Raw genomic sequence first — 144,179 nt, forward strand, 5'->3', positions numbered from 1 at the left:
AAAAGCCTGTAGGCCATAGTCTACAGTTGTCACGCAGGTAAATGCTTTTTGTAAAATTATAACAAAAACAGTTAATTTAAGTAAACAGTTAATCGTAGCTGCCATTAAAACAGATGAACGCATTTCTCATGATATATTTAATAATAGCCTACACGTTGCTTTGTTTATGGTGTTTAAATATACTCTCTTAATCACAAGTTGTTTGAGATGTCTTTCTATTATACTGTAGAAATATAGCTATTTTTAAAATACTTGTATAATACCCTACTGTGATCATAAACTAAAGATTGCATGGAAACGTCGACACTTTTTCCAGTACGTGAATGCAGCATCACCGCCTCGGCTGGGAGGAAACAACGAGTTCGATCAGAGCGCCGCTGCCAGCGATGCAATGCCTCGTTTCACGGATGAACCCTGGGCATAGGCACCTCCTGAGTGCCGCTGTCACCTCGAAGAAGCTGCACCACCCTCGTTTACTCTGATAATTTGCGACAAGGCTCAGCGGACAGCGCCCCAAGGACCCAAAAGTACCCCGGCGAGGACCTGACTCGAGGCTTTATGTTTACCGAAAAAGCCGCTGGAGAGGTGAGCTGAGCGAGCCGTAGTAACTTTAGCTTGCTAACATGCTACGTGCTAACTAAGGCTAGCCGTGTGGTGTGTAAAGCGGCACCTGTGTGTACCTGTAGGCCAGTAACCAGCGCTCTGTTGTGAGGGTTAGAAATATGTTTTGGGGTTGAGATAATTGTCGGCTGGGTTTGCGAATGGGCGGGTGACGTTCTAACGTTAAATAACGAAACCAGTTAACGTCAGTCAGCCAAGTAAGCTAGCGTCGATCAATCAATGAACAACGAGAACTAGCCCCCCTGGTAACGTTAGGCTAACCGGGGCCCGTCAAGAATCTCACTTATGGATAAGTGTGTCAAACTCAAACACTTACTATAAACATGACACTGTTGGAAGCCTTTCGTGGTAGTTTAAGGAAACTTTTACTGGGTTAATTGTAGCAGCGCATCATGGTAAATGAGCTAGTGCAGCACATCCTGTCAAAACAAGCCCAACGCCTGTTTTCTCTCAGCCTGCTGGGGATTTAAGTGCGCCGTTTTATATATCAGCGTGAGCATCATTTTGCTCTTAAAATCTTTGTTCGATATTCCTAATGCAGCCCTTTCATTCTGCAATTTATCCCAACGTTATTCTGCTCAATGCTTCTCTCTGAGTAAGGGAGGAGGCAGGTACATTACTACTGTCTGCCAAATGTTGGGTCATATTTTACATTTTATTTGAACTCATTAACACCCTGTTCAGTTTTATGGTCAACTTTGCTTATGTGATGTAATCAGCTTTTATTGAAACTGCAGTAATTTAATGTTGTCTCATATCTTTTAGGAAGCAGGAGCCATGGGTTTCTCCTTCAGCCTCGGATGAACTAAACTAAGCTGGACCTACGCAACACAGCTAACCCGCCCCTGCCTACAGTGGGGGCTCCCCTGTCCCCATCGCCCTCTCCAGCTAATATGGCGGGCTTCAAACGGGGGTACGATGGCAAGATCGCCGGCCTGTACGACCTGGATAAGACGCTGGGCCGCGGCCACTTCGCCGTGGTCAAGCTGGCGCGTCACGTCTTCACGGGGGAGAAAGTGGCGGTCAAGGTGATCGACAAGACTAAGCTGGACACGGTGGCCACGGGTCACCTTTTCCAGGAAGTCCGCTGCATGAAGCTGGTCCAACACCCAAACATTGTGCGCCTGTACGAAGTGATAGACACTCAGACCAAGCTGTACCTCATCCTGGAGCTAGGCGACGGAGGGGATATGTTTGACTACATCATGAAACACGAGGAGGGGCTGAATGAAGAGCTGGCTAAGAAATACTTTGCCCAGATCGTCCACGCCATCTCCTACTGTCACCGGCTGCACGTGGTGCACAGGGACCTCAAGCCGGAGAACGTGGTGTTCTTTGAGAAACAAGGCCTGGTCAAGCTCACAGACTTTGGATTCAGTAACAAGTTCCAACCGGGGAAAAAGCTGACGACCAGTTGTGGATCTCTGGCGTACTCGGCACCGGAAATACTACTGGGTGATGAGTATGATGCTCCAGCTGTAGGTATGCAAAAACACATGCTAAAGTAATGAATTGAGTCACACTGTTAATTAGAACAGTGCAGAGAGTTACATTGTTCAGCTTTGATTCAGTGCATTGCTTTCACACCGGCAAGTGAGGTTGAATAACCGCGTATGATCCATTGATTGTTTTAAGTTAGATGGACCAGGCTTGTTTGTTGCCCGTGGCGACAGCTCAGCTTCCAGTCCAATTATTAGCCTCTCCCCGCCTCCCCGAAACAGCTTGTCTCTGATTCAAAAAACAAGCTTTCTACATCAAACCACACAGGATATCTTTATCAAAGTCACATTAAAAAGCTGCGTCTGCACAGCGGTGTATGAGGTTGGCAATGTGGCTCGCACCTGTTTCACACTTCTTTTTTCTTTCTTGTCACACCTTGGTTTAACACCTTGGCTGCTATTTTGCTTCCAGAGCCTGAACACATGTTCACCACGGCCTTTTTTGTGTTTAGAAGGTCTCACTCCTGAATCCTGCGACCCGTCATCAATCGCGGGCCCGGCGGCCTTTGCAACTCTATACAGACAGTTGGATTTGTTTTAAGTATCAAGCTGTGTGTCCAGTAGTATGCCTCTAACAGTACTTGACACTGATCAGGCTGCCATAGGGCCATGTGCGACAAGGTCAGCTCTACTAGATACCGATGCCCCCCCCCCCCCCTCCGGGTGTCCCATTGCACTAAATTAACTGGCTCATTGATTTTCTATGAGGGCTCACAGAGTGCAGACAGACAGACAGATTGCGTGTCCTTCTCACGCCTGATATGATATCCCCTCTCATCAAATAGCTTTCCAACGTAGGGACCGAGTCCAGCTTTCGGAAAACGGGCAATGAGATGAGGCCAGTTAAGCTAGTTTTTTTTCACCAGGTCTGGTTTGTTCATGTGGCGGATAATCCTAAAAGGAGTCTGCAATTTGGTCTCATGATTGTTTATGCGTGGAGAGGCATGCTTTCAGAGGCAGTCAACTAGGTATTATTTGCTTCTCCTTTTTTTTTTTTTTGTGGTCATGGTTCTCACAAAACTGAAAAGGTGCGGCTGAAGCGAGAGACAATGAGGAAGCTGTGGTTACTTTCTCACTGAAGTGAACATACTGTAAATCTCATGTTTATTGTAAGAACTCAGATAGAGAGTATTTGATCTTGGACTGTGTAGAAAATGCTATATTGCTCTGTAGTGTTGACATGTATTTTTGAGCAGTTGTCCATATATGGAAGGAAGGAAGTCTATTACAGGAAGCTGGTGGAGCACCTAGAAGACATCATAGAAATCTGTATCTCATCTTTATCTCATCTTTACACCAAATTGTCCATGTTAGTGCTTGTTCTCTGCATGTTCTGCGTTCCGTTTAACTGGGAAGGTGGAAGTCGGATCTGGGAATGACGTCACGCTTAAGTTTGAAATGCTATCTTGGATTTTTGAAGTCGGGGTTGGTGAGGCTCACCCGACCTTCTTATGGCTATGGTCCCTATAGTCGGAAATCCCACTTCAGGGAGCCTACCAGTTGAAATTTCCAAATGAATTCCAACTTCCGAGTAGAAATGGAACCCACCAATAAATCCTGCATGCTGTAGTAGAAGGTATCAAACCACTAAAGTCTCAAGTTTGGTCAGATTTGATAGTTAACCTGCTTTGATCATACATACATAAGATTTTGACCCCTAATTTTAGACATTTTCTATTTGGCTGCTTGTGTTTAAGATGTTTCGCCTCTTTTAAATAGAAAAGTTATGTACGTAAACATGTTCATATTTGTCACAGTAAGGTATAGTTTTGATATTCGTACAGAAGCTCTTGTATTAGCACTAGAATTGATGTCAAACAGCACCAGTCTTAGTGTTGGAGGTACGGAGAGTATTCATACCTCGGAGAATACAGCAGTGTACATTCATTCCACATTCAGCACGGCTGCTTTCATACTGAGTGACTTTTTAACCCTGGTTGCTTTTATAGGTCAGTGCGTCCACACCTGAAGGCATGTACACATCAGCTGTTTTTCAAGCGTGCTCCAGACTGTTCCAGCTTTCTGTTTCTGTTCCCGCTGTGCTTCCTGTCATCTGTAAACACAGCCCAAATAACTGTCAAAACACGCTTTAAAACCACACCAATCACAATGACAGGAATATTCATTTGCTTGTGCTTTATGGAAATATTATGAACAATAGCCAGCATACCATACACAGTGTGTGGTGTCACGTAGTCATACTGAAAATGAGAGTCCAGAGTACACTCAGCAGGGAGTCTTTATGTAGCTCTGTGATATACTGTCTCTTTTCCATTGATTTTAAAGTGTACCACCATCTGCACTGGTTTACCACTCAGTCACTATCCACATGCAGCTCTCTGTACTTTATTGTGCTGAGCAGTGTTGTTTAGTGGGCCTGACATTCTGCACCGTCTACCAGGTGGCTGTTGTGTGTGTGATGTACTTTGAGGCACTAATAGTAATTGCTTATGTTCTACTTTTGGTTGTGTCATACAGGCTTTTCAGCCCTCTTCACTTGTTGTGTAGAGAGCTCTTGCCATTGATGGCCATTCTCTGGCTGCTCCTCTGTGCACCACAGTGCAGTTCAACCCAGCGCTGCTGTGGTCAGAGCTATTAGCCTGGTGTGTTTGTTGCACAGAAAATGAATGTAATGAGGTGAAAGTACTTCTTTTTCTGCACATGTTGCAACTCAGGCCACACGTAGGTTTATGTTTGGTTTTCTCCCTGGGGAGCGAGGGTCTTTTTATCTGCTTACACTTTCCTTGAAGGCAACACTGGGCTGTGATTTTAGACACTTTTAGGGATATCAAAATAAGAGCCTGACAGATATATATATCTATATTGGATAGCCAATATTATCAGCTGGTATTTGCCTATCACAGACGTATCGGTATTTTTATTGTCATTCTCACCATTTCCCTACATGAAGAAAAGATTATAATATATAATAAATAAGGAACACCTAAAATTAATAAAGTGAGCAATGCAGTGTACTATTATAAAAAAGTATATTTTGTACTTTTTTTTCTTAATTCATGTTTAATATATTTTCAGTGCACTGATGTTTTTCTTCAGCCAGTGCATAAAGCCTTCCTGTACCAGAGCCATCAATGACCCACATCAACCTGTTCAGCAAGAATCTGCATCCGCACTGAAAGGGCATCAGAAGTGTGTCTCCAGAGAGCAGCCAGAGGGACTCTCTTAATTGCAGTCCCTGGTTACTGTAGCCTGCTGCTGGCAGTAGGATGGGGAAGGGTGGGGGGGGGGGGGGGTAGAACAGTTAATCCATGCCATTGTTTGGACTGGGCCAGGAGAGGATGAGAGGGAGGCAGGATGCAGTGATTAAACAGTCCTGTGTTGACACAGACTTGCTGGCTGTGATTGGAACTCGTTCCTTGGCTCCCTACCACCGGGCCAAAGACCAGCTTTTCCTCATTATCTATACCATTCTCCATCCTAAACAAACACACACACACACACACACACACACACAGAGTTTGTAAAGCTCTCTAAGAGGGATGCGTACTTGCTTACTCCTCAGGAACAGCCATTCATTCAATAAGCTGTGTATTGAGACTGAATCACTATGCTATCAATGTGCTTTCACTGCTTTACGTGGCGCTACCATGGCAGGCTCTAAAAATAACTTTCTTCCCCATGAGAGCAATTTATTTAGTCTGAAGTACACGATGTTGTTCCATGAAGTGTGAAAAATGTAAATGACAGCCCCCTCTCTATCTCTGTTCTTTGTGACTTTGATATTACATAACACACTAGTCCTTTTGACTCAGTGTTACAGATGTGTTCGTTTAGCCCGGGTCACACAAAGCCTCCAACAGGCCTGCTGGCTTTTGTCTGGATACCATCAGATTAGACTCAGTGGAAACAAGAGGTGGAGGATCCAAACATAAACATATTTAAGTCATCTTTGCTTTAGAAGCTGTGTTTACTTTATATTTAGGGGTGTAACCATTCACCTTGATTAGTTTATTTATTTACTTTTTATGTGAGAAGAAATGGTGATAAAAAGCTTTTATTAAATGAACTTCAGTTTGGTATAGAGCCCAACCGATATTGGATTTGGATTTAATCATTACAAAAAAATAAATAATAATAGATATTAAAAAATAAATAATAAATAGATATTATATTACTAATAAAAGAACCAAAAATGTATTTATTGACTAAAAAGTATCCAATGTACATAAAATGCTGCCTTTACAACTTTTTAAAAAACATTTTAAAAAAGTTTATAATTGCACAACATATACAATGATACTTATATCTGTGAAAGGCCAATACCAGCCAGTAATATTGATTAACTCATATATCGGTCAGGCTCTAGTTTGGAAAATCAAAAAACAGTAAAAAACAAACCTTAGTTGAAGCACACTTAGATTAAAGAGAGAGGCATTTATTTCTGACTCCCTCTGCTCATATTTTTAGCCTCCTTGTTTTCTCATCTACTTCCATTTGCTGTGCTAATATGTTACTGCATTACTGGTAATTACGGTAATCCTCACCAGAGGCTTCCAGCAGCATGGATGGCTAACTTCTGGTTACCTCTCCACTAAGTTGAATAGGTACTGAATAATGTATCCCAGCTGTTCCTTTAGATCAAGGATGTCCAAACTGTTCCATAAAGGATCATGTGTCTGCAGGTTTTCATTCCAACCAAGCAGACTCGACTCATTTAATCAACTGATCTCAGTCTCCAGACAGCTGATTGGTCAAATTGTGTGTGCTCTTGATTGGTTGGAACAAAAACCTGCAGACACACGGCTCTTTATGGAATAGATTGCCTGTTCTGGACTTTCCAATTTCTGTCAGAGCGAGCGGATCAAATTCTGAAACAAGATTTGAAACGAGTCATTTTGCTGGGGGGTTGTGTGTGGATTTTGTTAGATTAGTAATGTAATGAGAGCTGGACAGGTTGCACCTGCGACAGTGGCAGTGAGGATGTGATACGGGAGATGGAACCACGTCTCGAGACCGTAACGTGGTCTTGATTTCAGAAGCGTAACACCTGTAATATTGACACTATTTCTGTATGTGGTGCTTTTTGTTCCAGTGAATCTGTCTTATCTCCACTCTGGATAGCTTTCTTTTGTCTTTTTGTGGATTTAAACTGTGTGGAACAGTTTATTAATACAACCACTGCGTGAATAGACTACATGATGCTAAATGAAGCCTTGTGAATGATAGGTGGTGCTGATCAATCTGCCGGCAAAACATATTATTCAAATTGCCATTCACACTCTACACCTCTGACCTCTTTATTTCCCTCTGACCTGCTGTTGCTCTGCGCCTCAGGCTCTTTGTAACAGCAGGTTAGGATGGACAGATGTACATGGACACACACACACACAGACACACACACACACACACACAGACAGATGCACACACTGTAGTACAGCAGTCCTGCAGTCACTTGGAGGTGTTAAAGAAGCGTGTGCAAACAGAGTGGTTGTTGTGTAAGGCAGCAGCTCACACTGACAGAGTGAAGGTTAGTAGGAATAGTTAGTGGACAAACAGGTTGATCAGGGAGGCTGACATATGACAGCTGGATGAAACTACAATGTGTGCTGGCTTCTCTGAAAGTCACACTCAGCTGGTAATTATAGTATCAAGTATGAATTGATAATGGTTATTGATATTGATTTGCTTTTTGCTTTTTTTAAATAGATAATTAGCCAGTTTTTTGATCCATTATTTGTGAATTAGTGCTAGTGCTTTTAAAGTTTTATGTTCACTCTCTTGCATACGGTTCAGGTCAAATTTTACAGCTGTAAAAAAAAAAAACCCCAAGTGTTTATCTTTTACCCTGAAATTTGATGCCTTTTCCTTAAGTTTAAGCTAGGTTTAACAAGGTTTAATCACCTAGTTATTGATCAGTCAGATTGGCTATTGATGCTTTCTAAATAGATCTGTGGTTCAAAATTTGGTATGCACACATTTTGTGCAATTCTCAATTATAACTGTCTTCCCATGTCGTAACTCATGGAAGTTCAAGTGAAGTTTATGAAGCTGCAGTTCATTAACATGAATTCTGCAAGTGGGCCAAACATCAATATGCAGTTAATGTTTACTGTGTGCTGATGGTTTTACAATTATACTACCACATCATCATTTAACAATCAAACACTACATTAACAGTCTGGGTTATCACCTAACATCAGATCAGTATTAGTTACATGTAAATGACAGAAAGCCAAGATGTCTTAATCTCCCTGCTAAATGTTAAACTGTTAAACACATTGCATCTTTTTTTTAAGCTCATCACCTTTAAAACTATTTAACTGAAGCACTTAATTGTATTCAGGCTGTTCAAGCAGCTTAAGTACAAAGCTGTCCACAATATCATTAACATACTTGCAAGGTTAACTCATCATTTACATGTCAAAACATTGTCAGGTGTGTCTTCCCAAACAGTTACAGCTGCTGTCAATCAATATCAATTGAGTTTCATGATTTTTTTTTTTAATGTAAGTATTATGTCAAGTATATTAATAGTAATACCACTGTTAATGAAATAAAGTTTACCCAAAAGGTGAGTAAGCACTCTTTTTATATACCACAAAATGATGCTATATTTTTTCACTTTTCACTCTCATAATAATCATAACCAGACCTTAATCAGTGCTGAATACTTGTAAGTAAATAGACAGTGTTTAGTATTATTGGCTACTGCTCTCTGTAGCTAATAGATTAGATAACTAGCTGTTGACACAATGCAGAATGAACTACTGTGTGTTAATGTCAATAAAGTTTCATGTAGTCAGCAGATTAATTAAAGGAGCATGACGTCTTTTTGCCATGAGGTTAGGTAGTGGACACGGCCACTTTCTTGCTGTATTCCTCATCCAGATGTTAACTGTCTGAAAAACTGTCACAGACCAGCTGATCTTCATTGTTGACTCTGCTTTACGAGTATACTTCTCACTTACTAATTACATAACCTGAAGCCAGGTTATATAATTATTGCGCAAGGCGCCGGTGTGCTGAAGCTGCCTAACACCTGTCATACCTAAACTATGTACAAGAATCCAGAGATTGAGGAATGTAGCTGATAAGTTGTTTGTGGTGGTTAACCCTTTAATCTAAGTGTTGTAGGGACATGTATACATGTAGAATGACTGGTTTGGAGGCTACAGGTCAAGGGAAATGTACTGTAAGTGTGTATCAGGGTGTGTGTGCTGTGCCCGAGCAAGGGAATGTTGAGGAGCGCGCTAAACATGCACTCTGCTTTCTATTAATGCCACCGTCACTAATGGCTCCAGGAGCCGGCAGGTCAGGTCGAGTCCTCCGTATCAGCTACAGCTGCCGCAGGGTTGAGTGGAGGTTTGTGGGCGTGTTTGTTCTTTAAAGCAAAACCACTGTGGAATAATCAGAAAATCAAGTTTTATTGATCTCTTTCTCTCCCTCTCTTCATTCACTCTCTACCTTGCTCAACCACAGCTGCTCTCTCTCTCTCAAGACTTCATACTATACTAGTTCCAAATGTTTGTACTTTTCCTTTAAAGTGCATCTGTAGTGACTTTATGTCCATACCTTGCAGCTCTCAGTCTTTCACCTCTATTTCTTTAATGTGTTTGAAAGCATACATACTCTATAAAAGACAGTTTGTAACCTGATATGTGTCAGTATGTGCGTGTGTGTGTGTGTGCGCGCGTGTGTGTGTGAAAGAGTGGTTTGGAAAGCCGAGGAGGGAACCGAGGCCTACTTAGGCACGGTGGCTGAGAGAGCAAATGGTCAGCTGTCTGTCAGTCACAGCAGGGATTAGTCAGAGCTAGCTGGGCACCAGAGACAGAGAGACAGACAGACAGAGAGAGAGAGAGAGAGAGAGAGGGATGAATGGGTGAGGCGACAGGTGGTAAGACACACTCTGAGCCAAGTCTTGATTTGAGGCCAGGTGAATCAGTCCTAACATTTTATTACTGGAAGATGGGAAAAAAAGCACTTTCTTTAATGCTGTGTGAGCAACTGTTGGATTTGTCTTGTCATTTTTAAAGTGAGGTAAGTTTTATACTGACACACTGTATCTGTGCTGGATTACTTCTACAGCCAGGATTTAAATGTCAGGTTGAATAAAAATAACAAAACCTGGACCTAAGTATAATAAAAAGTCACTTTTTCTACTCAGAAAAATCACAATGTATGATAGTCATCCTTAAAAAACAGCTCAGCCTGAACCAACCCAAAATAAGCTTGTTGTGATTTAATTGTACTAAACGAATCAACGGGAGCCGAAATAACTCTCCAACACGATGCCCATTGGTTAAAAGTCTGAATTGAGAGTCGAGGTGGAACATTGTAGCTGCACACTCAAAATAACTTCATCCAGAGGCATAAATGCAGCAGCAGTGTTATTATTTCTGCACATAGGAAAACACAAGGCCTTCCTTAAAGGTGTGGACAGAAAAAATAGGAAAAAGGAGAGAGGTGAGAGTGGAAATGAACAGGGCCAAGTTACAATATAAAAATAAATGGAGGAACATTTAAGCAGCAGGAATTTGAAGGCAGCGTTGGACAGAAAAAAATAAAAAAATAAAACCTAAACTGTAAGCAGGTTATGATACCAACACAGACCTAACTCCAGCACTCAGTACTTTTTATTTAACATTTGATACCCAACGCTATGCAGATGATGACTGCTTGGCTGTTGTTCAGAACAGCTGTGTGAGGTGTGTTATATATTTAGGATGTCTCTTTATGTCCCTGGAGCAGTGAAGGCTTCCAGTGTTGTGGAAATAGTCCATTGTTGTCCCAGTGGCTAAAACTAGAACCCTTAAGGAGCTACATGACTTCAGACTAGCGGCATTAACATCACTGGTCATGAAGGCATTTGAATGGTTGGTCAAAGTGTTGAATATGGTGGGTGAGTCTGTGGACACCATGTAGTTTGCATATGGCTGGGATTCCTCAATCAGCTTACTATATAAATAACTAGAAGATCCAGGCACCCATGGCACACTTTTATTTTTGGATTTCCTATTTAGTTTAATACTACCCAGCCACATGTTTTAGCTCAGGAGTAACGTGTGGGCTGGATTGCAGGTCTCAGGGGGGATTGACTTTGTGTCAGAGTGGAGTGTCTGATGATACAGTACAGTTATCAGGCTGCTCCATTAAGCTGAATCTGAGCCCGGCCCGATGGTAGAGGAGTTTGTCAAATGGTGTGATGAGGACTCTCTCCAATTAATTGTTGTAAAGGTCTATCATTTGGTCATTGATCTTTAGGAGGAAATCATCCCACCTAGCATCTCAGACTTTCATCAAAGGAGTTGAGTTTGTAGACTATTATAAATATTGTGGAAGTCATTCATGAGTCATTGATAAAGACCTTAAAGTTTGAAGCAACCTTTGTACTTCCTCAGGAAGTTGTATGATGATAATGTAGATAAGAGAATGAGATGTTTTACAACTCATTTATTGGATGATCTTTGTTTTTCTGTGATTGCTTGGTATAGTAACCTGAACACCAGGGAAAATAAGCACCTGAGCTTTATTGTGAAGGTGTCTGGTGAGGTCACAGTTGTCCCACAGACTCCATTGACACCTGTGTTTGTCCAGCAGGTTCTCTGCAAAATCCAAACCCTCCCCTTCACTTGGAGTTTGGAACTCTTCACTGAGGCTATAGATTCAGAGCACTCCTATTACACACTTAAAGTGTAATAGGAGTACAAACTATTGTAGCATTATGTTTAGTATATAGTACAGGACATGACACAGAGAGCAGAGGAGAGGACACAGAGAGCAGAGGAGAGGACACAGAGAGCAGAGGAGAGGACACAGAGAGCAGAGGAGATGACACAGAGCGCAGAGGAGAGGACACAGAGCGCAGAGGAGAGGACACAGAGAGCAGAGGAGATGACACAGAGAGCAGAGGAGAGGACACAGAGAGCAGAGGAGATGACACAGAGAGAAAGTACATTTTTGTACTTGTATGAAGTGGGATAATATAGTGACTGAACTGAACTGAAGTGACTCTGGCGTTAACTTAGCTCCGACTCGGTCGAGGAGCCAGTTTGAAGATAAATCCACTTAATCCCAGAAGTTAAAAAAAAAACCCTCCTCCGTGCTGTAAAATGCTCCGTGTCTGCGGGTGTTTATTCCTCCAGAAGATGAGACAGCGGCAGCTGCAGCAAAGCTCTCTCTCTCCTTCCTCCAGAGTTGGCTGGCGCTCAGCAGGCGTCTGTTGGCAAGCAGCGGCCCTGTCCCCTAGTCCGGTCCTGAGCTTAGCTTAGGTAGGTCCCAGTCAGGCTTGGGAGAGAAACATGGTGGAGACAATTCAATGAAGCCTCCAAGTGATGTAAGAAGGGGCATCAAAGCTAAATGGCTTGTTAAATCATAAGAGCCTACACCATACTGACTTATTTTACAGGTTTTTTTAGCGGGCACATCAGTGACCCAAATATATACACACAAGCACTGAAAAAGTGAGTTTTTTTCATCATACGGCCCCTTTAACTCTTACCACAGTGTGTTTCCTGTGTGCAGAACAGGAGTGTGTACAGCAGACACACACACACACACACACACACACACACACACACACTGCTAAACAGAGGTGATTAAGTGCAATTATCCATTTCAGTGATCCATGACGAATTAAAGCTACTTCAACAAAAGAAGCACGACGAGACGAGTCGAAACTTGCTGGTCTTCCACTGACATCATGAACCAACCTCCACCGACCTTCCTTTCATTCCCACATTCCGCCCGCGCAGGGTGTGCTCCTACTCAGGCATATTTTTGTAAGGAGAAAAAAAAAAAAAGCAGGATTTGATTGGCTGAAGACTTTTGCTCTTGTCCCGTATGAAACTTGATTTAAATCTTTCAGCTTTATTGCCCATCCCTTACTTTTTGAATATGATATGCACACTGTATTCCCACTGTAATACTGCTGAGATGTCCCAGAGGTGATTTGAAATATGTCACTTTTTTTGTGAACACTATAACACCATTATAAATACAGCAGCCTTGATTATTATTCTAAGAAAAACTACTATTTTACCATCCTCAAAGCTTTTATAATTACACAGTATTAATTGATCTCTTAACTGACTGTAAAAGCGGACCGAACTCTTTCCTCTTTCTTGGCGCATATCGGGCCTGGCCCTCTTTGAACGCGCTCCCCCTGTCATCGACGCTGTCATTTTCAAGCCGCTCGGCAGTTTTATCGGCGGCGAAACGGCTGAATGCAGAGCAGGAGAAGGGGAAAAAAGACGCCAAGAGACAAATCCCACAGTCGCTAATTAAAGCATTGTGGTGCCACTGTAATACAAAGAGGAGGAGGAAGAGGATGCTGAGGAGATTGCAGATGGATGTGTGCGTGCGTGTGTGTGTGTGTGTATGTGTGTGTGTGATCCAATGGTGGTTGATGGTCAAGTTGCACAACCTTAACACTGAAGCAATATTAACTTTACGTAATCAGGAGCATATTTTAAACCACAAGTGTAGTAAAATTTGAGTGTGGGTAGGGTGAGAAGAGAAGAAAAGGAATAAGGGTGGGGGGGTAAGAGGGGGCTGAGTTTGCCCCTTCCTGTTTCCTCTATGGGCATTGTTTGTTTTCTGTTTAAGGGTAGCTGGAGTGCAGAAAGCTCCCTACATATGCATTCAAGCTTCTCCTGCTTGCACTTGGGGGGGAAATGCCACTTAAAATGTAATTGTGAAATATAATCATAAGCTGTGTGTGTGTGTGTGTGTGTGTGTGTGTGTGTGTGTGTGTGTGTGTGTGAGAAGAGATACTGCAGACAAATATTGACGTGTAGCGCCTCTCCGATGTGTTGTTGAGCGCGCGCGTACGTGCAGATAGATTCGCCAGAGGGCCTGACAGAGGAAGGTTTCATTCTCTAATTTGAGATGAAGGGGGGCGGGGGGGGGGGGAGCAAGTGTCGCCATGGTAACGGATGCTGCTAATGTGAATGTGCGAACCAGGTGTGAGGTAGTACACATGTGGTCTCTCGGGGGTCTCTGTTTAGTCTTGTGCGCATGTCTGCAAATGGCTCATATACAGATGAATAAACAACACAAACAGCACCTGTGTAGCGGTAACTGTAGCGATAGGTAGAAGAGAGGTTTTGTGTGGTTGTGTGTGCGTAAAGGAATGTGTGTCACTGGTCTTTGACATGACTGTAACAGCAGTAGAGTGTATTTAACACAGTGCAGCAGGTCACAGAAGAGCCTGAGGTTGGTTAGACTTATATAATCCACTTTTCACTGCTGAACCATGACTGAAGGAAACATGTTTATTCCATTCAGAATCCAGATGACAGTTTTCTCTCCAAGGGTTTTTTTTAAAAAGCCGTGTGCGCTCTAAAAGATGACTACCACCACTGAAGTTTCAAATTGTACATAATAATCACGACAAACCCAAACCACACGCACTCTCTCTCCACTTCAAGCAGCTGACTGGAGCTCGTGGTGAGCAGTCTGCAGCCTCTCCTCTGCTCTCTGTGTCATCTCCTCTGCTCTCTGTGTCCTCTCCTCTGCTCTCTGTGTCCTCTCCTCTGCTCTCTGTGTCCTCTCCTCTGCTCTCTGTGTCCTCTCCTCTGCTCTCTGTGTCCTCTCCTCTGCTCTCTGTGTCCTCTCCTCTGCTCTCTGTGTCATCTCCTCTGTCATCTCCTCTGCTCTCTGTGTCCTCTCCTCTGCTCTCTGTGTCATCTCCTCTGTCATCTCCTCTGCTCTCTGTGTCCTCTCCTCTGCTCTCTGTCCTCTCCTCTGCTCTCTGTGTCATCTCCTCTGTTCTCTGTCCTCTCCTCTGCTCTCTGTCCTATCCTCTGCTCTCTGTGTCCTCTCCTCTGCTCTCTGTCCTCTCCTCTGCTCTCTGTCCTCTCCTCTGCTCTCTGTCCTCTCCTCTGCTCTCTGTCCTCTCCTCTGTGTCCTCTCCCCTGCTCTCTGTGTCCTCTCCTCTGCTCTCTGTCCTCTCCTCTGCTCTCTGTGTCCTCTCCTCTGCTCTCTGTGTCCTCTCCTCTGCTCTCTGTGTCCTCTCCTCTGCTCTCTGTGTCCTCTCCTCTGCTCTCTGTGTCCTCTCCTCTGCTCTCTGTGTCCTCTCCTCTGCTCTCTGTCCTCTCCCCTGCTCTCTGTGTCCTCTCCTCTGCTCTCTGCGTCTGTGTTTAACCGACACAGAGAGCAGACAGCAGAGCAGAAGGGGTTAACACAGTGAAACAGGTGAAGTGAAAGATAACAAATTTGACTTGAGGTGACGACAACTCAAAGCTTGCAACTGTAAATGCTGTAAAGTCCAATGTGGACTTTATCCAACCACCTGCTCAACAAGCATAAACATGTAGAAAAGTGATATTTTTAACTGCTCTGCCTGCAGTTTCCATCCACAGTATGACTAATACTGACACACTAAACTTGACTCACTATTTTATTGATTGGCGTGTTATTTTTGTTTCCAGTGAGATATTATTGTTATTATTATTATTATTTATTTAGTGAATTTGCTGTGTTAAACATTACTGTTGCTGCTCTAGAAACAACATTTAATTCTATTTAAAATATAAATCAGTTGTAATCCTCTTCTGAATTAGGATAACTTCAGGATATAATGCTGCTTTCTTCATCAGTGAGCGTATATGTTTCACTTTTCTTCTTGCCTACGTCTGAGTGTAAAAAAACTTACTTTGATTTATGAATATTCTGAGCTCCAAAATGATGTGAAAAGGCATTTTTTAGTCAAATAACATCACATTTTCTTTAGGGAGAACCTCCAAACCCTCCAGCTGCGTTGTTGTATTTCACTTTGGACATTTATTACAACTACAGCTATCTGAGCCTCCTGAGTCCTTCTGGTGATAAAACCTGCTGTAAATGATCTCACACACACACGACTCAAACTTTATCTGGAACAATTCGAACACACTGTTAAGATATGTCAGCGTCAACGTGGATGCTGCACGCACACAGCAGCAAACAATATGAGCTACTGGTAGAAGCTCCTTTTAGGAAAATGTCCAATTATGTGTTAAATGCTGATAATTGTAAGCTCAGGGCAGGAAGCATCACATCAACAGTTGTGATAAAGCCACTGAGTGGAACCTGTAGAGTGAGCATCAGTACTTGACTCTCTTAGCTAATACATTCTAACCTCTGTAGTCTTTTTAATGCTCCGTTGGACCTTTTTAGGTGTTTTTTCTGATGTTCCAAGTGGCTGTACACATTTGTGCTCTTACTGTTTTTCTAACACCAGACTGTACAACCTCTTTATTGTACAAGAGCATTGTTTTTTTGCCAAAGCTGGGGGTGGATAAATATATTTGTTCCTCCTCAGTATTTGCAACTATGACACATATTTTGTTATTCCTAAAAAATCTGTTTGTTTCTCACATATTCAGAACCAATCAGAGTCTAACTTCTCTTAAATGAGAAATGTTGTCCAAACTTTGACTGTTGCTGTATATTTAGATTTCATTTCCCCCATCTTCATGTGCAATTTCTCACATGAACAAAACCAGAATGGGTCTCTCTACCAAGCCAAATAATGCACAATCATTGCCTCCATAAAAAAAATGAGCAAAAGCAGAGCTTATGTTCTGTAATAGTTGAATCAAGTCCTGCTCAAACATGTCTGTAATGTGGAACACTCTGACCAAATGAGTCTGGATCAGATTTAGTGTGGGTTTCCTGTTCTTACCCAGACCAGGACCCAAGGATAACCCCAGGAGTAATTATATGCTGTTGTGTTAATTAGATGCACAGAGGAAGAAAAAAAAAAAAGATGGATGATCTCTACTCTGCTTGGATTTATTCTCACGTCTGCCCTCTTTTTTTTATCAGAAGTAGGTTAACAAAAGCATACTCTTTTTTAATTTTTGAGACCCATATTGTCTTTTTGCGTGTGTGTTTTTTTAGTTAGTGGCACAGGGTCATCCATCTTCTCCACCTAAAATTCAGAAGGAGTAGCAGGTCAAATGGTAGAATCCTGAAGCAGAAAATCATTGTCTATGTCGCATACTTATGTCATTCATGCGGACTGAACTTGGACTTATAGACTTTTTATAGCATTTCTTCTTTGTATATTTTATTCTTGTTTATATACTTTGTGTGTGTCTGTTCGTATATGTTCGTGTTGATTTGAGTCATGTATGACCTCACCTTACCCTACCTTGATTGCTCTGAACTTTGGCCCCTTGACTTTCCTCTGAGTGTGCATGTATGTTGTGTATACTGTATACAGAATTATCAATGAGTATGCTGCTCAGCACTTGTGTTCTCAGATAGCAGTGGTCCATACTCAGCATAACTATAACACCAGGGCCTGTGTGCATTCAAGTAAAGATCCTCAAGTGAATAATGCAGCCACAAGTTCCTTTTTCTTTGTGTGTGTGTTTAAATATGAGAGAGGCTTATTTTATACAAGAGGGTAACACATTTATAATGCAATCCACATTGACACAGTTACTTTAGCTGTTCTTATGCTCCTATGTTATTTTTTATTTCTTAAATTTGGATTTCAGGATTGTTTGGTTTGATATATTTTTAGTCTTTAGTCTAAATGTTCATACTTTAACACGTGTCTCTGTGTAATCCATAAAATCAATCAGTCAATCAATATGTGATTCAGAGTGATTGAAATACCTCCACTACTCCACATATGGTCAGTCGCGTTCCCCTTACAGTACATTGTAATAACCCTGGTGATCATCTGACTTCTCATTTGGTGACATCATCAAGGCAACATTTCAATTGTCCAATACTTTAGATTATGCCTAAATACCTGCAAAACAGCCTCAGCTGTATCTTTGGGTTTTACACTAATAAGCTAATTATAGCATGCTAACAAACTAAACTAGTGTGTTGAACACAGGTTTTTATTATTATATGATGTTAGCATTTGGCTCAAAGCACCACAGTGTGTAGCTGTGGACTCTGTCTTGTTTCTCATATGATAATAAAGTGAGTATTGCAGGGTTTTGTGCCGCTGCTCAGACAGAACAAACACTTTGAATATGTCACCTTGAGCTCGGGGGAATTGTTACATCTGCCAGACCAGACAATTAATCAAGAAAATAATTGCATATTTAATCACACACACGGCAACAGTCAGCTGTAGCTCCATAATTCTAAATAAAGGTCATAGACAGCGAAGAACATGTTAGTAGTTTTAAGAATTGTATTATTTTGTTTTAAGTCTCTTTCATATTCAGAGTAGCGGAGAAGCCCCCAGCCATCATGCTAATATGAGACAACACCAGGCAGGAGACACACTTTATTCTGGAGCTCTGGATCTCATCCATATTCAGCAACAGAGAGAAGAGTGCCAGCACATTTCTCTTCCATCTCTTCCATCTCTTCCTCAGTCATCTTCTCAGCCACTGGAACACACCAAATCCCACATGCATGCTATCATTTTATATTCTTTTACACTCAAAAACCCCAAGCGCTCACCCTACTTCCTCCTCCAATCAGTGTTGTCCCACACTCACAGACAGGAGGAAGAGGAGAAGTATATGCCCTCGTGATACAATTAACATTTTGGAACCGTGCAGACACTGTAACTTTCACCCACTTTGAGCCTTTCTGAGCCTCAGTCAGTCACTTCCTCCAGGCGGGTGCTTATTAACAGAGTAGAACAGGAGAGGTGCAGCAGGGGTCAGGTCTGGTTGGCCTTTTTATACCTGCATTCTCTCTTAGACGTCACTCCTTTTTAACCGCCTCGCAGCTCCTAAAACATTCTTTAGATGTCAAAAAGATTACTCGGTCTATTTAACATCAATGCTTTAGACGCTTCGGTTTTCTAACGGCGTGACGAGCAGCAGCAGCACCTGAGAAATTTGGATTGAAAACTGAATGAACTGGATGTAAAGAATTTGCATGCTTTCGTGCAGGATTCAGGTGTGAAGCCAGTCTGCTGTATCACCCCCTCCCCCCTTCCTCCCTCCCCTCCCCTCAGGTTTCAAGGCTACTGTCACACACTGACATTCCCAGCTGATTGTTTTAAGCTGTAATTGCCTGTCTGCATGATTTTTAACTTTCTGCAGGTTATATAGAGGAGTCATTAGTACATTGAGACATGCTGGGAGTGTGTGTGTGTGTGTGTGTGTGTGTGTGTGTGTGTGTGTGTGTGTGTGTGTGTGTGTGTGTGTGTGTGTGTGTGTGTGTGTTGGCACAGTGTGTCATGAAACTAGCATCATGACAGCATCTTATCTTGTTATCTTCTCCAAGAACTCTAGTGCTGTTGCCTCAATTTATCCATTTTTTTAGCTGAAAACATACTTAATATATAACTACAGGTTATTGTAGGTTACTGGTGTTACTATCAGGTGCTGGACACACAAAGCGTGTAAAATGTTCATTTCAAAACACATACTTTGGGATGTTTTTTATGGTATGTCCCCCCGGTGGACAATAAAGTCGACTCTCCTCTACCTTCAAGCTGTTAAAGCCCCTCCACTACTTTTTAATGGCCTCAAGTCTGATAAAACACCGGACTATAAAGGCTCAAAAAAGCATCTCAAAACATGCTCGATGAAGCTTCAGACAAGCCCAGCAGAGGGGAAAAAGCAAAGTGCGGTAATGGCTCTCCAGACAGAGCACAGTCACTAACAAAAGCTTTACAACCGCAGACCTTCTATCAATCAAAAAAAAAAGAAACATGTCACTTTTACACAGAAAATGAACATTTATTCCAGCAGCGTTTGACCCGGTTCACACCACACTGCTGCAAACAAACCCTTTCATCAAATAGAGGATCAGCCTGCACCACCTGAAGTCACTGCAGTCACATGGCTACTTCCATGCCTGTTGATACGTCACATTAGCAGCTACGAGGCAACACCAATAATCTACTATACAAAACACACTCCTCAAAAAAACAGAAGGTCAAAGGTCGATGCTACACAGATCCAGATCTACTCCAAAAATGACATTATTCTACATGATATCAATATTGTTCATTCTCTGCTTTTTGAAGTAAGCAGATGAAATTGGTCCAAAAATAAAAGAAGTTATAACTCTAGCTATAACTTTATATTCTCACGTTCACCCACTCATGTTCTCTCTATCTCAGTCTCCTCCCCTTTTAAAAAAACAAAAAAACTTGTTATGCAGTACGTTGCACGAACTTTACGGTTCGATCATAAATAAATAAAAATGAAACCATATTTTCTGTGACCTCAATGAGCTCAGTTGCTTGTAAAAATAAAATAAAACACTCGGGTCAACAGTTTCCCACACGCAGAGTTGAGGTGAAGCTGCAGCAGGTCTGCGTGTGACACACAGACATCTCAAGCACATCTACAGCTGCTCCCTGTCTGCCAATGACAGTGTGTGTGTGTGTGTGTTTGTGTGTGTGTGTCATATGTAGGTGACAGCCTCTTGCTAAAAGTTAGTATTTAGTTGTGTGTTAGTTTGAGTCTAACACACAGCATTGTTATGTATTCCTGTGAGGTATTCTCTTCTTCTTCCTGTTTACACTTGTTTTCTATTTTTGCCACCTCCGCTTATGTCCGCGTGGGAATACACAGTTTGAACATTAGGTCTGTCTGTATATAATAAAACAATAAAAAAAGGTAGAAAATAAATAGTTTACATCACTTTATTTATTGCACCCATCTGCTTCCAAGTTTAAACAGTGAATTCATTAAAGGGACACTTCACAATTTTTCAACCTGGACCTTATTTTCCTGTGTTTTTGTGTGTAAGAGACGAATGGGGGTGACAAATTTTAAAATGAGTCCAGTATTCAATCAATCAAACTTAAAGAGAATAAGAGAAACGTTTATTAAAAGTTAAGAAACTTTAATGTAAAAACTGAGCATAGATTAAAAAGACAAAAAAGAGATAAAGTTTAATAACAGCTAGACTAAAAATTAGGTTAAAGAGAAGAGAAAAGGCAAAACAGATGAATAAATTGATAAGTGTGAAGAAAGAAATGTGAAGAAAAAAAAGAGTAAAAAGTTAAAACATCATAACAAATGAAATAGAAATACAATAAAAAGACTTCTCTCAAGAAGAAGTCTTATTCTGAAATCTGAATCTTTCAGGAGATCAGTGGTGGAAACCTGATCTAAGCTGATTCCAAAGACCAACATTAGATTTCTGTGTATGGTTCCTTACATAATGCTGCCAGACTCTTATATTAACAACGTGAGTCCGTCAGTGGCAAAAACAAACACTTTTATTGCCCCAAATGATTACATTACAGCCTGGTTCACAGCTGCTGGCTCAAGTGTTCTTGCTCAATACTGGACCACTTTCAAATATTGTCACCCCCCATTAGTCACTTCATGGGAAACTAGGGTCCAGGTTGAAAAGTCCTGACATTTCTCTTTAAAACCAATTGACTCTAAACTCACTGTAGAGCTTTTGTATTTTAGTCTTAAACTGTTGATTAGCTTCTTAAATATGAATATCAGCTGCTATTCTTTGACTTAGCCTTAAATACCACAGCTACTAATTCCATCTATGTAAACAAGCAACACATGATCAGTACAGTTCATGCTCCAGGTTGTTCTCTGTATAATATTGAGTCACCTTGCTCTATCTGTAGAGCAAAGGCACAGCCAGAACTAACTTTTTGTGAAGCACTACCCTACACTTTCCCACTGACACGACCCCCCGCTGCTCCATTACCACAATCCCATTCAAATGAATGTAGCCGACATTTATTCACGGGTTTTAGTGCTTATCAGCCATTCTGACAGTCGGAGGCCTGAATGGTGCGAGGAGACAGCGAGCCCACCCACAGAGCAGGACTGTAATAAAAGTCCAGAAGCATACGGGAGCACATTACATGTTTGGTTTGTTTTTTTTGTTTTGTTCCTGCTATGACTTACATCCTTTTTAGGTAATGATTTCTTTTTTTGTTGTTGGTCTTGCTGGAGACTGCCAGGCTTGTGTGTGTGTGTGTGTGTGTGTGTGTGTGTGTGTGTGTGTGTGTGTGTGTGTGTGTGTGTGTGTGTGTGTGTGTGTGTGTGTGTGTGTGTGTGTGTGTGTGTGTGTGTGTGTGTGTGTGTGTGTGTGAGAAGATATTAAGTAGGCAGCTGAGAGTGGGAGAAATGTGCTATTTTGCCTTTTTAAAAAGTCAATTCAGTTTATCACAATATTTTACATCTTTTATAAAATATACAGGTCGAGTAGCAGAAATGTGGTGAGGTAGTGAAGATATGTTGCCTAGAAACAACAAATAACACAAGCACAGATTTTTATTGGTAAAAAGAAAATCAACCTGCTCCTTTAGATTAGCTTCACTTTGGCTCAAATTTACTATTACATGTGTGCTGTACTACAGTAGCTATAAGGCTGTTTGGACAGGAAGTCCCAGTCTGGCAAATGAACCTTCAGTTTGATAAAGTGATTGTATTTGAACACTGGCAGCTCTGAACGTCCACACAGTGCATGTACACAGTTAGTCTGAAATACACAAGATAGATTTGTTTTGCCATGTTGTGCCAGCTGTACTTTCACATGCTGGCAGAATTAAGCATTACATCTACAAGACAGATGAGATCTGGGCGTGTCAGACCTTAGCTTGATTAACTACTCTGGAAAACCATTTAAAACAAATCTGGACATATTTGTTTTTTTGTTCCTGTGGCTGCTGACTACATTTGTTTCAGTTGTTGCTTTTCTCTCAGCTGCTTTGTAGTTAGAGTAGAAGAGAGAGAGTAAGTGTTCTTTACTTTAAACATCAAAGTGTTCCCAGCTGTTGGAGAGGAGTAATATGCAGGTGGAAGGAAGCAGGATGTAGTTTTGTGTAAAATTTTGATGACTTTGAATGTGGGAAAATGTGGGAAAAGTGGAGGTTAGGCTCGCTGCAACAGTGGATTCATGGCTAAAATATTAGGACTGGAAACGTTCAATATCAGTAGAGATATCGTGACATTCATACTAATTCCTGAACAATACTTTTTTCACTCCCAATTTAATGAAATCCATTTTAACAAAATGGAAATGACATTATACATTATGGTGCAATTCTTTCTCTTATTTGTTTTATTTTCCAGCTCCTTGGCATTTTTATACACTCAAAGCAGCTACATAGCACAAGTACGTTTTGTTTCAGTATATTGACATTTTTCCTCTCACAGCAGTTTTACAACATAAAAAAATAAACATAAAAATAAATATAAAAAACTAAAATACATTAAATAAATAAATACACCTAAGAATACATTTAAAAAATAAACAAAAAACCTAATAATATATTAATATAAAATATACTTTAGAATAAATTAAAATAAAAAAAACTTAAAATAAATTAAAATACAAAAATACTTCAGAATAAACTAAAATAAAAAACACTTAAAAATAAATAAAATAAAAATAAATAAACCCAAAAATTAAAACAAAGTAAAAAATACATCTACCAACAGACTGAAAAACATAATGATGTGTAAAACATACAATGAATCAGCACAAATAGCTTTCAGTACAAAACAGAAAGTTGCAAGTCACGGTCTAAAGCTCCCTGCAGCACATTTAAGACCTGTACATCTTACAGAAGCTTCACTCAGCACTTTTTCTCCATAGCTGCTTTACACTGTATGAAAATCTGCTCCTTCACTTCATTAAATCCCTGCAGCATCTGAAGGCAGCGAGACTGATATATGTTGATAAAGCTGCAGCCTCTGAGAAGTGCTGTGCCAGAAGGAGACGCTGATTTAGCAGGGCTCACCATCAGCCTCTTTTCTAACTTTCTTTATAGCATCTTTTATCTTTGAGTCACACTGCGGTTTAAACACTGTTGTGTAACATTAACTATGAACATTATGTAACCATATTCTATAGTAACTAACTGATGGGAAAAAATACTCTGAGCTATGAGAGCAGTGATCTGATAGGCTGACAAGAGTATTTAATATAATCACACCTGCTGATCTGTATTCACCTGCACTCAGCCCTTTAGCACATTGCTCCAGTACTGAGATCAACTTTAGGCCCAATCACAGCATCCCACAAACCCCAAAAAAGAACCAACCAAAGCAGACTCATGAGCAGTCACTGCCTCACATACAGGGAATAATATATCCACGGACACACAGTAATTCACTTGTCATTTATTACAGAAGTAGGCGCCAACCCTCGGGAGGTAGCACAACATGCAGAGCCAAGCAAAGCTCCCTCTGTGTGACCCCATTCAAAAGATAGAGACTACATTCAAACTGGAAGGAGAAGAAGAAGTTTACACAGAGCACATCAAGTCCATGATTTATGAGATTTCCAGTGAAGCTGTAATGTGCCCTAGTAGAAATACACACACACACACACACACACACACACACTTACTTACACACTCAGCCGCAGCCTCGCTGAGTGTGAGAGCCTGATCCTGATCCTACTATGCAGGTCTAATTGATACACTGAGCAGTTAGTAGGTAAACTGATGTCACACTGAGCTCACCTTTCTCTACAGTGATTGACAGGTGCTTCATCCAATCACCTGCCAGGTTTCCTAGGATGAGTTCTAACAAATCTTTGGCCACGTGATGTTACTATGTTAGGACAGGAGGTTTTTTAGTCCAGAGTGCAGCATCATCATCTTCTACTCCTCTGAGGCAGCTTTTCAGTCCATTAACATATCCCTAAAATGAAAAGGCTTTGTCTCTTCACTGAGAGCCATTACACACACTTGGGGCCAAATGAGAACATGAGCAGGTGACACGTTAAAACGGGGGTTAGGAACAAAATGAGCATTTTTCAGATATAATCATGAAGCGTTTCTGTTGTTGTCCTTGTGACAGTCCATCCATTTGTTAAGCTTTAGTAGTGGCTCAGTGTTACTAATGCCTTTTCACTCCTGCCTTGCTCTTACCCCTCACTCTCAGAACAAATGCCATCTGGATGTCAGACAGAAAACAGGGATTATCCTGTGATGCTACAGAGTGTGTGTTTTTGCTTTCATATGTGCCCTGTGTCCACTGTTTATATTGTCTTTTTATTTCACCACTGCTGAGCTGACTGAACATGAAATGGAACCGGTAGAAAGTGTGCCTCAGGGACTCCTCTCCTCTCTTCTCTTCTCTTCTCTTCTCTCCTCTCCTCTCCTCTCCTCTCCTCTCCTCTCCTGTACCATGCTTGATGTAGCAGTGACAGACAGTATGAGAGAGTCAGGCTCTGTAGACATGAGCGGATGCAGCCATGCTGCTGGAGCACAGCTGTGTCTTCACATTGGATCTGATGAAAGCTATTCAGGCTACAACTAACCATTATTCTTATGAACAATTAATTTCATCTCTAATTTTACTCTTAAATCGTTTTTGTCTGATTTTTTATTTGTTTTATTTGAATGTATTGTACATAAAAGGGAAAAAAAGAACATAAGACAAGAAATATACATAATACATGCAGAACAGTGAGGTTAGGAATAGAGAACACAATGAAACGTATAAGAGCTCATCAGGTGGTCCTCCTATGGTGAGGTACAATTAAAGTAAATATAAGTATTAAAAAGCATTTAAAGCATTGTAAATTAATTATAATTAATATAATACAAACATACATATTATAAATGAATTGCATTTATTTATTTTTTAGCATTTAAAGCAATTTAAATTAACTATTATAAATTAAACAATTATTATAAATTAATTAAATTAATTAAAATCTTTTAGCATTTAAAGCATTATACATTAAATACAAGTTATTTAAACAATTAAGTGTTATCATTTAAAGCAATGTAAAGTATTTACTAGTATTTACTGTACTTTAAAGAAATACAGACAAATGCAGACTAAGGCTAAACAAAACCATAAACTGAGGTGTTACAAGTGTAATAAGAAAGATGATCATTTACAGATGTATGATATATGATAGTGAGAGCAGTTATGTTGTGATGAAGTGTGGTTCATTTCTAGAATGATTTTAGATTGGTCGTTATTAAATGTTATAAAAGTGAAAGATATCTTCCCAGAATCAAAGGTGATATCTTTGAATGTCACCATTTGTCTAACCAACAATCCAAATCTCAGAGATATGAAGTTAATGATCATATTTGACAAAGAAAATAATGAAATGATCACATTTAAGAAACTGAAACTAGCATTGTTTTTGGCACATTTTCTAAAGAAAGTGATTAAAACTATTATCCGATTATCAAAACAGTTACAGAAACCATTCAAACAGGAGTTAATTACACCAATTGGCTCCAATTAATTGAGCTTCTACTTCAAATGGTGTAAAAGCACTATGACCTCAACTCCAGCTCATTATTGTTCCCTTTCATTATGACCACTCACTTACTTTAATTATACACAGCATTGGCTTTAGCCCAGGGCCAAGTCCTACAACGCTCATACTAACCCTGCAAAGTCAAGTCTGAAGACTATTTACAATGCATCACTGTTAACAGAGAACTAACTCAAAGATCAGCTGGGAGCTAAAAAGTCTTCATCAGGCTTTTCTGCAAAAAAAAAAAAAGAAAAAGCAGGAATTTTGAATATCTGGCATTTTCTCTGCTCCATTCTGCCAACCCATTAAGTATTGAGGGCATCAGAGCATTTGAGCTTAATTAGAAAGTTACTTAAAAATCCTCATCATGGTAATTACTTGAGAGCTGCCAATACTGGATGAGAGCCGCTGTGATGTCTTTTTTTTCTTTTCTCTTCTTCCTCCAGCCTGAGTGAGCTGGCTCCACTGTCTCTGCCGAGCATGCAAATGTTGTTCAGACCAAGCGACACAATGTTTGTTTGTGGTTATACAAGTATGTCAGGATGTACACTATTTGTTTAGGAGAAGTACTTCAATATTTGTTTCATTAACTTGTTCAAATATCGGCCCCGTGTGTGTGTCTGTGTGTCTGTGTCTGATGTCACGTTCAGACTAGAATCTGGCAATGTTTGGAAAACAGCAGCAGCCCTACAGTTCATTTGAATGGTGAACTGAAACCATAAACTACACTGGGAATTTATCAATTATAAATAACTATAAGAAACTAAAGAACAAAAAATACATGTACATATGAGTCAATGGCAGTTTATGTGGTTTAGTACCATATCAACTAGTTATCATTAGTTCTTACATTATAACTTTTTATATTAAATAAAGCTAATGGAATACAATTGTTCTAAATATTACATTTAATCTGGGGGGGGGGGGGGGGTGGTACATTTTGGACAACATTTATGTCGATACCAATAAATCTGTCATAAGCCATATCTAATAGCAAGATGCATTGAATCCAGCGTGGATGTCAGCAATGATGCCCACATGCTCTAAAAGTCATGGTTTTTGATAGATTTAGTACAAGTGATCTCATTAAGCTATATCGGATCGGCCGATATTTTGCATTTTATGCAATTAGTGAGTCTTGCATAAAATCTTAATTCACTGATCCGATCAATGTCGTCATGTTGAAACATTTTGCAGATGGCTTGTGTTTTATTTGTCTCATTTACTCTGAACAAGTTCCACACCACCGACATGTTTGTTTGAATCTGACAGTTAGATTTGAGCCCTGTCACGATGTGACGGACAATAAAGTTTTTTGAATCTTGAATCATGAGCTGTCGGATTCAAACAAACATGTGGGTGTTGTGGGCAGACAGATAAAACACAAGCTATTTAACAATCTGTGCAACACTAAAGAACCTCGTGAGGAAGCATCTGCAAAATGTTTCAACAGCACAAATGTACCTGGATAGAGAACACGAGGAGGAGCATGCCCAGTTTAAGAAACGGAGCGTCGACAAAGAAGACGTGATCGGATCGGTGATTGGTTTATTTAAACTTACTGATCGGTGATCGGTTTATTTAAACTCACTGATCGGTGATCGCTTTATTTAAACTCACTGATCGGTGATCGCTTTATTTAAACTCACTGATCGGTGATCGGTTTATTTAAACTCACTGATCGGTGATCGGTTTATTTAAACTCACTGATCGGTGATCGGTTTATTTAAACTCACTGATCGGTGATCGGTTTATTTAAACTCACTGATCGGTGATCAGTTTATTTAAACTCACTGATCGGTGATTGGCCCCAAAACTCCTGATCGTGTAAAGCCTACATTGTCATCATGACTAGACAACATAACTATACAGCGCAACACTTGACTTCCAGACAAATCAGTACAGAACACACAACGTTGGTGGATGTGCAAAGTGTCAGACAAACAGATTAAAATACTAAGAACAAGAACAAGTTCCCAAAGAAGCTCTCTCTAATGTCTGGAAAAGAAGTTAGCTCCAGTTCCTGTTGTAGCAGGGTCCAGGTTGAGAGGGCAGAGTTTGATCATAATGGACACACTCTGCTGTGGCCATGCTGCCTGGTGTATTTCAGCTGTAAGGCAGAGAGAGAGAGATTTAAGGGCTCTACATACTAAACTTAGTGACAGGATGTTTACTTTCCTAGCAAAATGCCAGAAGCTGGTTCTCCTGCTATTAACTCTGTTACCACGGTTCAAACTGCTGGAGCAAGGTGTGTGCGTGCGCTCATGTGTTTTTTTGGTCACATAAAATATGATTGGCTGCTTCTACATGCTGACAGTTTGTCTTTTCAGGCAAGTTGCACACATACACACTCCAATAAGCACACACAAACACAGATGAATTGAGTTGACATTCATTATAGCGTCGTCACACACACCCTTTTTCCGTGATAACAAGGAGTTTGTTTTTCAATGAAACACATAAACCATCAGCCGCTTCTTTGCTCACACTATTAGCGTGTGTGTATCGCACCTGTGAACAAATAGAATTAGCTTAAAATGCCACAGGAGCATGAAAGAAGACAGGACAGCAGTGACATTTACCGGAGGACATTCCTCTCACGCTTCTCTCTCAGGACAGCATCCGTCCTATAACTGTCTCCTGGTTTCCATCCAATACCCATTTTTTATTATTTCCATTATAGTCAGTATTTATTAAGACGTACGGAAAACATTAGATGAAAGCACAGGAGGAAAAAGATACACCATGTCTTTCCCGCTCCAGCATCATCTGAAACAAAGTCAATACAGCTGAATCAGCAAGATTTAACTTCTCTGTGACGTCTGTCACTGCCATTCAGATTTCCATATGCACAGATAATGTGATTAAAGAAAAGGGGAGCGCAGTCTCGGATATATTTTTTATTGATAAAATCCTGTATGATAAAACAGACTGTAAAAATGTACCAGTTGAAGCACACTCACACACAATAAACCATATTTAGACTTGGACCAAATCAGGTGCTAAACATTCATCACTTAACTTTTTGAGCAAATTTATAAGTCAGTAGCTTGATTGTAGATGCTGCTGGGTGTTATAAAAATATGTGAAAGTGTTACATAAGCCATTTCTATCAGCAGCGGTTACATCAACATTTATAGATTTTGAATATAAATGAATATATTACTAATTCCTTGTTGCATACAAATGATTCAGTCTAGCCAATAGAGAAAAAAAATGGAAAAAATGTATTAGACCAGATATTTACTTACCTAACATGATGACGTCGTAGGTTGAACTGATGGGTTAGCTATCTAAGGAGCTCTTTTTAACTGTAAATCATGCCAGCATCAGATTATAAATATAGACTGCAGAATATGTCCTCTATAATCAAAACTTCAATCAGAAAATCCCACATCAGAAATAGTTTGTAATATTTGCACGTGGTTTAATCATATATGCCTTAAATGTGTATGTATATATGTATGTATGTATGCCTTATGTAATTGATGTATGTTTTATTACACTTTATCTGCACTTCATATGTTGTGATACTTAATATTGTGTACTCTTTTAATACTGCATGCTCGATCTCAATGGGCTAAATATCTATTTGACACTTCACATGGATTTACACTGTCTCCCTCTCTCTGTTTCTAGATATCTGGAGTCTAGGTGTGATCCTGTTCATGCTAGTATGCGGCCAGCCCCCCTTCCAGGAGGCCAACGACAGCGAGACCCTCACCATGATCATGGATTGTAAATACACTGTACCGGCCCACGTCTCCAGCGCCTGCAAAGAGTGAGTGACATATACACACATTCACTAGGGGACCCGTTTTTAATGGATGCTATTGGAAAGAAATGGCACCTTTATAACCAGACATAGGCCAATACAGAGCCTGGTGTGTTGTATGTTCATTCCCAATTGCCCCACTTAACACTACATCCCTCTACGTGTTACTGTGTCTATCCCAGTTTTCACTCACTGTCTGAGTCCAGCTACCAGTCCTCATACTGTATATGTGTGTTTGGAGAACAGCCAATTCCATTAAGCTGACACGGCCTGTAGTCTGCAATCGGGGGCGCTGACCTGTAACCGTACTGCAATGACTTCACACCAGAATCCTGCACACAGTATGGATGGGCCCCACTGTCTATAAACCATGTGTCATATACCAAGTTCTTTCTAGCTAATTGTTTTGTTCAGTTTTATGCCATGACTCATAATTCTTCAGTCACACAGCCTTCATGCAGCAACAGGAATGTCTAATATTAGCTCTTAGCACTAATTATGTTACCATCGCTAACTCTCTTCTGTGGTCATTGTTAAACCACACCTCTTCCTGTCTCAACAAGTATTAACTAGTATCACAATATGACATGACTGAGTTCAACTGCACAGTTCAGTTCAGCAAAAACCACAGTGGAACATCTCGCACTCATATCTGTGAAGACGCTGCGATACATCAACCACAAAAGCAAAATGTGTGCACGAGCTCTGCATTGTTGCAGTCTTACTGAATGTCTAATCCCACATATGTTCTATTTGTTAGCTTTATTATGAGAACAACTCAATACTACCAATGCTACCACAAGTACAGCACAATTGAAGAATACAGTTGGGTTATTAACCTTTTTTTATATTCAAGAGATCATTGAAGGTAACCCACAGTTACAGTGACATTGAGTCAATTACATAGACAGATAAGGAAAGCAACAGCAAGAACGAGAAATAATTGCAATTATACAAAGCAATTATGAGTAAATGTTGGGATGTTTAAGATTAATTTTCTAAAAAAAAAAAAAAAAAAAGTCAAAGCTTCAGCAACACTTGTAGTATAAACCAACTTTATTGTTAGACCAATGAGTTTTGGCTTGTGGCCTAAATCAGGGTCATCATAAAACACATTACAAACAGCATTTAAACAGGGTCATTAAAAAGCAGGAAAAAACTGCACCTTGGAAGTATGTAAAGTTATGCCAGAAACCTCTACTCTGCTTCTAAGATCACATTTCTAAAATGTCCAAAAGGTATAAATGTATTTATTTAAGTGGGGCTCCATGAGTTCAGGTGCGGTAAAGCTAAAAGCAGTTTTTCCAAGTTCAGACTGAACTTGTGGAACATGAAGTGAAAGCCAGTCTGAAGAGCAGGTTTGGTAAAGTGACAGAGCAGTAACAGCAGAAAGGTGAGGGGGTTATTTTCCTATAAGGGCTTTATAGATGAAAAGATACCAGTGACTATCACCTCTCTATTGGAGATACATCCAACATCATTGTACGAAATATAGCTAGAGATTCACACATTTTATGAGAAGTCATGTACAGCAACAAGACATCAGATCCTCAGAGTTTTATTAATGATGTGTTTGTATCAGAGAATAAACTGTGATCATGCAGTATAATACCAGAAGATGACTTCATGTAACATCATACTGCCGCGTCATACTGAGTCACAAATACTGTATGTGGCCATGTTAAAAGTACTATAGAAGAAGAAGCTCTACCAAAAATGTATAGTCTCTGTAGTCAGCTATAGCTAAACTGGTTCCCTCAGTATGTGCATTGTGGAATAAAGCAGTAGCCACGCTGATTTATTCCAGGCCCTGCAGACCAATTTGCTCCAGAATGTGGCAGATGCTGAACCCCTTCAAGCAGTCGAAGCAGCCCAGCTGCAGAGCAGCCGAGTCCAACCGCAGATAACAACACATGTTCCACACTCAAAATAAGTTGGGCAGTTAGTCAAATATATTAACAACTGCATAATTAACCATGTGTTAGTAAATCACACTCTTAATTTTCTACTAATTAATTCTCTCCAGCTTGGGAGAGGAGGGGGTTGTTTTCAACGACTCTGGCCAAGATTAATCAAGAAGATATTCATGAAGCAGTTTTTTTTTCTCTTCCTGAGCCAGTTTGTTGTTCCAGGTTAATGAGAGTTCAGTCATTATTGTATCTACTGACTGCAGAGAAATCATCTTCTTGTTTTGTTCGTTGCAGCGTTTAATTTGTGCTTCTGACAACGCCCATTGCGCTGAATACCTTCTGCAGGATCGTCAAACACAGTCGCTCATACTCTGCTGGATCAGATTGGACTTGCAGAAACAGGAAGAGGACAAACTTCAGCTTTATCAAAAAATAGAAGCCACTCTAATTTCACTTTGACAGCAATAGATTCTCTTTTTTTTTGAATTGACGCAACGGGTAACGAGTGGGTTTCACTGGCACAAGCGTAGCGGCATCATCGCTGTACGATGGCCAATTCTTTATTTCCACACTCGCTGCACATCACAGTATTTTTAGACACAGGAAATAAACGCTTATCTCCTCCGAGTGGAAGGAGAGATCTGACTAGATTGAAGTGCTAAGCTGAGGCAGCTGTGAGCAATCTGATGGGCTCTGAGACTGGTTTTATATGGCTGCATGACAATATCTGAATAGTTTTGCATTCAGAAAAATTTCCAGCGTCTTTTTTTCCACCTTTTGTTGACGACAGAAACAAAAGAGGCAGATGTTGATAAAAACCATCATAATATAACCTGATGTTATGTCTTTACACTCAAACATCAGTGCTATCACATAGCTCAGGCATTAGTGGCGCACATTGACACACCATTTCACTTTGGGAGAAGACCAGTAAAAGTGCAAAGAACTCTCAAAGAGCTTCAGTATACAGTGAAGAGGCTGTGATTTGCAGCACAACAAGCTCCTGAAGCTGTAAACACAACCACATTCTCATAAAGGCTAAGTAGCTTCTGTCTTACACTGAACTACTCTCTAGAGACAGAAAACATGATTGCTGTTATAACTCTTTGGAGCCGTTTCAAAACAAACTAACATGACCAGACTCTTCCTGATGAAGGAAACATCAGTTTGGCTTAGTAATGTGTTTTTAATAGTCTAAGGTCTACCACACAGAGGAATACCGCAGAGAAGAGTACCAATCCACTCCTGCACTGCCCATCAGCCCATTCTGACAACAGAAGAGCAAACTATGAATGCTCATCACAGGAAGTGACACCATCTCAATATGGTTTAGCAAGAAAGGCATATAAGTACATGTGATTGTGTCATGGTGGGGTTAGATTGTGTCGACCTTTGGTGATCCGTGTGGTAATTCCACTATAAAATGTATATTTCTATACACAGCTGCTGACACTAGTGAAAAGATGCCGCATTGTTTGAAGGCTAATATCACGTTTCTGCAGTGTCGACTCTGACTCGTAACTGAATAGGAGCGGAGTTCGTCTGCTGCTGTAAGTGTGAGGACGGTGAAATGTGGAAGAAGGTAAACTTACTTGCGTTATTTTCATCTTACTCAATTTTACTGCAAGACACAGTATGGGGTAAACATGAGTTCTCTTCAACTGTTTTGTACAAGTCATGAATACACTGCAGTGTTAATAAATCAGTCTCAAAATCAAACAACAGTATAAAATAGGAAAACTAATTCAACCTGCACACCTTAACTGCTGTGCCATTATACACTAGCTCTGCTGAAAGAACAAAACATCTGACAAGAAACAATATGAAACCATTTTGACATTTCACACTTTCTAAGAGTGCTAATTGATTTAGAGCAGTGTGGACTGCTGTTTTATAGGCAGCTTAACTGGCCTGCATTTTACCATTGCTTATATTAGGACCTGAATGATACTGAATTTTTGGGGGCGATACTGATTATTAGGGAATAAAAAAATTCCGGCATCGATATACTGGCTGATAATCTTATGTATACAGAACATTTACATAAACATACTTTTTTTTTTGCAGTCATCCCTCAAATGTAGTTATCAAAAACTTTTGCCAAAAATATGTAACATTTTATAGTTTAACAATAAAATGATATTTTAAAAAAATTAAATAAAAAAAAACATGTATGTATTAAAGTTGAATTAAGAAAAAGGATTAAATACACGTAAAGTTCTGCCTATATAACTTTTTAAAAAAAACTCATAGTGATGGATCTGTGATAGGCCAATATCGTTCAATATCAGCTGACCGATATATCGGTCAGGGTTGATGAGTGGAGGGGTACAGGAGTGTAGTTTGCCTTTGTCAGTCTGTTAGTGATCATGATCTGATTCTCTGGTTCAGTTTTCAACATATACTTCAGGTCAAGTATCCTCTCCGTACAAAATTCCCACATAGTCCACTCTCCTGTTCTCCAATTGCTCTGTGTTCCAAGTGACTGGATGAACACAGTCTTCCTCATTTCTCTCTCCAATACGTGTGTTTGTTTCTCGTCTCCGCGCGAGAGTGCTTCTGTCTTTTCTGCTTTCTCTATTCCCCCGTCGATTCACGAAAAAGCATTTACACGCCTCAATTAATTAATTATTCGCCGGCTCTGCTTTTTCCGATTCCCACACAACCTCCTCCTCCTGTTTGTTTTTACTATCCATGATTTAGATTTGCTAGGGATTAGACCGGAAATAAAATGTTTGTTTTTACACCCACCCACTTCTCCGTGTCATGACCAGTGTCACCCTCGCCACCGTCACCACCAATCAATAGCAGACAGATGCACCTTAGCTCATGTCTCGATGTCTTTCTCACAGTGTGACTTCGTGGACGGCGTTTTTGAGCCAGTCGCAATAATAGAACACTGTGTTCCTTCATTTCCTGTCCTTACCGTACCAACCACACACACACACACACAGACACTGAATACCCTCTTTTATATTCCATTACATATTCTGGGATGCGTTAGAAGAATGGGGATTTAGTGAGTCAGGTTGTTTATTTGATCCAAATTGAAAGGAGGTCTGATTTTTCTCTCATGGTCCCTACATCGTAGGTGAGTGGGATCTCTCACTAACTTTAGAAACACACCTTCCTCTGAGAAAGTGTAAACTAGCTATTATAAAACAGCGTGGGTGTGTGAAAGCCGTAGTTGGAGGGAATGTTAGAGCGGGGAGGGTGCTCGTGTGACGGCAACTACTTTACAGCCTCTCTCTCTCTCTCTCTCTCTCTCTCTCTCTCTGTCAGTACAGCACCCAAGGGACAGACAAACAGAGGGATGAGACGAGACACAGAGTCCCTCATGTACTGTAAGAGTTCAAGAGGACATCCTTCTCTTGCTTGTGTTATAACACCAGCCAGTCATCTGTGGCTTGTAAGATGTGGTGTGCCAGTTAGTGTTAGCAGGAACAATCTTCAAGTATACACACGCTTTGATTTGTGGACTGTCAGTCATGCATGAAACTTGTTGTATTAAAGCAGCAAGGCCTTTTGTTTTCTGTGTAAGCCCACACACGGGCGTTGTTTGTACAGCACCACTTTAAGTGCTGAGGTGGGTGTGTTTGCACTTTACTGAGGGATTAATGATGTGCGATGTCCTTAAAGAAGTTGTGAAGTGGGAGGAGTTATTTCAGGCGATCCTGGTTTGTGACGTAAATCATTTTTCCAATAGACAATCTAATATGAATCACAGTTGGAGTGTTTCTATAGCTTGGATTTACTGTGTACATAAAGATTTACTTCTCTAAGTGCGTTTTGGCCAGAAAGAGCCAATCAGCAAGCTTATGAATTCAATCATGTGTATAATGAAAGGTTACATTATTGAGAAATGCTTCACTTTGGAGTGACTTCAGAGACTATGGTGCTGTTTGTAACTTCAACAACAAAGCATTTTGAATTGATTACTGCTCTGATTTGTGACTGTAGACCTGTCACAATAATTACATTATCAACTTATCATACAATAACATCATTATCAACATCAGTATGTCTATATATGGACTTATGGTATGATACATGGTCATGACCTTGATCCTTTTTTGACTTCAATATTGCCACACTTCACATTAGCAGCTAATGGGGCATTTCCACTATACAGTTCTAGCACTATCTTGACTCAACTCGACTCGGTTTGGTTCCAGGAACGACCTTTTCCATCACGCTGTTGCCGATATTTAAAAATGCCGGCTTTGATTCTTGTGTCAGACGGCTCATGACTCTTCCAGTGACGACACTCTGACCAATCAGCGGCCAGTCTGTTGACGTCACATTTAGTATCAGCTCAGCTCTCTTGGAATCTTGCCAGAGCAGGTGCTAAAAAAGAACCAGGTACCAGGTACTATCCCTAGTGGACATGCAAAAAACAAGTCGAGCCGAGTAGTGCTAGAACTGTATAGTGGAAAAGCTCCATAAGAGGCTTTTCATGTAGTGTCCTCCATTCCTCACTCAATTAAAGGTAAATAACTCTCTCCTGGGCCGTAATGGCAGTTAAGTGTAGCCCCCACTCTCCAATCCCACCCCCAACCCCTTTGTATTATTATACTATTATATAATCATTATATCAGTGGTATAAAATGATCTTTAAATGACAATAATATCGTTTATCGTGATTATTTCTGAGACAATATATCATCCAACAAAAGTAATCATCATGACAGGTCTATAACATAGCAACAGCACCTGAGGCTCATGGATATTGTAGTATTCTTAATAAGTGAAGTGGATTTATATAGCCCATTTCACAGACAACAGTCACAAAGTGCTTCACATTCACAATGTATAAAATCAACTACCTAAATGCCTGTCTTAACAGCTGGATTTGTAGGTGCTTTTTAAATGAGTCCACATTATCCAAGAACTTTAAGGTTATTGAGAGACTTTTCCAAAGCTTTGGTGCTGCTGACTAGAAGGTGCGGTCTCCCAGAGTCTTCAAATGTGTCCAAAGTCAGCTGTCCGCTAAAGTCCTTTTATAAAGTAAATGAAACTGGTGTGGTCATAATGTAAGCTTATAGAATCGTTAAACTATTTAGGAGACTCCTGAGACACATCTGAAATACAGGGGAAACTCTTCAACCCCTCTTATTCCATAACTATAAAGCAAAATATTTAACATCAAACACAAGACAGTACAATAGAGGCAAGTAAGACACAAGCAAGTAAGAAATGACACAAATTGAGCTCTATAGGAGAGCAAGTGATGAAGAAAAAATAACAAATATGGACATGTGGAGGAGTTGCTGTTAAACACATTTTACCATCACAAAATATAAAGCTACAAATATTCACATTGAGGTTTTCCTTAAAAAATTGTTTTAAGAAGAATCTGATAGTGTGTGTGTGTGTGCGCGCTTAGTGCATGTTTGCTATCAGTGCAGCAGCAGAGCAGAGATAGACGAGCCCTTCCTGCTGCCTCTATCTCCTCTCTACTGCCTCTGCTGCTGCTGCTGCTGCTGGTCGTGGTCCTCAGGGAGTCTCGCTTGCTCTGACTAATCCCCAGCATGACTGACAGACAGCAGTGCACTGCTCTGCCCAGCCTGTTAGCCTGTAGCTTCCATCCCATGCTCCACTTCTACTTTAGCGCCAACACACTCGGGGGGGATTGGATAGAGTTGGGGGGGATAAAAAAAATAAATAATAAATTCAGCTGTGCCAAAATGAGCTGAAATGCACTGGGCTTGGCTACACAGGTTTATCAGCTTTAGTCTAGTGTGTGTGTGTGTGTGTGTGTGTGTGTATGTGTATGTGTATGTGTATGTGTGTGTGTGTGTGTGTGTGTGTGTGTGTGTGTGTGTGTGTGTGTGTGTGTGTGTGTGTGTGAATATGCTGATGGATGGCTGTCCTCATTCTCTCTAAAAACACTCAAAGAAAGAATCATATTACATAGGGAGCAAAGCAAACAAAATATTCTGGGACACTACTTACAATGACAGTATTTACTAAGGCTGGTTAAAACAATTATTTTCTCCTTGTTTATGTATTTGTGTATTTTTATTTTCCAGCTTTGTCATCTGTAAAATGTACAACCTAGTATCTATGCTTTAGTTGTCTGTGTTATTATACAGATGACAACGATGGCTTACTTCTGAGCGCATGATGCTTTTTTTTTTTCTCCTCCTGTATTAATTTTAGTCATCTCACTAGATCCCATATCCCACCCAATCCTATTAAAGCCCAATCTCTTTGCTTTCAACAGTGTCATTTGCATGGAATTTAATCTGCCGGCCCAGCAGCTGTATAGACGAACATGCTCGGCTTTGTCAAAGCGGATGTCTCACACGGTCTGTCACAGTATATAGCACAGCGTATATTCAATGACTTGGCGTAGCGTGTGTCATGGCAACAAAACAAGTTAGACTATTCAAATAAAAGACAGCTGGAATATTGGCTAAAACACAAAAATGGAAGTGTCCACCCATAGCGGCTGCTGGCACATTCACTAAGCTTCTTTCAAACGACTGTCAGAGCCTTTAGATTTTGCGTCGCTCTCTATCTTGACAATCCAAGACAGATTATGTGAACGGACACAGCTGCAGAGGAGCCCATTTAAAAACAGTCACTAATTAGGACCTGATTTGAGGCTGGTTAAGGCTCCTCTTAATGGCGTCTGTTAAAGTCGTGTTAGAGTGTAAATTGTGTAGCATCTAAACTGAAGTAACCAGAGTAGATATAGATGAATGAAGGGCCTATCCTTACACTAAATACACTATAGAGGTTTCAAGCAACAGCAGCTTGAGACCTGAGGCTATTATGTGTCAATTGTGCAGTGTCAAAAGACCAATACGCAACTTTTCCGCAGTTTCCTTTGGTCTCCTGTCAATGGTGTCGTACCCCCTTTAGGCATGTGTCAGTGTTGTGGTTAGGCCTGTCACAATAATTACATTATCGACTTAACGTACAATAACCTATTTCAACATCATCATGTCTATATATGGACTTATCATATGACACATGGACATGACCTTGATCATATTTTTACCTCAGTATTGCCACACTTCACATTAGCAGCTAAGAGGCTATTCATGTCACATTGTCTAAACAAGTAGTGTCCTCCATTCCTCACTGTGTACGTCCTGAGTGGAGACTGTAGAACAATTAAAGGTAAATAACTCTGTCCCCAACCATAATGACAGTCTGTGTTTTTACACAAGTGTAGCCCCCACTCACAAATCCCACCCCCTCTTACATTATTATACTATTATATTATCATCATATCAGTGGTATAAAATGATCTTTAAATGATAATAATATCGTTTATCGTGATTATTTCTGAGACAATATATCGTCCAATAAAAGTAGTTATCATGACAGGTCTACTCTGTCCACCAAACAGCATGGGTGAAACACTTTTTCTTTTTTCGTGAAACTACTTTTATTTAGTGTTTTATCTGTAAGGACCTGTGCAGATAATTCAGCTCCCAGTAAAAACCTTCTGAACAAAGAACCCTGATGTAAACCTATCCGGAAGAAGCTGACTTCAATGATGTAAATGATGGCAGTTTAACAATTACAGAACAACTCCCATGATCCCACACTTTTTCACAACGTCATCAAACATTTTGTTATTGTTTTGATTGAGAGACCCACAGTAGTAGAAATGACATATTGTGGCTTTAAGGAGTTTTGAAAGTTCCAACTTGTATATTAAGATCAGGTTAAGAGGGGTGTTATCACCAGTGTAATAGGAACACCCTAAAATACATATTGGAGTCGCCCAAAGGCGTCATTTTCAGCAGTGCCTGTTTCTTTTGTGAGAATTCATGCAGCTCCATTTGTAAATCGAATCAAAAACTAACAAGTTTATCTACTAAAAAGTCTTCTGAGGTCATCAGGCACCAAAATAAAAACAAACAAGTCAACACGAGTCAGGCGAGACTGCTGTGACAGACTAAACATTGTATTGACCCAGGTCATTCATCAATTACAATGACAACATGGCTGTGACAGGTCCTTTCCCTCCGGCTGAAGGGGGGGGGGGTGCAGGTGGTGGAGCAGGTGGAAACCTTCCAGCACCTGGGAAGCAGTCAGCCAGCACAAGTACTTCCACAAGTATGCAGATGGGGTCTCTTCAGGACCCAGCAGCACCTCATGTTTAATACAACTAAAATAACCGGTGCCACACACAAGCGTTTATAGGATCGCTGCGATTTTGAAATTAAAGTCTGTGCTATCTCTTCCCCCCATCCCCCTCACCCTTTCTTCACGACTCCAGTCTGATAGATCGTATGCTTCAGAGGGACCCCAAGCGCCGAGCATCCCTAGAGGAGATCGAGAGCCACGCCTGGCTGCAGGGCGTGGACCCGTCCCCCGCCACCAAGTACAACACTCCCCTGGTCTCCCACAAAAACCTGTCAGAGGAGGAACACAACAGCATCATCCAGCGCATGGTGCTGGGAGACATCGCAGACCGAGAGGCCATCGTAGAGTGAGTAGCTGATCTATATCCTTAATCAAAGAAAGATGAGTGAGTGCTTCATGTATCAGTAGTGTATGATATGACTAAACTCATTCAAGTGACCAATTTCATCTTCATTTGTCTACAATTGTATTTTTCAACTTTTTTTATTTAAAGTGTGTCTCATAAATGCAAAAAGTGCTAGGTTTTTTCTTGACTTTTTCCACTGTCCGTTGGGCCATTAAAGGACAGAGCTGACATCAGGGCTGCAGCTAGTAGTTGTTTAAAATAGTGAAACATGTTGATCTGTGAGCCCAAGATGGCATCCTCAAATGTCTTGTTTTGTCCACAACCCAAAGAGTTTCAGTTTATTAAGGTACAACACTAACAAAACCACAATATGTCCATATATGGAAAGCTGAGTTCTTGTATTTGGGCTTTTTGTCTTAAAAAAATTATTCAAATTCTTTTTTAAAAAGCTCTTTCACACTGTCTCACTCACTGCTGTTTTATTGAGTCACCATGTTTCAGTCGATCCAACCTTCATCAAGGAAAAATGATTCAAAATAATGAATTATAAAAATACTTGGCGATTAATGAATCATTATTGTGAAGGCTCATTCATTTCCTAAAACTTCTGCATTTGTTGGGCACTGTTTTCAGCAGAGGATTGCTACACATTTGCAATCAAGCAAGCAGATTTTGTTTGTATTGCACTTTTTATACATAGTAATGTAACACACAGTGCTTTACTATCATTATGCTATCATAATCTGCAATGAGGAAACACCAAAAGTCAGCTAAAAATGTTCACATTCAGAATAGCCAAACAAAATAAATAATACAAGATAATAAAAGATTAGTCAAATATAATGAATAAATAAAAAATAGTCACTATAAAAATGGATAAAATAGAATTGTGAGGAAGGAAAACAAAGATAAGAAGAAAATGAAATAATAAAACAACAAAAAAAAAAACAACAGGAAATGTAATGAAGTAAAAGCAGCCAATGAAAAAAGCTCTAACCACAGCCTGCATACATCCACACACAACTGCACTGATAACAGTAAACTGTTGCACTTAATCACCCATGAGAGAAGCCAAATAACACAGAGCACTTGAAGCCAACAGTACGCCTGAAGCATGCCGACAGGTTTAACGTAAAGAAAGCCCCCCCCCCCCTCCTCTCTCTAGCCCTGCAGCTAGAAGAGAAACAAGGCGAGCTGCATGAGGAAACATTTACAGGCATCAGAAAGAGCGGCTGTTGATTTCAGAGGCACGATTGCAAGTTCGCACTTGTTCCTGTCAGCCCCGTTTCACTGCTCACCTTCATCTTCCTCTACAGAGCTAGCTGTGGTGTGAGAGAAAACCTACAGTGTGTTCTCTTTCTTTTTCCTTTCATTCAAGCGTGTGTGTGGCTGCATATACGCTGTGATCCAGTGTGTGTATGACTTTATGAGATAATAGGAGAGAGAGAGAGAATACTGTACATCTGTAGCACGCAGTTTTTACGAGGCAGGCTTCCCCACTGAGCATCAATCTTTGATGTGTCTGTGTGACGTCGTGTTACTACAGTTGTGCTACTACAGCCGTGCTTCACCCTCCACCCCTCCACCCTTATACAGCAGCTCTCTCAGAAGCTTGGAGTGTCACACAGCAGAGACCTTGCCTCAGCATCACAGACAGCACGCTACAAAGAGGCCACGTCTCCCAAGTCTGCCAGCTTTTTCATTCACTACACGGCTCGCTCGGGTTACTAGCACACAGTTCTGATTGGCTCTCACACTTCAGCGCACAATTCCTCCGCCTGCCAGTCAATTAGCCGTGCCCTCACTTGATTAAACAGGGCGTCGGCAACAGATTTATTAATAGAAGTTTGTGATGAAGGGTTTTTCAGCAGAGTTCACCCTTTGTTATGTTCTGCTGCAACCAGAGCTGACAGGAGACACCTAACATATGCTGAGGGTTTTTAAGTGTACTCGATTGATGTATTGATTGATTGATTGATTGATTTTATTCATGGATTATCAGACACAGATTTCTAACATGGTCCTGAGATAATGGAAGATAAAGCAAAACACAAAGAAGCACAAAAAGCATAAAAAACTAAAGACACCAACAAAGATTATTAAAAAAAAAGAAAAATCAGAAACAGTGAAAACCAAAGCAAACAATTTATTTTACTCTGTCCCATAAAAAAGTCCTAACCTGACTTCTTATAAGCCCCTTTCATATTAAAATACCTTGATGTGTATTCTGTAGATGCTACACAAAAAAGACCGCACACAAACATTTGGATATTTTTAACTTTAAAACAAAAAAGTAGGTCCTAAACAGTGTTAAATAGGATGTTTTGAATTTCATATGTAATGGAAACAGATGGTGTTAGTTGATAAGCTAAGTCAGGCGGGTCTAACAGCTCAGTACTATATGTATTGTATTGTATTGTATTTTGGCATTTTTTTATGTAACAGTAGAAATGACAGGAAGTGAAGGGACAGTTATGGAATGACATGCAACAACACTTCCTGGACAGAGTCAAGGAAATGACAGTGCATATTCTAGAAATATAAGCATTATTCAACTATTTGTATAATGGTTATGAAGCAAATGGCTAAAAAGTGTTCTCAAATGTGATGATTTAAAACTAGTCTTTATCATACATGATGGTAACTAAATATCTTTGGTTGCTGGACAAGACATTTAAAGATGTCATCTTCAAGTTCAGGAAATTCAAACTGAATTTTCATTACTTTCTGACGCTTTATTGACCAACTGATTAATCGATAATGCAATCAATTAGTCTGTTCACAGTTGGCCTTCAGAACGTCCCAGCTCAACACTTCTATTAAAATAAATATACAAATACAGTATTAAGAAAATCTGCTCCAAACAAATCAAGGCTGCATGAGAACAGATTGACAGAAGGTCAAATACCTGTACTGTAATGACTCACACATGGAATCCCACACCACTAATTTCGTGAGCAACAACAGTGAATTCCTGTCATACTCACCAGTTTCTCTTTCAACAGAAATGTTGTTTCCATTCACTAATTACGACCTTATTTCCTTTGTACTTGACTATTTTTTCTGTCAGTGGAATGCAACGCTTCATATAGATGTTTCACATTAAAAGCATACCAGTAAATGACTCAAATCCCTTTGCGCTGCTGGAAAGGTTTTATTAAGACGACAGATCAACATGAAAACTCAAACTAAACACAGAGGTTTATTAGAAAAAGATGATTTCTTTCAACTTTAAAAAGAGGACAAATTAGGCAGCTTATTTCAAGTAAGGACTGCTTCACTCCATCTGGTTAAATGCCTGCCTTTATACCTTTTATTATTAGTCTATGTTTTTCTAACTTCAACTTTACAGGGGTGTAATATTTGAAATAAATATAAAAATATAATTCTAACCCCACTTACCCTTTTATGTATGAATTATTCTCTCAACAAACACAAACACAGGACACATACACACAGACACATGGAAGCTCACTGTACTCGCATACACAGTCCAGAAATGCTCTCCCTCCTCCTGTGTATATCCAGCTGTTTTGATTAGTTTCATTAATATGCAGAACTTAAGCTGTAATCCTACTGGCTGCACAGGGAGGTAGAAAGATGTGCTTCTCTCTATACGGATTTTACCAGGGTCAGAAGGTCAGGCTATAGCATCATACACACAGCGGCATCATGAGGTACACCTGTGCAATCTGATGCAATCCAATACAACAGCTCTGCTATAAACTCTACTTTTATGAAGCTGATACATATAAGGCGGCACAATATTAGGAACACCATTCAATATAATACACCCAAGTATACCACCACCCACTATGACCTCAGTAATAAACATAAAATAGAAATATCACCTTTCTGACAATGTCATCACAAACTGAAAATGTATAAGCCTTATAAAAGTAGAGTTTATTTTGGTGTGTTTATAATTTGATGGTTTGGATAGCACAGGTTACACAATATAGTTTCACAATTCAACCTCTAGAGTCTTCTATTGTTGGTTTTTCCAAGGAGAAACACATTGCGCTTCATGCAAGACGCACCTGTATAAACAGATTCATTGTTAGTGGTTAGAATATTCTCTTAGGTATAAGCGCGTTTTACAAGACATCTGCGATTGGTCCAGACCTGTCTAACAAGTCATAACTAGTCAGACTCTCTATGAGGGGAAAGACACTTGAATGTTAATGTAGTATAACATCCCTCCACTGCCTCTTAATCATGGAGCTCTCTACTTAGTTTTTCTAGCCTCTAACTTTCTGTCACAGTACAGTGCTGCTCTGATGGCGAGTCTTATACTCTATTAATATTGTCTAATTGTTTCTGGTCCACTAATACCACTACACACTGTTTAATTTGTTGTGAGACAGTTTTAACACTCCCATGAGCAAACCTGACAGGAAAAATGAGAAAGATTTAAGATAATATAATGAAAATGTTTTGAATGAGGCAAAATAAGGGTACTACATTATGTGCAATATAATGTTAACATTATTTTTAAGGTATTAGAAAAAAGAAGCTATATAGGTGGGAAAAAATAGTTATTCCCTCAAAAACACTTCCTTTATGACCGCCTATAAAACACCTCATATACACGGTAAGTATAGAAGTAAATGTAATATCTGCAATACCATATATTGTACTTGAATTAAACTTTGTTTAAATGCAAATGCAAATCAATATTATGCTCTAGTATTCTTCTATTTTAGTGTTGGGGAACCATAATAATAATGACAGTGCTTAAAAACATCTTTTAATTAGATGTGTATATTTGAATATGTGCAACATTCCTTCAGACGAGTCCCGGCAGGTTTGAGTACAGTCATGTTGCACTTCCAAATTGTGTCCAGTTGAATTGTCTCTGCTCTGTCTCTGTGGAATGCAGACTCGGAGCTCTGCCGATACAAATACTGCGGTTAGATAATTGGGAATCTAAAACTTGACAACCACGTCTCGCCTGGCAACATGACCTGCTCCAGTCCTGATTTTTGACTGGATGGAAAAACAGTGCTGTGTTGTTGTGCCTCCTCTAGGGAGGCAGCTAATGGTTATTTTCATTATCAATCAATCTGCCAGCTATTTTTTCAATTTAATCGAATTATTGTTTGATCTTTAAAACAGGGCCTGAGACTGAGTTTTGGGGCCAATACCGATATTAGGGAGTAAAAAAGTTATGAAACCCTGATAATCTTATATGATCTTATATCTTATATGTTTATAACTTGAAGTAAGTCAAATATGCATATATGCAGCCTATATCTTCACAAAAATATCAGTACCGGACAACATAAACACAGATACCGATATATCTGTGAGAGGCAAATATCGGACGTTAATATTAATACATTTGGTCTTTAAAATGTCCAAAACTGGTAAAAAGATGTCAATCACTTTTTCCCAAAGCCCAGTGTGATGTCTTCAAATGTCTTGTTTTGCTTTGTCCACTATTCCACAACCCAAATATGTACCCAGAAAATGTTCACATTTAAGAAGCTGGAATCAGATAATTTGGACATTTTTGTCTTAAAACCATTCCAAATGATTCATCAATTATCAAAATAGTTGCAATCAGTGGCGACTAATCATTGTATGCTGACGATGCAAATGTGTGTATTTCAGAGCCCTGGAGACCAACAAATACAACCACATCACAGCCACGTACTACCTGCTAGCAGAGAGGATCCTGAGGGAGAAGCAGGAGAAGGAGGTCCAGACTCGCTCCTCCAGCCCCAGCAACATCAAGGCACAATTCAGGTAAACTTACACCCGTACATTATGATCGTGCACAGATGCAAGGAGGCAAAGTCTGAAAAATCTACCTTCCCCAAGCTGTAGCCAGTGGAGAAATCCTGATTTTTAGACTAGAGGACGAGTACGACGTATCACAGTTCCTCATCATAATGACTATCTGAGTCACAGTATGAGCTGAGAGGAGGATAATTGACCTATCTCGCTCCACCGCCTCACACCGCAGCCTGCTTGGCTCCACTTTTGCAGAGCCGAGCCACAGTTACTTAAGGCTGTGTGACATCTGCAAAGGTTTCATTTCCATTTCTGGGTTCACTGGATCTCCACCTGCATTACTGGGATGTTGCTGCTGGGCTCAGAGGAGACACACAGAGGAAATAAGTTGAGCTATTAACATACTTTCCATAATGTTTTAATTCTACATCTCAGACTCTTAGATTTTCCGTCGTTCATCACTGTTGATCAAAGTTTGGCCGCAGTCGCTCATCTTAATGGTGACAACTATAAAACAAATACAACCCAGTTGATCCCTTTAACAGTCTAGATCTTTCCTCTTTGTTTGCTTGCCAACATTGTTCCTCTTAAAAGGAAGACCAGAGCAGCAATGTTCAGTTATAAAAGGAAGGAGGACAGAGGAGAGGAACAAATAAGGAAAGGAGCAGCGAGAGCGGACGTCAGCAGGACAGCTGTGGCTGTGAAACACTGGCAGGACTCCCGCCACATTCCTTCTTTCTGATCCACAGAGGCTCCTTTACATCTAAACAATGCTCTAATGCATCGATTTAAAGCAAAAAGGCAACTGTTGTTTCTTTTTACTTTAAGTCTTCTCTTAACTCAATGCTAGTTAAGGTTGAAGTTGAGTGATGCTGAATAGGTTTGGGTAAAAGAACAGATGGAGACAGAGGAGAACAGGTGGAAAGGCCATCTCAGATACAAGACACAACACAAGAGGAAACTTGACTCATCATATTTTTCAGCACTACAGACAGACAGACAATGTCCACATCAACAGCGACCTGCACAAACACTGTAAGTACAGTGGAGCTGCTGTCTGTAGGTCAGTATGGTGGCTACCTGCATCATATTGTATAATCAGAATATCTTTGTGATGTCTAAACAAAACTTTAAAGTCTACAGAGATGGTAGGAGCGCTGTGAGGTTGTACGTAAGCACAGCAGCACTTTGAGATAAATGCTCATGTCAGCATCATGGATGGATAAAGAGCTGATACAGCACCGGCGCTCCACCTTACTGCCTATTTGTCCCAGTGTCAACAACCCAAAAAGCATTTTCTCATGAAACCACTATATAAAAGAGACCACTATAACACTGTTGACAGGCACCTCCAACTGCAAACAATGATTACACTTTGATTTATTTTCATCCATGAAGGTTATGTATGTATAAAACATTCCTAAAGCCTAGAAACGCTGTTTTTAAGTGTGTGATGTCACCAGTGTAAAGTCTATGGGCCAGCAGGACAAACCCTACTGAGCATGTGCAGTGCAACACATAAAAAGGAGAGCCATGGTGAGCCATTTTCATTCAGGTGAATACATCATAATAAATCCATGGTCGTCATGTTAATAAGCCTTACACATGGATGTATTATGAGAGCTCTTTGATGCTGGCCAAAAATGTTATCCATTCAGTCCTATGAGAATTGCTCAACTGGTGCAGTAGTGTTTCTTCCGCTGGCGCCACCGTTGAATTCCCACTCAGCCCACAGACTTTACATTGTGGTGACGTCACTGATTTCTAAATAGCTTTTCTCAGCTCGAGGAAAGTTTTACAAATATAAAATCTCCATGGATCAAAAAGTCATAACATAAAGAGTCATAATTGAGCTTGTCTGCTGTTTGAGGTGTCCTGACAGTTTTACAGACATCTCTTTTACAATGGTGGTCTATGGGGAAATGCTTTTTGGGCCGCAGGGAGATTTTTAAGCTGCAATACCACAAGTGACCACTGGGAAAATTTGGTGGCTGCGCTCTATCAGCTCTTATAATACATCCATGAGCAAACCAGTAATAGTGCTAGCATGTTGATGTTTAGTTGGTATCAAATTTACCATCTTAGTTTAGTACATTATGCTAGTGTTTGTTTATTAGCACAATTAAAACAAAGTACAGCGGTTATTTCAGCCTGGATTAAACACTAGAGCCATGCTGCTAGCACGACTAATTTAGAGTTATGGTCGCCACCTTTATCTTCATGCTTTATTAAGTACTTGATATGACGGCGGTGCCTTTAACGCCTCCGCTCTGTTGTCTCAGTAGTAGGGGATCAGAGAGGTGTAGCGCAGCAGCAGCAGCCTGGTGAAATGAATCTTTAGCCTCCTGCGCTGTGATCCCCGCGCACAAGATAGTGACTAATGTGTTTAAAGGAGACCTCGGCTAATTGGCTCAGACTGACCCACATACCAGGAGCCGCTTCACACACACACACGCACACACACACATCAAACGGGACTGTCAGACTTGTGGAAGTGACCTGAAAAAACCCAAGTAGTTTTGTATGAGTGTTCTCAGATTCCTCCTCCTCAGTGTGGATGTAGTCTCAGATGTTTGCCAGTGTTTGTATGCAAATGCCAGCTCCAGTCAGTGAGAGTGCATTCATGTGTGTGTCAAGCTAACAGACGTCCTTGTGGGATTAATTGTTTTCTGACTCTTCAACGAGCTGTCGAGGGAATCGCTCAGTCTCACTGTTTCTTCACACACACACACACACACACACACACCCCCCCCCCCCAACTTCCTCAATCAAGTTCAGACATTCACTAACCATCATAAACAACAGAGGCCAGCATCTTTATCATTAGGCAATGTAGTTTGTTCAAATGATGCTCTGCTTTTTTTATTTGAATATCAAATTAGCATCAATAGAAGGTGTTTAATGATCCGCTGACACTGAATACTTGAGCTGTGGTCCTGCTAATTAACTCCAATGCCTCAGTGCTGCATTTAGTCTTAATACAGAACCAAGGTTTTAAAAAGATGACTTCACCTTAAAGTCCATTTAGTAGCTGTCCTGGTGCTTTTGATCATGTCAATCGAGCTTCTACAGCAGGTGGTGTTTATGTTTCAATCTCAACTTTTGAAATAGAAGTTGAAAAGAAAAGACAATCCTAAACCAGAGTCTGTTGAGTTCTGGATCGTTTGATTAAGTCTGCTGCTTTTTTCAAAGCCAAGAAACAACTTTGAAGCTCAGTATCAAGGGTTTGAATCAGATAATAACTCAACAAAGAATACATCATTAAAGCTGAGAATATGGCATAACATATAGCACCTACGTATGTTTAGTCTATCCAGAAAAGACACACACACACACATACACACACACATAAGGACTAACACATCCCAGCACTGACCCTCCTCTCCCTGTATTAAAAAGCCTAAACAAGACAGCAGTTTTGTCCATTTTAAATTAGAATGTCGGCACAAATGGCCTGGTAACCATGGTAACGGTTTGCACTACAGAAAGTGCCCCATCACCCGTGTGAAAGGTGGAAGAGAAGAGGCCTGCTGCAGGTTTCAGTTCACACACTCAACGTGGATGCTTTTAAGGGTCACACATCGAGTTCAGCTTCCATGTCACTGGGAGTACAACACAGCCTGATGAACAGCTGTTTAATGTCCCTCATGTCATAGTGATGTCAGCTGTGTTGGATGACTTCAATTTATACCAGAAAGCCTTTTAAAAAGTTGAGCCGTGGAGTTCAGCAGGCCTGGAGGATCTAATGAAAGACATTAGTCAATTGCAGTATGGGAAGTGTAGGAGGTTGACCCATGTTAAAGACTTAGCTAAAAGTTCCATCTCTACTCAAAAAAGTGTCTTACTACATGTATATTCAATAAGAAAAAGTAAGATTTGTTTACCAGGAAATTGGAATTTATGAGAATATTTCAACAAGAAGCAAGTTTAACCCTACATGTAAATTATGTATGAGGTCATGTGGTTCTTAAGGGGCTCCTGATATGCCTGGGTTGATCTCATTCTCTGACATGAAGTGCGTGCATGTGGTGACAACTAATGTTATAAATTACAGTGAAGCAAGCGAGGTCTGACCTACAGAGGCAACCCAAGAGCTTTTGTTGTTGTTGCTTGTTCCAAAGCGGATTCTAAGCTGGAGGTAGTCAGCTTTCAGTTGTCAAGGCAACACATTACTTAAGTGTCAAGGTCTCTCCCTCTCAATCTATACTACTACTACTACTACTACTACTATCACTACTACTACTACTACTACTACTATTACTGTAACTCAGCACCCAGACGCTGCTACCTTGAAGCCTTTTCACACCTGCACCACTGAGTTAACTGATAAGCTACTACCAGTCAGCCAAACAGAAGAAGGAACTGATGATGTGACAAAAAAAAAACAACCAGTATAAAGTATCGATTCAAACATTGTCTGAACATGCAGCTGTTTGGACAACTCAAACATCTGGGTTCAGAATACAGTCTTTCTTATTTGGATAAAGAGCTGAAGCTGGTTACCTGTAACACAGATCATACAAGGCTTTAACTGTCTTATGAGGAAAAACAGTGGTGACGATTGTTTCATGAGCTGACACACTTTGTGAAATATTGTGTCAGTGTTGCTGAGCTTCTATCAGGCAGCTGTGAGCTTCAGTTATGGTTCACACACACACACTGGATGACAGTATTTACAGCATGAGCTCAGGCTGACTCTCACTGCTCTCTCTCTCTCCTCTGTGCTGCTGACTAATCAGCTACACAAACTTCCTCCAGGTCTACTCACACTCTATTTAATTATTGGTGCATTATTCAGTGCTGTGGTTGAATACAGAAACATCACCATCACCTAACATCATCTGTTGACTAGATGAGATAAGAGAAGTCCTGATTTCTATTCCACATATAGCAGTGTAGTAAATATAGTGTGATGTATTCTTCTCCTCTGGGTCAGAACAACAATATGTTTCTATATTTCAGTGCTGAACAGCTTCTTCACAGCATCTTTGAAGTAGTCCCTGCTCTTTGTTCTCAGCTCACTCACACTGTTGTCTGTATTAGTCTGTAAATAATCTATATTTAACTCTGAGAAGAGCGAAGCCTCCTGCCAGAAGCCAGTAAAAGCCTTTTTAATGATTTAAAAAAAGAAGAAGATAATTCAACTCCAAGCTGATTCCCTCCCTGTGTCTTCTTCTTCTCCTTCTTTTCTGCAGGCAGTCCTGGCCCACCAGAGTGGACATGCACCAGGATATAGAGGACAGCTTGGCGGCGTCCTCCATCTCCCACGCCGGAGGTCCTCAGTCTCCAGCCCGCAGCGCCGAGAACCTGCTCAACGGACACCGCTCCAAAGGCCTGCTGGAGCTGAGCCGACGAGAGGAAACCACAGTGACGGACTCGGCAGGTCCAACACAGGTAATACAGGTCTATACACACAGTCAGATGCTGGGTTAGTGTGTCTGGAACGTTACATCAGTGCTTCACACATTCATATTTAAATGTTTATCCACTGGGGCTAAAAAATCAGCAGCTTCATACACGATTCAAGCTGTCCACACTGTTCTAATTTATTATAATTCATCATCTGGTTCCAGGAAGCCGGTGCTGCCGCCGCCTCAGGCTCTGCTCCCGGGTCTGGCTCCGGGCCCCACAGGACCCCCGCTCCTTCCACCTCAGCTGGAGCCAAGCAGAGAACGTGCTTATTCAGGTCTGAAGCATTTCACATCATTTTAACACAGGTCTGGGATTCAGATAGCTTTACGGTTTTATTGAGGAGTTTATGATGCAAGGTTTGAATCTACAGCAGGGATTACAGAATATTAAAAACCACAGCTTTAGTTTATTTAGCAGAAACAGTGCTCATTAATCAACAGAAGAAGAATGTAAATGAAACTGAGTTTCTCTGTCAGAGGTTAACAACACTGAGAGGATAAAATATCTGATCAGATCTATGTAAACAGCTTTTAAAATGAGAACAGTACAGCACTCATCCATCTGTAAATAATTCCACTCTATAACTAATCATCACTGAAAATCTGTTTTTCCAGGGGCATTGAAAAACTCATCCTTAGAAACTAACTTACAAAATAAAACTAAAACACTGACATTAGACACATACAGCATCACAAATGAAAATCTATCTAAACACATTGATCAGTGAACTGTTGAACATTTTAAATAGACTAACATGGATTGTTTTTACTGCCAGGTGACATAGGCAAGCCTCAAGTCTCCTGGATGTCCAACTCCAGTAGTAACTTATAGATAGCTACCTTACATGTTCCAACACTTTTGTTTTAATATTTAACATTGAAATTAATATAATGAATAATTTAATAATGTATAGTGTAACGGTCAATATAGTCTAGTATAGTGTTTAAACCATGTTCAACATTCATCAGTGTGACTGAATCAGACTAAGTGCAGGTGTTTGAACTTCAGATCTTTAATAGTGTGAGTAGATGTGGACAGCAGGGACACTGTGCTGACTCTGCTCTTGTTCATGAGAGATAAGTGTCCAGAGTACATACTCATACTGCCATCCGTGTTGAGTAGGGCTGGATATCGGTACTCAATACCTTTTGAGGTATTGACCGAAATAAATCAATACCAAGTAATATGGAAACGTCTCCCATCAAACCACATGAACTTGCTCACAGAAACGCAAGTGTTCTTGGATTTAATGCGTCATGTGATTGGTCCACTGCCACAGCAGCTACAACCCATCTGTGGGGGTGAAGTCACAGTGAATTTGAATTAGCACGCTTAGCAGTTCAGCAGTCAAGATGCCACCTAAACGCTCTAAAGTGTGTCTACACTTCACACCTGTTACATCAGATAAAAGCAAGTGTGCTAAATGTGGAATGAATATCAAATGAAGTACTCACTTGGTATCGGTAACTCTTTAAGGGTACTTGGATTGGTACTGGTATCTTGATTTTTTTAAACAATACCCAGGCCTACTGTTGTACCTCGTGGATCCATGGATGGATAGAATAAAGTGGAAGGAAAAAGGAGGACAGTGATAGAGGAGAACAAGAGTTATAGCTTGGAGGTCATGCACTGTTGGATCTCCAGCGGTTCCTCCTGGTCTGATGGACTTGCAGATGTTCTCTTGGCTGAAGTTCTTGAACAAACTGTGATCCACGTAGCTCACATGACACGGCGTGGGATTGGAGAGAACACCTCAGATCACTGCAGCACGCTCAGCTGGAACACAGATGTCTAGATCTGTCAATCTTCTCTCCATCAAACTATTCACACAGTCACTCCATTTATGTGTGACCTCGTTCAAGAGACTTCTATTTCCTGGCTTCTGTTCTTCAGTAGCAGGAAACTCTTCATATGACCACTTTGCTTGAAGAAAGCGCTCAATGTATGAAGCAAACTCATTGGCAGAGAGCAGCTTCAACCTCATGCTACAAGTAATCTGATGCAGCATGTGATGAAATGTCAGAGATGGTGATGTTATGGACACTGAGCTGGTCTTATAATAGAGAGCAGAGGCTTGCAGCTTGGTAGATCCATACATGCCAACAAGATCTTCTTACCTGCTGCTTCTTTGTCCTTCTGCTTCATGTTCTAACTGTATTTGTAATGCACTGCTGTTTCTCTGGAAAACACAACAGATTGAAGTCTTTGAAAATGTTGGCAACATTTGGCCTTGACAGGGGCTGTGTAGAAGTGACTGGTGGACTTAAATACAGACTCCAGGTACATCTTCAACCAAGAGGACCTAGAGTAGTGAGATGGAACTTTAGGAAGGTCTTCAGGTCTGCTCTGCCGTCCTCACCCTCACTCTCTGTTCTGAGGACTTCCCCCTCTTCTTCCTAGCAATGCCAAAAAAAGACCACTGCTTTATGTGTAGGGTTGACAGTGAGTTGGCACACTCAGAGTCTTCTATCATCTACAACAAGGTGACAAAAAATGGATGCAGACCTGGAATCATCAGCTCACCTCCACCAAAGACTTAAAGCTGTTCCTGTGTTTTCAGTCTTATTTCACCCAGAAGTACTTCAGATCTCTCTCTTCACAATGATGTTTACATTCTACAACTAACTATAAATGATGTGTGCTGTTAAATAATAAATGCCATCATCATGTCAGCATACAGATAATCAATCATGTCTCCTTCTGTTTCAGGGTGGAGGAGGATGAGGAGGAGGAAGAAGAGCATGACCAGGCCCCCCTCCCGACCCAGGTGATCCTGCGGCGTAAGCCCCCCTCCATCACCAACCGACTGACCTCCAGGAAGAGCGCCCCGGTGCTGAACCAGATCTTTGAGGAGGAGGGCGAGTCGGACGACGACTTCGACATGGACGAGGGTCTGCCGCCCAAACTCAGCCGCCTCAAGATGAACATGGCGGGAAATGCGGCCAGCCTGAGCTCCGGGGCCTCGTCGTCCCCGGGGTCCTCGCAGAAGCGCTACCACCGGCGCAAGAGCCAGGGCCGAGGCTCGTCCTGCTCCAGCTCGGAGACCAGCGACGACGACTCAGAGAGCCACCGCAGACGCCTGGACAAAGACTCGGGATTCAACTACGGCTGGAACAGAAGGGACAGCAGCGAGGGGCCGCCCGGGAGCTCGGGGGGCAATGGGGGAGGCAGCAGCTCAGGGCAGGGGAAACCTCCCGGAGAGGGAGGGGGCACCTCTGGTCCTGACAGGGGGAGTCCTCCTGGAGGGGGTGGGAATGGAGGAGGAGGGGGAGGCGGAGGGGGAGGTGGAGGAGGAGGGGGTAACAAAGGACAGGACAGCCCCTCCAGTTGTTGTAACAACAGCAGCACCACCGCCCCCTCCCTCACCGCTCTGTCCCGCTCCTCCCGCACCGCCAGCCGCAGCACGGAGCTGGTGGAGAGCCTGAAGCTGATGAGCCTGTGCCTCAGCTCCCAGCTGCAGCACCACCGCGGTGGGCGGGCGGGTCGAGGAGGGGGCGGAGGCGGGGGCGGAGGGAAGTTCATCATAGACCCTCGCAGCCTCTCGGGGGGGAGCGTGAAAATCCAGGAGAAATCCACCTGGAGGATGTGCATCGGCTCCACCGGGAGCCTGGACACCATCACCCTCCCCACCACCAACACCTCCTCCTCCAACACCGCCCTGCCTCGCTCGCACGTCGCCCAGCACCACCGCAAGGGGGCGCTGCACGGCTCCCCCGGCCTGCAGGCGGCTCCGGGCAGCAGGGACGCACACAGCAACCTGAGCGCTCTGAAAAACGGCGTGCTACAACTACCTCTGTGTGAGAAGACCATCTCTGTTAACATCCAGCGGGGCGGGGGCTCCAGAGATGGTCTGCTCTGTACCTCAGCTCCAGCCAGCTGCTGCCAGGTCATCTGAGGCTCCCACCCTCTGTCGGACCATCACCCCAACACCACCACACACAGCCGGACCCGCCCCACCCACCCACTCCTCCATCTGTCCCCCGTCATGAGAACACACTACTGGTCCTCCGGTCCTGGTTGGTGCAGCAGACCTCATCAACACAGCTGCCTCCTGCTGCTCCTCACTGTGTCTGTGTGTGTTCATGTCTGAGCTGCACTGCTCCCTTTTGCTTTTAACATGAGTCATAATGTGTTTTCAGTTTTTAATCCTCTCCTTCATTTATTTTGTCCCCTAACCTGCCCTTCAAAATAAAATGTGGCCGTCCACATTTAAATAGGATTTGATGGAAACTGGATCGAGGATGGAGAACAGGTAGAAGTGCACTATTCTTCGCTGTCACAGAGTATTAAAAAAACAGTAAAGTAGAAATATTTTGAGACAAATGTATATGAGAATAAAGAGGACAAAGTGAATATTATGAGAATAAAACTGTAATTTTTATGAGAACATTTTTTATTTTACAAATAATGTGTCATATTTCAAAATAAAGTTGTAGTTTTAAAAGCCAGTGTAATGATTGGAAAAGAAATGAATTAATGAGAAAAGGATCATAATTTTACTAAACTGTTGTAATATTTTAAGAATAAAGTAATCATACGGGAAAATCGTAATATTTTGAGAAGTTATAATTTTATAAGATGAAACTATTTTCTGTAAAAGTGCAACTTATTTTCACACTTCTCATTAAATTAACTTGTAATATTCGATCATGTAAAATTATGACTCTTTTGTTTTAGTTTCTTTCAATTTTAACTTATTCTTAAAATATTTACACTTTTTTTTTTCACCTAAAATGAATTTATTCTTCTGATGTGAGTTTTCTCAAGTTAACTCTTGATTGAAAACTTTCTACATCACTTTATTCTCATAATATTACAACTTTTTCCTCAGCGCTCAGCAGCTGGAAGAGAAGGACTGCTGTAGTTTGAGTGCTGGTGGGCAGCAGGCAGCTGAGAGGAGGAGAGGGAAGTGTGTGGAGCTAGCAGACCTCCACCTTAACACACACACACTCCAGTTAAACAGCATCCTTCCCTTCTTCCTTCTCCTCTCACCTTCACTCCCCTCTCTCTAGCAGCTTCACTCTCTTTGACCACTTCAGTGGAGGAAGGGAAGAAGAAAGGTTTCTCTGACCCTCATATTGCACTCAGACAATCTGTTTTCTGTTGTTTTTAAGTCTTTTTTAATAACTAATGTTTACCAGGATGAATTCAGCTCCACACATTCATATTATCTGTAACAAGCCGTTCGGTCACGACCCCTTTAAATTTGGACGAGCGTCTCCTCACAGAGAAGCGACGCACTTTTTAGCTTTTTAAAAAACGGAACAGCAGAACGACCTGTTGGCACTCCTCCACGCTGAGAATACTGATACTGTAGCAAGTTTGGAAATGTTACTGCTGATCATATATTTAAACAAAACTAAAAAACTAAAAAAGAAAAGAGGTATTCTTCTTATTTTTTTATTCACATGATGTTGTGTTGCTGTTTGCAGACAAAGATCCAACACAGTTTGTTCTGATTTGACCTCTGCTGGCTTCTTTTAAGTCCCACCTGCACCTCCATGCAGGCGCAGTGTGTGTCCACGTGTGTGTGTGTCCACGTGTGTGTGTGTGTCCAGTATGTATATACAGTATGTTGACAAAGTAAAGTTTATTTTTAAAAAAGAACTTGTACATTTTTTTTGTTCTTTTTGTTTTTTGAGCAAATCTGCTGTTTTTTTTTTTTTGTTGTTTTTTTTTTAAATGCTGATGGACGCTGGTGTAAAGTCTCGTTGGTTTAGAATAAATCAGGAGAAAAGAAAAAAAAAGCCTCCGACTCACAGCTTGAAAGAGAAAGCTAGCCAAGAGATGAACAAATGAAAGAGGAAAAAGGAGTAGGGGGGGGGGGTACTTTTAAAGGGCATTGGCAATAAGCTATACCGTGTGTTGCAGCTATCTGTACAGAAACATTTGTTCATTTTATTTTTAAAAAATTCCACATGTTGGACTGAAAATTTAAAAAAGGAAAGCTATCTTTTAATTTGTTTTCTTTCTCTTTTTGGTTGTTGTCTGGGTTTTCTTTTTAAACAAACCTGTAAATAGAGATGTAAATATGGTGCTCTTTCTCTTCATCTAGAACAGCAGAGTGAACCTCTTGGTGCATAGCTGTACAGTAATCTAGCCTTATGATAATTAGTAATACTGTATGGGTGTCTCAGATATAAAAATAAAGCCGTGTGAGGAAAAAAACGACACGATTCTATTCATACTGTCAGGTCTCTTGACTGTTGTCTTACTCAGCTGTATCCAGGTGAATGACGTGCATGTGTTTCAATGTTTTGACATTCGGCAACACTGAGATGGAGCGAGAAGAAATGTTACTGGACCAAAAAGCGACAGAAGAAGAAGATGGGAGGGGGAGGGCAAAGTTGGAACTGACAGAAATCTTCAGTGTATTATTCTGTAGTTGATACCTGTTGTCAGATGTTACATATAGCTATGGTAATATCCAAAAATAAAATGTGGAATACTGTCTCATCTGTGTGGTCATCTGGGTCTTTATTCTTACATTTAATTTAAATAATTCTTTATTCAAGATTTCAATAAATGTTCAAATTATCCAATATTTCAGAAAAAGTCCAAAAAGTGAAAACACATTATAACTGTGTTTTTTCTTCATTCCTCTCCCATTAATCATCTCACCAGCCCTCACATTTATCTGCTGACCCTTTGGAGGGACCCCACCCCTAGGTTGGGAACCACTGGATTAAACTAGCTAACTGTATATAAAGTAGTATAAACTAGCTAACTGTATATAAAGTAGTGTAAACTAGCTAACTGTATATAAAGTAGTATAAACTAGCTAACTGTATATAAAGTAGTGTAAACTAGCTAATTGTATATAAAGTAGTATAAACTAGCTAACTGTATATAAAGTAGTGTAAACTAGCTAACTGTATATAAAGTAGTGTAAACTAGCTAACTGTATATAAAGTAGTGTAAACTAGCTAACTGTATATAAAGTAGTATAAACTAGCTAACTGTATATAAAGTAGTGTAAACTAGCTAATTGTATATAAAGTAGTATAAACTAGCTAACTGTATATAAAGTAGTATAAACTAGCTAACTGTATATAAAGTAGTGTAAACTAGCTAACTGTTTAAAAGTAGTGTAAACTAGCTAACTGTATATAAAGTAGTGTAAACTAGCTAACTGTTTAAAAGTAGTGTAAACTAGCTAACTGTTTAAAAGTAGTGTAAACTAGCTAACTGTATATAAAGTAGTATAAACTAGCTAACTGTATATAAAGTAGTGTAAACTAGCTAACTGTTTAAAAGTAGTGTAAACTAGCTAACTGTTTAAAAGTAGTGTAAACTAGCTAACTGTTTAAAAGTAGTGTAAACTAGCTAACTGTATATAAAGTAGTGTAAACTAGCTAACTGTTTAAAAGTAGTGTAAACTAGCTAACTGTATATAAAGTAGTTTAAACTAGCTAACTGTATATAAAGTAGTGTAAACTAGCTAACTGTATATAAAGTAGTGTAAACTAGCTAACTGTATATAAAGTAGTATAAACTAGCTAACTGTATATAAAGTAGTGTAAACTAGCTAACTGTATATAAAGTAGTGTAAACTTGCTAACTGTATATAAAGTAATGTAAACTAGCTCCACCTCCAGCAGCTACAACAGTAACATGCTGCTCTAACACTGATGCTTCACTATTAATAATCTAATGATGTCATATATAATAATATATCACTACTTTTACTGTAATACTGCATACTACATCACTCATAATACTGCAGCACTTTTACTGTAATACTGCATACTACATCTCTCATAATACTGCAGTACTTTTACTGTAATACTGCATACTACATCACTCATAATACTGCAGTACTTTTACTGTAATACTGCATACTACATCACTCATAATACTGCAGTACTTTTACTGTAATACTGCATACTACATCACTCATAATACTGCAGTACTTTTACTGTAATTCTGCATACTACATCACTCATAGTACTGCAGTACTTTTATTGTAATATTGCATACTACATCACTCATAGTACTGCAGTACTTTTACTGTAATACTGCATACTACATCACTCATAATACTTATGTATTTTAACTGGAGTACAGATTTTTCATGCAAGGCTTTTACTTCTAATCTAGTATTTTACATTGCTGTATTGGTACTTATATTTAAGTAAAGGGTCTGAATACTTCCATCACTGTAACTGGTTTCCATTTTACCATTGTTGTTGTGCCTTGTTCAGAGTCTGCTACTTACCCTCGTTCACATCCTGATATACTGCCTCCTCTGTTCACGTGGTTGATTGATCTTGTGGATAAATGGTGCTAATTGCTCAGAAGGAAGACAGTACTTTTACTGTAATAGCGATTTTCCACTGTACAGTTCTAGCACTACTCGGCTCGACTCGGTACGGTTCCAGTATCAGCCTTTTCCATTACAAAAAAGTACCTACTCAACGTGGGCAGGGTCATGACATTGCTGTAACGCTGTTGCCGGTATTGAAAAAAATAAAAATGACTTACTTAGATGTAGACTAATCAGTTGTTGTGATTTTATGAGTCAGCCACACATTGATCTCATCAAGTTAAGGCTATAGACTTACTTAGATGTAGGGGCTGTAGTCAGGGGTGCATTAAAGTAGTACTTTTACTGTAATACTGCATACTACATCACTCATAGTACTGCAGTACTTTTACTGTAATCCTTTGACTTTAACTACATCAAGCTCATAATACTTACTTATAATGATGATAATATGTACTTTTTGTTAAGTAGGAGGATGCATGCAGTTGTGGGTCTGTCCACCTGATGGACGTTCTGTATTCACTCTCCTAAAAGATGCTGAACTTCTCCTCAGAGCTGCTAACTTAAACTCAGTGTGAGTAAGATAGGATCAGTTCAGCCGGCTTGAGGCTGTGATCCAGGTCATTAAGGGTGTTGAAATGCAGTCAGTGGTGATTAACATGCTATATGACACTGAGGAGGTTTACTGTCTAAGCTTGGCACATTCAACTCTCAGCCTTGACACTCAAGTAAACCCCCCTCAAGCTTCCAAACCAGATGGCACGCACCGAGTCTCAATCTTTCTATGAACTCGCTCTTAATTTCCTCACAAAAACACTGAGCAGCTTCAACCAGTGGACAGACTCAGATAGGAAGTGAAGAGTGGAGCATGTTTTAGCCTCCGGCAGTAAAATCCAATAACAGTTCAAACATCCATCAGGTAACAACTAGACACACATTTAATTTCCTTGTTTATAGTTTTATTGAGTCTCAGAGACCTTCTTAAGTTTCAATTGACTTTATTCTTCACGTCAGTTTCAATACATGGTAAATACCACAGGAGTGTGTGTGTGTGTGTGTGTGTGTGTGTGTGTGTGTGTGAAGCGTATAAAAACAAATACTTCAGATAGGCATTACATTTCAAGGCACCATGGGTGTTAACAGAGTGCACTGTTTAAAACTTCCAAGTTACTATTCTGATAAATAGATCCTAGTTATCATTTCTGATAATACCCTGGTCACGCTACATGCTACGACAAGACTTACATTTATCATTTGTCTCTGGGATATGGAAGCAAAGACATGCCATTATTTTAATCTTAACTTAATTGTGAAATGTAATGATTATCGAATAGTGTTGACATTGAAGAGCCACTAAATTTATTGTAGTGAAATATTTGACCATCATTTGGATTTCTTTTCTTTGGTATCCTTAGTCAATGCAACTTAAAATTATCCACTGAAGCTGTCAAAAATTGGAATTCAAACCACATAAAATTTAAACAACCACAAAATTTTAAAAAAACTTTAAAAAAAAAACTTTTCGTCTTGAATTTTAGGGAATATCTGACTATCACCATGTTGAGCAATTTTGACTTGACTTGAATATTTTAAACATGGAAATGACCAACTGAACTTGAGAATCATGAAACATGAACTTCCTATCTCAAATTATCAACCCTAAAAAAAGAATAATAATAACTTAAAAAAAGAATAACACAAGTCATGCAAATTGAAAACATACACTGAATTAAAAGGAAGTGAATTCAAACCACATAAATTTATACAGAGGATACTTCAGTGATGTACACTCAGTGGTATTTCTGTAGAGATTATAAAACCTGGTATTAGATTAAAATCTTTAGGGCCTTTCTTTACTTCCATACCTGGATTATAAAATGACAAAACAATCAGTAGTGAGATAGAAGCAGTGAGTTGTTATTCTGTCAGTTAAGCCAGCAGGTTATTAGATGAAGGCTTTGGTTAAGTGTTTTTACTGAAGGTTTTAACCCTCTATTAATTACAATTGTAGGTGGACAAAGTTAAACATTTTGCATAATTTCAAACCCAAAGTGACTTCAGTGGCTGAAGAATAAAAACACATATATAACAGAAAACTACTTTTATAAATGAAATCAATATTTGTTACAGTATAACATGTACAGCATTCCCCTGTGATTTGAACACCTGGCTTTGACCAAATTTCCCACCTATATACCTTCCTGTGTACATAAACCCTCAATACAGTACATTTCATTAAAGAATACCCATAATACATTTGGTAAACAGTCAGCTGATGTTCCCAGACTGGAACTACAAACAGTTTTACCCCGTTTTTACCGTAAACTCGGCCACTTAATGCAGAAGATATTGCAAATATAAACATGAACTAAAATATCAGCGATGCACACATAAGAAAAGTAACGTGATGGTCATCGGCTGCTTGAAGCGTCTGCTGGGGTCAGTACCTGTACCCTCTCCTCTCGTCCTCATTGGACGCTCTTACTGAACTCCGAGGCTTCAAGCATTTTCTGAAACACACAAGACACATTCATGTTGGTTTTATTCACCACTCAATCATACAGTGTGTGTGTAATTTAAATGGGGAGGTGTTCCTATCTTTCCTGCTTTGTTACTTTTGCATTTTATTGGAATAAGAAGCAGAAACCCACCTTCCCATCAACCTTCTGACTGCATGACAACAGTTTTTTTTGGTCATTTATTTGACCTTAATAATGCCACACTTGCTATGCTATTATATAATCATTATATCAGTGGTATAAAATTATCTTCAAATGACAATACTATTGTTTATCGAGATTATTTCTGTGACAATATATCGTCCAACAAAAAGTAGCTATCATGACAGGTCTTGCTGTACTTGTGTTTTAATAATCTGGTTGAACTGTTGCCTTCCATCAATTTGTGTGTGTACCACAGAGTACAACACCAAGAACATTTTAAGAAGACTGTCTGCAAAGTGTGCGTCATCATTCCCATTTACATGACTCACTGCGTCAAGAGCTTTTTACAGAGAGTGATTTGTGTGGAAGGCAGTGAGACGCAGACAGGAGGTGTTCTACAAGTTTCTTTATCATTCGGTATGAATGACATTTACAAGACGTCTGGAGCTGTTGTACGAGCCTGAAACAGATGTTTTTCTTTCTTGTTTGACCTCAGAATTATAAAGTCGATTTTGGAGTCTAAATATGATGCTGAGATGAGATAAAAACATAAAACACTATTGTACTGCAGGCTGTAACATTCTGTCGTCACACATCTCCATGACTCACCTCCCTCCTTTCGTCAACTGCTTTGCTTAAGAAACATGTTTTTTTTTTAGCTCTTTGGGAACATTTTTTGTGAATGCAACTCGCCCACAAACACAGCGGGACACGTAGCCTTATATGGACATTGATTTATGTTAATGATGATCACATCCGACAGATGCATGAACAGCTGACGTTCATCAGACTGAAACAAGCAATTTATACGTGTGTGCAGTTAAGAGACTCTGTTGAATCTGACTTGGGAGTATGAAGATTCTTGCATGAGATACATCCAGAAACATACAATCTAAATATTGAGTTGGCCTGTGCAGAAATTCAGAGGCTATGTAAACTCCAAAGACCAGAGCAGAGTTCTTCTTTCTCATCTCCAAAAATGACATTAAGCCTTGAGCGGTGAGGGGAGCAGAGCTTTTAAAATAGCATTACATGTGAGCAGGCTGCAGAGGTCTGGACAGTGTCCGTCAGAGACTGTGGACGGCTCTCTGGATCACACAGAGACGTGCAGGTATTGTTTGTGGTGCTCTGCTGACAGTACATATCTCAGCCAGAGATCACAGGTCTACGGAGCTAAGGGACGCACGGAGCTCGTCACCGTCAATGCGGGCTGAAGTTACACTGTAAGCAAAAACCTGATGCCTGATACACAGATATGATCTATCCACAGCTGTCCAAACACAAGACATGTGTGCGTCCGCTGGGATTTTCCCTCACAAGGTTAAACAGGAGAGGACGGAGCAGGTCTGTGTTGAGAACTAAAAGATGTTAAAAAAAGGCGATGTGCTGCACAGTTAGTTAACGATGCCTCTACAACGGTTCCTGCTTGCTCTTTAATAAATTACAGTCCGCGACTTTGAAGACGCCCCTCTTCCCTCGATGCTTATCTTGGCAGAGTCGCTTTTTATTCAATTAATTCCTCCTCCCTGCTTCTGGCAAGAGGCAAAGCAAGCAAATTACATCTTCAGTTCAGAAGTGTTGGATGTTATTAAAGTTTCTGTCCCGCAGACGGAGCCACCGGGGGTTTGTGCTGAGGCAGCCGTTTAGCTGGAGGGGTTAAAACACTGCTCAGTCCCTCAGGAACATAAAGAAGCTTTTCTATCCTTTCAATAACCAACAGCCTGGATTGACTTTGTTTTTTCGTTTTTTGGCAGGATAGTTTGTAAAAATAAAAGAAGTCTATAACATAAAGGATACAAGATGTGACTTTATGTGTGACAATGAACACATGGGGCCACATACAGGAATCAAGCTGCTTATTTCAGTTTAAGATGCACAGTTATTGTTCTGAGAGTAGTTTAATACCTTCATGTTGTCAGTTTTTTATTGAGATAATATATACGACCATTTTCATTAGGTTGATTCTACGATGTGCAGGCAAAGAAGAAATAGATTAAGACAAATGTGTCAAGAGCGCCACCTACAGAAATAAGAGTCCAGGTAGAAGAAAATATCACTTCATCATATCATTTCCTCTTAGTTGTTTTAGTATTTTATTTTCGTCTTATCATTGTTTTCCTTTTAATAACCATACTCACATTATATTTTATAGTGACATTCTTTTATTACTTATTTTATTATATTTTTATTCATCTTTATTTATCTTTTATTTTATTTGTGTATTCTGAAATGTTATCCTACCGTGCAGATGATGGTATTTCCTCACTTCCTGTTTATACTGAGTCGTTTATTCTTTTTTGTTTTTTAAAAAGGAGTAAGACTAGAAAAAATACTTTATCTTACACCCTTTTCAAACATAAAACGGTTATTATATTGGTGTTTTTCTAAAATTTTGCCCTCATTTGTATTTTGTTATAGTTCGCTGCCTACAAGTTTTATTCTGTTATTGTAAGTTGTTCATTGTATTGTTCAAAATAAATAAAAAAATGTCGTACAATACTATGAATGTTAAGTGCAATACAAATAAAGTCTGATTGATTGATTGAGGTCTTGAATACAGTGTGTATCAAGTGATTTCTGTCCTGAGTGTGAAGGTGGACGGTCTGAAAATATGACAACATATTACTGTTTTATCTGCTAGCGAGGGTCGGTGCTACACAGGCAGGATAATCCACTCAAGAAGAAGAGAAACACACTCCTGCATCTTTCACTAAGTGCGATATTTTGCTATAACCGCACAGCTCAGTGTGGATGATGCCTTACATAACACTGGGATGTCCTCAGAGCCAGAGCCACTCCCTGCTCAACATGTTCTACTAATTGTCCTGATATGTCAGTATTGATCAGAGAGGAGAGGAAGCAGGGCTTTACACAACCTTATTTGATCCATCTCTCTCTCTCTCTCTCTCTCTCACACACACACACACACACACACACACACACACACACACACACACACACACAAACAAGGGGATTTAAAATGAGCTCCTACACATCAGGGTACACACAAATACACACGCCCACGAAGCATGCATACACTCAAACATGCACATATGCACTTGTTCACACACATAGAAACACAGAACACTACAGTGGCTCTGGCCTTATTTAACCCTCTGGGGTGTGTGGGAGCTGCTCGCTGTGATTACAGTGCTGTGTATCAGGATTATTAAGGCTACAGGCTACACAATTAAAGCCATTCTCTGCAAGGCCTGTGTGTGTGTGTGTGTGTGCGTGTGTGTGTGCGTGTGTGTATGCGTGTGTACTCCTCACAGTCTGTAGCTGTGCATGGATCTGTGTGCACACGTGTCATATTTAAGTGTAATTACTTGTCACAATCTGTACTGTAGTCATGAAGTTGAGTGAGGGACACTGTGTTCTTTTCTGTGAAGCTGTGTGTGCATGTGTGCATGTGTGTGTGTGTGTGTGTGTGTGTGTGTGAGATGCAGACTGCTGACTCTGCGTGAGTCTAACAGAGCTTACTGGACTCAGGTTTATCTATCAAAATGGTGCATTGGTCCTTTAACACCACTTCGCCACACCTGGCTTTCACTCTGGGTTCAAACGATGGCAGAGGACTCTGACCTGTAACACACTTGGACTCCTCAGGCATAGCCACCTCACAACAATCCACACCCAAGTCTATTTAAGTTAAATTGTCCAGAACCTGCAACCTAGACCACATGTTAAGAAGAAGAATCCCTAAAGCCTTACAAAGAAACTGTCTGGGTGTTTTCAGTATGTCCTCTATGTGAGCAGTGATATAAGCTACTGATATCTGATAAACACCATGTGACTATACAAGCATCTTGTATTCCGTGCATGTACATTTTCTGTATGTAATCATATGTTTATGTATCTGATTTCTCCAAGATTTAGGTGTTGCTTTTTTTCTTTTTGTTCATCACAGAGAGAGCGAATTGAGATGGATGGAAGACTGGAAGTGAATTTAAAGAGAGAACCTTCATTCTCATGGTTCATGTTGCAATAATTTCCTCCTGAAACCCAAGATGTTTTCATAAGCTGTCGCATCACCAGACCACAAAGCCAGTGCCATCACCATCATAGAGAGTGTATAGGTCTGACTGAGGCTATTAAAGGATCAATGTGTAGGATTCAGTGGCATCTAGTGGTGAGTTTGCAGATTGCAGTTGTTTCAGACTGCTCCGCTTGACATCCATGACTCCAGTTAAGTTTGCACGCTGTGAGTGTTTTTCCATTACACAGCATGGTAAAGTAAAATAAGTTAACCTGTTGGAGGTGTGCCGGTTGTCTGCAGCTCTTCATCAAACATCATCATCACTGTGGCTGTTTCTGCCTGTAATATTCCTCCCTGTGTTAGAAACTGATCCACTGAACAAAGAGCTACAAATATCTCCATATGTTGTTGTGTTGCCTGGTTTTAGGCACTGCTAAGCAAGCTCTGCTCATTCAATAATGATAATGATCATTCTTCACAATAAAACTTAAACTTAAACTTTAAATGTATTAATATAGCACAAGAAAAAATCTTCTAATATTAAGTCATTTAAAAGCTTTTAAAATGAAATGGTAAAGCCGCAGGAATTTTTGGGTTTGCATCAGAAGTAACTTAACAGGACTCTCACATGGCAGACTGTCAAAAAGCTGGCCAATCACAACAGTGTGGGCTCATTGGGAGGCGGACTTTAAAGAGGCAGGAACTAAAACTCACCGTTAGAGACAGAGACTGAACTGAGGTGCTGCACAAAAGACCAATATAAGATGAATAAGCAGATTTTTAACTATAATTCAGTGCAGACCTACTCCAGTGGAGTCTAAAATTAATATATAAAGCCACAAATGAGCACAATAACTCCACTTTAATTATTTAGGAAGTGCCTTGAATAAAAGCCCTTGCTTCACCTGACACTGGAAAATGCAAAATAAAACAAGTCTCTGCATCTTTGAAGTAACATAGCCTGCAGCCACAACTGAATCAATTATTTTAAGAACAAAAATCTGAATACATTTTATCAAATCCTCCAATGCCCAGTTTATGCAACCTTAGATCCTTGGCCATGAGACACTCACACCACACAGCTCTCCAAAATTCACACCGACGTCACTGTGACTACCTGGTGGCTGAGAACACCAAGTATTAGATAGAGGTCTAATGTGTTTTTCTGTACTCTTTATGTTGGAATTCTGTTATGGACTTTTATTTTTACATGTATAATGTGTACAGTGTGTTATGTTTTCAGAAAGCACCATGGGCAACTTTCCAAGTGTATACCCAGGGATGACGTCTAATGGAAAGTTCTCAGCTGCATCCACAGTTTCTGAAGTCAGGGGTTAGGTATGAAAAAATCTTGTGCTGTGTCTGTTAATTCTGCTGTGATTGATCTGCTCAGATGGCGGTGCAGCAGAGCAAGGTGACTTCTTGCTGGAGAAGTGCAGCCAAGAAAGTCACTTGTCCGTCTGATCAAGTATCTCCTGTGGGAATGTGAGATCTCGTCACAAGTTCCTCTCACCACTTTATCCTACACTTTACCCTACAGTAACCCTCCTGTGTCTGCATGTTAAGAGCTTGATGCAGGGAGCCAATGAACACATTTTATCTGTCGGCATTATTATTCTACAGAAACAACATGGAGGCAAAGGGCACACTCTTCCATTTTCAACAAATCCAACACTCTGGTGTAATTAAGAGATAATCATAACTCACAGCATCATTACATTTTGACACACACTTGTAGTTTCAGGTTAATCTGCACCTCATGCATGTTAAACAGCTCTCCTGACTAAAGCCATGAAGAGTCTTTCACCCCACTGCACTTCACTCATTGTATTTCTGATAAACTGTTGCATATACCTGCTTCTATTTCCATTTGTGTTCACATGAGTCCCAATCTGTAGTGCGTTCTTGCTTTAGTTTCTGTCTGTGCTTATTTAGAGGTCACAGTTATACCTAAGCAACATCCAAACTGTATCTCCATAGCTTTGGATGTTGTAGTACACTATTTAGCTCAGCTGCTAACTGAGATGTCAACCATCTCAAGTTGAAAACTACAGGTCAGGCTCATCTCACTATACGACCTTTCTTATCCAAAGTTAGAGTTAGAGTGTGCCGCTTTCAAATATATATTACTTTCCTCTCTGAAAATAATCTACTTGGTCAACCCAGTCTGATTACAATAAGGCTTCAAGAGTGATTTCAATGATTTTGTACCCTTGTAGAACTGGGCCTGGCCACTGGGGAGGAAAATATATGGACATTTACTATAAAATAAAGCAAAATGTCATTGCTTAGCATTAGGGGTGGGCATATGACAGAAATATCATATCATGATTTTTTTCAGGCATTATCACGATCCACGATCTTATCACAATTCTTTTTCATGTCGGTTTTTGAGACTGTTTTGCAAGTTACTGAACGGTGCTAAAGAATCAGGATTCAAAAAACTGAAAGAAATTTGTCTAAGGTAAAAACACACACCCATAAAAGAAACATAAAATTACATTAAAACACCAATAATTCCATAAATAAATAAGAGCAGGACTTTAAAATGGTTATTGCAGTGTGAAGCCAAACTAACAGTACAACCAATCTAATTTCACAACTAAAAAGCAAACAGTTGATGCTGAGTAGAAGTATTAGTGTATCGTTTCAGATAACTAGCAGGATGTTAAAAAAAAGGCACCACCACAGTACACCAGAGATGACTTTGAGCTAGATTTGTGCTATGACAAAAGTTAGTGCTACCAGTTAGCAGGCAAGCTAACTGCCAAACAGCATTTACCTGCAGCCCAGCTGTCAGTTTAACATTATGTGCAGCAGGTGAGCTTCCTTGGACATTAAAGCTGATGTGGATTTCACCAGCAGTTTGGAGATGTGGTACGAAGCTGCCTGCCACGTCGGTTACCCGTTAGCCTCCTGTTAGCAGACTGGACTCTGTCACGGAGCTGATAAACTGATACAATGTGCACTGCAGCACAATACTAATGATCTCTCTGAAAAGGCAGATCATGGACACATTTTAATCAGTCACAATCTAATATTGTCATATTACACACTCCTACTTATTATAGATGATCCATCAATAAAGAAGTCATCGTCTGATTTCACCTATTGCTTTCACAGATCTCTATTACTATCATGTAAGCTAGTCCATATAGCTAATGCTGTAGTATATGGACAAGTTGGGCTATAACATCACTATCACTGGAACACTACCACGACAACCAACAATCTGGTTGCCATAGTAATGGATTACAGCTGACCATTAACCACACCCCATTCTCTGTTTGAGAAAGAATGTTAACTGTTAAATAGGAAGTAACACTTGCTGGAGTGGGGCTAAAGCCTAAGTTCATCGGGGTACCACAAGGATCTGTGTTAGGTCCTGTTTTCTTCTCAAATAACATCTTGATCTGATTATCTGCTCACATGGCCTTTCTTACCACTGCTATGCTGATGATATCCAGATCTATCTGTCCTTCCCACCAGGAATGTCACCTGTCCCTTGCATGGATCTCACTGTGCGTCAATGATATCTCCAAATAGATAATGGAACACCACCTTCATTTCAGTCTTATTTCTGTCCGGCACAATATTAGTATCCAGCTTAGATCCACCTTGATCTCTCTGACAAAGTTTGCTAGAATATCGTGACTGATAACCAACTGATCATGCTGCATCTTGGTCATGTTGCTCCACACTACGTGACATCAGAAAGATCAAGTCTTATCTGACCTAATATACTGCTCAAGTCCTTGTACTGGGAGTAGTCATCTCTTGCCTTGACTGTTGTAACTCCCTTCTGGCATGGTTGCCAGCATGCAGTAAAACTACTGCAAATGGTCCAAATGGTCTTCAATTGCCCAAAAACAGCTCATGTCACTTTTCATCACGGTCCACTGGCTCCCTGTTAATGCTTGCCTTAAGAGTGGCCACTAGCAGGGACGCTACCTACTTTAACTCTTACATCTTCTTTGAGTTCTTACTCAACTAATACATTCTTTCTCTACATCTCCCAGTCCTTCTGTTTCAATCTATCCCATCTCTTCTAACCAAGCAGTTTGTACCAAATGACTGTCGACTTCAGTCAGTGTATGGTGATTGCTGGCTGAAGTAGCAGTCTAACAACTTTAATTTAGCTCTAACTCTGTCTGAATTCTTCTCTGTCTGTCTGCTTGTGTTTCTGAAGCTAAGGTCAAACAGACTGCCATCCACTGAAAAACTGAAAATTGACATGGTAGAAATAAGAAGCAAGTTTTTACGCATCAGGAGATGTGCGTAATCATGAGTAAGACCTAAAACATACAGTGATGAGATGTGATGAGGTTAGGTATTACATGATGATGACATTCAGACACTGGTTTAATCTTAGTTTTCACAGCAGAAAATGAAAATCTCCAGTGATCTTGGTGCTAAATCTCAAAACTTTAAAACAGAGCACAGCATGTTAGATTAAAGATACACAACAAAACCATCCGAGTTAGAACATCAAATGAGTAGTCCTCATAAATTATTGATATCATCCAATTACTCGACGGTGAAAACACAAAACCATTTAGTAATGTCACTCCAGTCTACAAATCAGTGCCATCCAAACTCACACACACAGCTACTCACCCTCCATGGAGCTGTCTCTGCAGAACCAAGAGACCACAAAACAACACTGATCAAACCAAACCAAGTATTTCATTGCAACTGCAGCCCACGCAGGACTGGAAATAGACATCAACAGGTTATTGTATGCAAGCTACACTTTTATTCTGGCAAAGGACATGTTTCCTACTACCAAATCATTTCCTTCACAGGATAAGATTGTAGAAGTCCTCTGTTCTGCTTTAGAAAGACCACATTTTGGAGACAGTTGTCCTTGTGGATGAAGAAACTATAGCAGCAAAGCAGAGAAACCTTTAAAACGGTGACATATCGAGCTGCACGAGAAGTCTGACAGAAACCACGTGGGAGAAATCATGAACTGAAAGCCAAACACCTCATCACAGAAGCACTCAGCCCCGTCAGTCCTCATCAAACAAATGGCTGCGGGGCCTAGCAAGCTAATGCTTTACTGTGGAGCCATATCAATACTATTACATAGGGCGCACCATTTGTCTTCAGCAAAGTGGTCTGGGACAGACATCAAGAGCTCATTCTTAATGCAAAATGGGAAGCTATAGACCAGCGTGTTGTAATGGACATATGCATGTGATCTCCAGTCAGAGCACAGAGTTGTCTTATAGTTATATACCGTCACTACAGCCAGGAGATATATGTTTATGTCATCTGAACAAATAGAGCATCAGACCAGATTAAAAGAATGATTAACACACCTGCATATGGATTGACAAGCTTATGCAAACAGCTAGTGTCAACAACACAGTGTACATAATCACTGTAACTGTATTAACAGTGGGTTTTAAATCTGACGGTCATACTGTTGCTCTGTTCCTGTGTACATGTGCTGAAGTGGTCCCATAATGGCATAGGATCAGCAGCAAAGGTTTTGGAGAATTCTGATCCACATCTCCTGGAAATTCATGCTGTGTTGAAGAGCAGCCTGCAGCATTATGGAATCAGCTGGACGGGTCTATAAAAGGAACAGACTAGTCTACACGATTTCAAAGGCAAACTGAAATCTGGACACCAAAGACTTCTTACTATGAGGTGTAAAGTTTGAACAGTTTGATATTTCATGAGAGATTTTGTCTGAGTTCTTCTTGGCGGTTTTCAGCAAGTGGAAAAAGGGGATTTCACATATTTCTATGCACCAATCAGGATAGATCCATATTTCTACGCACCAATCAGGATTGATCCATATTTTAATCACAGTGTGATGACAGTTGTCCGGTTATGTGCTTGCATTGTCAGGTCACTGTCAGTCAAATGTGATCACACCACATCAACACAATTGCACTGAAGCAATTGAAGAAGACTAGCTGAGCTGTTTTTCAAACCTTTGTTGCATATTCAGTAATGAATGTTTAATGCAGCATTAAAAAAACACATGTACAGGACACTCTGGAAAGCAGTGTTGGTACTGAGTGATTATAGGGGTGAAATAGAGCAAATCCAAATCAACACACACACTAAGGCTGATTTATTGTATAAGCATCAACATGATCTATGTAATGTGATTTCTTTATCGCAAGAGACGCAATGCAATAATAAGGAAAATTAATCAAGTTATGTTAACTACAAAAACAAATTTTCTCCTTAATGATTTCTTAATAAAATGGTTGAGTAAGAAAGAAATAGTTTGATTTTTTTTAATTGCACAGCACCAAAGGGTGTTTACTTGAAAATGGAACTCATTCATGTCACTTATTTTATTTACACCTACGAGTACCAAGCCAGAGAAAATGCTGTGTTTTGGATGCTAGGATAATTATATGATTTCCTGCAGTGTTTTGTAGCCAAGGTGGGCCAATTTACCTCAAATAAAGACCACACTAAAACACTTTAACGTAATAAAACCTCAACCTTCAGGGAAAAAAACAACAGAGGCACAATTTCCTACAGCAAATGCCAGATATTCAACTAGTGTGTCTGTGGTTTAGGCTGGAATGATCATGATCAGTGTGGCCTTTGACCTCTGCAACACAATCTGCTGGAGGAAACCCTGAATTAGAATAATATTTCAAACGTTGCAACATGAATTTGAAGCTTCTCAGAGGAGGTTCCTTCTTTTAGAATAAGCTACTGTCTTAACTAATATGTTGATAAAGGACTTCATCCAGGATTTACACACACATACAAACACACACACGCGCGCACACACACACACACACACGCATGCGCGCGCGCACTCACGCACACACACACACACACACACATACACTGTTTATCTGTTAAGCTGTGAAATAAGCAGAGCTGCAAAAGATGGTGGTGGTGTAGAGTAGCTTGACTTTGGGGTCATTACTAGTTCAGGACTGGATAACAATGCTGATGAGGCAGGCGAGTATGCACACACATACACACACACACACACATAAGACACAAACTGCGACACACACATATACTGATGAGCTTTCTGAGGTCTGCATTAACACGATCAGCAGTGCAGCTCACGCCCATTCCAGCAGAGTCACTGAGCCGTGACGCTGCTCGCTGCCTTGCTTAATGGCGTTAGGCATGTCCTACTGCTGTCCATCAGAGTTTAACGCTGTCACATCACACTGACATGAATACATTCAAATGCTGCGTCATTGGCTCTATGTGTCCTTTCTGTGGCTGTCTAGTGGTGGGAAACATTTCCATTTCAGTTCAATGCATTCATTCAATTATTCATAAACATATTCAGTTTTCTTTTGACTAATACATTCCAGTGTAGTGTGTTTATCTGTGTGTGTTGGTGGAGAACTCATTTCATTACATTTATATAATACATTTATATGATATATTTTCAGTGAAAAATCTCCATCCATCTTTAAAAGGATTAAATCAGTATGGATTCATTTCTAAAAGACTTTTTGTCCCTAGGCATCAAAAAGTTGTTGTGTTTTCTGCTAACACTGTTGTCTGGTGGGAAAAGCTCCTTCTATTAGAAAGCTGCTCATTAGGCCAATTTAAAACATAAAAGCAAACACAATAGTAACTGACTGCTTGCATTTGATATGAGTATCTTCTACGAATACTTTAAAAATGACTTTTTCTAGAATATTGATGGATAGCTTGGTGCAGGTAACAGTACAAAATGATCAAGAAGTATATGTCAGAGAATACATAATACACAACTTTAACTTGCTAAGGCTTATCTAAGGAGGACAGCATCTTTGTTTAGATTTTAAACTTACAGCTAGTTTGCTAAGATCTGAATCTGTTGTGATGTGAAGTTGTTGTGTTTTGTATTAAAGCAAACATGAATGCATATCACTAAAAGTCACATGGTCAGATGTGGACAGGACCCAGAATTTGAATGCAGGGTGGAGAAGGTCCTGCCTGCCTAAATTTCAGGAAGGCAACGGTACTTTGTTGCCAATTCAGGTTCATCATAGACCATTGATTTCTCTTATCTGCATCCCAGCTTGTAAAGCACACCTGACTATTGGAGCCATTTAGCTCAAACTTGCAGATTACGTCTTGTGGTTGAGTCAGAGCAAACTGCTTTAGAATTTGTGACTGCAGACAAACTACTTCCTCTAAAGAGTCTCTGCGTGGTTGTTTGGTTTCAGATCTGCCCAAACTAATCGTGCCAAGTTCAATTCAACTTGACTAAACAACACAGGAGTGATACCACCCAAAGTTGAAGCTTTCCTCCATCCATACACAGAACATGAAGCGTACCTTTTTCTTGAGTGCCTCCAATGATTCAAACTCCAGACGGGACAGTTTGATCTGGATGTGTTTGGGAACATCTGGGATGAGGAAGGTCAGGATGAACTTGAAGGCCAGTAGCCCGTGCTGAAATCATAGACAGACAAATGCATCACAGGGATTAATACACTTATGGGTCAACTTCAGCTTTCATTTGCCTCCTTTTCATAAAACACATGGGGAGGAAAACAGGCTTTGACAGAGAGATCACCATATCATGATTATGTTTTTATGGGACTGTGTCCTTCATGAGACACTGAGGAAGAGACGAGGAGGGACTCTCATCACTGTGAGCCTGACAGCCTTTTTCTTGAGTGCAGATGTCCTTGAAGCTCAATGAAGACAAATAATACAGCAGTTTGTTTAAACAGGATAGTCAGTGTTGGCTCTGAATGCAAACACATTGACTTTGAAATGGAACAATGACAATGAGGTAAAAATATGGACACCCTTAAAACTCATGTTCATGCATTTCACAGTATCCCCTCATATCATTTCAGAACCACAAATCAATCATGAATATCAGTCATTAATAAATTGGTAATTAATCGTTAATGAAGCTTTCAGAGAGCAGAGAGTTTATTCTTTAGTTTTACGCTTTTTCTTGATGGAGAAAAAAATGTACAGTCATGCTATATAATGGTCTAACATTACATAACAAAGGAGAATATAATGGTTTTTAATAAATGATGATGATGAATGGTGAATAAACAGCATTTTTGGAATGGTAGTTATTGAATTTTTTGAATAAATTACATTGACAAAAACATTTTGAAACAAATTTAAAATATTTCATTTTTTGTATATTATGGGTCACATTAGGATAAATCATCACATTTCTGTTTTTTTCCTTCTCTCAAATGTGAAAATGGGTCAAATTAGACCATGAAAGTATGTAAAGGGTTACAAATTCATTGTCTCATTTCACATTAAAAGTCCTAGAATAAACAACCAACAAAATTAAAAACATAACTATAGTTTACTCATACATTTAAAAAATAATGTGTACATATGCTAAGTTAACCCATAGGAGTGCTTAACATATGATCTTGCACCCGTATGACTGTGTGTTATTAGATGTCTTCACTCAGCATACTTGTTCTCTGATCTCAGCTTCTCACCTCTCTCAGAGCTCCGGTTATCACAAACAGCTGACCAGCCCATCACTGAATCAGCAGGGTGCGTATTTTCCCACGAAGATGACAGTACACATGCTGAGCAAACACGCTTCCCAACTGAGCCACCATATACAAGCATTTACCCACACACACACACACATACACACACACACACACACACACACACCTGCGCCAGTCAATCTGGAGGACTGCCAACCACCATCAGCGCCTTTGATTCAGTACCCCCTTTTTCCTCATCACAGTAATGGACTCATATATGCTACAGCAGATGTAACAAATGGCTGGACAGAGAGCAGTTGAGAGGGCACACTGTTCCATAGAAACTGGTTTCAGGCTTATCAGACTAAGTGATCTGGGAAAGATGAATCATTATAAGCTTTTCTAGTAATATTTTATAGTTTCAATTCTAATATTTTCTTTTTCAAGATATGTTCACTGTACAATGCTCACACCTACTCATGTTAATACTACATTATAAAAGCAATCTGTCCACTAAGACATTAATTACACTTTGAGTTTTACAAAGAACCTCAATATTTTTATCATCACAGCACACATAGATGATGATATCTCCAGGAAGTGTAAGTCACACTGAATCTATTCAGACATTCTAATATTATCCATGCACAGGTCACACTAGATGAGGTTTCTGGGAAATTTCAGGAAAGAATTTGGTGCCTTAATTTGCAGGAATGTTGAGCAATTATAATGAAGTTGTGTGTTCTCCTTTCCTTTGCAGTTTAGAGTACAGAGCACACAGAAGTTTTGTCATTCCAGTCAGCACGGCAGTTCCTCTAATTAACAAGGAGTACAAGCTAAGAAATCCCTGATCTTAGTGACTTGTCATGTTGATTGAAAGTGCACCATAAACATTGCGGCTCTTAGTTGATTGCTAATGCTATTCAGACCTAATTTATATTTCTGTGTGTTCAGCAGCACAAGGTTGGACGCCCGGTGAAGACTGGAAGGGAGAGCGAGGCTTGTAAAATTCTGTTGTTCTTTTTTAAAAGGTCCGACGATAAATTCTGTTTTATTGGACATAACGGATGAGATCAAACTTAGGATGCTCGGTTTGAGAGGTATTTTCATTGCCAGTGCTAGACTGAGTACATTAAGCAGGAAAAAGTTCACCCTTCACCCATACTCTCCAAATCTCCTCCTGCACATTCACAGTGGCTGAGTCTTCCTCCAGACACTGAGCTAGTGAAAAGACAAAACTTCCTGGAGTCAAAGTGAGTGTCTAGACACATCTAATGTTATCTTTGCCATTGCCTATCAATGGTTCCAGATTAACCTATCTGATAGACAACAGTGTGTGAAAGCAGCGAATGACCAATTAGCTATTTTACCAATATGAAAGGTGTCCCTCAGGGTTCTGTTGTAGGACCAGTCCTTTTCACAATTTATATCAATGATATTGTCCAGTCATTACAATCATTTTATATTCTTTTGTATTTTACTGTGATATGGACCCCTATGAGCTGTGTCCTCATCAAAGTTTTGAATTGAATTTCAATTAAATAACTATAATGTTCATTTTTATGCAGATGACACATTTTTATATTGCTGGGTAGACTCTATACAATTAGGTGTTGACAAGTTACAACTTGCTTTTAATTATTTTCAAGAGGCATCTAAAACTTGTATTAAATCCTGATAAAACTAAATATTGTTATTTTGAAAAGCAAAGAAAATTGATTATAGCAAAATTCAGATTAGCACCTTACCCTGTACAGCAATTAAAAGAGTCCAGTATTACAAATCTGTAAGGCATCTGGATTGATGAAAAGCTTAAAAAGGTTCAAGTTTATGTCAACAATCTGGTAAAATAAAAAAGCTGGAGTTTATTGAATTATTGGAGATACCTGTAATACTCATCACTGCTCTCTGGATGTAAAGATAGGCTGGTCCTAGATCAACTCTGGTACACATTCATTTACAAAGCACTCTTAAATAAACTGCCAAATTATCTCACGTCACTAATAAACATCATGAAAGCACTTATCAAACCCGCTCACAGGACTAGCTCTGCTTTTAGATTTTATGCTCCAGCCTCATGGAACAACTTCCAACACACTTTATATATTGATTCCTCGATAACAATAGGACACTTTAGAAATATAATCTTGAAACTGAAATGTTTTGGAATTGAATTGTTTTAATTAGAAATTGATCTTTGTATTTCTCTAGTTGATTCGTTTTATGCTTTTACACCTTTAAATCAGTTTTTTAATATAACTGTTTTAATTAGGAATTGATTTCTGCTGTTTACTTTGTTTTTATGTAATCTCGGCCACCTCTGAATGTATTCCCAATACACTGATGATTTCTGTAATGACAATAATCATCCTCTGTCCCAGTCGGTGTCCTAACCTGAACAATAAAATCTTGGGACACGAGAGCAGACAGGTCTGAGAGACTGGCACAAATCAAGAGGACCACAGTGCGACTGCTATTTCCACTACTCAGTATTCAGCGCTGTATTCTGTAACCATGGCACCCCCTTCACTGTTAATTGGAAAATTAGCATTTCAATCCACCATCAATTCCACTGATGAGGAACTACTAATTCTGCCATTTCATGTGTGATCCCACATGAGCGGAATATGTCATTCAAACCCACACCCTTTAGCACACGCTAATCTGTGGAGTCATCACTTCTCTTCACTTCATTTCCTTTTTTCTCACCCGCTGTTGCTTATATGGAGCTGATCTGATGAGCACCTATACCTACGAATTCTGGATAAAATACAAACACTTCTGACCACAGCGGGGTTTTAATGATAGCTTTGTGCCTCCAAAACAACAACTGAGATAAATAAAAGACTCCACTGTGATATCCTAAATGAATGCAATAGATGTGTCAAGCTACTTGCTGCAACGCTGAGAACATTGGACATTTTTCTCTCATAGTTAATCAAAAAAATTACTATTCCTCTCCAACAGGCATGTCCAAACTTCCATAAAGGGTCATATGCCTGCAGGTTTTTGTTCCAACCAATCAAGAGCACACGATTTAACCAATCATCTGTCTGAAGACTGAGATCAGTTGATTAAATGAGTCAAGCCTGGTGTGTTCCTGCTTGGTTGGAATGAAAACATGCAGCTACATGGACCCTTTATGGAATAGTTTGGACATTCCTGCTCTACAATGATCGCATACAGGCTAAAGGGAGATGTCACTCAAAACATTAAGTTCCATTGGGTGCCACTGACTTAACTGATAAAGCTAAAAACCCTGGCTAAACTGGCTAGAATTCATCCATATTAGAGCTACCAGTCCACATGCATGGTCTCTCAACAGACTAATACGTGTATACTGAGACCATCTTATTATAGAAGGTAAGGTTGAAAGATTAAGCCGCCCGGGACACTGAGTCCCAAGTCCCTGTCAGTCAGGTTAGGCCGCACACACACTACAGTATTACGCCAGACTAAGGCTGAGTCCTTTCAGAGTCCACATCTGATGCTACTGCAGTTGCCAGTGGGCGGAGGCTAATGTGATTATCTAAAAAACAGTGTAATGGGATTACTGTGTGGTGGGCTGCTGAAAATAACCTTGGAGAAATGGACAAATTGGAAAAAACACATCCAGTATGAAAAGGTGACACACATGGGAGCCTCTATTAGCATGTTGGGAAGCTGTTTGTCTTTGTTAAAATGATATTTGAAGACATTAGTCTAGACCTGTAGTTAAAACTTGCCTATTGAAAATGTAATGAGTAAAGCCTGACTGGATGTTTATTATAGTAGAATAATGATGTTTACTTGAAACTGGGACATGATTAACTCACTTAGATAATGGAACAAATGACTGTGTGATGTGAAAAGGCCACATAGAGACTTTTAACCCAGCTCTGCACTTCCCCATGAACTGAAGATGAGTTTAGAGTCGATCTGGTGTTACTGGCGCTGTTCTTTCAAGTCAACAAACCATTGCTCTAACATGCAATTACATCACATCGGCTGCTTTTTTGCGCACCTCTATCATTGATAAAATGACAAATCCTTCTATCTGTTATGTCATTAGGTTGTCATGATGCCCCTCTCCCTCCCCTTCATTTTTCCATGCTGCTTTGTGAAGGAGACGCAGTTCAGAGTCCATGTTTGGTTGGCTCTCTTGCACTGAAATGAGTAGATTATAACAGACAGACCCGTGACTCTGAGAGAAAGTGTCTGTTTCTGTACCAGGCTGGCCGGTTGCCTGGTTACTGCTCACTGATGTGTGTAAGCCCTATACAGTAATTACCCAGGTATCATAGCACCGCTGCTGAAAAGCGACGAGGCGCTTCCCTCCTGCTCGCCCTCCCCTTCACCCCCCCCACCCCAACTCCATAACCAAGATAAGAGGGGCTGAGTGATTTTTATTTTAACCCTCTGCTATTTGAATCTTCATCCTCTCTTTTAAAGCGAGATGATTCTAACTATTGTAAAGATGATGACTGACCTATGAAGAGACATCTGGACACATCTGTGGTTCTCTGTCTGCCTGAAACCCAGTGCTAATAAGAGTTAGGGGTTAGAGGTTCTATTCCCACTGGATCTAGACGTACTGAAAAATGCATGCACTCCCAAACCTGTTAACGGCTTTAGATAAAAAGTGCTTCCCTAATGGCAATATATTGGATGTTGTGTCAATAAGCGATATCTGTGTGCGGCTCTCTCCTTAACATTATACAACCTGCTTCTCATTATTCTTGTTGTCCCATCTCTTTAATAGCCTGCTTGCTCTCGCTCTATTCTGGGAAATGTGCTGGATGGTAGCAGGGAGGAACGTGCTCAGATGTACAATCAGCTAGTGACTCAGGTTCATCGTACAAACACAAGCGCTGCTTCTCCCTTTCTCCTTCTCCCTCTCTCTCTCTTAGTCCATCTTCCCCTCATTCTCTCTCTCTCTCTCTCTCTCTCCTTAGAGCTATCCGTTCTTTCCCTTAAACCCTGTTTCTCCATCTCCTCCCTTTCTGTCTGTTTCTGCCTTCCTTTCATTTCTTCGACTCTTTTTTTTTGCCACTCTTATCTCCGCTTTGATCCGAGCCTTCTGTCACAGGCCTGTGGTATACGCACAAACACATATGCACAGACAGGTCTAACTGATCTGGTGCGCCTTCATGTGCAGGATGCCATGGCAGGATGGATCGCTGACACACAACCACATAGGTAGAAAGACTAATAGCCTAACCCCTTACTGTGAGCTGCCCTCCTTTTCTCTTTCTTTTTTTTCCTTTCCTGTGTGCACCAGAGCAGCACTTCACCTCCTCTCCTTATTCAGGTGAGGGGGCAGAGTATAAGTCAAACAGAGAACATCCTCCCTGCGGCCGGCGTACTGTCTGTTGCTATAAAAAGTCATCTTCTCTTCCATTCGCTCAGGAGACAGCCTGAAAGAGGCTCGGATGGATGAGAGGTGGCGTGCTCCCTGTTAGAACAAGAGCGTGAGACTTTCCCACCACTCCTGGCCTGAGTTTTTTTAATCAACAAGAATAAAAGCCCAAAGCTCTTCTAGCAGCCCAGAGAGGCCGTGGACTGAAAATAAACAAACTTGTCTGTCCAGAAATGTTGTTAAAATGATAGTTTGTCCTGAGGATGGCACTAAAGGAGAGGTCATGAGGTCATTAAAATAATAAAAACAAACACAGTCCCAATGGGAGCTTAAAAGGGCTCAGTAAATCTCTAGCAAAGGCCCTGTTAAAGTCGACTTTATGTCCTGAAGGTGGAGCTGGAGGAAAAGCTCAGGCAGAATGGAAATAGTTGATCCTCTGAGGAGCATTGGTGCACTCAATTAATTACATGGCAATTTGCCTTTTAAATGTCCATCTCTTGTGTACAGGTGGATGTTTTGGCTCGACAGCACCCTCAGGGTAAAGGTTAAGGTGTCAATTCATCCTCTAAGAACAATAAATATCCACAGCAAATTTACTGGAAAGCTCTGAAACGTGATGGACGATATGACAGACCATCTTCACCAATCTGCTGCTAGTTGGGCAAGAATACAGTAAGGGAAAAAGGTTTCAAAACCCTCTACCTCACCTGGATTATTTAGCCAAGATCGTACAAGATTTTCTTGGTCTATTTTATCTGTATTCTTTGGCTTTGTCTTATTGTACATTAATCATTTTTGACACTTGTGTCAATTCAAATAAAGGAAAACCTAAAATCAAATGTCTTATGCCACCAAAAGCCTCTAGAACAAATTCAGTACTCCTTGTCATAGTGTTTTTACTTTCACTCGACTATCTTAGAATTATCAGAAACCTGGATCAGATGTTTACATGCCACAAGATCCTGGTTTCCAATAGAGTCGTCCAGCCAACAAGGTTTCTCCTAACCTGAATCAAGTCTTATCCAGGTTTCTGAAATCAGGGTCAATAAACCTGTAAGACATTCCATAAACGAGGATACTAATGTACATGTAACCACACTCCTAGATTCTCCAAGTGTGTGGAGCTCTATGGGGAGGGTTTGAACACCATTCTTCCAAAAGATATGACCTCATTTGGTGTTTTGATGATGGTGGTGTAGAGTGCTGTCGAATAATTTTACAGCCATAACAAATGAGTCACATCATTTTAGTTGTGAATAAACCATTCAGTGATTCCTTCATGACCTGTATGGAAGCATCTATGTTTTCTGACTAATTTATGTGTGGTTTTCCTATCATTTCTCACCCTTTTTTTATCTTCACCCTTCATTTTCTTTGTCCCAGCACTTGGAACGTATTGTGTTCACACATTTTAATCAACTGAGTACTGACTGTAGATGTTTGACATGTGTAAAAATGGAAAAATCTTTAAAACAGTCTGCCTAACTGAGGATAAAAAATAGCCTCTAATGAATTAAAAAGCTGTGGGTTGCTGGCCAATCAGTAGAGAATAAGCCTATTGTCACTATACCTGTGGCTCTCACAGCAGAGTCTGTGAACCATCAAGGCCTCTTTATAAAGCCTCAAAGGAGTCTACAGCAAAAAGACAATCTTAATTCAGTCTGTAATTCCTAATTAAATAAGATAAGAAGAAGTGTGTGTCTCTCGCATTCATCTCTCTGACTTCTAGTGTCAGCAGTCAATTCTACCAGAGCAGGGACAAAAGTCTTTCCATCTCAATAGGACAAATACACATTTGGTAGTCAGATGCCTGTGAAGAGCAAACCTCAACTAACTCGATCTCTCACCAAAGGAACGTTTAATTACACTCAAGGTTATCCTGACAGCCGCCGGGAAAAAAAGAAAAATCGGAGGCGGTGAACAACTTTTATCATTCAGCTCTGAGCGTGTAGACCACACATTCAATCAAACGCGCTGGCGATCAATATGACCCAGTTTCTGCCTCAGTATCAGTATCAGCATCAGCAGCGACCCTCCATACAGTGAGGTACAGTATACTGTGCAGTGCCTTTTACAGTCTGAGACGTAAACTAGATGGTTAGAACTCTCTCCCCTGAGCTTGTTAAAGCAGCACAAACATACAAATGTTTTCTCTATGATGTGTCCTAATGAAACCTCTCCACACTGCATCATCCCTCTCTCTCTCTATTCACTACAGCCTCGCTATTTCTCTGTTTGTGCTGTTATTTTCACCATTTTACTCTGGGGGCATGTGCTGTGTGTGTGTTTTTGTGCTGTCTGAGTAGAACACGGAGGAAAGGGGAGTGGGCCGATGCTAACGTTAATAGAGGCGGACTCAGCAGAGGAAGAATCTGGAGTGGGAAATTTGGATTGAACACACACACACACACACACACACACACACACACAAAAAAAGGGCCAAACAATGATAGGCTGGCAGGAATACACACAGAAAAATCTCTCGCTCCCCTCTGACTCCCTCTATCACTCACACTGTGTAGCGCTTGTTTGGACTCTGGCTCCATCTAGTGGCCAAACACCTTCAACAGTCCCTCAGTTTCAGTAGAGTGGTGGAGGAACATGGGGATAAGTTGTACCCTTAAACACTCACTGTCTACCTGTCCTCAGTATGTCACCTTCCGTGCATAAAAAAACAAAACCATTGAATTATATTATGGCTCCATCTATATAAGGCATATTTATCCACTGCCAATGCCCCATTGGTTAGCTCAGACCCCAATGCTGTCCTTCTTAGACCCACCTATAGACAGGTTCTGAAGAGGCTGTGGAAAAGCAGATCCAGGTGTGAGATGAGGACAACTTAGAGACTCTCAAAGGGTTTTTTGGGTGTTTTTGAGGATTCTTCTGACAATTTAGATGACAGAAGTATTTTGGGCTATATGTATTCCTGTGTGGGTGCAGTCCTTCTAGAAAAAAGACCAGCAGAGTGTACCTGAACAACAAACTGTGAGTGACTGAGGGGTTAAAGGAGGTACTGAATGAGACAAAAAGAGGATTTTGCCTCCATGAGCCTGCAGGACAGGAAGGATCTACATGACTAGATGCCAGTATAAGGACAAGGTACCGTGGACCCTGGCTGAGGGAAGACAATGCCCCTTAAAGGAGGGAAAAAATTTGACACCTATCGAGTTGAGAGGTGTGGTTCTCCTCAGTCAACACATTTTTCACCCACTTCAAGTCAACATTCCTGCTTGCCAAGAGACGGACGATGCCGGGATGGAGAACACACTCATCATTGAGGAGTGTGTGGAGCAGCAAGTGTTTGAGAGTGCTAACAAAATCAAGAGCCAAGGGCCTGATAACATCGGTGTCAGGGTGTTGAAACGCTACTCGGTCCAATTGAGTGGGATTTTCTACTCCCTCTTTCGAGGCTCACTGAATATCCAGGTGGTCCCTTCATTGTGGAAATCATCAATGCCGTTCCCACTTCCAAAAGTCACTCATCCACCCTCTTCTAATGACTATAAGCCCAGTTCCCTCACCTCACTCATAGTTAAATCACCTGAGAGGTTTATTAAAACCCACATCATCAACTAAGCAGGTCCTGAATCCACTACAATTTTCTTATTGCTCTGTAAGACGATAGACGCCGCTACTGTAATGCTTTTAAACTTTCTGTATATGCACCTGGAGGGTTGTAAAACATATGCATGAGATTTATCTTCTGCATTTAATACAATCCACCCATTTATCCTGGCTGACAGATTGAAGGAGCGGTTTGGACTGGATTCAAAACTAATAACATGGATTCTGGATTTCATTATGGGCAGATCTCAAAGGGTAAGGGTTGGCAACACCATGTCAGAGGTACATTTAACTCTATCGGCACATCACAGGGCAGTGTGCTGTCACCTTTGCTATATGTTTTACACATGGACTGTTGTCACATTAGATACACAGGACACCATGTAGTTAAATTAGTGGTCAACCTATTGGAGGGTTAGGGTTAGGGTTGAACGCAGTCCAGTTCTAAATGACTTTGTTGACTGATGTGAGGCCTCACATTTTAATCTGAACATATCTAAGACCAAACAATTGACTTGAGATTTTAGACATGATGTTCCAGCACCCACTCTATTTAGGATCAGAGGAGAGAAGATTGAGGTGGTAATAGAGTGTAAGTATCTTGATCTTATTATAGATCACAAACTCTCCTGGCACCAGTGTGCTAATGCTATTTTTAAGAACGGCCAACCACACATTTTTACTTTCTTAGAAATCTTATTTTTAACACTGACAACAAAATGGTCACTCTATTTTACAAATCTCATACTGAGAGTATGCTTTGTTATTGTATTGTATGCTGATATGGACATTCCAAAAATCATTCAAAAGAACAAATTAGGAGAAATTGTGAAGACCTGTGTGAAAATCATGAAGGAGCAGAAGGCTGACCTGTACCACCTGTACCTGACCAAGCTGACTGAGAGGCAGAGAAGGTCTCTTTTAGTGAAGTTCCAGCCATTTCTTTCTGGTCAGAGGTATAGGTCACTAACCAAGCAAAAAACGAGGGAAACACGTAGACTAGAAACTGAAATGCATGGATACATAAGGGATGTGTAGTATACTTGCTATTTATTTTTATTACAGTTGACATGCCTGGACTGGACTGTGATTATATTTATGATGGCTGCTATAGATGATCTTAGACTATTGTTGTTTTTGTTGATCTGGCATGCTTTCAATGTGTCTATATGTTCTGTGCTGTGCCACAAATAATCTCTCAGAGGACATTTCTAAGTCTAAGTCTTCCTTAAGTTGTTTTGTTTTGTTTCCAACAGCATTTTAGATAGTGTCCTATAACCTTGTGTATAATATCTGTAGAGAGAATGTCAGTTTGGACAGGATTTGAACATTTTATTTTTGACTAGGTGCAAACTTGTTCACCAATATGTCTGAAGTGCAATGAAGAACAGTGTTGGGTTTGGCAGCTATTGTATCCAGAGAATGATGGGTTACAACAACAAAAAATCTAAAGTACATAGCCAGTACTGACTGATTAAAAGTAGCCTTGATCTCGGGTTGCCATTCCACAGACTGCTCTGGACATCACCATTTTGAACACAAACTGACTTAAAGCTGACTTTTCCTTAGAGGCTGACAGTGCTTAGCCATTTTAGTATGAAACAAACCATGCCTTGTTTTATGATAAGTCATACCAAAACAATTAGAAAGCCACTGACGCACTGCAAAATATAGCACAGATGTTGTGTGTTGCCACTACACAAAAGCCTACTGTACAGTGCAGCTAGATAGACAACGTCTCTCTCTATACATGAACATATTCATTACCTCAATAGCCACCGTCCACAGTATGAGCTGCATCTCTGACTCTGGGAAATAAGCTTTGACTTGTGGAGACATGCCGATGAGCGCACAGTTGGTCACAACGGCTATCACACTCATGGCCTCAAAGGCGAGCTGGAAACAGAGAGAGAGAAACAATAAATGACTTGCTTCCGAAAATGGAAACCATTTTTTACTGGCTGGGCACAGTGGAGAGTAATGATACCTTGTCCTTTATCTATCTGTCCTGTAGATGTTAAAAATATAATTTTGACCCTAGGGAGTTATACTATTCCTAGGAACAGTGTACTCTGATAACATTTCATATGGAAGTTAACTATGGCAACAAGAGAAGATATATGTGTCATTTACTGGCTTTACATTGTTCAATAATACTTGAGCTTTTACTTTTGTGTGTTCTTTAAAAGGACAGGTTCAAGCATTTCAAAGTTAACATGTTTTTCTTTCTGTAATCATTCCTCCTGTTCATACTGACCATTAAGAGATCCCATCATAACGCATTTTCAGTTTAAGTAATGGGGGGATAAAATCAACAGTCCTGCTACTGTGCAAAAAAGTATTTAATAGATTACTTTAAGCTCAAATGAGGCCTCATTCACACAAATTAATCAAAATAGTTACTGCATTTAGTGCCAAATTCTCTTTTTTGTTAATTTGAACAGGAAAAAAACTGTGTGTCGAGACACAAAGAGAGAATCTTTTACTAAAAAGACCATAAATGTGAAAGACGTCTACTTTACCAGATGGCTGAAGCCTCATATTAGCTTCAGATTACATTTTAATTGATTACAGCAAGCAACATTCAACACCTGACTGTTGTAACTTATCTTTCAAATCAAAGGTCAACTACGTCTATTGTGTCGAGTAAAATCAGACTAATCAATGAATAGTTGCTGGAGCAAACAATCAGTCATTCACACACAGGCTACCTGTGTTTTCATGGCTCACCTGCCAGACTCCTATGTTTGCTGCCGGGTCAGAGAAGGGTCGTTTGAACACACGGCACATCTTGAAGGCATCTGAGTAAATCTCAGTGATGTTGTTCAGCACCACCAAGACAGCAGACAGAGGGTAGACGCATGAGAACAGACTGACATAACCAAAGAGCAGGAATTGCTCCAAGTAGTCGTCAAATGTACCCTGAGAGAAAGAGAGCAAAGTACAAACAGAAGTATTGATATACTCTCACACCCACAGAATAAAGAAATCATGGAAATCTGAATAGAAACAGACTGTGTACCTACCAAATACGTGCTCATGTCGGCCTCCAGTCGGACCTGCTCGGCCAGAGGAAGCTCCTTGTCCTCCAGGGTCCTTCTCTTCCGGATTTTGCGGATCAACTTCTTGTTGCGTCTCCTCTGGAGCCAGTAAGGCAGGAAGGCCTCCATGAACTGATTCAAGATCTGACTGGTGATCAACAAGGTGGCCAGACTCTGAGAGCAGACAAGGATCAGATATATATATGACAACATATGTTGTCTGTTGTCATATACATATGTCATATACATATGTCATATACATATGACAACAGAGATCAGGTGAAACAATGGAAAGGAGGAAAGGGAAGAAGAAAAAAAAGAAGGGGAAGAAAGGGGGAAAAAAGCTAGACAAAGAGGGAAGACAGAAAGTAGCATAGGGGTATAAATGGAAGGTAACCTGTATTAAAGGAAATAATTAAGTAATCGAGAAAGGAAGGAATAAGAGAATTAAGCTGAGAAGAACAGAAATAGAGAAATAAGAAAGGAGGGAAACCAGGGTGGAGGTGAAAAGGAAAGGGAGGACATAACACCTACCTGTCTGAGCAGCACCATGTCTTGCATTATGAAGGCGATGTAAAACAGCGAGGCAAAGCAGTTGAAGAAGTTGAACTAAGGAGAAAGGACGATAAGTTGAGCGTCGACAAGAAAAGTGGCGCTCTGATCACTGAAGGATGAAATTGGCAACGTTTCAGAAAACGTGAATAAGTCATTTATACTCACTATTAACACTTTGAGGACCAAGTGGTTCTGATATGACGACTCTAACCTGTGATTTTCTGAATACACAGAGAGGAAAAAAACATTTGGGGCATGTTAGTACCACAACTGCTAAGATCCTTCCTCAACCTACAGACATATCATCAAAGTTTATGATTGTGTTACAATAGTGTTTTTTTTTTTTTGTTTTTTACAAGGTTCCGTCCAAATCAAAAATAATTTGGTTAGTTGGGTTAGTATTGAACTTCCATAAAGTTGGGGAACTTGTGAGACAGGAAGACTAGCTGTTGCCTGGGTAACAGCTAATGGGGATCCAAATAAACTAAACATATTAGAATCGTCAAAATGAATGCAGCAGACCTTTAGTGTAGGTCAAGATTAAAAAACACTGGATCCTGCACTTCCCATAACAATATAGTCTTTCATTAAATCTTAAGAGGATGGATGGTTTCTCTTTAAAAAGCTCTGCACACCCACACAGGTGTTCAAGTTTCTGAAAGATCAGAACACTAAAAACAAACTAGGAGCTTGAAGAGTCATCCAACAGGTACTCAAATGTATCCGTGAATGAGTCCATTGTCCTGCCCTGACAGGTTCAACAAAGCTGACAACTAACAGCACAGTCAAGGATATATCAGTCTGTACCACATGTTAGAAATAGTCTACTCAGCAAAATAAACTCCTACATGGGATCAGTCTCTAAAGACTTTAACAGACCCTAAATCTCACTTAAGTGTAGCTGTATGTAGATGTCTTCAAAACAAGGTCACCACATGGGTCAAACTCTAGAAAAATGATCTCTGAAGTCATTTCAAATTAGACTAAGTATCATTGAGGACCAGAAAAAAAAGGTTATTGCAAACTGTTGTGATACTAGCTGAATCTGTCAATTGTAGTTGAAATTTACTGCTTCATTATTTGGTCCATTAAATGCAGAAAACTATAAAATCCCAAGTTCCCAGGGCCCATATGGTTTGTTTTGTCCACCAGCGGTCAAAAACCCAACGATAACGACTTTTCAGTGATAAATAAAGTAGCTAATCATTTTTTTGGAGAGATTTTTCAGTTAATCCGTTATAAAAAACTGTCTGTCAATCAAGCAAGCAATTTAAGGATTATTAGTTTCAGCACTATTTGATCTACTTGAACATATTTGGTGCATGAATGAATACACTGTAAAAAAATAAATAAAAAGGTACTACCAACTCACCCCACTCAGTGAGGAACTCAGCAGCACATCTATAGATGATGTTCATAATCTCTATAACTATAGCATAGATAATACTGGGGATGAACAACAGTATTCCTGTCCAGAATGTAGGGTCTTCATCGTGGAGCGTCAACACCCATCCCTCCATCTGAAAGTAGATCATCATGACGTAGAGGGACAGGTAGAGGCAGAGCAGGACGAAGGGCAGGGACACAAGGTAGATTCGGAGCTGCCTCTTGGCGTTGGGGTAGAGGGGCTCCTGACGTCCAGTCACAGGGTTGAAACCGAGGACGCCGTGGAAACCGGGCCGAGGTTCTTCAAACGCCTTCTTCCTGCTCAGTGTGCCCCAGTTGTAGGCGAGTGAGGCGCTGAAACGCTTCCATAACTGTTGGAGGAAAGGTTAGACGGATCAGTAACTCAACATTCAACCACTTCATTCTTCTTCTGAAACCTTTAAGCTTGTAATTACACTTCCAAGTGAGTCTGGTTAAGTAAGTAAGAATCAGCTGCGTACCTCCAAGATAAGAGTGCACCAGATGACGTTGAACATAGCAAAGACGACATATTTATCGTAATCCTCCCAATCGAACAGATAATAAAGCAACCCGATGAGAGCCATAGGTACCAGGGCAAAGGTAAAGTACTCCAGGAAGCCAAAATAGAGAGCTTGACCCTCTCCATAGTAGTGTCTGATGTCATCTGGAGAAAGAGAACAGATAAGAAAGAAGTGGATAAGAGCATTTAGAGGTAAAGTGATAGGAATAAAACATCCACTGGAGGTAAGAGTAGCTGAGCTCTAAGGAAAATGGTATGTCAATAGTCCATTTCAGGTTTTACACAACTCAATTTTGGAGAAAAAACGTCCTATTTTACCTAAGACATGAATATATAACATAGCAATAATGATTGAAATGTATTTTATTGAAAGTGAAAATGACAAGGAAGTGTGGGGTTTATTGTATAACCATTAGAGCCATCAGTCTTCACTGCTACATTCTAAAAACTACTATCTTATTAAAACTATTCATTTAATAAAAAGACATGTTGATAGATAAGGCTCAAATTTGACCCAGAACAGACTCAATGGACAAAAATGTGTAGCTTCTATACAAAATAACATTTTGAAACATTTACATTTCTGTGCATTTTGGGCCACTTTAAGAAAAGTCATCACATTTCAGAATAAAAGTCATTTGGGGTGTTTTTACAAGCTGTCAAATGTCAAAACGGGTCAAATATATGATTCATAATGATTGCTCGTACTGTACTATGTGGATTATGAGCACAATCCCTCAAGGTTTTCACTAAAATGACATAAAGTGAAATAACTGGTACATTTTTACCACTTACCGAGAGGCTGAAGAGACAGCTTGACCTTTTTGTACCAGGTAAAACAAAGTCTCTTCAGTTCTTCCTTCTCATGCAGAGGAAATATTTGGATGAGGATTCCTTTGGACAGCAGTCTGCGAACTCAAATACCAACAAGACATCATCACGTTATTTCCACTGTTGACGTTTTTCCATTATATTTCTGCCACCAGCTGACCAACTTTGGTTCCATCCTCACACCATATTTACCTTCTCAAATACTGGAAATCATTCTGAACTTAAATGTTATGTTTAGGTAGTTGCATTAACTTGTATTTGCTAAAGGTTGTGATTCTTTTAGAGGATATTTCAAGATGTTTCTTCCTCCTACTTTTGTTTGTCTGAGTTGACTTTCCCAACTAAACAAACACGCAGCTTAATTTTCTGAAACAAGGACACAGAAACAATAGCTGGGTGCCGGCCCATTGTACACAATGTACATTACTGTCTATAGCAATAATTCCTATAGTCTAATACAAAACCACTAAATACAAGTACATGAAAGCGCTATCATTTCATCTGCCGTTTCTTGAGTGTGTCATTTGTCGGGAATGATTACATTCGGCTTTAATGCGATTTGTTGAACACGGGTGCTGAATGGAGGCGCCCTATCTCCACGGCGACTTCATTGCTTCCTTATCTCGTTTTGGGAATATTTCACTGCATTTGCATATTTATTGTTTCCATACTGGGGGCGATGGAGAGAGCAAGAGAGACAGAAAAAGAGAGAGAGAGAGAGGTGGGCACAGAGGAAGCAGAGAAGGAGGAAAAAGTCTGATCCCAAGGTGGACGCAAAGTTGTGCTGCCTTCTTTTCTTGCAACTTTAAAGCTTCACTGCTACGAATAAGAAACTCTGATAGGCTGCAGGAAAAATGTAAATTCACCAACATAGATGATGAAATAGGAAAATCACACTAAACACACTAAAACTGAATACTGAAAGATGGAGAAACGCATTGATTATATTGATTCCGTGTCTTCCAAGTAAGTAAGTCACTATAGTTCATTATTTATTTTCTATTTGCATTTACACATTAATAATCACTGCTATTATTATGATGACAAACATAATCATTCAGCTTGCTTTGCTCTCAGATACTTCAGTAACAATTATTCTTCTTAATTAATCTGTGAATTATTTTCTCCCATTAACAAATTCATTGTTCAGTCTATAGAATGTCCTCTGCAATGTTTCCAGAGTCCTGAGTGACATCTAGAAATGACTCGTTTTGTCTGACTAACAGACTTAAACCCAAGAGAGAAAATAAAATTCCCACATATACTAAGCTGTAACAAACAAATTGATAAATAACTTAAATGACTAATCAGTTTGCAAAATTCGACTAACTGACGATACAGACTCTCATGGTACAGTATGTGTAATTTTATATCAGGATATCTATTTATATTGTGATGTCTTACATGTTCAGGAATATTATGGATAACATAACACATCTAATCCAATTAATTAAATTAAAGCAAAAATGACACTAAAATCTAATATTCCCACAATGAGCCAGATAGTTAAAAAAACAACTTCTAGAGCGTTACTGTTGTGAAATTTTCATGTTCAGAGACTCTTATTTTGAAGGTACCATTTTTGTTGCTATTTCTTGTTCTCTGCTGTCTTTCCCGGTGCAGGAGTCACTGGTGATGAACTGTAGAGATATGCACCACTAAACTGTACCATTGTACTACATGTACTGCTATTATTCTTCAAGTTAAGGAGTTGAATTGAACAGATGTGCTTTGTGTTATCTGACCAGAGCCCTGTAGTGGTCACATTTATAGTATACAGTATAGTCTCATGGTGTATAATGCCATATTGTCAATGCCTTCACTGCAGCAGAGCAGCTCTAAACGTGACCGTGACAGTGACAGAGTGGGAGGTGAATAAACACTCACTGATGGATTTCCCAGGGTAGAGCTTGGCCTGAGTGTATCCTGGCACGTGAGTCTCATCTTTGGCTCGTAACGTGTCCAGCTCATGTTTAATGATGTATTGACACTCGGCCATACTGAGGAAGTTGTCCCCGTCCCCTGGAGAGAGACAAGAGAGGATCAGAGAGAGATAGAGAGACCGACAGTCACTGTGACATTCACAACAAAGGCATGTTAAACAGCTGATAGTGAGGCCGGTGGTTTCAGACAGTGACCAATACTGCATCTGGTGCCTCACATCAGTTTTCCTCTGGCTCTTTTGATTGAGGAGCACAAAGCTGCTGTTAGAGCTGTAATACTGTGGTAATGATCAGGTCAGCTAGCATCAAACTGTATTATTTCTATTATTGTTTCATGTGTTAATCCGATAAAATTAAATTAACTTGTGAAATGTGTCACTGATCATTCATAAAGATGAGAAAATCAGCTGATTCTCACACTGGATGAGAATACTTTTTGTTTGAAAAATACCTGAATTATTCAACAATAGTAGCTGACTAGTTTCTTGTTTCAACTAATTGATTGATGAACTAATAGTTTCAGCTCTACTGGATTTCTCTCTACATTTCACCATTGCTTTTTTATTGGTCTGTCGTTTTGACCTCAGTATTGTCACACTTCACATTAGCAGCTAAGAGGCTATTCATGTCACATTGTCTAAACAAGTAGTGTCCTTCATTCCTCACTGTGTACGTTTTAATACAAGTGTAGTAGTATACAACTACCTGGAGCCTTCAATATGCCTATATGCCCTTTATAACACACAGTATACACAGTGGTAATGTATCCTGTAACTGACATGGACATGCATATTCCAAGTCATTCATCCAATTAATGCCTATTAGAGTAGAGGTTAGATTACATTTAATCAACTCTGAACTCATACTGATTCTAATTATTACATCTGAATCTCTTATACAAATCTATTAAAAAGGTCAGATGTCAACTATTTTAATTTAAAAAGTAATACATAAATCAATATCTAAGTAATAAAGATTGGTCTAATAGATGTAATATTTGATACACTATCTAGTTAAATGATTGACCAACTGCTTTGAACTTTGGTCTTTGCTATATTAAAGGAGAAAGAAGATTTAAGGATAAAATAGGAAATTAATTCTATTCTTGATTCTTAGAATCAGATCCAAAATGGAAATGGTTACCATGATGTAACTCTACTGATTATCAGAGTCATTTATGCCTTATATTCTTTAATAACAGCAGAAATTTAACTTGGAATTGATAACATTACTGATGGTTCAGTGGCAAAGAAGATATACTGATGAATTATTATGCACTATAACAGGGACATGAATGAAGAAAAACTCAATGGGATTCAGCCATAAACCTGTAAGATATATCTATATATTTCTTTATATACAGTCTATGTATTCAGCCATCATTAATGTTATGTACTGCACCTCAGTCACAGTAAGTCAAGACTTTATTTATTCAGCAGAAATACTCATAAACCACATAGCCTTCATGCAGGCCTCCTCCTGGACTTTACCTTGAAAGTCTTTGAAGTTGTGTTTGTTGGAGCAGGTGAAGCCCCTCATAGATCCATCGTTGAACTCCTTGAAGAGACCCACATCCTCAGCACCAGAGAGTAGCCTCTGCCTGGAGGCCCCGACCAGGAACATGTTGGGGTTTTCCTTCTCCTGAACCCCAACTCCAGGACCCAGCTGCTCCACAAGCAGCTCAGCACCTGGGAGAGAACGTATAACATGTTAACACAAGACATATATTTAAAGATAGTGGGAAAAAAGTATGAGTGGACAGTATATGACTTCCATACCTCCATTTTGCTGTGGGTCTCTTATTCTGCTCAGCAGCCATGCAACAGCTTCCTCCTTGCTGTCTACGGCCAGCTCCAACACCACCAGAGGAGTGAAGGTGGAGCCACTGCTCTCCACTGACGGCTCCTGCAGCACCATCGCCTCTCCCAGGACGCCTGCACCAGAGAGGAACACCAGACGAAATTAGGGAACAAAAAGGTAAAATTGTATGTATAAATGATGATACATATACTAGAATTAGGCCTGAACAATTCATTGAAATTTTAGTAAAATCGCAATATGACCTACTGCAATTTTCAAATCACAGGAGACACAACATTTGTTACAGGTGAAATGTGTAACTTTCAAATATGAAATAAAATCAAAGTTGAAATATGTATTTTTTTTCTTTCTATGAATTTAAAATGACAATATACTGTAACAATTGATATCTGTACTATAAATATTGTTATTGATTTAAATAAAAGTGTTGCCATCACTGTGTAGCTTATGTTATATGTGGAAGATGCATAAAATGAAATGATCTAATATTACAATTAGATCTATTTTCTAAATAATTAAGCCCTAATAAGAATATCTATATTTTAAGCTTCTTTTACTTGTTTTTAAAGCTCTAAATGGTTTTGGGGACTGGCCTACATCACAGACTCTTGTTTTATAGTCCTTCATGAGCTCTCAGATCATCTACTGCTGAGGTTATTAAATACACATAATTATGCGCACAAGAAAATAAGATGTGCAATTATGTCATAAATGTAATTATGCTTCAAAATGATGGAATACTCTACCTAAAGCTATGTATGAACACTTGAAAATGACAGTTGAAAACATATTTATTTAATCTGTCTTTTAATGAGTGTCATTTTAAAGTCTTTTTTTAAAACAAATTGTCTAACTGTATTATTTAATTTTTATTTGTTTCGTTTGTTTATTGTATTTTTATTTTTCTCTGTAAAGCACTTTCAGATACATCACTTATATGAAAGGTGCTACACATGTACAGTATAGTATTGTTGTAATTATTATTGTGTTGTTATTATCATCATCATCATCATTATTATTATGTCATAATTATACACATATTCTAATGTATAATATTAAATTATTAGAACAGTTGCTAAAGATTATATAAGTATCCTCCCAGATTTCCCAGTTTAGATATTTTGTCTCTTGGGGGCGCTGTTGCGCACTATGACAAAAAGTAAAAAGTCCACAAAATAAAAATCTATATTTGCCAGAAACAGGATATGATTACATATTCTGTACAATCTACTGACAAGCTCACTATGAGGCCTGTCAAGATCTGCTGTGTGTAGTGAACTTATAAACACACACACACACACACACACACACACACACAGTCATGAGGTGATCTTCAATCACAAGTCACTAACTATGATTCATTGTAATGGGACTGAATTTGTTTCACATCCATAAATTTATGAGGGCAGTGGCTGGATAACAGATGACAGATATAGCCTACTGACAGAGACAGCTGACCAGCTCTCTCTGCTGCTCAAGAATTCTCTCTCTCTCTCTCTCTCTCTCTCTCTCTCTCTCTCTCTCTCTCTCTCTCTCTCTCTCTCTCTCTCTCTCTCTCTCACACACACACACACACACACACACACACACACACACACACACACAAATGGGGTGGAGTTAATCTAGGAGCGATGCATGTTAGATTTAGTCAAGACATTGGTGTAAAAGCAGCATGGAGTGAGACTAAAGCGTGCTAGTATTGACTGTACAGTGAACAGACTAGCATGTATGTTAAATGTACTTCAGTGAGGTTTGTTCTCGGTACTCACCCAGATCTGTGTCAGTCTGCCTCTCTGTCTGTACTGCAGGGAAAGCTGTGATCCAGCCTCGGGGCGGGAGCTGGCCCTGCTGATCTATTACAGACAATATTAGATTAGCAACAACATGTCTTTCATTTCAAGTCTCAATGCTCCTGCACTCCTGGACTTCAGTAAGGTTCCACGTCACGAAGCTGCGCAGCTAACTTCAGCTGTCACACCCACCGACGTTCCAAACGACGTGAAACTACAAACCAACCAAACGTGTCGGGCTCGCTCGCAGTGATTTTAAAACTAACTGGGTCATAGGTCACTTCAACTTTACCTCCAGTGTCTGTGTTTAAGTTAATCGTCAGGCTGTCGTTTTAACTTACTGATACGACTGATACGATTATTTGATTGGTAGAATACACCAGAGGAGCGGGATCTATGGTAGCCTACTGATGCAAAAATTAAAATGAGTCACACTAAAAAAAAAACAGCAACCACAGTTTAGATGTGTTGTTCTATTTGTATATTTGTGTGATACAGGATTTGTGTAATTTACTTTTATTTCTGTGTTTTATATTAACAACATGTCATAATTCATGATTATTTGATTCTTTATTTTATTTATGGGTCAATGACTTTTTGGGGGGGGTCAATGTGGTTTAGTTTAATTTAAAGGGGTTAAAATTTGAAAATAAATATATGAATAACTTGCACACATTCCTTTTTGTGGATCCAGCATCACATTTCTGCTTGTAACCATAAAAACTTTGTACCAAACACCATATCAACTAGTTTGGCATGATCTTACATTATAACTTTTATATTAAATACAGGTAATGGAATACAATTGTTCTAAATATTACATTTCATCTGGAGAATCGTGTCAATCAGGAAGCATTTGTTATTTTTTATGAAGTACTTTGTGGTATTGAGGATTGTTATGATTATGTATTATTTTGGTATTTATGATTGTAATTTATATATTTATATGGTCACTGGTCACTTTATTAGGAAGACCTGTACAATCTAATTCTAATTCAATCCAATACAACAGCTCTACTATAAATTCTACATGTATAAAGATTATACATGTGAAGTTTTTGTTGACATCATTAGAAAGGGGTTAGTTGTATGTCATGTTTCTTATTAAGGTTGTAGTGGGTGGAGCTGCTGTACTGCTCCCTTATGTACTACATTGCACCTAATACACCACCATCACCCAGTACCAGTATGACCTCAATAATAAACACTGAGGTGAATTATCACCTTTCTGATCATGTCAGCAACAACTTAGCATGTATAAGCTTATTTTAGGTAGGATGTACACACTAGAACTACCACTGCTTTGAATCATATTCATCATATATGTTTTGAGCTGTAATATGAGGAAAAGCTCAGGTGTTATAAATAACCTTAATGACAGTATTCTTAATGATAATGATTCATTGTGAGTAGTATGAATTGCACTGCTTGCTTTTTTCCTGCTGTGACTGTCATAGAATGACATGATTTAATTCAATTACAATAGTAGCTTTAAGGTGTTAAATGTTTAGTTTTCTATGACTTTATATATGAGTACTTACACGTTGAATAAAGACGTGAAAGTCGTTTATCAAAGAAGACATGTCAAAGTTCAAAGCAGCACTTTTAACAGTTTTGCTAACATTTGAATGAGTCATACTGCGGTTTGATACAAAACATTACATTTTAAGTTGCACAAAAAGCTGTCGGAATAAACGGTATAATATATAGTTATGTTTGATATGCGCAAAATACTTTGGCAAACAGATATAAGTTGAATTTTCTTACCAAAACTGTCTCCTGTGCTGAACTGTGTTTAGATATGTGACAGGAAAACCACTTCCGCTTTGCCTCACGCATTGTGCCAAGGTGCGCTTGTTTTGTGTTACAGAGGAGAAAATGAACCTCGGCGGTGGGCGGGGACATGAAGTGGCATTAGGTGCCCTCGTGGTAAAACCATAGACTGTATATAAAGGCACCGCTCGGTGAACGATAAATCAAGTGTCTCCAACTGTATTGACCTCACGTCAGAGTCTCCCGGACCACGTGACTGCGTGAAACATCAAAAAGTGTTTGTTACAGTATGGCCGAGCAGCCGGTGACAGAGAGCGAAGGGTGAGTATTTCCTCGAATGCACCTCAGCCTCTATTTGTGGCAGTACGCGCTGTACTATAAGCGATACTCGATTATTACATCCCAATCTTATTATTAAATCCCAACATGTCTGTTGTCACCCACTGCTGTCAAGAGTCAGGATTATTTAAACACACACATGAACATGGACGGTCAGTTTAGGGGTTACCGTGAAATACATACCACTGTTATTACAGTTCATGTTAATACTGTTGACAACATTCCACTTCATACAGAGACTATGTAAACATGCAGGAAACATTAACAGACAGAAACAATTCAAATAGTTTATATATCACTCATGAAACAACAACAACAAAACTCCACACAGAGACCAATAGTTTGAGCTTGTAAACAGACCAAGTGTTTTATTTTGAAGAAATGTTTCCAGTAGCCCCTGAGTAAGGTATAGTTATTAATGTTATTTATTATATTTATTATGTTTAGATATTTTATAATATTTTTTTCATTTAATATCTTTACATTTTTTATTTTTTTTTATTGATATCTACTTTTTCACTCATATTGGAACATCCATACAAGAATGTCCATTTCATGTACTCAAGCTAAATATCTGTTTATTGTGTTCAATTAAAACAACAAAATATGACTTAAATGTTCAGTTCACTAAATATTAGCTTTTAATTCGTTTTTCTGTCAGTCACTACTGCACTTCTTTTAAAAGTTGTATTTTTACTTGATTTTATATATTTTTATTCTGTTTTTAGCTAGTGTTCCTATGTACTGTTTATTGTAATTTTTATTCTTATATTCCATCTTTTATTACATGTATTACATTATATTACTTATATTATTACATTCATTTATTGTATGAAAGGTGCTATACAAATTAAATTAACCTATTATTATTATTAGTAGTAGTAGTAGTATTTTTCAGTGTGTGGGAATAGACACTGCATTATGTTTATTATAGTGGAGACTAATGTTCCCATATTGGAATGTAACAAGCAAATAAACACAATATCGACATATTTTTACTATTATTATTTATTTCACGAACCATAACTTACTGAAAAACAAAATCTATAATCTATAGTGTAATATATAGTATAAAAAAAGTATAATTACCACATTAAAATCCTTGCTTTTCTTTGGCATCTATAAACTGGACAGTGTCTTAGAGCTCCTCCTGAATTTCCTCAAACTAAGCTTTTAGAGGAGCTCGTGTCTTTTTCAGCTCCCACGTATGTTAAACTCTGTTAAACACACATGAACATGAAGTCCTGAAGTGTTTACCTGCCCCTGAAGGACAAACATGTTGTCAGGTAGAACAGGTTTGTTGCCCTTTACATTTTTACCTGCATTCAATTGTAAATTCAATTGTCTGAATACTCTTTACTCAAAGAACTGATATAGCAAGGTGTTCCTCCTGTTAAATACATCTGTTTTCAGCAGACAGTTATAATTTACTATAGTAGAAAACTGAATGTATTCTCCTAGAACAGACTGTGAGTGATCTTTGCCCTCATCCACTTATTTTTCCATTCTCTTTTGGCTCCAGGGTTGTTCAGAGAATGTTGACTTCTGTTGGTGCTCACAGTCTGGTCAGCAGTATGTGGGGCTACGTGGACACCACAATGAGGTAAGCCTGATCTCTCACCCTCCACATACTGAAAACGAGCCCTCAGGCAGGTGTAATCTCTTAAATCATGACAGTTTTCGATGCTGCATTGTTTCCCTTCTGTACTCAAAAGTATATTTTGCTTGTTGTTCCTTCACTTGGATGTTTGAGCTTCTCTTTTCAGATTGAGTTTGTCTTCACATTCATTTTCTGAATGTGGAAAGCTTGTCTGTGCTCACAGTAAGTCTCAGATTAAGACGTGTACCTGCCTGCAGGACTGTTTCACAACCAGTTTGGAAGCCAGCTGTGGTCCTGTATGCAATTTGCACAGGTTTTGTGAAATACATCATCAGCAACAAATGATCATCCCACATAGAATATTTTTATATGTCCTATGTCAGGAAAGGATCTTTAACAATACATTTCATACAGTTAAAATAGTCTATGACTCACCTTTGCTTGATAGAGCTTCCTCTGTTGGTAGAGAACAGGAACCTGCAACATATAGAGTAACTGCTGTTCATACACTTCCAGCTATTTGTAACCTGAACTTCTCTCTGTCTCCACACCCCCTAAATGTTATGCTTTTTCAAAAACTTGTAGTCTTGTGACTCCAGTGACCCTACCTGAGGCGGTTTATCAGATTTCAAAGAACTTCTTCTGGAGATACAAAATACTAGTACTCCTATACACCTGAAAACACTTAAATCCATACATTTCATTTCACATTTGATACTGAATAATGGTGCAGTGTAGTTAATGTAGGTCAGATGTAAACTGTGATCTGTGCTGCAGATCCAGTCATGCATCTGAATGTTTGTGGTTGTGTTATTAAAAAACATTGACATGATTAAGATTTTTGCAATGTTTACTTCAGGATTTGGTAGTCAGAGACAAGTATGCATAGTCTAGATATGCAGTGTATGTGTAGTTGAAGGACCTGGTGCTTTAAACTCTGCGTCATTCTGACACCTCTACAGGAGTTTTACGTAAGTAACTAATACAACTAAAGCAAATAATTGCTGTATTAAGTAAGAGAGATTACACTGCAATACAGACGAGGTTTGGTCATCAGCTCTGTCCTGTAAACCACATCGTGTCAACAGTGTTTGTTGATGAAATAAGAGTTAGCTCAGGAGGGAAGTATCCTCTCTCTATGCTTTTTACAGACTAACCCACTCTAGGCAAGGCAAGGCAAATATATATACATTTCAACAGCAAAACAATTCAAAGTGCTTTACATAAAACATAAAATGCATCATGACAGAATATAAACCTGGCAAATTAAAAAAAACTGCCCTAAACCCAAACCCTTACCCCAACTTTTAACTATAATTAAAGTGTTAAATTAGAAATAAAATCAAGCTAGCTAATAGAGTAAGACAGATGAAAACAGGAGAATAAAAAGTGCAGTGTGAGATATTAAACCTAAAATTTGGATTTAATAAAATGTAGTCACAAACAGAAAAGTCTTCAGCCGTGATTTAAAAGAAGGGAGAGTTGGAGCAGACCTGCTGTTTTCTGGAAGTTTTTTCCCTATATGTGATGAGAAAAACAGCTTCTCCAGTAATCAAGTCTACTGAAAATACATTCATGCATGCACGTTTTTCCAAATCCTGCTGAGACCTTTAAATTCCAGATATATTCTTCATGATAGGCTGATTTTGTAGAAATTCAGGTCTGGGTTCATGACTACACCAAGATTTTGGTTTGTGGGTTTTATAACATTATGTGCTGAAGCTGAGTGCTGACTTTTATTTGTTCTTCCTTGGCTCCAAAAGCAAATGACTTCAGTTTTATCTTTGTTTAATTGAATAAAATGCTGGCATGTTTAATCATTGATTCTTGCTGCCTGTATTGGACCATAGTTCCCTGGTGATATGATAATATAAACATGTGAGTCATCTACATATTATTAGAATTTTGGTAATGTATTTTGTTGTTTTCTATAATCGGAGCCAATGGGAGCATGTAGGGGAACAGATGAGGCCCCAGAATGGAGCCTTGGGGAACTCCACACATCATTTTTGTCTTCTAAGATATGTAATTACCTATTACTCTAAAGAACTGTTGCAGAGGACAGTCACAAACACTTTTTAAACTACGCTCTCTCCAATTTGATTTCTTTTTTCCTGTCAAAATGCATTATTTCCGAATAATCCCACATTACATTAACACCATGTTCCTTCTGAAGTTTATGAGGATGAAGCTCATGAACCTGATGACTGAAGTAGAGTTTTCCCTCCTTGTGCAGGTGGTGCTGGCTTCCTGGCTGGCTGCCTTCATGGTGTCCCACCTCTGAGAGCAAGCTGAAGACAGCAGAGGACAGGATGCTGCAATGTAAGGATCAGACATTTAGTCCTCTACCTCATATGAGTTTTGGACCGCAAGAGTGTTATTTTTAATGACATATAAAACTAAATATAAAGGTGTTGTTGTAAACCCTTGTAAACCCAGGAGTCGGTTGCATCACCAGCTGTTCAGTTTAAATTTAGCCTAACATTAGTGTTTACTAGGTGGATGTTAATGCATCACGACACAAACACATAAAAAGTTACAATATAGAGATTAGGGGTTCAGATGGAGTAAAATAAGTAATAATGAATATGGTTAACATATCTGACCTGATACATTGCCATCATTTGCAGAATAAGGTCAAGTTTGGTTAGCATCATCAGATTTTTCCTTCTCACTACAACAACTGCATGAGTACTGCTAATTCTAAAACACACACATTCCTCCAGCTATGCAGATAACAAAGTAAAATAATGGAGTAAAAAAAAACACATCTATATTCACAAAGTATTGGCAGTAAAAATGATTTTATCTTTTGACACTTAAAACTGTTATTTTTGGAAGTTGTGTCACATTAAAATCCTTAAAATAACTTCTACTCGACATCACAAAATATCTGTTACATTTCTTTTTTCTAGTCTACTCTCTAATTTCTCTGTCTTCTATCTTCACAGGTGTAAATAGCACCTTTACCAAACAGTACATCTCCATCTCCGAAGACAACGTGCTGTGGACTCTGAGCTTTTGCAATGACAGTGTGAAAGACAAAACCCCCATAGTTCTCCTCCATGGTTTCGGAAGTGGCGTGGGCCTCTGGGCTCAGAACCTGGACGCTCTGTCCCAGCGTCGGCCCGTCTTCGCTTTCGACCTGCTGGGCTTCGGCCAGAGCAGCCGGCCCGTGTTCTCCACAGACGCAGAGAAGGCCGAGGACCAGTTTATGGAGTCCATAGAGCAGTGGAGGGATAAAATGGGTCTGGATTCTATGATACTGATGGGACACAACCTGGGAGGATACCTGGCTGTGTCGTACTCTATTAAATATCCCAACAGGTGAGTGCAGATGATGGGGTTTTTCTTATCTCACTGTAGGCTTGTGTTGTTTTTAATTTAAGAGAGATCTTTATTGCCTTGGTGCTGATCTTGTTGATATGAGCTGCTTTGGGTGTGGTAAATGTTTAACCAGGAGCAAAGCAACAGTCAGGAAATGTGTCTGAAACATCCAGCTGTTCATCTGTGTTTGATATTTTAAGAATCTCAACTTGAGTGTTTACTTCATTAGAATGATCGGCTAGTGAAATATAAAGCATTGTATTTATTTATTTATAGCTCTCATTTTAATACATTTCCTTCTTTGTCCCTTAAATTTAAATAATATGTTCTTTTTTTAGTATATATATATAATCTTCTAGAAGTTTCAAAAGCAAAAAAAGCAACTTTTGGTCTTCTCTGTTAAATTATTGAGTCATTTTACATTATTATTATCTAGATATGTATTTCACATTGTAGAATTCAATGTAAATATAAATCATAATACACATTTTACACACTAAATCAGAAACAAGTAGTCAAATAGTAATAATAATAGTGTTTATAGTGTAATAATAGTTAGTCAAAAGACTAGAAAAGCGCTTTTTGAGTCCATTCACTATTTTAATAATAATAGTGATTGATTAGTTGACAGAATTAATCAAATAATCTGATTAATCAACAACTATTTTTATAGTTGAAAAGTCATTTTAGAGCAAAACTGACAAAAATGTCCTAGTTCAAACCTCTCAGCTGTGAGGATTTTCTGCAGTTCTGTGTTTTTGAAGGTAAATTGATTATCTTTTAGTTTTGGAGAAAGTGCTTAATGAGAGTATAATGCTCATTATTCACTATTTGTGGATCTTATACTGACAGATTCAATAATGAAAATAATTAGTTGTTCACACAATAAAAGCAGATACAGATCTCAGAAGTTCATTCCAGCAGCAGTTGTCACCTCTTATTAAATCAAAGGGCATAAACCTCCTAAATGACTGGCAGGAAGTTAGGGTTAAGTGTTCTACTGTAAATAAGAACTTCTACTGTAGATTATTGCCCAGCCGGAAACAATCCTGTACACATTTAAAGTATTATTCAGATGTATTTCAAATTCAATATTTTCATAGTTTTTTCATCCCTATTAGTACTGTAAACATTGTCTAAACTGCTGATCAGGACCATGTGATACTGTCAGAGAGTAAGTCAACCTTGAGTAGGTATTGTTTCGGCTGTGTCCATGGTCAACGTCGAATTGTCAAGATCAATTTTTAAGTAAACATAGATGAGAAGTCCTCAAAATAAGGTTATAATAAAGTTTGATCATATCTATCTATCTCCATGACAACTGAGCAAATTTAATGTACTGATGAAACCAGTGTGATAGACCTGTCATGATAACTACTTTTATTGGACGATATATTGTCTCAGAAATAATTGCGATAAACGATATTATTATCATTTGAAGATCATTTTATACCACTGATATGATGATAATATAATAGTATAATAATGCAAGGGGGGGTGGGGGTGGGATTGGAGTTATTTACCTTTAATTGTTCTACAGTCTCCACTCAGGACGTACACAGTGAGGAATGGAGGACACTACTTGTTTAGACAATGTAACATGAATAGTCTCTTAGCTGCTAATGTGAAGTGTGCCAATATTGAGGTCAAATAAATGATCCCTGTCTCATATGATAAGTCCATATATAGACATGATGATGTTGATAATAGGTCATTGTATGATAAGTCGATAATGTAATTATTGTGACAGGCCTATGGTGTAATCCAGTCAAAAGCTCTAGAACAAGCAAATAAATAGACTTAAAGTGGAGATAGTTGTTCCACTCTTTTCTCTATCAACACTGCAGGGGTTGAAATGAATCCAAAGAAAGCTGCCCAGAAGGAGAAAAATGACTTTGCATGGTGAACAGTGTTTGAATAATGATGCTGCCCTTTTATTTAGTGTTAACTTGACTGTAGCCAAACACGCCGGCATCTTTTACAGGATAGAGTTGTAGCCGTGTGCCTGCAGGTGCTGGCAGCTCATGATAACAGCGGCGTCCTCCGAGCCCACTCTCCTCCCACTACACTGTATCTCACTGAATCTCCAACTCCCAGCATCCAGCAGGCACCCTGCTCACCCCTGAGGGACGTCTGATAAAAATGTCCTCAATCCTTTATCGTCCTCCTTCATCAGTAACACTTAAAAAAAACTCTACTCGTCCTCTTATTGTTATCTCATTGTTCCAAATGGCCTTTAAGTTATAACAGGATCGGGAGTGTACAATGTGTCCTTATTTAAGCTGAACTGTGATCATTGTTCATGCTGTTGCCAAAAGAGAAAAAGTCTTCTATTTACAGAAAGAAATGTGTACAGTGTGTAAATGTTGGACCATGTGGTGCAGTTGGCTTGGATTTTGGATGGTTTCTGGTGCACTGGCTGCATGTCTATAGTGTTCACTTTCTATGGATACAGGCTAAGTTCCCATTCTGTTGTAACCATGATGAACTGACCAACTATTCATTCAGTGAATTAGGATGTGCTATATTGGGATAGGTGTCATTATCAGGATTTAGGATTTAGGTCATATAGCCCAGTCCTAGTGTAGATAGAGAAGATCTATGTAGCTTTCAATGATTCTGAAAGGACACATTTTAGTTTATTACAACTTTGGTCTTACTTTTGTAATTATTTCCTTTACTTTGTTCACTACGACTGCTGAAGTGACATCACTTCAATGTGGAAAGACGAGTCAGGTGATCAGACAGGTCGTAAACAAGATTATCTAAACACACAGAACTAAAGATAATATGATAAGGACGAAGCTGAACCAGTGAGCCAGTCTATAAACTGTGATGATGTTTACAACAGTTAGGTAATCATTGTAAAGTCATTCTGTCTGTTGTCTGTCTGAATATGAATGATTTAATTAGTGTTCCCACAAAAATGGATATCTCACACAAACACAGGTAAATATTCAACAAACAAGGAAATAAAAGAACCACAGCATCAAAGGTACAGCACTGTAAAAATACTGATTATTAATACTACAGTAATCAGGCATGTCTGTGATTCTTCATTAAAGAGTACATGTGACTTTAAATCATTTACATTTGTGGATATAAAATATATCTATTTAAGAGGTAAAAATGGACAATGTACTGAAAAGCGTTTTTGTTGTGATTTGTTGAACCCATTGCACCCAACACTGATGTCACCATTTACTGACTCACCCTGAGTCACACGCTACATCAGCAAAGTGACAGGTTAAATATGAAGCTGCTGTTAAGTTGGTCTTTAACATATTACTACATCTGTATTTCTAGAAAAACATCTGCGTTGTATGTTCTGTAAGTTTGGGCCATTATTTATGATCATCTGCTGCTGATTTATTGGAGGTTCAGAAACTCAGGGGTGCAGCCTTTATCAATTACACCTCAAAACTATGAAACACACTACTAATAGATCAGCCAGCTCACTAAATATTTTTTAAAAGAAAGCTAAAAACTTCCCTTTTTACTTCAGTATTTAACTAGCCTTCTATCAGTTCTCTTCACACTGATTTGGCTACTTTTACTATGTATTTTGACTATTTTAAAATGATGACTATTTTTATTTCCATCTTATATAACATGAATGTCTATTTTTCTTTTTTCTTTTAACCTTTTATGGTTTTTAGGCCCTTTTACTGTGAATCTCTTGGTGTATGTAATGTTTTGGTTGTAAAGCACTTCAAGCTGCATTTCTTGTTTAAGGTGCTAATAAAGTTATTATTATTATGTATCATTATGTCCTGTTGGTTATGATAGCATTTTACTTATCAGACCTGGTCTAATGGACAGTGTTACAAAGTTTTTACCCAGTCATCAGATATCAGCAATAATATTAATGTGTCAAATGTTTTCATAACCAAAATAGATGATGGCCAAAACTATGCAAATAAGATCTAGGCTTTGAATTGAAACACATGAAAGTTTGAAGCATTCTACGGCTCTGTGTTACCTACTTGACTCATATATAACACATCTTACAAAACATGATACAACCCAATTGACTATGCATGTAATACCTTTGTGTCTCTTTGCCTACAGAGTAAATCACATATTCCTGGTGGAGCCCTGGGGTTTCCCCGAGCGTCCAGACACAGCAGAGACCGACCGTCCCATCCCGGTGTGGATCAAAGCTCTGGGGGCCATGTTCAGTCCTTTTAACCCCCTGGCTGGCCTGAGATTGGTCGGACCGCTGGGTAAGACTGAAGCAATGAGGTTGTGAAAGATAGCATGGCAGCTCAGTGCTGGCAGCATATACCCCCGCTACCTGTTTTAAGCAATTAGATTAGATGAAACTTAATGATCCCCGAGGGGAAAACTTGGTGAGGCTACAGCAACAACAGGATACACAGAAGAGAAACAGAGCAAATAGAGAAGATTGAGCTTAAAGACCGTGTAAAGTGAATTCAGACATTTGGTTCTAAACACATTAAATAGGTCATAAATGTATTTCTAGCATTTCAACCATTTAGATTTGAATTGTGTAGCTAGGCTTCACAAACTGTGTTTCAAGATTTCTGTGTTCAGGATTTAGTGGGCGGGTCTGAAAATCACCACCACGTTAGCATAAACCTGCCCCTGCTGCTGTAGAGGTATAAATACATTCAGCGCATACTACTACTATTATAGTCTACCGTTAGCCAGTTAGCTGAGTTAGCCGCCGAGCTAGCCGCCGAGTTAGCCGCTGAGTTAGCAGCAGAAAGTTCTCAGAAGTAGCGTCCATGTTTCTGGTAGAGGTGGTGACTTTGATTGACAGGTGACACTTTGTAGGGGGCGGGGCTTCAGCGAACTCCCACAGCGTTTGGTAGCAGTGAAAGAGGCTGAGTTTTACACAACTTTGAAGCCTAATTTCATATATTTGGTGATTTTTTTAATCATTCAAATTTGGCAGGGTGGTTAACAACACACTTTTCTGTGGTACGTCACACTCAGAACACACATTTATTCTTACTTTACATGGACCTAAACAGAACTGATTTAAAGGAGAAACCACTGATTTTACACATCTAAGGCATTCTTTTGGAGTACATATGTGAATTTTTCACTTTCTAAAGTCTTTCTAAATGGAACTAAGAAACTAGTGAAGCTACTAATGAAAACTAGTTCCTATGTGCTCTCCAGCATTTCCCCATTCTTCATAATCATGTAAAATATAATGAAGCTGCCTCATCTCTTAATGGCTACATGATTACTTTTGACACTTGAGCATCTCCTCTGTCCCCCCCCCCCCCCCCCCCCCCTCCCGCAGGTCCCACTCTGGTCCAGACTCTGAGACCCGACTTCAAGAGGAAGTTCTCCTCCATGTTCAGTGACAACACCGTCTCAGACTACATCTACCACCTGAACGTGCAAACCCCGAGGTTCGTCTCCGTCTTTCTCCCTGCCAAGCTTCATTATCGCCGCTTATCTGAATGCAATACACACTCCGCTATGTTACTGTGTTGAGGTATGTTCCTTGTGTCTCACCACAGCGGGGAAACAGCTTTTAAGAACATGACCATTCCCTACGGCTGGGCCAAGAGACCCATGCTGGAGAGGATGGACCAGCTCCACCCAACAATCCCCATCACCATCGTGTATGGCTCACGCTCCAGCATCGACAGCAACTCGGGCAGCATCATCAAAGAGAACAGGCCACACTCTCATGTGGAGATCATCGTAAGTTTCCAGCGAATTGATTGGTCAAGGTCTTAGTTACGCTTTCTCTTGCGTCATGATTCAATGCTTATGGTTTCTTTTTTAAATGATCACAATTCACATATATGATTATATATTTTATTACATTTTTTGATCAATTTGGACTTTATTGGCAAAGTTTCTGATTATCATTGTAGGAAGATAGTGTTACTACTATACAGTGTTAGAGTGTTCACATAGGTTAAATAATTATATGTGTACTTTTATTTCTCATACAATGCATTTTAATAATTTCATAAGGTACACGCAAACACATAAGAAATATAATAACTCGCAAGGAACTCAACTTAGTCACTTCACAAGTCCAGACCACACACCTCCAACAGGTAACTGCAGACAACAATCCTTATCAATGTCTTTTAAAGAGGAAATGATGGATAGTCAAAAGTTTGTAGACATTGCTCCATTCATTTGAATGAGAAAGTGTCCTCAAACTTTTGACTAGGACTGTAAAAGTATTTTTAATCAAATGCATGATAAGGAAACATTCCAGGGTGAAATTTAATGAAAAGGGGGGAGTAAAATTTGACTAAATACCCAACCCCCCCCCCCCCCACCCCACCCCTTTCTCCTCATATAACCATACACTGTATTCTTACCATGAGACAGTCTCAAAGGAATCTAAGCTCTTATCCATTATGATTCAGCTACTGACTCAGTAATTGAGCTTGTTATGTCACATTAATAAAAATGGAGCATCAAAATTCATTAAACAAACCTTGAGGGTATTATTAAAAATACTCTGTGCTAAATACTGTAATCATATTAGCTGGAGAACTCGATGTTGTATCCTCTGTTCTAATTGATTGAGACACGTTTAAAGCTATTTAAAGGTGAACACATAACAGGTAAATATCATTTTGCCAGCCAAAAAATCAAATCGGTTGCCTAGCGACCGCATCATTAGCCACCGGTGAAGTTGTGTTCCGCACTGATTGGTAGAGTTTGTGGAAATGTATGTTTATTATTTCTTTCCTCTGTTGTATAAAAGCAATGGATCAATAACGTAGTGCTTTCCAGTGAAAGCTCTGCTCACTTCACTGCCTCGTTAAGCATATTTAGACTCGTGTTCCTGCTCTTAATTGCCCTCTTCTTCCTCCTGTGCTTCATCCTCACTGCAGTCCATCCGCGGAGCAGGACACTACGTGTATGCTGACCAGCCGGAGGAATTCAACCGCAGAGTTTTGCAAGCGTGTGATAAAGTGGACTGAAGAAGAGAAGATAAGCTTTCTGTACTCTGGAGAAAAAGGGGAGCGCTTAATAACGACATGCATCACTGGAGCAAACGGTGCCACAAAGTCCCAATCTCTCAAAGCAGGAATAAAGACTGTTTAGAGTTTGACGCATATGTTACGTGATATTCTTAGAAACCTGGTGAATACAGGCCCTGAGCTGACATCACAGTTTAAGCCCCCATTAAAATGCTTTTTAGCAGCATTCCCACACTAATGAAATGATGCCCGTGGGCTTACATCACATGGTTTTTTCACATTACATTTTTTAGTACGTATACTCACACACACACACACACACACACACACACACACACACACACACATACACACAGAGACGGGTGGTGGTGCAGCTGCTTGGTTAATTAATCTAAACATTAGTTATACTGTATTTGCTTCTCAAATGCAGAGAAGAAAAAAGGAGGATGGAGGTATTTTTAAAATTCAAATATTCTGCATTTAATGAATGTACATTATTGTCTGGATGTGGCCTTTAATTGCTTCTGTAATAGTTTGTTTGGGTGTCAAATACGGAAAGTCAAACAGGAGCCAAAAATGACTTTTAAATGAGTATATTTTTTATAATATAAAAATCCTTGAAAGGTAAATTGATTGATAAACTCATATTTTTTTTGCATATTTTTGATAAAGAAAAATACACTGACTGGATATTTTAGAAGAGTAATTTATAAGATATAGAGATATGATATTTAGTCATGTTTTAAATGATAAACTAGAACAGAAACTGTAGTAGACACTGAGTTGCAGTGTCATGTATTTCCTGTGCAGTGCTCAATCTGCCTTTCTGTTTTTTCTATATGATTTCTATACAGACAGGAAGCACCAGGAGCTATAGATTCATCAGCTGCCAATAATAATCTATTGAATGTGTGTCCTCTGGTGGAGAGCTGCTTGTTTTTTTTGTTGTTTTGCCTAATCATGTTCTTATGTTTTAAGTTTCCAATTCTTACTGTTAAATGTGTGTTTTATGTAAAGCACATTGAGTTACCCCTGGGTATGAAATGTGCTATATAAATAAAGCTGCCTTGCCTTGCCTAATCTTTACAACTCTAATGTTCATTTCAGCTGCATTTTGGTTGTTGAAGAGCATGGGACCATGTTGAGACTAAGAAGCAGAAGCACAATTCCTACAATGTTTTAAGGACAATGCATCATTTCATTCACCTGAGAAGCCTGTCAATTACAAACTGCTGCTATTTAAATGTGCCGAACAAATAATATAGAGTTTGCTCATTTGATCTCATTTGATAATCTATCAGCACTTAGATATTCTGCTGGGCAGTGATGATGCATAAAACAACAGCAAATGTATGTTCTGTGCCTTTGTTTTTTTATGTAACTTGGTGCTTTTGCGGTTCTTAGTAATGTATATAAAATATATATATATATATATATATATATAAAAGTTGGTTTCTCTCTCTCTCTTCTTCAACTTTGAGCTAGCAGCTGCTCCACTAGTGTCTTTCTGAAAGGTAAAACATGTTCCTGTGATTATGTGATGATCATATTCTAAGATAAATAAATGAAAACCTTTGTGCCTTAAATAATGCTTCATTTGTTAGCATGCAACTAAATTACAGCTCAATTGGAATTTAAACATTGATATATTAATAACTGCCAACACTAATGTCATCATTCCAATGTGTTAGCTGTAATGTGTGCTGTTTGGTTTCAGCCTTCCCACTGCCATTCAACTGGCTTCTTCTGATGACCATAAAAGGTGTTGTCCATATGGAAAATGGTGTTCATTAAAGGTCTCTACAAACAGAAATATTTAATAAATGTTTTAGTTTTTTTAATTTACCATCCACATTGAGTGAATTGTACAATACACTGCAGAGAAAGGTTACGATGCAGGGCTGGATTGCAGCTCAGGAGGAATTTTTAAAGTGTGAAATAAAAAAAACACTTGGATCCTGTCATCCTGGTTATCTCAGAGTATGCTTGGACACTACTACATCTTCAACAATGAAAGATGCTATCAAGTTGACTTATGGGAAATGTAGGATCCTGTATTTTTTTGGACCTCGACACATCCTAGTGACGAAACTTAATGCTACTGTATCTTGGCTTCTGCCACATCAATTTTGATTGTTTTTTTTAAATGTGTCTCTCAAAGTCCCCTAACAAATAAAGGTGCGATCTAAAAATCAGTGGAGTACCTCTTTAAGTGCAGTGTCCATACACAGTAAAGAAACTAGTGGAAAATGTAATACACCACTGAATAGGATCAACGGTATCTCACGCCATTCCTCCTCTGCTGCCATCTTAAGAATAATATATATTTAGGCCTATCTTTGCTTTTATATATTTTGAATGGATCAACAAAATGTTAAAATCATACTGTAGATGGAATGTATTATGTAATGTGTGGCTATAATATAGTGTTAAAGGCAAAGACTGAGAGTTTAATGAGGTGTTATGAAGAAAGTCGTCTTGATGCCTAAGTGTGAAGTCTCACAGATGTTCTGGTAGAATTGCGTGTCAGCAACAGCATATTTTTTACTCAGATCATTAATAGTGATAGTAGATGTGTTAGGAAAAAAAACTAAAAACAATAGGATTCTTGCATTGTTCAAATTTGCCCCGAGAAATCATCACTCTTATGAATAATCTGCTATTTCTAACATATGTTTAAATGTAAACCCGAATGATCTTTGATATAATGCTATGGTCCACTTGCTTTCTTGTCTTAAGGTTACATGAATAATGTAACCTTAATTTGAGTTTGCATCATATGTGTAATCTGCCATGCAACGTTCTCACACAGCCTCTCCCCTTCTTTCCCTTTTCATTTTAATGGAGCAAATGTGACAGATGAATCAATATTTTTCCTCCAGCTCCCCTTATCATTTCAGAGCTGTCAACCCTCTGCCAGTGAGAGAAATGATTCCTACGCATCTGTGCTCAGCAAAGGGCCTCTGCAGTTTCACTTCACGGCCGCTAGAGGGCACTCACATGTAGATGAGGAGACATGGAGCTGGTGGAAATGTTCACACAGTCGGCCCTTTTTTGCACTTTTGTCTCCGCTCACCTTTTTATTTCATCTGCAGAAGCCAGAAGACCGAGCTGAGACATCAGACACTCATTGTTGCATGACCAGACACAAATACATTTTCACTTTGCCAATTACTGAAAGGGTATCTGAGGATAGTGAGGAAAGGATGCCAGGTGGATAGTCATTGTTTTTTCTCCTCCTCTGTTTCCATCTTTACATCCTGGCTTTAACATTAACACGGGTATTGATTCTAAAAGACATCCTATATGTGTTTATCTTCTTCCGCTCTTTGATCGATACAAAGGGAAATATGCAAGCTCATGTGAAAGTATTTCCGAGTCATATAAAGCCAGTGGGGGCAGTTTTATCCCACTCAGCTGTTTGGAGAATAATTGAGGTGGGTGTAATGAAGCTTCCTCCCAGTGGTAGTTTACAGTGGCTGTTGACGAGCCCTGAAAACACAAGAAATCTCATTCATTTCATTAAGAAATCAGGACTGTTACATCATAGAAGGTAGCAGCTTCATAATGAGAATCTAATACCTGAAAATGCATCCCCACCCACAGAGACTGTAAAACTGGAGCTTTCCTATGTGGTTTATCTGCAGGCATTAGCTGGATATCAAGCAATTAACTGAGAGCACACCTCAGGGTACACACTGTAAAGCTACAGTAATGCCATCCTTCACTGACACCAGACCATAAAACACATCATGGCAGGGTGGGGCTACTACAGACCCGTGAGTCACTCCACCGCCTGAGAAAATCTGTCTGATGAATCACAGAGCTGATTACTGGAGCTGGAGTTTGTTTTTTTTAAACTCCAGACACACTCAAATCAGATGAGAAAGCATCATCATTAAAAAAAACAAGTTCAAATGAAGCCCTACTGGTCCAATGGTGTAATGAAGGAGCAGGTATGGAGGCGCAGTGGTAGCAGACAATATGTCTGAATGCTGGTGCGCTGCAGTTTCACTAGTTTAAAGTACATACTGTCTTTTTTTGCTGTGTCATGCCTTGAAGCGTGTTCGGCGGACAGCTATCATCAGCTTCTGTAACATGCGGTTCTGAGCTACAGTCGGTCTGCCCTCAGTCCTGTGATGTGGCTGCCTGGAAATGTGCAGGAGAGGACAGCTCTGATATGAACATGCATGCAGTCTGATGTTTTTCTCTATGAGCTAATCCCCCAGTACACAAACCTCAATCACAGTTAGCCAGCCTGATTAGATCTAACAGTGTGTGCACTGTAAAAAAATAAATAAAAAAAACCCCTTCATCTTAACAATGACTACCATATATCACATTTTCTTCAAGTAGTCCACTGATTTAACATTGTACTCTTATAAAATTGTTGGATTTATGATTAATTTAAAAAAATATGAAAATGAATGTACAACCAGAGATATCCTGTTTATTCCATGCAATTTTCTTCCTTGTCAAAAACTACTGCCTGCATTACCAACAATCCAATGCATTTGCCAATAGTTAAACACTGTATAACTCAAGCTGTCATACTGGATTACATTTGCATTTGACTGCTGATCTTTTAAACCATCACTGAGGACTGAGTAATCCAGATATAGTGCTTGATTCTGTTTCTACCTCACCTTAGCAAAAGTATTTCCCAAGCTTGGAGTTGGGACACCAAGTGGAGTCACCTTATACACGGGGCTACAATGTTGGATTTTGAAGTTGGGCTGGTGATGCATGTCCAACTTTCTAAGTCAGAAAACTGACTTCAGGGGGCATTAATGTTGAAATTTCCAACTGGGAACTCAGAAAAACTTCTGAGTACACTTGGAAAGCATCATCATATCATCGCAATATGACTCAGGTTAAACTCAATAATCCTCATGGGTAAAGAGAGTTTGGTTGAAATATACAAAAATGACACTCTCGTTCTCCATTTTTAGGGTGTAATGCTCAAATAACAAATAAGTAGGCTATTGAATGCTTGTAATAACTAATGATTTTTTTATTTTGAAAAGAGGACTGACTTTCAGTTTTCACTCCAAGACCAACTATCTGAGTTGTAAATCTATGGCACCATTTTACCTCCGTACTCAATCTGCTTCTAAAAATACTCGTCTATAACAATGACTCCGACAGTGAATGTGTCCAGTGCTGATATGAGTGAGAAGAGGAGGAGGAGGAGGAGGAAGAGAGGCAGAGGGAGATGGAAGAAGAGGCAGAGGAGAAAGACCTTTACTCTGGAGCACAGACCAGGCCAGACCAGGCTCATCTTGTCTGGGTTGCTAGGAAACCGGCAAGGCGCCTGATCTAATTTATTAAATTCAGCCTCTCGCCTCCTCTATATCTCTCTCTTTCTCTTCCTGTGTCTGTCTCGCTCGCTCACTTTCGGCCTCCATGCTGCTTTCCCTATCTGCCGTTATCTTTCCCACCCTCTAAGGCGCTTATCTCCCTCCCTTCCTCTCCTCCGCTCACTCACTCTGTTCGCCCTCACTCTATCAGGCGCTCCGCAGCTTCCTGTGTGTATGTGTGGATATATCTCTCTCTCTCTCTCTCTTTCCCATCCTCCCTCCATCTCAGACCTCAGACAGCGTATCCTCTCAGGCTGTGCGGCAGTGCCACCCCCATATCTTTCACACCGAGCCGTGAGTACTGCCCTCAGGCAGGCCAGACTTACCAAGCACACAAAACACACACACGTAAACACACACACAGCCATTTAGACTGTGACTTTGTCTTGCTCTGCTCCTGGAGTCTAGATTCATAAATGTTGATGCATCAGCCTTTCACTACAAAGCACTCTGCTGTGCTTATTGCCTGAATTATTCAACATCACTACGGCTATCTTCAACCCGATCAATGATCATTCACGTTCAAGATAATCGATAGAGGAGGTATATGTGAGAATGCTTTCGAGTTCGTTGCCAAGGGATAAAGTTGTTTTTTTTCTTCCCAGATGGAAACATATTGAGCGTATCAAAAACAGCATGTATGCTCCATTGTCCGGGAGTTGCCAGTGTTTCAGTCTCACTTAAACAAAAAGGGAGCAGACAGAACTAACAGCATTCTTTGACACCTAAAAACACAATTTCAGGTGGATTTAGTTGCACCAGCTAATCATAAAGAGTTTTTTGTGTAAAGTTCCTTCCTAAGTTCTTACTACTAGAAAGTTGACTATTGACTTACTAAATAGGCCTGCACAATTAAAAGCAAAAGTATCACAAAAGTATGTGAACAGTGTCACAATCAATGGTGCAGAACTAAGTTGTAGCATCAGTTTATGTCACCAAGATGAACCAGTTAAGGGGAAATGGCAATTTTTTACTATCTCACAAACCTTACTGCAATGTGTGACTGCTGACATTCTTCTGGAGTTCAAGACCTCCATCTGAGACCAGACCGAGGTATGACTTAAAGGTAGCAATTGAATGAGGTGTAAAATCTGAGCAGTGTTTAACAGCCGAAGGTAGGTTTGGTGTTTTCACTCTCTGCAAAGAAAAACAATGGTTCATGTCAGTACAAAGTAATTCTGCTACTGATCATAGGTAGAAGGCCGAATAAAGTTCATCACATCAGCAGTTGACTCAGTAATGCGTGATATAGAGCACTTACTGCTCACATTAGCTAATTTTAGCCACCATAAGTTCCTGGTCATGCCAGGCCAAATAAGACTTTTCTGGAATGTATAACAGTGTGAGGGTAAACTCTTAAACCACCTCAAGCCAGCCAACATTAAACCCTAACCCTAAAGCCCACTGAGGGGGTTTAGGCACCTGGTTAAGATACCTCCTGGACATCTCCCTCTAGAGGTGTTCCGGGCACATCCAAATGGTAGGAGACCCCGGGGCAGACCCAGAACACGCTGGAGGCACCATATATATCTCCTGGCACCTTGGGATCCCAGAGGAGGAGCTGGTGGGTGAGCTGGATAATGGATGGATGGATGGGTGGAGATTTTTTTTTCCTCTCAAAAGTTACAGTCTGGCTTTAGTGAATGTCTTAGCTCATAAAAGCCTTGGTAACATGTACATCTGCTGCAAGGAAACAATTAACAATTTTAGCAGAAAGCTACTGCAACATCACAGGCTACACAGTAACTTTCAGTAATACTGTTATATTTTTACAGTATTTATACCTACGTACATGTAACAGTAGGTATAAATATTCAGTAACAAACTGAACATTACATGAGAAATAGTATACGTTGTTTTTATATGAACAACTGAAGCAACAGGCTCAGGTGTTTACGTCAAGGTACATTATTTTGTCCTGGCTTGCCAGCTCACGATCATTACTTTTATTGGACGATATATTGTCTCAGAAATAATCGCGATAAATGATATTATTATCATTTGAAGATCATTTGATACCACTTATATAATGATAATATAATAGCATAATAATGGAAGGGGGGTGGGATGGGGGGTGGGATTGGAGTGTGGGCACTACACTTGTGTAAAAACACAGACTGTCATTATGGTTGGGGACAGAGTTATTTACCTTTAATTGTTCTACAGTCTCCACTCAGGACGTACACAGTGAGGAATGGAGGACATTACTTGTTTAGATAATGTGACATGAATAGTCTCTTAGCTGCTAATGTGAAGTGTGGCAATACTGAGGTAAAAAAATGATCACAGTCATGTCCATGTATCATACGATGAGTCCATATATAGACATGATGATGTTGATAATTACGATATTATTGTGACAGGCCTATTACTGCCCTGTAAAGTGTATTAGAGTGTTTGAAATCTAAGTAAGCAGTATATTAATATTCCTATTTTTGTTTTCTATGCTGTTCAAGATGGTGGTCACGGAACAGCTCCCATCACAGGTCAGCACAGGTCATGACAAATGAAAAGGCGGTGTGATGAGGGAACACTGAGAGCAGAACACATGTCAGCAGAACTCATGTCACACACAGACACTCTGTCCTCGCTCTGGCGTTACTCTTACAGTCTCTTCGGTTCTTCAAAATGTGTTTTAGCATCAGTTTCTGCTTTCTCATACACACACAAACCTGCCTGTGCCCCTTCACACACAGCCTAGCCTGTACACTATAATTGGAACCCACAGTCATAAAATGGAAAAGATGTACAAGGCATCACACTGAAGTAAGCAACAGTCACCCTCCACATCCTGCTGCCAGGAAAGAAGACAGTTGCCCCATGGGAGATGCGGTTCTTCTCATCATCAAGGGTGTAGTCGATCATGACCTCAGCAGAATGAGATCAGTGACTCCGCTGCGTGAGCGCGTAAGCTTCAGTCATCATTTCGTCAGCTACAGTGACACAGCAAACTGGGAGGTAGCAGGTTAACTAGAGGTGCCACTCCCCACTCGCAGACCCAGATGAAATGTGAAGACTAAAAGCAATAAAAGGCCATTAAAACGCTTGTTAAACCAGATTTGCTTTTAACCGTCCCCTTACCCATTTCATCCCACCCTGGCTTTGGTCTTTATGAATCATAACCACCCTTAGGTACTACTGTGTGTATGACAGAATCAGAGGGTGATGAAGAAGTGAAATAATACCCACCCACTGGTGTAATGCCCCCAGGCTTGAACAAAATTTAAATAAGAAGATGTAGTAGCATGTGTGGGTGTGCTTCCATGTGTGTGTGTGTGTGTATTTGTTAATGCTTTTTTTCCCTCCATGTGCGTGCATGTAAGTGTTTGGAGATCTAAAAGCCATAAAGTGAGAACTGCTAAAGACTTAAAGGAGGTCTAACCTTCATTGTGGATGTTTGTAGATGATGAAAAGTTTTAAAAACACCACCTCATGTTTCTTCAACCTTTTAGAACTCATGACATCAACATGTGGTACGCACAAGGTGAATTTTAACGTACTGTACCACTGCTACACATGCTAGCAATTTATTTAACTAGTTAAAAAAAGACATGTATTTAAAAAAGGAAACAGTTTTTTTTTGCCTATTTGGAGTTTGTTAAATTATTCTTATAGCACGGTACTCTTGCAATTAGTGGGAGGAAGTCATTAGCTGGGTAATGCCCTCATTAGTGACACAAATGAGGACACAATGGCACTAAAAATGGGAGGTGTAAATTTGACTGGAAATAAATGTTTTAGCCACTCTAGCTGTGCGGCTCCAGTGATGGCTCCAAAATGTTGGATGTAAAAATAAACCATACACATCTATCAGTCTCATCAATCAGACAGATAAGCGAAAGATACAAAAACATATTTGAATAAAGGGGGACTTAAATTCATTTCCCATTACAAAAAAAAGAAGCCTGAAGAAGTCAAACAACAATGTAGCCAGCTTTTGTCTTCCGTATTATGTCAAGTACATGCATGTACTGTGTGAATCTATTGTGTGTGGGTATGCAATTTGAATCCAAATTCCAGCAACAACAATGGGAACTACCATAACATAAAGAAGGAAAATGTAGATACATTAGTAGTTCAGTTATCACTGAAACTAAGCTAGCTTAGGTGGTGCCCTTGTATCTCCTTGATGCCCTCTGTGTATTCCTACACTTATCAGGCATCCACAGATCACCTTACATGTCAAGAAGCAGCATATCTCATTGTAATGTCTTCATATTTTTGACAAGTTTAATTAAGATTGGTAAGGTGTTTTGACTTTACAGTATTCTTGGCTGTTCTTTTAATATATTTTCATGTTTGTCATTCCTTGTTTCCTACGAAACACAATCTTGCTGTTTTGAAAGGCTTGAACAGTGCTGGGGATGTCAGGGGAGCATCACTGCTCCACCGAACAACGCCTAGTTTGTCTCATTGTAATTCCTCACCACCGACAGTACTGTCGAGTTCACAGAGAACTGTCATCCAGATTAATGAATTAGTTCACTGGCCACACACACACACACACACACACACACACACACACACAAAGAGTACACAAAAACACAAACCCATCTCTTGTCTTAAGCTTTGACTTCGTGGCATACTACTTTCAGTTCTGTTTAAAAGCATTTACATTCACATGGAGGAGTTTCTCATCTCGTCTCTGCATTGACCCACAGAGGGAAACAGCAGGACGACTGGCGAGCTGCAGTGTCACTTTGTATCAGCTTTCATCCATTTCATGCAGATGGGCTTAGATTCTGTTTATGGTGTGTGCTGCCAGCGGCAAATTGTCACACATTATTGCTTCTCATACTGTATGCAGCCATTATCAGTAACCCTGCAATACACTGCAACCAGTTGCATCTTACTTCATTTTGATCTTTTCAATATTGCAATGTCAAATTTGCTGATGTCATGAGCCAATGTCATGAGCCGATGTCAAACAGACTCTAAACTCATCCTGTGACGGTCCGCCATGGCCTTAAACTTGGGAAAGTCTAGAGAAATTGAAAATAAATTGTTACACAAGTGTGAATAATATTTGAATATTTTGGGGCGTATTCACTTTCTTGCCAATAGTTACAAGAGAAGATTAACTTTAATGTCTGTGTGCCATTAGCTTAGCTTAGCATAATCAATACAAGCAGGGATAGATAGCTAGTCTGGCACTGTCCAAAGTGTGTGAAAACCTAACAGCAAGGAGTGGTGTAACTGACAACACAAATTACTACAGCACTACTGCAGTTAAGTCAGAGACTGAGTGAGACATGGATGCTTCAGTTTAAAGGACAGGTTTTCACTATAGACTGTGAAAAAAATTCAGACATATCACAGTGACGACACCCATTGGTTTGTGGATAAAGCCAGCAGATACCTTTCTTTTTATAAAGTACAGCTGATAATTGACACTGATGTGTAAAGTGCAGCATTTCAGGAATTAGAGTACAATACATTTTAATTTACTTACTGTATAACTAAAGGCCAATTCACATCTGCTGTTGCACATGTTTCTATACATTCTGCAATCACGGGGTTGTTTACACACATTCCACGCATGCATTCTAGAAACAAGGCGACCTTATGACACCAAGAGGAAAAGTTCCTTTGTTTGTTGTATTTGGCAGAATTGAATCCAAATGCCAAATTTGAGAGGTCTACCAGGGATGTTCCAATACTTTAAATGTGTCTTGGATGAGACAAGGAGAGACTAGGCTTCAGAGGCCGAAGAACCACAGTTGTTTCCATTGTGGAAGTGTTTGTTTTAATCAGACTGCAATAGTCCTACAAGAAGAATCTTTTTAGTTATTGCTCAGCTGATCTGATGGGACAGTGAAAAAATGGTTGGACTGCTGTGTAAACAGAACTTTTACTATGATATAAATTTGAAATTACTGCATAATTACAATAATGTTGATCAGGCAGACTACCCATGGAGAGAAGAATGATAACACTAACATTATTCATATTTATTCATACAATAACAATTATACTGTGTAACCTGAACGATGAATGACTCAAACTTCAGTAGACATTTATTTTATTCTCCATTTCATCTAGGATCATTCAGGAACAATGAGTATCAAATTAAAAATATATTGATATGGTTACAGTACTAGTTGTCCTGTAATATCCAGACTACAGATAACTGTACCTGTAGCCTTTTCACATAGCTGATTTATGTAAAATAATTTAGCACTTATAGATGATTTCATTGCTCTCTAATGTCTATTGTGTTATTTCATTTATAAGTATATTGTAATTATCTGTTGTGTGTATTGTCAATTACATTCTGCTATGCCCTAACGCTGCAAATGATTAGTATTGGAGCAGCAAATCATTAAAATTGCTATTGATTATTTGCACATAATATCATAAAAGCAAGATACTATATGTAATGATGAGCCATCTTGTCAAAATGATGCTAGAGTGAGAATTTGGTAAATAAGATGCTTCTGTCCTTGCCGTCTCTGTCTTTCATCCCTGCTGGAAGGAGTTGAAACGCAAAGTGGAAATTACCCCATGAGGGATCCCTATGGAGGCTTCAGCAAGGTTACATAAGCTTTCATGCAAGTCTTTTATCAGACCGACATTTCTTTGTTGTAAATCTGTTAGTGATTGGATGCCATAACTGATAGCTCAAGGCCTATCAACTACGGCATTCAGTTGGACACACCAGAATTTAAAACGGCCAAATCTAGCAGCAAATTCCATTTATTCCAATGGAATGTGTGAGAGCAGTGGATTTACTCATGAGGGTGTAGTAAATCCAAGCAAATTTTACACCCTGAATTCAATTTTGGTCAATTCACAGTTACAGCAAACTATCTTGATGGTGTAAGAGGTAGTTCAAAATACAGGAACCTAACATAACTTATTAGCTGTGTGAAACTACATCTTCGCACTGTTGGAGGCAATTTGGGTGGAAAAATGTTATGAGATTTTTCATCACCTCTGCCCAGTAGAGATATCAAGGTATTGGAATGAATTGCTGGAGGCTATGTGGAGCAAATGTGGGCAACCATAATCATTTCTTTTGGAACTGCCCAAAAACTACATCCTAATAGCTGTAAATTCATAAATGCTTGGAAACTATATTTCAAATCTCTATTTTCATTTGATTGACAATGTGAATATATATGTATATGGGTATTGTACACAGACTACTCTGACTAAGGCAGGCAAATGGGAATATTACTTATTGGGGGGGGGGGGGGGTCCAGACTAGGAAGAGGTTGCAACCAGATGCTCCATCATTAGAAGACTGGTTAAAAATAACTTATGAAATGAAATGAATAAAAGAACTAACATTTTCTATAAAAATACAAACAGGAATATTTAGGGGAATGTGGTCAAAATGGGTTCAGTACATCATGTCAGAGAGACCTGATCTGCTTTAATGGAAATCGCTGTCTCCAATGGACTACTTCAGAGACTGTGATATAAGGAGCAGATTTTCACGGATTAATTTAAAGTGTGTAACATTGCTCAAATGTTCATAGTCAGCTACTTAAAGTAAAATGAAAGGAAGAGCAATAGAAGGAAGATGAGCTTTCTTTAGATAGGGCTTAATACTAATATTTGAGTTATTTTTATATTATTATAAATTCATGTCAATGTGATTTATAATTTAAAAAAAGGCTTCCATTCCATTCGTTCCATTACCAACTGAGCTAACGAATTGCTAACTAACCGTTAGCAAGCATAGAAAGCTTTATTTTCCCTCTTCAGTAACTTTTAATTGGACAAATCGATGTGCCCTAGTGATCAAAATACTGGGGGACTACTCCACTACATTTTACAGTATAGCCTACTGTCATTCTGTGTATTCAAAGCAAATGGACACAATTATTTGAATTTACTTGGTTTACTTCTTGTGAACTTGTTTTCTCAGTTGTTTGAGTTAAAAAAATGTGTGCACATGAGATTAAAGTAAAGTGAAGTTAAAGTAAAGTAAAAGTAAAAGCAGCATTGCATTTTAGTCTGTTGGGATTATTATTGGTGGAGTATCTCTGCTTCTTCTTTGATTGATTTCTCCTTAAACGTGTGTTTATTTTCCTTATAAAATGCTTAATCTAGAAAAAGACACCAAAAAAAACCTTTTTGTTTGCATACACACTTTATATAGTTTTTAAAAAATCTCCAGTGGGATATTTCAAAGTGATGTCACAGAAGAATATACTAGCAAACTTCCAAAAAGACCAAAAAAAACAAACAAAATAAATGCAAGGTACATCCCTTAAGGCGGTTTCTTTCTTCAGTGTTAAAGTGTTGCTGGATGGATTTTTCCTTTAACTCCAATGTGCATGTATATCAATACAGCTGTAGTCAAGTCTTGTGCTGACTGTTGCAGCATGAAAAGAGATAAAAAATTATCCAGGGGCCATCCTGGGTGGGATTTTACAGTTTGAAATGCGTTATATATGCCTATGAAAAACCTGAGCACAAACAAGCAGCGCAAGAATTAAAAAGAAGCATAAAAAGCATCTGGAACAAAGATGTATTTTTAACACCATCTAAGGCCCCCCCCCCCCCCTCTCTCCCTCTCCTCTTTTCATTTTCTTACCTTTTCCCTCTGCCACCCCCACCCCACATCCATCCCTTTTTCTCCGAATGGCAATGTGTTTTAGCACCAGTGGAAAAATACTGTTTGTTGCCCTGCGGATGTTGTTTGTGCCTCCCACCCCATAGGACTGCTGGTCCTATTGTATACACACACACACACACACACACACACACACACACACACTCCCACCCACCCACCCAGGTACCCAGAGATTCTGCTTATGGAGGCCTCAGCTGCTGTGACATGGCACAGGGAATATGAAAGTAGAAGGAAAGGAGAGAGAGAGAAAGGCAGAGATGAATAGAAGGGAGAGGAAGAGTGTTGGAAAGACTGCAAAGTGCCAGAAGCAGAGAGAATGAATAGTGGCTGAGGAAAACAGATGGAGGGAAATCTGAGGAGAAGAAATGGAGAGGGAATGCTGAAAAGAGGCAGAGGGGAGGTGTGTAGAAGACAGAGAGGGGAGCAGAAGAGATCTTGCATGCCAAAATCAATGTGGAGCTGGCTGTGTCGGGTTATGTGCAAGCAGAGAGAAAACAGAAATACACGCCTAAAAATACCCTGCAACTACGATCGACAGCAGGGGAGCGACGAACAAAGGGGGGAGAAAAAAATCCATAATACATGATGGCGATGATATTCTATAGGTGAGGAGGTGTGTAGTCACCCACTCCGGCGTCTGCCAGGCAAGGTAGCTCTCTCCAACACACACACAGAGCGACACACCCACATACATGCAGGTCTCCATGGTGATATCTTCATGGCGGTGATAATGGTGATGATGATGCACACCTGCCCACAGCGTGTCTGTCTGTACGTCCATCAGTCTGGAACCGCTCAGGTGAGGCGTGCTGAGAGCCCCCCAAGCGGTGTTACCATAGCAACCACAGATGTCCCAGCTGAAAGCAGGGGATGCTGGCTGGTGACTGACGGCAAGACAGGCAGGTGTGTAGACAGATATGCAGGTAAAAGGCAAGGAAGACAGGTAGCACCCAGGGAGAAATGAAGTCTATATATCAGAGAGGCACTTCCAGCTGGGGAGGAAAGTCGATTAGGAACTTTTTACCTCCTTTAACAATTTCTACTAAAGGGCCTCTGAGCAGGACATTATGCCCAGATGCTCAGTTGTCAACAGCAGGGGATAGTGATCATACAATATTCAACCTTAGCTGTAAGAAACTGGGGACAATGTCAGAGAATGTGCTCCCAAGAAAAATGATAGAACATGATAGAATAATTTTTTTCAGCAAGTGCCCCCAAATAGTGTTCAAGTGATTGAAGCCCTCCAGTGGTCATTGTATTTATGACGTGAGCAAAGCAGGAAATTAGGTAACTTATTATAGTGTGATCAAGTCCATGTTGGGAGGAGGTTGAGGTGGATGGATGAGTAAACAAAACAGCAGACTTGAAAATAACCCATTGCTGCTAGTTTCCCATTTTCAACTGCGAGTCAACGCCATGACCCCAATCATCATCCCTTAACTTTAACCACATGGTCACCATGATGATGACGGTCCCCTAAACTTAACCTAAACCATGATGTTTCAAGTTCAAGTTTATTTATTTGTCATTCCAACCATATCTAATAAATACATACAGCGGAATGAAATTGCATTTCTCGGGAGCAAAGGGATTTCCATGAGCCTTAAGTCTTGATTCCACTAGGTATGGCCATGTTGCATTCCAACTGTGACATTGTTTTGTTCCTCCTTTGGTAAGATATCATACACCACTGGGAGCGTTTCAGAAGCAGGGCTTTTTGCTCTGGCAGTGTCAGAGAGAAATGATCCACTCTTCTACCTGGAGAAGAAGCCAGGGATCAGGACAGTGATGGCAGCAGTGGTGTTATGAAATCTTGTGACTTTCCACTTCCAAGATGAACCTCTTGTCATCCATAGTGACAAATAGCCTCTGTCTCGGTTGACTTCTGGCCTGATGCCACAGGTTATAAGATAATATTGATGTAGTGATGTGATATATATGATGCGCCCGCACAGAGTATTTTTATTTTGAAAAACTGACCTGATGCTATATACCGTTGCTATGTCAGACTTCCTGCCTGGCATGATCTACTCTGTGAAGCCTGACCTTCAGTCAAAAATAGACAAGGTACATATGTTGAGCAGAGAATGCTTTTCAAATGTGTTGCAGCACATCTGGTGGGAGCATGAACTAGAGAAGCTGCAATCAGGTCCAGGCATATTATGTTTTTTGCTTTATGTTCTGCTATTTATATAATGTCATAATGTTGAATATGTAAAGTATGTTAAACATGACCAAAGTTCCAAAACTTGAGGTTAATGTATATAGAAATACTCCCTGCAAGTCAAAAGCCAAGGATTCAATCTGCTATGAGTGCTTTGTGAAATTCTATTATATTGATGTCGTCTCCTGAGTGGCTGGAAGTTGGCTATGACGTAGCTTCCGGAAGTTAACCAATAAGAACAGAGTGAGCTCATCCAGAGGGGACCTTAAAGAGACACTAGCTAAAGACAGAGGCTGAACTGAGGGGCTGTGTAAAAGGTTGGTATGAGTTAAATCAATAATTTTCTTAAACTGTGAAACATGCAAAGATATTACAGTAGAGCCCCAGATTCAAAATACAGAGCTGGAAATGTTCACAATATGTCCCCTTTAACAACAGAGTTCCCACATCATAAAATTATTAATTTAGAACAGTTTTGTAAGGCACAAACAAATTATGGCAAAGCACTTATGTGTGTCATTCTGGAGTCCACAGACCAAAACTGTATTGTGTTGTTTAAATTGGAGGACTTGTTCCAAAATCCACAGTCAGTTTGTAGGTTTGTAGCCAGCCACTGCCAGGCTATATCACAGCAAAGGCAAAAACGTCTGTGTGTGTGTGTGTGTGTGTGTGTGTGTGTGTGTGTGTGTGTGTGTGTCTGTGTGTGTGTGTGTGTGTGTGTGTGTGTGTGTGTATGTGTGTGTGTGTGTGTCTGTGTCTGTGTGTGTGTGGTCATGCCAGGAAGGGATCAATTCACTTTCAATATGGATTTACAGCAACCAATGACTATTTATATGTATACAGTATATGGCATGTGAGTAGTTTACTGTAGTAACACTTTTTCATCTTTAGATAGCCGACAGATAAGGTATGACAGGAAATGAGGGTCCAGGCTGGACTTGAAATGTGGACATTGTGATTACATGGTCACCCTAATAAAGCCAAGTTCACCAGGATGCCTCTGAAAAAAGTTGCTTATCCTTTCAGTTACTGATGCCAGAGGACAGTTTTGTTTGTTTCTGAATTTTTCAAAACACAATCATTAATTCTCTAGCGGCATGGAGGTGAGTGTCTCACTGAACACACCTCATTACCCAGTGGGGGTCTGACAGAATTGAGGTTAACCAGACATCCTGAGAAGACCCTGGTTGACAAAATAACTAAATTAATGACCAGAAAAAGGACCAGCTAACTCTACATTAACATGGACAGACACTCCCCTTTTGGGTAATTCTTATCTCCATAGAAACTGCAATAAATTTGAGACTGAGGAATTACTGATTAAGGCTCTTTGAGTACACCAGTAGCAGTAAGGTAACAGAGGGCCCAGGTATCAGGCTAGTATGTCAAGCACCAGAAACACTGACAAAGAAATCAGGCAGGTATATATACACTGGGATTGTCAAACAAAGCAACTGGGATGCAGGACCGACGGCCGAAGTTGGTCAGGAGGGCAACCAGAAGGTATGACAGATGGGCGATGCTCAGGAGGGTTAACAAGAAGAAACCAGAGCGGCTCTGGAGGTCAGCGACAAAGCCAGAAGCCAGGAAGGGCATCTAGCACCAGAAAATTCCACTGCAGGTGAATGTAAGGTGCAGGAGAAACAGACCACTGGAGTGGTGGAGAGCAGGAGGCGGACTGAGATCTGGCTTGGCGTCTTCAAAGATGGTTGATTGACGATCTGGGCTGTGGGTCGGCAGAGACTGACAAGTGGAGGTCTGGTAGAACATCGGCAGGGGCATCTGACTGCTGAAGTTCTGCAAGGAGGTAAATGGAAACAGACAACTCTTGAATATCTAGAAGGTGGTCAGTGGAAACAGCTGACTGTCTTGGAGGAGGTCAGCAGGTAAGCCAGAGGATCCAGGGAAATAAGAAGCTGCAAAAGCCCAGCCACAGACTGCTGTAGAACAGGAACAGAGGACCATTGCAGCTCAGAAACAGGGGGCTCTTGCAGTTACCAGGAATTGGTTTGGGGCAGGAAATGAACAACATCCAGGTGGGGAAGAAAAGCAACAACCTCTACTTGAAATACTGCTGCTGTGTAAACATCTTCTTTAGGAGCATTGTACATTGATGTGAGTAAGATGTGATGAGTTATGTCACAGATCCAATCACTCAGAAACCTTTTCTGAAAAAAGGCGTTGCTCTGCTCGCTCCATATCTTGGTCAGATTGTACTCACACAGGTGACTTTTATAACAAATGAAACATGTAGTGTTAATCCAACACTGATGTCAGACAAAGAACAAGAATTTTGTATTCCTCCACCAGAATTGTATTTCAGACAGTGTGGAGAAGACTACAAAACAGCATTTTCATGTCAAGAGATATAATTTAATGGAAATGTAATTGAACAGTTAAATGATTAAATGAAGACACTATTCAGTGCATCTTAAATACTTTTTTCATGACTAAAGAGATTGGGGTTGCACTAGGGTAATTTGGACTCATTTGGAGTATTTAAAATCCTATTCTTTGTAAAAAAAAAAAAAAAAAAAAAAAAAACAACAAAAAAAAAACAGGTTCTGTGTTCTGGCTGCAATAAAAAATACATATTTCACCCTCACTGCCAGAACCTAAACATAAGTAAAAGAACCTTTATCAAAGCTTGGTACTTATGAGGACAAATGGAAAATAATCTTGTGTGATCAAGCAGACTAAAACATTACTTACATAGTACATTAATAGTACATAGTACATAGACATTTAATTCCATGGAAATACACTATGATTTATAGAAAAGGGTGTGCATGTACCATGGTGCACAACTACATTATAACAAAATTAATCAAATGTAAAAGAGAAAAGGAATGATTCTAATCTGTAATCTGTTCAATTATGCTGATGTTAAAACTCATCAAATGCAATCTGCAGTATTCCAGCAGTTTGGACTATGAAGCCTAAAAGAACAGCTGCTTTTAGTGCTGAGATGCCAGGTTCATTGTCTCAAGTCAAAACATTTGGAAGCCTTCAAATTGGTACATTTAGGAAAAATATTCCAATTTTGGAGAAATAGCCACAGAAAATGTATTGAGGGTCATAAACTACACACATGCAAAGCAAAGTATGAGACAAAACCGAAAAAAGAATGTCTATAGCACAAAGATTTCTGTTGCAAGGGGTCAAAGTGATCTTTGATGTCAAGATAAGACTTTCTCATGTTTCTCCTGATGGAAGCAGAGAGGTCTGTGCTGACGACACCCGCTGCAACTCCTGACTACAAAGCAGAGCGTCCAGCCCTCCACAACTCCCCGCTAGTCGGAGTTACCTCAGTCACTTTATTGAAATTCGGAAAGGAAAACAAGTGTTGTCTTCTGTTTTCATATTAGAATGCACAGTAATGAAACATGTAGCGTCATAAAAATACATCAATGTGGGATGTTTTTGTTTCAGACATGACACAAGTGATATATTAATCATGACACACACACACACACACACACATGCACAACTGTCATACTGTTTAAAATGAGTGATATACTGCTATGACACAATACTAGTAGGTGGCTGGTAGCTACAATACATGAACTAGCAGGCTGCTAATAAAGTCTGATGCCTTCAAGAGCACAGAAGTTTGTTTGGTTATTTTCCAACAGCCTGCCGCCAGTTGCAAAAGATTCAATCAAGGTCACCGGTGGATCTGGCATGTGTAACAATAATTTGACACTGTGCATCAGTCAATTTGAACATTGCAGATGGAACACATACCTGCCTCTTTCAGAAGGCTGAACAGGAAGTTAATCAGCCGGAAGGGAAAAGTCTTTATTCTGCGTATGGAAGCCGCATGCTGGAAAGAATCACACACACACATTAATCTTTACTCTGCCTTCCTCACATCACTGTGATAATTGGAGAGATTTGACTACTGCCGAAGGGGGACGTTATAAAAGTGGAGCAGACAAGCAAAATACTTTTAGTGTTCATTGTAGTGCACCGCTGGATTGGTATCAAAATGTACAGGACAAAGAAAAAAACATAATCCCCCTTTTAAAATGTCACTGCTTGATTGTTTTTTAGTAGTGACAACAGTAGGGCAAATTAACTCAAGGCCACTATGTGCAGTATTTTTATGAGATAATACAATTGGTCAAATCAATAATGTTTCATGTGAAATGTGACTTTAAATGTAGTATCAAGCCAGCCTTTTAGCATCTTTTAGCTCATTGTTTCATTTCACTCTCTCAACAGTATTTCCAGATGTAGTGTTTTGTGAATAAAGCTACTGTACAATACCTGACCACCATGTAATTATAGACTAAGTCAGTGACTAGGTGTGTACATAGTGAAGCATTTAGCAGCTAAAGCAAGATTTAAAATTTCAATCATATAAAAATAGACTGTAGGCTATATAATGATGGACATAGTGATGTGTGTCAGCTTCTCTCTTTGCACTTGTCTTTTCTTTCCCTCACATGCATATATATCTCTGGAGATACACTGAAGGACCAGCATGTCAGCCAGTGTGGCCATAGTTGGATATGTCATGGGCAAAGACGACAGAAATAACCAACGATTTTAACGTCTAAATCACAGGTCATGCTCAAATCCCATTGGCTCACAGAACTGGGGGAGCCGGGTAGAGCAGATATCAAAGCCTACTATACATTTTATTAACCAAGCAAACATTTTGACCACTAGCACACCCATTTAAAAAGTCTGTGGGAAGCAGCCATCTTGATGAGATGAGAAAAGGGGAAGGCTGAAAACCACCAGAGCCTAAAGTTTCTGTTTGTTGTTTCACTTGTTAGTTAGGTTGGTTTTGATTGTGTTGCCTTAAGTTGAAGCCTTAGTTTCATTATTGTTTATTTGACCTCAGATTTTTGGGCCCAATTTTTGTTCTTTTTCTAGTTATTTGATAGTTACTTACGCTAACTTCATGAGCCCATATAATGTCACATGTGATTTTCAGTGGCCAAGAACCTGATAAATGTAGCTTTAGAATAAATATAATACAAGTTATTATGTTTAGAATATTCATACTTCTGACTTCTTGACTTTTATTGTCTCATATCACATGCTTCTGTTAGCATGCCTCTGTTAGTACACTGTATAAGCTCTGTACTTGTGCAGGTTAGTGTTGTTTCAAATCATATGATAGCTAGTTAGCACACTAGCATTAGTAAGCTATCATAAGTAAGCTAACATTAGCATTTGCATTATTGTTCGTAGTACCAAATCATTACAGACTGCTAAATTAATCCAAGAAACCTACTGATAGCTTATATGTGACAACAGTATAGAAAACAAAAACATGTATAATTTACATTTGTATAATGTGGTGATGTTCACCATAGTGACAATGTCCTCAGCCGCCATTTCCTGTTTGCAAGTGGTGATAGTTACTCCTTCTGCTACATGGATGGTGATCATTGGGGACAAGAAATGTCCATAGTTGCACTCTCAACTTTTTGGCCATTTTGAGTGCAACATCCAGGTACTCATAGTGCAGCATTTTTCCATATTTCTCAGTGTGAACGTAGTTATGTACTCAAAATATTAAGTGTAAGTACAGAAATAGTCTTTTTTTTCAGTGAAAAATGTTTTATAATACATTGTGGAAGCTGGATAACAAATTTGTGCCTTTATTGCTTTATATGGCCACTGTGGGAAAAACATACATGAAGCTTTACTTTTTCAAGTAAGACTATTATATTGTTCATAGCAGCTCTGCCTCAGAGGGATGTCTGACTAAAATTACAGTCTGCTGGTTGCACTATAGGCAGGTGTGTATGCATGTGACTATTCAAATGTGAAGCAAGGCGTTTTTGGAAAAAGCGTGCATGCACAATTAACCTTCCCACAGAGAGACAAACAGTGTGACAGCAGACCTGTTGACAGAGTCTTTTTAAGCTAAAACCTTGAGATGCAGTGGCTCGAGAAATGTTTCACCCACAAGAAGTGAAACAGCAGCCCTAGACATCAGTGTGTGTGTGTGTGTGTGTGTGTGTGTGTGTGTGTGTGTGTGTGTGTGTGTGTGTGTGTGCGTGTGCTCCAGACTTTATTAATTTGCTGTGCCAGTGAGTCAGTGTCCATATTTAATAGCTGTGTGGTTTTCTGTGTCGCAACCCCCGACACTGCAAGTATTGAGCTGTGATTCAGACAAGGGCGACAATCCAGAAACAGAAGGAGAGACAGAGAAAAATACCCACCCACCCACGCCAACACACAAACACAGACACACAAGTTCAGATGCAGAGCCACATGCACCGGCTAACACACACAGTCACACACACACACACATACACACACACACACCAGCACAGAAACAGATGATTCATTCCCTAAAGTGCAGGCGGTAGCTGGTATCTGGGGAGACGCTTACTGGGCTGTGAGAATTTCCAGTCTAAACAAACAATGAGACATGGTGATGCTGCTTGACACTTAGCAGTTTGAGCCCAGTTTGGCTTTCTGCACACACACACTGGCACATACATGCATGTGCTAATGATGCATTTGGTCACATGCATGAGAAAAATCCAAAACATGCATTGACGTAGGCTACAATCCCTATAAAGAGCTTAGATGTCGTCAAAGGCACATTTAACTAAATGTGCTTATTAAAATGCATATAGTATGAATTCCCGGGGGAGCAGTTGTTGCCAAGGTAACAACTAATGGGGATGCAAATAAATAAGCATCAGCGAGGGTTAAGAAAGGGGTTACAGTTAATACATTTCCTGAAAACTATTGAAGAAAAATGTAGCTGCACATATATCTATATATATGTGAAAGTAGCAAAAAGTATCATAGTTTTTAAAGGCATACTGAGGCATTAGGAGGCAAGATGTTTGATAAAGTAAAGTTTCTAAATGGTGCCCTCCTTCATTAGTCGTCAAGTTGCTTGTTTGCATAGTAATTCTGCTGCCTACTCCAAAGTTAATCAGTGATTTAGTGTAGTGCTCATATTGAAACAGATTACACAAAGTCAATAAAATATATAATTATTTATATGATACAACAGGGTGTGCACTGCAGGGGAGCCAGCGCTTAATAAGACATCATTTCCCCAGAAAACATGATTTGTGAAATAATAATAAAATATTGACGATATGCTATTTTTGAAATGCATTTCTATTTTTCTGCATTTTGATTGTCATGGATCATGTGTAAAATTAGTCCATTATGGATGTGAGATTCACACATGAGGGTTATTCATCATTAAATCGTTTTCTTAATTCTCATTGTCCACTTCGCATACAATGAAATTAAAAATGCTACTCTAATGGTACAAATTCAAATATAGAAAAGATAGGTCAGTGAATAAGAACAACAAGATACAATACAATAACATACAACAATGTATCAAAATTAAATATATGTGTGTGTGTGTGTGTGTGTGTGTGTGTGTGTGTGTGTGTGTGTGTGTGTGTGTGTGTGTGTGTGTGTGTGTGTGTGTGTGTATACATATATACATACACATCCATGTACATACACACATATACAGTATGTATAAATACATGGCTGTAGCTCAGGAGTTAGAGTAGTCGTCCACCAATTGGAAGATCAATGCCTGGTTCCTCCAGTCTGCTTGGGAAATATGCTTAACCCCAAATTGCTCCTGATGGCTGCACCAAAAGTGAATGAATGTTTGAGTGAATGTTAGTCTCCATCTGATGAGCAGGTTGGCTCAGTGTATGAATGTGTGTATGTGACATGTAATGTAAAAGCACTTTGAGTCATCAAAAAAAAACTAGATAAGCACTATATAAGTACTGTCCATTTACCATTTATTCAATTACATACAGTACATAACATACATAAAATAAGACTAAATAGTCCATATTCAATGTGATGGTGATAAAGTGCATAGTGAATCAATCAATAGCAGCATCTCTTAGTGGTTTTTTGTTTTTAGTGTGCTTATAGCTTTGGGGGAAAAGCTGTCTCTGACTCTAGAGGTACATGTTTTGGCTTACCTGTAGCGCCTACCAGATGGCAACAGTTGGAAAAGGTGGTGGCTGGGGTGTGCAGGGTCCTTGATGATGTGTGTGGCTCTGAAGAGGTAGCATGAGGCGGCAAAGTCTTTCCAAAAACATTTGCAAAAACTGAAAAAAACTAAACTCAGTCTGCACACTGAATTGACATTATTCATTTCTCTGTTATGTGGTAGTCAGCATGCAGTGATGCCTAAAAGAAATGAAGTCAATCGACTCTGAAGAGCAGTCAGACCCAGTGGCGTTTTTTATTCTACCACAAATGTTAGCTTGACGACCACCAACATTGATGTTACACCTGCTGCCGGGACTGCTGTCAACACAAAGCCGCCAACACCCGGGGTGACAACACAGGACAAGCTGACAGAAGAAGCCGAAGATGGAACAGCTCAACACCTCGACCCCTCTGTACATTGTACTGAAAAGCTACATAATATACTGTATACTGTGTCCTCCTAGGCCGTATTGTGATGTTTGGTTGTGATGTTTGGTACCTGTGTGGAGGTTTTATTTGGTCATTAGTAAATTTTCATATTTCCAATGTCACTCCTTTCTTTGAGGCCCCCCCCCCCCCCCCCCAAAAAAAGAAAGTGAGCTCCCCCGAAAGCCATGATGTAGTTTGCACACTGTGATACAATAATATATATTAACAAATTTTCACCAATTCCTGTTAACTGATGGGTCTGAACTGGATTTTCTGGGTCATTCTTATTCTATGATGGTGTATATAAAGTTCAGGGTTACAATATGATGTATGAACTACTTTGAACGAAATGAACAAACTGAAGGCACAAATAAGTCACTTGGTGTCAAGAACAATTCTTCTACGCTATAACTCTACAGTCTCATATATCTCACATGGCTTTGGCAAGTATTAGTCTAGTAGTAATCTAAACTGTATTTCTCAGGAGAAATATTTGATTAAATTACTTGTTGATGCCAGTTTCTCCTCCTTTGTTTCCTTCTGCCATTATCTCACAAAAGCCTGCCAACCAATCTTGACCTCATGTTTTTCACATTGACATTTTGCCAACTCTCCATTAGATTCAGAGGACCATTATATTTGAAGCAAAGACTAAAGAATAATGTAACAGTCTTCACTCATTTAAAATACAATCCAGAGATGTTTTTATTACAACTGACAAAGACATTCAGTAGTGGAATCATCTCTCATCTCCAGGAATTTATGAGTGTGAGCCTGGTTTTCTTATTGTTTCATATACTGAACACCTACAACGGTGACAAGATCAATCGGAACGGTTGCAAATAATTAAAAAGAAAAAAAAGATTAAAAATATTTTTTGGGGGGCTCATTTTTAATGAAAATGAAACACTGGCTAGCTTATCTCCTCCAGCTCTGAAAATGGTAATCAGCAATCAGTATCAAAGGTTTGGAACCATGTGGATTTCGGTCTCTAGGTATTTTTTTATATTATATGTAAACACACATCTGCAACAGAAATAAACTCCCTGAATCATACAGATAAAAACATTGCCTGGTGTTGAGCTCAGAACACACACATGCATGTACACGCACACACACACACACGCACACGCACACGCACACGCACACACACACACACACACATAGAGGCAGATTGACTTGGTTTTTACATTCTGTGCACAAAAACTGTAGATTCAGAGAGGCAGACAGACAAAAGTACAAACATGCACATACACTTAAATAGACCACCTACACAAACACACACACACACACACACACATGCACGCACAAACACAACCACAGCCTTCCCCCCTGCTGTGAGACAGATAAAAGTACAAACATGTGCACACTGTGCAAACATGCACATACACTCAAATAGACCACCTACACACACACACACACACACACACACACACACACACACACGCACACACGCACACATGCACTCACAAACACAACCTCAGTCCACCCCCTGCTGTGATTGTTGACCCTGCAGATGTAGGTCTGCTCTGGTGTGCTGAGCTTTGTCCTCATTGACTTGTCTACATGTCACTGGCCAAGTCTACACACACACACATACACACACACACACACACAAATAAAAAATACAATGTACGAACAAGCGCAAACACACATTGCACATGCTTGCTCCAGCTCCTCTGCATCAGTGTGTGTGTGCATCACAGATAGACAAAATGTGTGTGCACTGCATCTGTGTGTGTTTGTGTTTGTGTTTGTGTTTGTGTGTGTGTGTGTGTGTGTGTGTGTGTGTGGGTATGATTAAGTTACTTTAAGGGACACACACCAGACTTAGGACCAGTTGATTAGGGACAGCTTGTGCTTTTGGGGCAAGAGCCATGTACCCAATTCAGATGCTGATTTTTGGGTCAGTTGTGAAGGTCAGGTTAATGGTTAGGTTTAGGTGAGTAGTGTTTATGGTTAGGGTTAGGATTAGTCTCGAGGAAATTAATATAAATCTATGCAAATACCCCACAAGTATCTATCTCTTTCTCTATATCTATCTTTCTTTCTCTTTGTCTCTCACAATATGTGTGTGTGTGTGTTGTGTGTGTGTGTGTGTGTGTGTGTGTGTGTGTGTGTGTGTGTGTGTGTGTGTGTGTGTGTTCCTGCCAGGCCTGCACTAATAGTCTTAATGCTTCCTGAGGAGTTGCCCAGAGCTGCATTAGCCTCTGGATGGGCCATTGATTTGACGCAAAGAGCTTCAGCCCTCCACCCTCCGTGACACATACACACACACACACACACACATACACACACTCTCCACCCATCCAGCCCCTTAAAGCTCTATATGGCCAAGGCTTCCTGTCTCGCGCCCACGGGGTTATCTCCCCAATGCAATTAAGGTGCTTTAAAAGTGCATTTTCAGGAAGAAGAAGCATGGGGGTAATGAGGGAGAGTGCTGGCTGGACAGCTCCGCTGCTGAGTGCGATGGGAAGCCCCCGCTACTCGCCAAGAGCCCGGCCAGACGCTGAGATGGATGGACACACCCCAACTAAGAGGAAAACTAAGGGGGAAAGGAAATGGATGCATTACTAGAGGGGGGAAATGTGTGTGCGCCTGTAATATTAGAAGGGAATTGTGGGGGGGTGGGGGGGCTTATAGTGCAATAATACTTAAAGGAAAATAGGTTTTACTATCATCTTGTTTTCTGCTACAGTAGACGCACCTTGATCATTGTTGATGTGCCGATCAATATGCAATTCAAAGTTGATTATATCATTCAACTAATAGGGTTTTATTCGGTTAGATCACTCCATCAGATGTCATATTCCACCTATTTCAGCCCAGAGCTCGCCTATTTGTCTTTTCTCTGCAGGGAAATAGCTCCATTGTTCTTCTTAGCCAATAACTAGCAGTTCCTTTTACTGCCCTGGAGAGCAGCACCAGAGTTTTGAACTGGATACAAGCTGCAACAGAGAGCTGGTGCAGTGAATGGAGAACAGGAAGTGTGCCTAGGATCTGAATTGTTTACAAAAGCATAATTATAAGATGTAAAATATATGAAATTTGAGAGTTATTAAGTTAATTAGTTAATTTAGGATTGGGAGCTGGGTCACACTTCAAACATACCTCTAATCACCTGTCGAGACTTCGGTTACCAGGTAAAACTGCCTTCTTTGTCTCCGACAGACTGTGTTTCATGCGTAAAGGCATGACAGCATTAGAGTAAAACTTGGACAAACGCTGAAATATAAACTCCAGACATGTCAACTCATCATGGATCCTGATTTCCAGATAGCCTCAAAGGCACCTCCATTCAAGCTCCCCAAATTAGATCCATCCAACTCCCAGTGGGGGCCACAATCATCAGCTGCCTATCCCAACAACAGTCCCTAGCTATCCACCACAGTGCACATGCAGCGCACCCTCCTCTTCGATTTGGCTGTTCTTTACATCCACAAGGAGAGCCCAACATTAGAGACTGGACTTTATCCTGCTTCCAAAGAGTCCTGAAAGGGAAAGGCATTCCCTTCAACCACAGTAATAGTAAAGTCAGCAACAACAAACACAGACCATCCCATACTTCAGGCATCCTCCCCAGAGCGAACCACTGCCAGTGTCGTCATATGTGAAGTCACAGAGCCTCCATGGCCAAGTGCCACATCCAGCAACCCAAGGGCCTCCACCACAGACTAATCAAGTTGGTGCTTCTCATGTTTGGTGGTTCCCATGTTTCAAGTTGCTCCTTCCTTTGCACCTGTTTCTTCTGCGATGGCACCCATGCCAGGTTCAGTTGTACTCACAATACCACCAAGAATGGTTCATGACAATTCCTGAATCTACTCATCTTTTGAGGTACCACAATCGTTGAATGCTCCCAAGTCCCATACTGGTCCTTTCTCAACAGCTCCCACAGCTGCCACAAAGTTTTGTCCACGCTTGGCAACGGTCACATTGTTGATGCCCTATTGGAAAAGAAGTCAAAGAGGAATTCATGATAAGCCCATGTGACAATCCTTTTCCAGTGCTCTGCATCAGCCCATTAGGTGTAGCCACTCAAAAATACTCTGGGAAAAGGAGATTAAATAATATACTTGTCTTACCCATACGGCTCACACATTCTGAGCATCACCAACGTCAGTCCTAGTCCAGATTTCTCCATGCAATATGCACCCTCATCAACTTGGCAGGACATGGAGCTTGGCTTTCTAAAGCAGACATTAACAGTGCTTTCAAAGTCTTGCCATTCACCCAGACTTCTGGCAACTTTCCAGGGTTTACTGAAAAGGAGTGTATTAGTTTTTCCAAACACCTTACTTTTAGCTGCAGGAGCAGTAGTAAGATCTTTAACTCTCTTTCAGAAGCACCAGATCCTGACAACAACTTCAGCCTCCCTTTCATTCTACAAGTTCTCAGTTGAGCTATCATGCACAAACTCACATCATGCACAAGCTCATATTAATGTAAGCTCAACAACAGTTCATCCTCATGATAGTCCATTTGTCTGGGTATCACCACAACAGCACAGATTGCCTCACTTATCATTCAGAAAGTCAAACTCTTAGCCCCAGAATCAAATATTCATTACATACCAGTCCTGGACATGAAGGCAAAAGTGACTTTACTCCTAGGAGTGGTCCAGCTGACTGAGGGAAGTGTGTTCCAGGCATCATGCCCATGTGCACTGGTGTCATGATAGAGTCTCAGACAGTTCCATGGAGTTTCCAATGGTGAGATGGGATATATGTTGGGAGCATGTCTGCCAGTAGGAGTGACACAGGCAAAAGTGTCTTTGTTCCCTGAAGAGGATGGATATTCTCTGTCTACCTTGTGACTTGAACTTACCTTGGGTACGACTTGCATATAACCTGGTTTACTCTTCAATACATGCAGCCAAAATCTACAGCCATGTCCTGTGTTTCTATTTTACTATGGTCATCCATCCTCTTGGATCCAGCCATTCCTAAATACTTATCTGGTCCAATCCTTACAGTTAACTTTATTATTCATTTGTAAGAGTGTGCTTTGTAGTAATACATACTGGTTACACACACCTTTCCCATGTCTCATTTTAGGTACTGTCTTGGGCCTGTAATCAGTGCAGGTGAAACCATGCCTGAGATGGAACCTCCACACTGAGTATCCTTCTGCCTGGTCTCCATTACATCCTTTCCAGACCAACCTTTTACATCCATTCATCCATCCTCAGTATCCAATACTTACTCATTTCCATTACATATATAGTCATAATCAGATATGACTGGTATATTATACATATATTGGGGTGTGGTCCTTCCCAGTGAACCAGAAGCCTGATACATGAGAACAAAAACACTCAGTGAACCAGATCAGATCATACAACCAGAGCTCAAAAAGAAACAGAAATAGAGTTGATAAAAGTAATCACAAGAGATATAAAATCATCAGATAACAAAGCTTTAAAACCTTCATAGGGAATGAAACACCTACTTTTAGGTCAGTTTGCAATTAATTAGTTCTGCCACATACATAAAAAAAGGTTAAGTAGTTATTGGTATCGAGTTTTTACAAAATTGAAATAAAAGGTAGTTTGGGATCTTTAAGTAGAGCAAAAGAGTAGAAAGGAAGTAATTAATACAGAGGTGATAAACAAAAATTAGAAAGTCTGGATTGAATAATGTTTGACAATATGTTAAGAGATTCAGAACTAGATGGTAGCTGCTGTTGTAGTGAATGCACTGCTGAGCACAGCCAAATAAAACTTTGTTGTCCAAGTTACAAGCCCCCTTCATCACTTAGCAGGCATCATTACCAATAAATAACATTGGCAAATATTTGCAAAATACGCCTCCACTTCAGTTGTGTGTGACACAGTAAAACTTAATACACACATGTAGCTTGGATCATCATGACAAAATGGGGTTAAAACTGAGCATGATCATTTTTTTCCTTGTAAGGAATAGGACTATGGACATGTTGATTGACAGTTAATGGGTAGGTGGCATTGTGGTAGGTGGGATTGTGGAAAACAAGAAAAATGGGTCAGTCCATTTAATTGAAATTTTGAAATTGGCAGCTGTAAAGCGAGCAGTGTTGAAGCTGAACTTGTTCCTACGTCACTCAACCTTTGATTTTAGTAGCTCATATCAAATACAGGAAGCTTCATCAGCACAAGGCCACCACCAACTAGCGCTACGCTGATTGCATACATAAGGGCTTGATTCCACCAGGCACACAGGAGCTGATCACAGCCAATCTAGTCAATGCTCTTTCATAAGCATCCCAGAAGTGGCTCTCCGCTCTCCTCAGCTAAACATACCTGCCTAATCTATTTCTGATAGAAGCCGAGTCCAGCTGCACAGAGCAGATCGAGCCAGGCAGGAAATCAGACACCAGAACAGCATTAAGCAGCCATCCACTTTTCACCAAACACCCTGTGCAGACCTGTATATCACATCACTACATCAACATTACATCATAACCGGTGGCACCAGGCCGGATATTTGTCACCATTTATGACGAAAGGTTCATCTTGGAAGTGGACAATCTCAAGGTTTCATGACACCATTGGCTTCTTCTCCAGGAAGAGGGGTGGCACTCTTCTGCCTGGTGTTGCCAGAGCCAAACAATTTCTGAAATGCTCCCAGTGGAGGATGGTGCTGTACGTAAGACGGAACAAAACTGCGTCACAGCTGGAACGCGACAGCCCGGTGGAGCCAAGGCCTAAACTTGTTAATGAATTTCAGCCGGATGACGAGCAGAGCAGGACATTGGAAGTATGCTAAAGCTATAAGTGAGTGACATCTGGCTAACATACACAATCTTACTCTCTGAAACATCCTGTTGAAATCTCAACTGTGCAACAACACGTTCTCCCCCTTCATAGACTGTCAATATACTGTCTTACATCTCCATCAACAGCCTTTCTACCACATTGAGAGGCAGCGTAAGGGAACTTGCATTATTCATCAAGTTGTATTCTGGTTGGTTGTCATTAAAAAAGCAGTTTTTATGTAAATAGTTTCTGAAATAGCCTGCTGGGCTATATGTTTAAAATAGTATTAGTATCTATAAAAATAAAGTCAAACAAGGCTTTGATACAAGAGCTTCAAGCAGTGAGCAAAACAATGATATTCTGATGGGATTATATATTCTTTTCTTATTGTCCAAAAATCTAGTGAGCATTGACCAATGAACTGATCTATCCTAAAGTATTGTGTGTGTCAAAGTATGATATATTTTATTTCTCTGTGTTGTAGAGCTCCATTGATTGTCCAAATATTATATCAATAAGACACACTGTTGCACTTCATATGTTCCTTCATAATAATGTACACACACACACTGTACTTTATATTGAGAAAACTCCACTAATATTGTCCTGCTGCTGGAAATAGTCACTAGAGCAACATATGTGTAGTAGTCCATCACTGAAATAGTAACCAGCAAAAGCACTATTTCATCTGTAACCCCCTTTCTAATCATCAACATTTTCATTAGTAACTGTGTTAATGACACATTTTTACTCAGTAACTGTAACGGAATACACTTACATTTATTTTGTAATGAAAATACATAATGTTGTTACATGTAACTAGTTACTCCCAACACTGAATGTTAATATATATAATTGAGAGACAAACCAACACATTGTTGGTGTTGGACTTTTCATAAAGTTTGCTGACCACAAGAAAAATATAACACCAACCTTATCCTTCCACTGATTAATCAATTCCTTCATTTATCATCAACTAAATTTTTGTTGATCTGCTAATCAATTCCTCACCTAATTATTCAGCTCTAGAGAATGCAGAGGAATCATTTCAACTGGAGTTCACATGAACTAATGATGGGTTTATGTCTGTCATAATGTGGGTTTTCAGGTTGAAGCGAGCCCAGTAAAGTGGTGTGCTGCTTGTGCTCTACAGTAAGCCATTTCCCTGTCCAGATGATTTAGACACATTAGGGTTAATGGGCTAATTACTGCAGCTGCTCCAGCTCTCTCCCTGCATGTTATGCAATATCTGGGAGGTTACAGACAATTGGGTTTCAGCATCTGACACTGACGGAGAATGTCTGTCTGACTGCTTCCCTGCTGCCCTAAGCAGTCCTCCAGTCCGTTGCAGAAAACACCACATACTGTGATTGGGTTGGAGCGCTTTCTAACAAAATATGGGAGCAATAAACTCCTCTGTTTGGCTCTGTGTGAGGGTTTTCATCAGTTTGGGTCCACATGATTTAGCCCGCCTTGAGGCATGACGCTAAAATTGTGCTCCTTGACAAAAGAGACAGAATAAAGAGGAATTAAAAAGAGGCTGAATTGAAGGAAGATAACCTTTTCGAATGATCCACAAATGTTTTAAACTTACAAGTAAAAATGGCGATAAAATTAAAAAAAAAGAAAAGGAAGGAGAAGGTGAGAGCAACAGAGAGAGAAATGAGACAGACACAGCTGATGTCCCCAGGCTCAAATGAGTCATAATAGCTTTTTCAAGGAGAAAAAAAAAGAAAGAAAGAAAAAGGAGATGTTTTAGCGAATGAAGGCAGGAATAATGCTACTGTGAAACTTTACAAGAGGTCAGGAAAATAGGAGAGAAAAGAGAGGAGGAGGAGGAGGAGGAGGAGGAGGTGGTGGTATAGCTAACACACTATAAGCTAATAAAGTGGGAGTACTCCTCTCCCTAGCCTGCCTCTAGTCCTGCTCTGCTGCTCTCAGTAAAACTGCTCTCTTTCTGCAATCAATAGCCCCATAATTTCACCCAAATAGCTGCCCCGGCTGCTGTGAAATGGCGACAAATCACGGGTGCAGCGGCGGCGGTGGAGGTGGCAGCAGCACCGCGGCAGCTCGCTCGACCCCACAGTTTTGACGAGGAGCCAGATATTCTATTTATTTTCCCTTCAGATCACTGAATGCAAACTGTGAATAAGATTTGTGAGAAAGGAGAGGAGATGGAGAGGAGGAGGAGGAGGAGGAGGAGGAGGAGGAGGAGGAGAAAAAAATGAAGCAAGAGCGACGGCACATATTTAAACAGGACTTACAGGCACGGAGGCAATGAGGCATTTTATACCAGCTG

At 39.8% G+C, this 144,179-nt stretch overlaps 3 protein-coding genes across 3 annotated transcripts; 2 read left to right on the forward strand and 1 right to left on the reverse strand.

Annotated features, from left to right (window-relative positions):
• Positions 1-1,484: 1,484 nt before the first annotated feature.
• Positions 1,485-55,472, forward strand: snrka (SNF related kinase a). The gene is made up of 7 exons (XM_053326860.1): positions 1,485-2,103; positions 29,862-30,003; positions 40,150-40,362; positions 45,979-46,113; positions 51,297-51,495; positions 51,675-51,787; positions 54,223-55,472. Exons 1-7 carry the CDS (start codon positions 1,515-1,517, stop codon positions 55,406-55,408), a joined length of 2,577 nt encoding a protein of 858 aa, XP_053182835.1. The 5' UTR covers positions 1,485-1,514; the 3' UTR covers positions 55,409-55,472.
• A 5,255-nt stretch (positions 55,473-60,727) lies between these two features.
• Positions 60,728-98,453, reverse strand: ano10a (anoctamin 10a). Its single transcript, XM_053326745.1, has 15 exons — positions 98,427-98,453; positions 96,639-96,722; positions 94,827-94,982; positions 94,539-94,736; positions 92,993-93,127; positions 91,070-91,189; positions 90,234-90,418; positions 89,720-90,104; positions 88,513-88,568; positions 88,327-88,401; positions 87,778-87,966; positions 87,482-87,673; positions 86,519-86,647; positions 74,699-74,815; positions 60,728-62,289 (listed from the first exon to the last, which is right to left on the reverse strand). The coding sequence occupies exons 3-15, from the start codon at positions 94,963-94,965 to the stop codon at positions 62,248-62,250; spliced, it is 1,962 nt and encodes a 653-aa protein (XP_053182720.1). The 5' UTR covers positions 94,966-94,982; positions 96,639-96,722; positions 98,427-98,453; the 3' UTR covers positions 60,728-62,247.
• A 1,821-nt stretch (positions 98,454-100,274) lies between these two features.
• Positions 100,275-111,967, forward strand: abhd5a (abhydrolase domain containing 5a). The gene is made up of 7 exons (XM_053326677.1): positions 100,275-100,374; positions 102,608-102,693; positions 103,323-103,698; positions 107,770-107,924; positions 108,977-109,088; positions 109,200-109,386; positions 110,547-111,967. The coding sequence occupies exons 1-7, from the start codon at positions 100,307-100,309 to the stop codon at positions 110,634-110,636; spliced, it is 1,074 nt and encodes a 357-aa protein (XP_053182652.1). The 5' UTR covers positions 100,275-100,306; the 3' UTR covers positions 110,637-111,967.
• The last annotated feature ends 32,212 nt before the right edge of the window (positions 111,968-144,179 follow it).

This window comes from Scomber japonicus, chromosome 10 (assembly GCF_027409825.1).
Source record: "Scomber japonicus isolate fScoJap1 chromosome 10, fScoJap1.pri, whole genome shotgun sequence".
Classification (NCBI taxonomy): domain Eukaryota; kingdom Metazoa; phylum Chordata; class Actinopteri; order Scombriformes; family Scombridae; genus Scomber; species Scomber japonicus.

Bases quoted from the DNA above. Each gene is read 5' to 3' on its own strand.
- snrka (XM_053326860.1), top strand. From the start codon at position 1,515: ATGGCGGGCTTCAAACGGGGGTACGATGGCAAGATCGCCGGCCTGTAC. The intron at 2,104-29,861 runs GTATGCAAAAAC...CTCTGTTTCTAG, and splicing joins GTATGATGCTCCAGCTGTAG to ATATCTGGAGTCTAGGTGTG. The intron at 30,004-40,149 runs GTGAGTGACATA...TCACGACTCCAG, and splicing joins GTCTCCAGCGCCTGCAAAGA to TCTGATAGATCGTATGCTTC.
- ano10a (XM_053326745.1), bottom strand. From the start codon at position 94,965: ATGGTGCTGCAGGAGCCGTCAGTGGAGAGCAGTGGCTCCACCTTCACT. The intron at 90,105-90,233 runs GTACGCAGCTGA...TTCCTCCAACAG, and splicing joins GGTGCACTCTTATCTTGGAG to TTATGGAAGCGTTTCAGCGC. The intron at 87,967-88,326 runs GTAGGTGTTATG...GTCTGCTCTCAG, and splicing joins ACATGGTGCTGCTCAGACAG to AGTCTGGCCACCTTGTTGAT.
- abhd5a (XM_053326677.1), top strand. From the start codon at position 100,307: ATGTTGACTTCTGTTGGTGCTCACAGTCTGGTCAGCAGTATGTGGGGC. The intron at 100,375-102,607 runs GTAAGCCTGATC...CTCCTTGTGCAG, and splicing joins TACGTGGACACCACAATGAG to GTGGTGCTGGCTTCCTGGCT. The intron at 109,387-110,546 runs GTAAGTTTCCAG...TCCTCACTGCAG, and splicing joins ACTCTCATGTGGAGATCATC to TCCATCCGCGGAGCAGGACA.